This window comes from Adiantum capillus-veneris, chromosome 2 (assembly GCF_014529385.1).
Source record: "Adiantum capillus-veneris isolate H3 chromosome 2, ASM1452938v2, whole genome shotgun sequence".
NCBI lineage: Eukaryota > Viridiplantae > Streptophyta > Polypodiopsida > Polypodiales > Pteridaceae > Adiantum > Adiantum capillus-veneris.
Genome location: NC_140932.1, coordinates 143136041 through 143274273, shown reverse-complemented (window position 1 = coordinate 143274273; position 138233 = coordinate 143136041). Strand labels below are relative to the sequence as shown.

At 43.9% G+C, this 138233-nt stretch overlaps 2 protein-coding genes across 2 annotated transcripts; both read left to right on the top strand.

Annotated features, from left to right (window-relative positions):
• The first annotated feature begins 24765 nt into the window (after positions 1-24765).
• RAD54 (DNA repair/recombination protein) lies at positions 24766-117026 on the top strand. The gene is made up of 21 exons (XM_086490842.1): positions 24766-25161; positions 25461-25835; positions 26562-26660; positions 26739-26979; positions 51440-51565; positions 51659-51715; positions 51790-51876; positions 51966-52061; positions 52154-52204; positions 80667-80741; positions 80858-80944; positions 114607-114695; positions 114763-114895; positions 114989-115108; positions 115236-115349; positions 115429-115512; positions 115599-115676; positions 115759-115817; positions 115900-116059; positions 116266-116364; positions 116450-117026. Exons 1-21 carry the CDS (start codon positions 24890-24892, stop codon positions 116741-116743), a joined length of 2796 nt encoding a protein of 931 aa, XP_086346968.1. The 5' UTR covers positions 24766-24889; the 3' UTR covers positions 116744-117026.
• Positions 56578-57984, top strand: LOC147463778 (uncharacterized). The gene is made up of 2 exons (XM_086529502.1): positions 56578-57073; positions 57194-57984. The coding sequence occupies exons 1-2, from the start codon at positions 57035-57037 to the stop codon at positions 57659-57661; spliced, it is 507 nt and encodes a 168-aa protein (XP_086385628.1). The 5' UTR covers positions 56578-57034; the 3' UTR covers positions 57662-57984.
• Positions 117027-138233: the final 21207 nt, after the last annotated feature.

Below are 138233 nucleotides of genomic sequence, written 5' to 3'. Positions count from 1 at the left end.
AAGGTGAGTGTGAGGTGGTGAGAGTGAAGCAAGGCGGGAGCTCCATTAAGGGTATAATCCCTTTGTAAACTACTTCTTGTTTTGAAGTACTAAAGCCATTGAGTGGCTGCTAACCGTGGACGTAGCCCACATTGGGTGAACCACGTATATCGTGTGTACTCTTTCTCTCTCTCTCTCTACTCTATAATCTCGTGTATATAAATCTGTTTCTCTCCATTAAGTAATCTACTCAATTATCTATTTAGCTACGTCTTATTTCCTAACAAAAAGTACCACTTAGGTTTATACGAAGAACAAGGTATCGAGATCTGCAACAGTACACACAATTTTCTCTGAGGTATTTTTCCCAGATTAAAAAGGTGGGCACAACATCATATATTCCAAATGTTTGTTGTGCATGAGCACGTGCTTGCCAACTACCACAAGGTTTGAGACATGGTTTATGAAGTCTTATCATCACCCATACGCTACCAATCTCAAAGTCAGAAGGTGTTTACTAATAGGTAGCAAAAACCATAATTATTATAAAGAGTGCATCATATGTATGTTGACTTCTTATTAGTATGCTGCCTAAACCATTGTTTGGTTAAAAAATGATCAAAGTAACAAATTATCACAAAAATTCTAAGTAGGTGAAAACACCTACCTGATGTATCTTCCTCTGAGAGCATCTCCCATGGCAATCAGTGTGAGTGTTATGCTGAAGATCATGATGATACTCCAATAAGATCCACGATTCCTTAAATGAGCCTGAGCAAGGATGAAATTCCTTGATGATCATGCCTGCAAGTGTGTTTGTGTGTGTGTGTGTGTGTGTGTGTGTGTGTGTGTGTGTGTGTGTGTGTGTGGTCAGTAACCTTTTCTGCAAGGAGCAAGGGTGGGCCTGACATGAACGGCATGTGAAAACAAATAGAGGACCTGCACTCTTCCTATCCATGGCAAATCCGAGTGTTGATGAGACAGGGTTCATTAAGTGCCACCATCCGTTGATTGTGTTTACATGATTTCCTCACCATCATGTCCACCTTGCGTATACGTTTGTATGAGTCCTTGTATGCATGTCCGAATGTGTATTGCAGAATGTGAGTGATCTAAATGTGTTATGGCCTGAGGGGGCATGGGTGCTAGTCTCGTGTGTGTGTGTGTGTGTGTGTGTGTGTGTGTGTGTGTGTGTGTGTGTGTGTGTGTGTGTGTGTGTCGATTTCCCCCTGCCAAGAGGAGAATGCAAAGTCAATCCATAGGGATTGTCTAGGACAAACAAATCCCAGCATGGGCATGCGAGCGAAGAGAGATAGATAGAACAGATCACGCAGGGAGAAGAGATCAGGGCCTACGATCTGGCTCCGTGCCATATATAACATAAGAGCCAAGGATGGCGGTAATATGGAGACGAGCACTTGTGTGGTCGTCATAACGAGGATGCCAAGAAAATGAAAACGGCCTCAATAACTTGCCAAATTCTTAGTCTAATGCGTGAATTGCTCCACCATAAATGCAACCAATGTGCATATATGCAGAAACTCAGCTTCATTTGCATTATATTTTATTTTTGAGTCCTATCTATAGGACCGTCTTGCTCATCCAAGGGTTTGGTGGGTTTTTAAGTCGAGCATGATCAACTAATTTCCATGCACGTATCTGCTCTTCAATTTTTTAAAAGTTGTTGGAGACCTTTTAACTTTAGGTTATTACCCCAAGTTGAGGCAATATGACAAAGTACATTGATGCTTACTCGACTTATTCATGGTGGAAAAAACTGACAATTGTCTCAATTTAGATATAAAGTAGAGAGTATTTGTTAATTGCTACAATCAATTTCCAAGGGCCAGATTCATGTGTAACAGATTCCCATTTTTAGAAAAAAAACAAATAGTGCTTTCAAAAGCAAATAGTACTTGCTCCACAGGACTAATGCGTGCACATGCAACCTCAGAGGCTTTGAAGGGGTCATTTTGCAACGCTTCTCTCCCTAACCCACAAAGAAATGCATTTTCAAAAAAACTCTACGCCATTCTCAAGATTGGCTATGACCGCCATCTCTAGTGCCTTACGCACAAAAAATTTATCGGTCTCTTTTATCGCCAAATCATAGCCTCTGCCTTGTAATCATCTTCATGCATGTGGTACTCTCTACTCCCTTGACTGGCAAATTTTGTGTTTTCAGCCGATACATTGCATCGAACTCTTCTTGCAATACAAATCGCCAAAACAAAGTGATTTCCAAGAAAAACCCCATGTACTTACATAATGCAAGTGTATTTTAAATTTAGAATTACCTTCCACGATAGTTGTGATACCAAAGACATAGGTACTCTAAGACATTTTGATCGGTTCATTGTCGTGCCACAAAGTGACCTTTGAGCTTTCGCCCTATCTTTTTCATTAAATTTTTCCAATAAGGATTGTGGGTCAGCAAGCGCTAATTTTTGCATCATAAAGATGTCGTGGGCAGTGGTGTGAGGCACATGGACTCGTGTAACCCTATTTTTAAATGTAAAAATCTACTAACAATTAATAACTCAAGTGCACCAATATAATTGTGAAGAAACTTACTTGTTCATCATGCCAAGCACTAACAGAAATTTGCCATCTCCTTTGGGTACACTTCACTCAACCTTCGGTGTAGAGAATTCATCCAACCGCTCCCGCAGTGCCCAATCTTTCCACGCATGGATCCGATAATCGCAATCCCATACAATGAACATTTTCTCCTCCATGTGAGAGAGTTTGGGAATGTCTCTAATTTGGTTATCAAACGTAGCCGACATCACTAACTCTTTCCCATAAGTGCCATGCCTATCGAATGGTATAGGATCTTGTCCAAAAAAAGCTTCGGACACAATGAAACAAGCCATCATGGGCTGGTAACCTCTTTTGGCTATAGAGGTCGTTAGTTATGCCACACAATCATCATTCATTCTAATGGCCAGATTGGCCAAAAGATGACAAAAAGAGATGCATGACAACAAGTGATTGTATGGCACAACATGTGCATTGATCCAGCATGAAGAAATATTGCTATCAAAACCATACATCAAAAGAGATCAGTAAGAGGGTCATTATCCGTGTTTATCTGCTTCTATGAACGTCAATGTGATTGCACCCTTCGATGGAGGTACATGTGTAGCCATCAATACGAACGCTCCAATCGCGGATGTCATCGCAAGAGAGGAACTGCTCTCTTGAGTGGTGTGGCGAGGAATTTCTTCTTGAGTGGTGTGGAGTGCCATTTCTTCTTGGCTAATCACTCCTTCATATTGATTTTTTATCAGAATCTGCATTTTTTTATAATAGAGGTGCCAAAGAAGAAGAGTGAGAATTATGCAAGTGAGGGAGAAAATTATAGGAGGAAGCTTATGGCTTTGAGGAGAAAGGCGGAGAGCGAGAGTGAGAGTGAAAAAAAAGAGAATGGAAAGTTTGAGGGAGAGGGAGAAGGTTTGAGAGAAAAGAGAGTGAAAATTTGAGAGAGAAAAGAATAGAAAGGAAGAGCAAATCGATAAGGAGAGGGTAATAAAATGAGAAAGAAATGCTTTTTTGGAGTTCACTAACGCTTATGGCAAGAGAAAGGTGGAGAAGTGAGGGTGAGAAAGAACAAAGGGCACCACCCTCTCTCTCTCTCTCTCTCTCTCTCTCTCTCTCTCTCTCTCTCTCTCTCGCATGACCCCCCTTCCTCTCTCTCATCCCCCCTCCCCCCATGGGAACCATTCCCTATCCCGTCGGCCCGCAGGACTGCTGCGCAGTTCTTGGCGCATGTTCATACGCGGTCACTCATGTACGTTAAGTTGTGGTTACTGCCTTTGTATGTCTTTTGTGACGCCATTTTGGCTTGACATCTTGGTAGTTTTTCCCGGTCGTTTTTGAGACTCGGGCCGGAAGAGCCCTTTATTAAGACTATGGCTAGTCGTTTTGAGTCTGCTTAGCCTTTGGAAGGTCGTTACACAAGGTTTTCTTTGAGCTGGGGTATTCTTCCATGTTGAGATAAAATCGATGATACAGGTTGTTGGAGTTCCCCTCTTTCGGTACCCTCGCCATAGAATATGTATCTGGTCATACTTTTTTGCTTTTGATGCCGAGTTGGTAATCACACTGCAGTTGATTATGAGTAATTTATGCCCATAGGTTGTTTTGAGCAGTTTATGCGCTTACTTTTATCCTGTCAAGTTTGAAAGTTTGCTCCCCATACAGAGGAGGCTCTGCCAGATTTTTCCCGTGAGTCCATTTTATCCATTCTTGGCACATTTGATTGTACTTACACAATGATTCAGCTACATTTGGTTTGAGTTTTTGCTCCTGTTATAGGGGAAACTCTGCCAAAATTATCCAAGGAAATTTTCCATATGTTTTTTTTGCCACATTCTCTTGAGTCATGGCTGCGAGTGGTGCTAGTACTACATCAAAAAGTTTGATGGCACAAACTTTGCTACTTGGCGGTAGCGTATGCAAGATGTTTTAATCAACAAAGGCTTGATAGCACCCTTGCATGAAAGAAGAGAGCATGCATACACAGATGACCATTGGGAAGACTTGAATGAGCGTGCTATGGCGACCATTTGCATGCACCTTGGTGAATCCAGTTACTTTACGATAATGGATAAGACCACTGTGAAAGATTTATTGGATGCTCTATGTGCAACATGGGATGGCAACGATGCCTCGAACAAGGTTTTCTTGATGAAGAAGCTTATGCACATGGATATGAAAGAGGGCACTAATGCTAATTCTCACTTGAACGAGTTTAACAACGTATTTTCACAGCTTACTTCAAAAGGTCTCAATTTTGATCATGAAATCAAGGCCATTTTCTTGCTATGTTCGCTACCATCGTCATGGGATACCTTCAACATAGCCATAAGCAATTTTTCACCTAATGGCAAGCTAGTTTTCAACAATGATGCTAGTGCATTGCTCAATGAGGAGATTCGATGTCAATCTCTTTATGTGAGTGGGCATGGTGATGCGTATGTGGCTAGTGGCAATCGTGACAATCAAAGGCAGCGTGGTCGTAACCGCAGTCATTCTCAAGATCGCAGGCAAGGTCGTAGCAAGAGTCGCGGCAAAGACATGAGAAATGTTGAGTGTTACTATTGCCATAAAAAGGGACACTTGAAGAAAGATTGTCGCGCATTGAAGCGTGACAAAGGGCAAGGAGAAAGCGAAGTCTAAAAACCTAAAAGCAGCGTGAAAATTGAAGAGATTAATGTGGTTGAGTCTCCAACCATTGAAACAATTTCTGACGTGCCAAATGATGTGATGATTTTCACATTAGATTTGAGTCTTGATGCATTGTTAGCTCTTAACGAGTGTTATGTGCATAATTAGATTGTGGAGTCAGGTGCTAGCTTTCATGTGACTCCTCACAAGGAATGGTTTTCTACATACACTGCCACGCATGGCACAGTGAAGCTATGCAATTCTTTTGAGCTTGATATATGCAGTATGGGTAACATCCAATTTTCTATGCGTAATGACACAGAGTTTATGCTGCAAAATATCAGACATGTACCCAAATTGACAAAGAGTTTGATGTTTGTTGGTGGACACCTAGATGATTTGGGCTACACTACCATATTTGCTCATGGTTCTTGGATTATCAAGAAGGGGAATCTGGTCATGCTTAAAGGCTAGAAGTTTGGCTCATTGTACTCACTTTATGTCTCTTCCGTAAAAGAGAATTCTATATGTGTATGTGTAGCCAAGCTAGGTCATATGAGTCAGAAGGGAATGAAAGTCTTGTAGCGTTCTGATTATATTCATGTGTTAGATAACTCTAACTTCTCTTTATGTGAGCATTTCACCTATGGCAAACAAACTAGGTTGACATCAGCGCCTTTAGAAAGAGAGTTAGGAAGTCCTCTAGATCTCATTCATTAGCGACTTGTCCGGAATTATGCAAGTCAAGTCTCTAGGGAGAGCATTATACTTCCTGACATTCATAGATGACTCTACTAGAAAGGTGTGGTTTATCTCTTGAAGCAACAGAGCGATGTCTTTAGTGTCTTTCACAAGTTCTTACCCTTGGTAGAGAACCAATCAGTTAGAAAGCTTAAAAATTTGCGAACTGACAGTGGAGGCGAGTTCATCTCCTCTGACTTCAGTACTTTTGCAGTAAATGAGGCATTACTTACACACCCACCCAGAATGGTGTGGATGAGAGGATGAATAGAACCATCTAAGAACGGGTCACTTCTATGTTGTCTACGGTCCACTTACCTCAAGAGTTTTGGGGCGAAGTTGTTATGACGGTTGCTTGTTTGATCAATTGTCACCTAGTACACCATTGAAGTACAAGGTTCCATAGGAGATGTGGATGGGCAAACAACCCAATTATCACAGATTATGTGTGTTTGGGTGTGAAGCATTCTCACATGTGCCAAAAGCGTCCAGACAAAAGCTGGACCCCAAATCACTCAAGTGCATCTTCATTGGACATGGTATGGACGAAGAGATGGGATATCGTCTCTGGCACCCAAAAGCTAAGAAGGTTATATGAAGCTCACAAGTGAAATTCAACGAGTCTAAGATGCATAGACAGCAAGTGAAAGACATTGAGTATCACAGAGTACGGTTTGAGGATGTTGCCTCACCACCAGTTACATAGAATGTTGGACGTGTTAGTGATGCACCTTCCACTAGTACACACACATGTTGCTCCAAAGAGAGCGAAATCCAGTAGTCAGGCACTTTAGAGATCCACTTGTACATCTCGTGTACCTGAGCGTTTTGAGCCAGGATTGGACTATTTGCTAGTCACTGACTGCGGTGAGCCCACTGGCTACAAAGAGGCCATTCAAATGGCCGATAGCATGAAGTGGGAAGAGGCCATGCAATCTGAGCATAACTCAATCTTAGCAAATGAAACATGGGGATTGACAGAGTCACCTGCAGTTAAATAGGCATTGCCATGCAAATGGGTGCACAAGAAGAAGTATACCATAGACGATCCCGAGCCTAAGTATAAGGCTAGATTGGTTGCTAAAGGGTTCAAGCAAACGAAAAGCGTAGATTTCAATGAATTTTTCTCTCCTGTGATCAAGATGACTACACTGCGTCTTGTGCTTGGTCTAGTAGCCATCGAGGACATGGAATTGGTCCAAATAGATACGAAGACAACGTTTCTTCATGGGGATATTAAAGAGGATGTCTACGTGAAACAGCCAAAAGGGTTTGCAATAAATCTTGGGAAGCCAACACGGATAGAACCAGTGTGTAGAATCATGAAGGCTTTGTATGGATTAAAGCTAGGCTCAAGGCAATGGTACATCAAGTTCGATAAGTACATTCAGTCCCAGGGATACGTACAGAGCCAAGAGGATCACTGCTTGTACACAAGGAGGTTGAACAATGGTTCCCTCATCATTCTGACCTTGTACGTGGATGACAAGCTTATCGCTAGTGGGAAGTCAAAAGATGAGATTTCACTTCTCAAGGATGCCTTAAGCTAGCAGTTTCTATGAAAGATTTGGGTGATGCACATCATTTTCTTGGTATGCGTATCAAGACAGATCGTAAACGTGGTATACTTGAACTCTCATAGGAAGAGTATATCCACAAGGTTATGCAACATTTTAATATGCAAGGGGGGACAACATTGAGTACCCAATGGCTGCATACAAAAAACTTAGCAAGCATAATTGTCCCAAATCAGATGTTGAAAAGGCAGAGATGGCAAAGGTGATGTATTCTTTGATAGTTGGCAATCTCATGTTTGCCATGGTTAGCACACAGCCAAACATTGCAAATGCAGTGGGAGTGGTTAGCTGATATATGGAAAATCCATGCAAAAAGCTTTGGGAAGCAGTGAAGCTAATCTTGAGATACATCAAGGGCTCAGCCAACAAGTGCTTACGCTTTGGGAACAGTGATGCATCCATAGTTGGATACACTGATTCAAATTATGCGGGTTGTGTGGACACCAGGCAATCCACATTTGGCTACGTTTTCTTGTTTGTTTGAGCCGAAATTTCTTGGAGATCATGTCTCTAGAATTGCACTTCGTCTTCCACCACAGAGGCAAAGTATGTTGCAGTTTCCAGTTCCAGTAAGGAAGTTGTGTGGTTATCTCGTCTAGCGGGAGACCTTGGTATGCACCAAACTCTAGTGCTACATTGCGACAGTTAGAGTGCGATTGTGTTAGCTAAGAACCCCGTGTTTCACTCCAAGTCAAAACACATAGAGGTCAGGTATCATGTGGTACAATATATTTTGGCTAGCAAACGCATTGAGTTAGCCAAAGTTCACATGGATGAAAACCTAGCGAATGCTCTAACAAAGAGCTTAGCCTCAGGGCGGTTCACACATTGCATAGAGATGATGGGCATGGGGTGAAGCTATGGTTATGCTTCACATTTTGTATAGTTGTACATAATAGCCCCTATATTATTTAGCCACTTGGGCCACGTTGGCCTTCAAGTGGGAGATTGTTAGGTTTCAGGCTAGTGGCCCGTGGCCGATTTGGTCGGGTGCCCGCCCATTGTTATTCTTTGGTTATAATGTAAGAATAAGGAGGGAGAAGGTTTACTTCTCCAAGCTCCACCAAGCTTGTGTGTTCTTCCTTATTCTCCCTCTTTCTCTCCTTTCCTTCTCCTGCATCATGCAATCCTTCCCCACAGAACCTGTAAAGATATTCACATACAAAAACTTAGCCACTGTATTACTTGTGCAATCATTGGTAGCCAGTAATTCTCCCCATTTGGTGGCATAATCAGTAGTGACCAAAAGATACTTGTGATTTCCTAGTTGAGCACGGGGAGAAATTGGACAAACAAAGTTTAAACCCCACCGTTCAAATGGCAAGCATGCCATTGAAACATGTAAAGGACTTGCCTGATTGGGTTAGATGCACAATGTTGATACAGACATCACAAGTCTTCACATAAGCAATTGCATCCCTAAACACATATGGCCACCATAAACCACTCTGAATGATTTTTTGTCTTGTGATGTAACTAGGGTAATGACCTCAAGCTGGACCACTATGAGCATCTTCTACAATATGCTCTATTTCATGAGGAGAGACACAACAATGCAACACACCATCTAGACCAGATTTGTATCAAAGTGAATGGTTTGGACTTCATTAGTAATCTTCTTAATTGCAAAGGGATCCATTCTCTGGGTACAAGCCAGTGGAAAACAAATATAACACATCGCCATACCATTCGAGGTAAAGAGACTGCTATCTAGGAAGTCATCATCAATACCTTGCTTCACTTGTTTGTATGCAAGAGAGATGGTATGTCATGATATGACGCTTGCCGGGATGAAGGACCATATGAAATCAAACTTTTCCAATAGAAGTAGCCACTACCAAACCCGACTTGCAACTCGTGGTTTATTCAGTAGATAATGCAGAGTATGATGATCAGTAACGATGGTCAAGTGAACCCTTAATAAATAGTGGCAAAATTTTTGTAGAGCATAAAAAATAGCCGAACCTTCCCTTTTTGTCGTGCTATAGTTGTGCTCGACTCTAGTGAGCAGTCAAATTGCATAGTGAATGGGCCGATCAAGGTTGAACTCCCACAGAAATCTGATTCGCATCCGTATGCACATGAAAAGTGAGAGACCAATCATGTGAAATTAGAATAGGTGCGCTAGTTGGGCATTTTTTGAGGTAAGCAACTCCGTGGGCCTCATGCTTGACCATGGAAGGGTACAACAACACTCGTCAGGTGGGTCAGTGGTTTAGCAACCTTGTCATACATACTGCAATGATATCTTGTGTGACCTACAAAGCTCTGAACACCTTTGGGATTGATGGGGGAGGCAACCGCAAAATGGCTTTTATCTTATTAGGGTTAGGAGCTAAACCTTTAGCAGACACCACATGGCCTAAAAGCGAACCTTGAGTGACCAGAAAATGACATTTGTTAGTATGAAGCTTCAGACGCACCTCCCTACACTTGAGGAAGACGGTAGAGAGCTAAGCGAGATGCTCCTCCAAATTCTCCATTGGGGTTGAACATTGAGCACCGAAGAAGTTGAGAAATCATCCGTGAATATGCAAAGATGATCAGTGAGCAGAGGGTAAAAGATGATGTATAATGTACAATTGAAAGAAGAGGGGCAATTTTCAACCCAAAAGACACTCTTGTATAAATGAATATACCCCATGGAGTCACAAATACAATCTTGACATGATCCGTAGGATGGATGCTCAACTGATTGCAGCCACTGAACCCATCCATGAAACTATAAAGTATGTGTCCGGCCACATCTTTGAGCATGCATTCGTTGGTGAAAGGTGTTGGAAAACCATATGGGATTGTTACCTTGTTTAGAGTGTAGTAGTCGACACGCACATAAATTTTATTGGATTGCTTCTTGGGTGCGATGACCATGTGTGACAGCCATTCAAAGTGCTCTACAGGCACAACGATCCCCGTTTCTTGCATTTTCCCTAGCTCCAATTTGACAGCTTCTACAACTTCGGGTTGAGCTTGTAAGCACGGCCTCTAATTGGCTTAGGCCCCTCAACCAGAGGGGTATTGTGGACACCCATTTCTAGTGGGATTCCTTCCAATTCTTTGTAAGACCATGCAAAAAATCCTTGAAAGAGTGCATAAATGAAACTACATGGTCGAGTAGTGCCAGGTGTTCCCACGACCAAGCAACTAAGAGAATGAGCTAAGGGTTGTCATGGTCCTCATGGTTGACTTCCTTTGTAAGGTTTCCAGTTTTTGAAACCTTAAAGATTGTATAAAGCTTAATCAAACTAATATGATTATTGAAAAAGCAATGTAGTATTGTCCGCCGACCGTGGCAAATAATGGTATTTTTGGAATCGTACTCATGACTTTACTATGGTTATAAATTTTCAAAACTGAATTCCGATAAAAACTGACATAGTTATGGCTACTGAAAGTTTATATTGTTGATTAAATTTATTAAATAAATTGTAAGGTTTTGGTAATCATTGTTGTAAAAGAATTTTATCATAAAATCCCTAGATATTTACAGATATTTTCAACATTAATCATGGAAAAAGATAGAAAATTAGCAGGGGTTGATTTGTTGTATATGGGGGCTGTGTGGGGCAGTAATGAACCTGCCCAAGCTTGATTTAGCAGCAGGTGGTGTTAGGGGCAAGCTAGGGGCTGCCTTGAAGTGCAAGGAACTGCCAGAAACAGCCTATGAGCCCTAAAAAGCTATAAAAAGGCCCCCCCTCTTCACAATTGAAGACAGACTCGGAGTATTGGCCGTTTCTCTCTCACATAGAGAGAAACTCTACGCAAAAATCACTATAGAGCAAACCTCTACCTGATTATCCACGGTAATAGCCTAATCTCTTTTATCTATATTTTCTTAATTAATCTAATTAATTAAAAAGATCAAACTTATTACACTCTAAATTACTATATTAATTCTTAATATTTTGCTGATTACTTAGATTCGGATTATGGATATTAATCTAATTCATAATTAAGCCATATAGGAATGAGATTAATCTTTTTGGTCTTAAATTAAGGATAATTATACTAATTAAACTTAGATTAGTATAAGGTAATTATCAAAGATGAATTCAACTATCAGGAAGCTAGGAAAATTATCTCTTTATTTTTTGATTATTTTTTGTAATTAATTAGGCAAAAAATAGCTATTTTTAATCAAAAAATTGATGGAAAACCTATTTAATTAGCTCAAAAATTCTTAAGTTAATTATCACAGTTAGAAAATACTGTTAGGAACAAGGGATAAATTACTCATTAATAGATAATTAATCTAAATATTTAATTAAGCTAAAATTAGCTATTTTTAGTAAAAAATTAAAGGGAGAAATTAGTAAATCATGTTAGATAATTATGTGCTATTTATCAAAGTTGGTTTACATGCTAAAAAAAGCCGTCATAATTATCTTAAGATTAGAAAAGTAATATAGCTATTTATCTAGGTCAAATTAGACTAATTCTAGCTGTAAATTGAAAAGGGAGTTAAGCTAAATTACTGAGATAACTATATAATAATTATCAAAGGTAGAAATAACTGTTAGGAACCCAAGATAAGTAGGTCATGTACAGACAATTAGTTTAACTAATTTAGCTAATATTCTTTGATTTTGATTGTAAATTGAAAAGGAAAATTAGTAAATTAATTTATATAATTACATAGTAATTACCAGAGATGGAAAACAACATTAGAAAGTCAGAATAATTATGTTAAGCACAGATAATTAGTTTAGCTTATTAATTTAGCTAAAATTGTCTATTTTTTACATAAATTGAAGGAGAAAATAATTTTATAGTAATTATAAGAGGTAGAAATCACTGTTAAGAAACCAAAATAAATAGGTCATGCACAGATAATTAGTTTAGCTAATATTGTCTGATTTTGATTGTAAATTGAAAGGCAAAATTAGTAAATTAATTTATATAATTATCAGAGATAGAAAACAACATTAGGAAGTGGAGGTAATTATTTTAAGCACAGACAATTAGTTTAGCTAATTACTTTAGCTAAAATTGTTTTTTGAAAAGCATAAATTGAAGCGCAAAATTAGCTAAATCACTTAGATAATTACACAGTAATTATTAAAGCTAAGAATCACTATTAGGGAACCAAGATAATTAAGCTATGACCAAAAAATTGGTTTAGCTAATTGATTAGGCTAATATTGTCTAGTTTTGACTATAAACTGAGAAGAAAAATTAGCTAATTAGTTTATATAATTACATAGTAATTATCACAGATAGAAAATAGCATTGAAAAGTCACGATAATTATCTTAAGTACAGATAATCAGTTTAGCTAATTACCTTAGCTAATATTGTTTGATTTTGCCTATAAATTAAGAAGGGAGATTAGCTACTTAAGTTAGAAAATTAGGTGCCAATTATTAGAGTTTTTTTACATGATAAAAAATCCGTGATAATTATCTTAAGGTTAGAAAATTAAGATAGATATTTATCTAAGTCAAATTATACTAATTCTATCTCAAAATTAAAGGAAAAATACAATAAAACATGTTATATAATTACATGCTATTTATCAGAGTTAAATTACATGATAAAAAAGACATGATAATTATTTTAAGTTGAAAAATTAATCTAGATATTTATTTAAATCAAATTATACTAATTTTAGCTGAAAATTAAAGAGAAAAATTAGTAAATCATGTTAGATAATTACATGCTATTTGTTAGAGTTTTATTACATGATAACAAAACCATGATAATTATCTTAAGGTTAGAAACTTAATATATATATTTATCTAAGTCAAATTGGACTCATTCTAGCTTAAAATTTAAAGATGGAAATTAGATAATTAAGTTCTAAAATGCAAGATAATTACTAGACATCACAAATATCATTATCTACTTGTGATAATTATATCATAGTTAATTAATTAGTTTAGAAAATTATAATTGACCAAAATTTATATTTTTAGCAAAAGATTAATTTAAAAAAATAGACTTTGCGGTCAAAAGTCTCTAGAAAAATCACTGTAAGTGTAAACCATTGTTTTAAAGCTGTGAAAATGTAATTGTTAAGAGAAAAATGAATATAATAAATATTAAGCTTAAAACAAGCAGATTTCAAGCTTAATAAAGATGAGAAAATTAGAAAAAATGTGTATAAGTTTATAAGAAAATTATTGGAGCTTAGAAAACCCTTAAAAAAGCTAAGATAAAGTTATTTGTCCATATAAGCAATTAAGAAATTATTAGGTCAAGAAATTATCCTCTAGGACTACAAATTTAACCTTAGTTGGATTAAAAAGAGGAATTACATTGAATACGAAGGTTAAGTCAAGCTTTTGAATGATTTACCTAATAAATAGATGTCCTTTTTTATAAGGATAAGAAGTCATGGCATCAAAAAAGACGCGAGCCAATCCTCAATCTGATGATGAGGGTATGATTCCTAAAAGAGCTAGAGCGTCGCACGACAACAAGGTTGGGCCTAGTAGTAGGCCCACTGACAAGAGCATCTAGGCCTCGATGCTATAACAAATGCCTGATCGAGCATCTAGGCCTTGATGCTATAACAAATGCCTGATCAATCCCAGGTGGGTTTTCGTTATAATTAAGTTTAAATAATTCAAGTTTTTCTTAAGTATTAACATTGCATGCGAAAAAGAGGAGTAAGGAATTAGGAAAGGTGAAACTGGCTTAAAAATGGAAGACATCTTCCAAGAAACCAACGTGCATTTGTTTATAAAGTAGGAAAGAATTGTTTGGATTAAGGCTGGTTGAATTAGGAAACATATGATTGCTCATTCTTAAAACAGCTTGTCTCAAGACACCTCCGACTCCTTGGTATATTTTGATGAATAATGATGGCTTTCTAGACACGGATAAGTTGGTTACCCCCATGAACGATGAGTTTCTACTTCGTGTCATGTCTTGATGTTTCTACATAAGTTAGGATACCGTTTTTTATCCTAGGGGAGCCGCCCGGTTGTATGTAACTGGTTTGGTGTATGGGCACCCCGAACCTTGGGTGGGGGTTTATCCAATGGGTGTCTTTTTTTCACCCTTAGGTGGTCTTGAGACAAGAAGAGTACTAGTCATAGTTATTATGGTCAATGATTTTGATTGACGATACCCTGTCTTAAGTTCAAAGATGTCTGTTTGCTGAAAGAATGCTTTTCAATGTTGTCTTTAAGACTTGATTGAAGGGATCACTATGATGAACAATTAAAAGAAATCATTATTTTAAATGCTAAAACAATGTAGTAATTAGAAAAACAAAAGAATCATGTGTGAGTGCGGGGTGATAAGTGGGGATTGACTAAGGCTGTCAATCATGGACGAGTGGACCTGATTAGTCAGGTAACTATTCATCCCTGCGCACTAAAAACGTTTAGAAAACTTCTTCACTTGGAAGAGGAGTCCACCAACGGCTGTGCCCTCACATCTGTTAGGGGGGAAAAAGTGTTGGTCGAGGATACCTTAGCCCAACTCGTGGAAGTTATAGGGCCGAAATAGTTTTGGATTTTTAATATATTGTCCCGTTTCCGCTACGAGATAGGACTATGTCTTCATCTAGGGCTATAGACCCAAGTTATTGTCGATGGTAAAGGTATATTCCTTGGATTTTTCTTGTTTAGAGACTCTGGTTTTTATTAGGCCTAGAGACCTGTCAAGGATCCCATCCCGATCTTGGTATTGGTGGGTTGGGGATTTCACATCCTTGAAAGGCTCGAGAGGTGTTGCTGGTGAGTAGGCGTTAGAAGATGAAGAGTTTGTTGCCTCTTGGATGGTGTCTGATCAATGTTAAAATTCTTGTATCGATCCTTGTGGAAGCTCGTCAAAGGGGAGTTCATCATACACAAAAAAGAGCTTAGCCTTGGTTGGGGAGTCAGACATAAAGGAGGTTGAGAGTTCGGAAAACTCTTGTAAAGTGAAGGTGCCACGAGAAGCGTGTGCGAGTGCAAGTGCGAGAGCAGAGAAAGAGAGAGAGACCTGCTTTGGGTGGAGCGCACAACAACGTTATCTTGTTGCAGCTCCTTATTTTGTTGTATATAAGAATAAGTATATAATGGTTATGTTAGTAGATGGGCTAGTAGTAAGTGGACCGTCCGGCCAGTTGCCCTGAATCCCAACAAACTCCCACTTGAAGGCCAACGCAGCCCAAGTGATGTGGTATGTACAACCGTGAAGCAATCTAGTGGCTTCAACCTATACCCATCAACTCACTGCAATGTGTAAACCGTACCAAAGCTAAGCCTTTTGTCAAAGCATCTGTTGGGTTGTCTTCAGTGTGTACCTTGACCAAATCAATGAGCTTTTTGGCCAAGAAATCTCTCATGAGATGACACTTGACTTCAATGTGTTTCGATTTGGAGTGAAACACGGGATTTCTTGCCAATGCAAGAGCACTATGACTATCACAATATATCACTGGAGTCTCATCACTACCAAGATTTCTAACCAAGCGAGATAACCATACAGGCTCTTTACTTGCATCCAACAATGCAACGTACTCTGCTTCCGTAGTGGAAGACGACGTACAATCTTGAAGACATGACCTCCAAGATATTGCTGCTCCAGCAAATATGAAGACATAGCCAGATGTTGATCTCCTATTGTCGACACAACCCGCATAGTCTGCATCCGCATAACCCATGATGGATGCATCACTGTTCCCGAAGCGTAAACACCTGCCGACCATACCTTTGAGGTACCTAAGAATGTGTATCACTGCTTCCCAATGCTTGCTGCCAGGATTTGCCATATATCGGCTCACCACTCCCATTGCAAAAGCAATGTCTGGTCTTGTGGCCACCATAGCATACATGAGACTACCCACTGCCAAAGAATATGGTACCTTAGCCATTTTAGCTCGCTCAGCATCAGATTTGGGTGCATCTTCCTTGCTGAGTTTCAAGAATGCTTGCATTGGGGTACTCAATGCTTTCCTCCCTCTACATATCAAAACGCTGCAAAACTTTCTCAATGTATGTTTCCTGAGATAACTCAAGAATACGACGTTTGCGATCTCTTTTGATTCGCATGCCAAGAAAGTGTGTAGCATCCCCTAACTCTTTCATTGCAAAATTATCGCTAAGTGTTTTTCTTCAAGTTGGCAATTTTCGCAATGGATTTCCCAGCTATAAGCATGTCATCAACATACAAAACTAGAATGATCATCGAGCCATCATCTAGCTTTCTTGTGTACAAGTAGTGATCCTCTTCGCTTCTTTTATATCCTTGAGACCTCATACATGCTTCAAATTTATGATACCACTGCCTTGAACATTGCTTTAAGCCATAAAATGCCTTTTTGAGCTTACATACTAGCTCCTCACGAGATGCATTCTCATGAACAAACCCTTCAGGCTGCTGCATGTAAACATTCTCATCGAGATCCCCGTGAAGAAAAGATGTCTTCATATCCATTTTGACAAGTTCCGTGTCCTCAATCGCTACAAGACCAAGTACGGTTCTAAGAGTTGTCATCTTGATCAACCACAGGCGAGAAGATTTCATCAAAATCGACTCCCTTTTGTTGTTTGAACCCTTTGGCTACAAGTCTAGCCTTGTACTTTGGATTTGGATCACATTGCTTTAAGCCATAAAGTGCCTTTTTGAGCTTACATACTAGCTCCTCACGAGATGCATTCTCCTGAACAAACCCTTCAGGCTGCTGCATGTAAACATCCTCATCAAGATCCCCGTGAAGAAATGATGTCTTCACATCCATTTTGACAAGTTCCGTGTCCTCAATCGCTACAAGACCAAGTGCGGTTTTAAGCGTTGTCATCTTGACCAACCACAGGCGAGAAGATTTCATCAAAATCGACTCCCTTTTGTTGTTTGAACCCTTTGGCTACAAGTCTAGCCGTGTACTTTGGATTTGGATCACCTTAGGTAAATTTCTTCTTGTAAACCCATTTGTAAGGTAAAGCTTTCGTATCATTTGGCAAATCTACCGAGTCCCAAGTCTCATTAGCCAAAATCGAGTTATACTCAGATTGCATAGCTTGCTCCCACTTCACCACATCATCCGTCATCATGGCTTCTTGGTAGCAGCTTGGCTCACTGCAATCGGTCAACATGATGTAATCAAGACCTGGCTCGAAACACACAGGTGGACGAGAGACTCTAGTAGACCGTCTCACTCCTTGACCATTGCTATCCACTCCCTCTAGAGCATTGCTAGTGGAAGGTACATCACTAGCCTGCTGAGTTGATTTCACTGTCTCTGAGGCAAGATCTTCAAAAGTGACTCTCCGAATCTCTATTTCCTTGATAGGTTGTTTATACATCTTCGACTCATTGAAAATCACATATGAACTACGGATGACTTGACGAGATTCCGGGTGCCAGAGACGATATCCCATCTCTCCATCTGCACCATATCCAATGAAAATACATTTGTGTGACTTTGGCTCTAACTTTTGGCAAAGTTGTTTAGGCACGTGAGCATAAGCTTCACAACCAAAAACACGTAGATGGTCATAGTGGGGCTTACGTTTAGACTATAACTCTTCTGGAATCTCATAATTCAATGGCATACTAGGCGAACGATTTATAATGTGCACTGCAGTCAAGACGGCTTCTGCCCAAAAGCCTTGCGTGAGATTTGCTCTAGAAAGCATGGCTGTGACTCTTTCCTGAATTGTACGATTCATGCGCTCAGCAACTCCATTCTGAGCTGGTGTGTATGGTGCAGTAAACTGCCTTTTAATCCCCCTTTTAGCACAGAAATTGTCAAACTCCTTGGAGACATACTCTCCACCGTTGTCAATCCGCAACCTCTTGAGTTTCTTGTCAGACTCATTCTCAACGAGTGTTAAAAATTTCTGGAACACGGGAAGAACTTGATCCTTATGTTTCAAAGGATATGCCCACACCTTTCGAGTAGAGTCATCTATGAATGTCACAAAATAGCTGCCCCCCCCTAGAGGTTTGGTTGACATAGGACCACAAACATCACTATGCACTAAATCTAGAGGTTCAACTCGCTTTTGACCCCGCTTTTGACCCAATGGTAAGTGCACGGACCTAGTCTGTTTGCCATAGATACAGTGCTCACAAACAGGAAAGTCAACATAAGACAAGACAGGTAAGTAGCCAAAATGAGTCAGAGTTTTTATTCCTTTTTGGCTAATATGACCTAGCCGGCAAGGTCACAACTCAGTAGATGGAAGCTTGCCTATAGAAATGGAATCATGACCAACATATGACACATGCATAGCACATTGATCTCCTCTAACTTTGCTTTGCCCTTGTTTGAATCCTCAGACTTAGAAGTTTCACCGGATTGTTTATCCTTCTTGCTTTGCTGCCATTTCCTGCAATCCTTCTTCACATGCCCTTTTTTATGGCAGTGATAGCACTCGACATTACGCATAGAACCTCGAGACTTACTGCGTGAGTCCCCCATGTTCCTTGCTTTTGGCACGACTTTGAGTACGACCCCTCTGTCTATCACTAGCAACATACGCATCACCATCCTTCTTGCCTTCGAGAGATTTCCTGCGAATCTCCTCAGTAAACAGACTCCCAAGGACGTCATTGTACACTAGACCGGTACCAAGGCTGAGTTGCTAATCGCAGTACAGAACGTATCCCAAGACGAGGGTAAACTGCATAGCAAGAAGATACATTTGATTTCCTCATCGAAGACCAAACCCTGAGTGGTCAACTGAGTGAAAATGATATTGAACTTATTAATGTGAGTAGAAATAGTGCCCTCTTCCTTCATACGAAGGTCAAACAACTTCTTCATCAAGAAAACCTTATTAGTGGCACTTTTGTTTTCATAACTGGAACACAACTTATCCCAACATCTCTAGCAGTTCTTTCTCCAACTATAGTATAAAGTACACAGATTCAGCCAAATGCAAACGGAGGGTAGATTTGGCCTTAGCATCAAGTTTCTCCCACTCAACATCTGTATACTCGCCCTCTGGGCGCTCCATGATAGGATCCAACTGGCCTTTTTGTATAAGAACATCTTGAATCTGCTCTTTCCAGATAGCAAAATTTGTCCCATCAAATTTTCGGATATTGTAAATATTCTTTTCACCACTAGATGACATGGCTGCAAGCTAAAGATAATATGGTGATAAACACTGGTAATTCTGTTAAAAATTCAGCAAAGTATCCCCAGAAAAACTGACAAAATCTCAATCCAAGACTGTCACAAGAGATCAGTAGCGCATCAAAAGTAATGCTCTTGGAGCATAAGACAGGTGCATCAACCACTAACTGTCACTAATTGTGCATAAAAAGTCAAAAAAACTAACCCAAGACTTCCAACACGGCGTCAAATGCACCTAGCCCTCTCTATACATGTCCTATGGCGAGGCCACGAAAAAGAGGTATTGCAGCAACTTGTATCACCGAAAGGATCTCAACATTCGAGAATCCCCCAGCTCAAGAAAACCTCACGCTATTGACCCTCACAAAAGGTTATGCAGACAAGAAACCAGCCCAGTCTCAGAAGGGGCCTCCGAACCGAGTCTCAGAAACGGTCGGGACTGCCAGAAACAAGCCAAATCGGCTCGACAAAAGGTACATATGGCAGTTTCCGCAACTCAACGTACATCCATTGTCAACAATATTGCAAGGTGCAGTATACGCGTTCAAACATGCGCAAATGAAATGTGCAAGCAGTAAACAAATCCCTGCGGGGAGTAAAACCTCTCTCAAAAGAACTCAAGCACTATCAAAAGTGCCAAAATAATGCATATGCGCATCAAGTACTCCCACTGAAATCTGTGCTGATGCTAAACACTGCAACCTGTAAGAAACCTCGATGTCCTGTATGTATGCAAGAACCTGTGAGGAGATGGATGCCTGAAAAACCCGATACAATGTAGATGCCAAAAAGTGCTCCTAATTAGCCTGTAAACAACACCTCAATAGCACATAATAGCCATAAAATGGCTATATACCATCCCAAAATAGTCTCTGAACAACCTGAACCTGTGTCCTGTACCTGTACCTGTAGCAAAAGTGGAGTTGAAAAATACAACTCCTGAAGCGTAGCTCGGATGAAGCTTTCGACTGCACGAACAACTTCGAAAGGGGGGTAAAACTACTGGACGCTTGATGGAAACGCTCTCGGAATGCTGAATTTGTTGATGCCGAAATCGAAAACGTGTTTGCACTTTTGAAAGTGCACGTGGGTGGACGCGAAGACGGCAAGCACAAACCCTGCTCTGATACCAGTTGAAGGTGCCGCGAGAAGCGTGTGCGAGTGCGAGAGAGAGAGAGAGAGAGAGAGAGAGAGAGAGAGAGAGAGAGAGAGAGAGAGAGAGAGAGAGAGAGAGAGAGAGAGAGAGAGAGAGAGAGAGAGAGAGAGAGAGAGAGAGAGAGAGCTGCTTTGGGTGGAGCGCACAACAATGTTATCCTGTTTGCAGCTCCTTATTCTGTTGTATATAAGAATAAGTATATAATGGTTATGTTAGTAGATGGGTTAGTAGTAAGTGGGATGTCCAACCAATTGGCCAGAATCCTAACATAAAGGAGATTGTCTTACCTTGTTTGTGGTCTTTGATACGCTCATCAAGCCCATACGTCTCGACAGTATAAGCATTTGAGTTAACAACTATCATGACCTCGGCACTTGTTTCTCAGCTAGGCAGCACATTGAGCCTGACTATTGTAAGACAGTGGGAGATGGGTATCCTCGGGCAAAGATTGGATAGAAACCACATAACAAGGCATATATTTTGTAGTATTCAACAGTCAAGTAGGTCCTCCTCTGGTCCATCAGGTGGGGTAGGTTGTTCCAAGTTGGGGTTGGACTCCACTAACAAAGAACTATGATGCACTATTGGATCCATGCCTCCTTGAAGTTGAATGGGTTTCATTGTGGAGATAGGAGAATGTATCCACATTGCGTTGTTTCCCCAATCATGTAGTGCTTTGATGTGCCACAACCATGGTCTGTTGATGAGCAAAGGAAAGTCGCCCTCGACCTAGGGAAGACGAACCACAACAAAATCCAAGCTAAAGGTGAAGTCCTGCACTTGTGGAGGCCCCTTGTCTACTATGCCCAAGGGGTAGACAATTTTTTGCTAAGCCAAAGTCACTATGAATGGGGCGGGCCTAGTAGGCTGGAGACTCAATGCTAGCATAGCGAACTCAAGTATCAGGTCGATGCTAGATCCACCATCCATAATTACACCCGAGAATTGGCGCTCTAGAATAGACACAGTGAGACGAGGACTCGTGTAATCAGTTAGAGAAGCAACGGGATATGAGATCAAATAGGACTCAAAGGGCTACAGTGGGAGATGCCCGCCACTGGACCCTACATCGAGTACAAAGATTGAAATACTGTAAGGGTGTCACTTCAAAGATTGACATCTAGCCGGAGCATATCATAGAGTGACACTTGCTGAAAGGTGTTCTTCAAGATAGTTTCTTATGTAGGCTTTTCTCCTTTGATTAGGGCGTTCTTTGGAACCTTGATCTGCTGCAAGTCAGCCACTGCTTCCAAGAAGGCCCCATCAATATCAAATATCATGGAGGTAGGTCGGCCTCTGGCACTAGTGGATGGCTTGTCAGTTGTTGTAGGTAGACTAGGTTGTGAAAGTAGGGATGGACCTTCTAGAAGTCTGAGGCCGAGGGCTGCCCTTTGTGCTCGGGTGAGGACACGAGCTAGCTCTTCCACTTGTTGTAGCTTGTCCTAAGGGGTAGACACATGAGTAGCACGTGACGGTTGAGGGATAGTGCTCATCGCTATCAGGTTGACCTTTGGAAATGTGAACTTTGATCGGTTCTGACTCGAGCTTCAAGAAGTGGATGCACATTTCTTGGGACAATCCTTATTGTAGTGATCCTTAGCCTCACAAAAATCCTTACTATAGTGATCCTTAGCATCAGGACAATCCTTACTGTAGTGATCCTTTTAGCCTCAGGACAATCCTTACTGTAGTGATCCTTTTAGCCTCAGGGCAATGACGCCAAGGAGGACACCCTTTGGGCAAGGAACATTTATAGCACAAGATGGGCCGAGGGAAGAAATGGTCATTGCCCTTGCTGCATGGCGGTAGAGGCTGAGGTGTAGAAGCTCTGAGGGGGTGAGGGAGAATTAGCATGATAAAAGTTGTGAGATGGAAAATTTCTTTGCATACCTTGCATAGAGGGTGTGTTCTCGGCAAGGGTGGCACGTAGGTTGCATGGCCATATTGAGAAACCATGTTAGACACAAGTGGTAACCCTTGTGGAAGATTAGGAGCAAGGCTCTGCTGTAGTTGCCACAATCCCTTTAGATAGTAGCAATCCTTGTCTTCACGTCTAGATTTTTCACAGAGGCAGCAATAAGCTCGAAGTGGACATTCATGTGGACGATGCCTTGGAGAGCGACATGAGCTACACAAAACCAGAGCCTTAGACTCTCGCTAAGCCCTGAGCTCTTGTAGGTCCCGCTTGATCTATTCCAAAGCCTCATGATGTGGAGGCTTCTCCTATCGAAGAGAGAAGGATGTCTCCTCCTGAAGAGCTCGTTGTAACTTCGATGCTTCTAGTTCCCTGCATAAAGAAGTCAAGGGGTCAGATGGACTTTCCAAGAGTACTGAGGATGTCTCTACTTGAGGAGGATTGTTGAATAGCTTCCTTGCCCCTTCTATCCCAGTAGCAACAACGACAAACTCCTCTAGATTGGCTTCACATCGGAGACTCTCTCGGAGTTTTTCATGAGAAGTCTTAGGGAGAGCCTTCTCCACTCACTTCTTGACCATGAATTCCCTTGGTTACTAGGAAAGCTTAGCCACCAAAGACTTTGTTCTTGCCACGAGTTCTACTGAAGTCTCATTTGGCTCGAGCGCTAGGTTTGCCAACTCATCCAGAACCTGGAGTCACTTGGTCTAAAAGCTTCATAGAATTGTTGCCTTAATGTTGCACAAGTAGTAAAGCGATTCTAAGAAAACTAATTGCACCATTTATCTAGGTTGATGGGAAGAGCACGAGGTAGGCGTCTTCTTTATTGAGGCCACACCCCTGCAGAGGGAGACAAATCTCCTAGCATGGTCATTTACATCCTATGTGGAGAGTCCTTTGAAAGTCACAAACGTTATGTTCACCTTAGCCAGAATGCTTGTCAGCTCCTCCATGTCTGCTTGCTCAGGAGCCTGTTGCTCAAGAGCTTGTTGTAACAGTAGGGAAGGTGACCTGGGAGGTGAAGAACTGGTTGAGGAAGTGAAGGTAGATGCATGTGAGGGTAGGGATAATGGGACTGGTGGACTTCAACTCGGCACGAAAAGTTGGTGCTTTTTGTGGGTAGTACTTCAAAGGGCTCGGAAGTGGGCTTTGTCGATCTTTAGATTGCCTTGTATCTGTCATGCAAGAACAAAAAACCTACCCAAGCTCTGGGCATTGAGATCCTTGAACTTGCTGGATAGTCTAGATCCACTAGACTAGACCCAACTAGGCCAGGCTAGACTCGGTAGACCAACTCTTGCTAGGTAAGGGTGAGAGAGACTAGACCAGCTAGACAAAGTTGGACAAGGCTAAGATAGACTAGACCAAGCTGGACTAGGATGAAGCTAGTCTAGACAAAGGTGGAACACACAAGCACTGTCGTGCCAAAAATAAGAGCACCTGTAGCAGGAAAAGTGTGTCGTGCTCTCTACAGTGGGTGCTTCTCAGTGCACTATGCATGAAACCTCACTCCAACATAAAGAAAACATTGCACAACAATGGAACAACAACTCAAAGCACAACAATAGACTCAGAACTCAATGGAACTCGACAAACTCATAAAACCATATAGACTGGCTGGGAGCACACTCAGCTCCAAGTGCAAGACTCACAGGTACAATGGGGGTGTCGAGGCTCCAATATGTAGGAAGGGTGCAAATGTGCGGTGCTGGTACCAAGACTCAAGACTCAAGACAATAGCCCATAGAAAGTAGATGACGTCCGTGACAACTAGAACCACCTACAAATATATACAATCATAAAGAGCCACCAACGGCCAGCAAATATCCTAGTCTAGCTAAGTTTATCTCCAAAATGTGGTGGTGGTGATCTGGCCATGGTGTCCACTAGACCACCACCCGTATCACTGCCCATTGCGAGAGTCTGTCCAGTGTGAACTCTAGACCAACTACAAGTAAGTGCGCAACCGTGCTGCATACTTCATGCTATTTGTGAGAAAAATGTGTTTCTTTTTTGATCCAATTGCACAATCCCGTGCGAGTCGAAGCAAACGTCCGTGATCGCTACCAGGGTCACTTGGCCGCACTTGAACCGACGACCCGGTCACGTTGATCGAGTAATGAGGTGTTGTATCACTTTACTACATCTCTTATCTCATTATGGCGATTCTAATGAAAAGTGTTTTCGGGCTTAGTGAACGATGCCTTTGCTAAGCCGACCAGACAGCGCATTACTGATGCGCTGGCCCGGTGGCCGGACCGACCGGGCGGGTCACGGACATGTTTTTCAAATCAAAACATTGCTTGTGCGCGGGAAGATGGTGCTGCGATGGTGAGGCCAAAGTCGCTGCTTTGTGAAAATTGTGAAGAGGAAAGCTTGCAATGGTGTCCCGAGGTGAACGAAGCAGAGGGCGGGTTCCTGTGTCCCTCTTGGAGAAGCTACAGTAGCGGTGTTGGCTGTTTTCGAGTAATCACCACAGAAGAGTTCATTGAGCGATGCAGAAGGCAAGAAGAAGTCGAGGGATATCAAGATGAGAACGAAGAAGATCTTGCTCCACATTACTGTAAGAAGAAGGCACAGAATGTCGCAGCTCTTTTAAGGTAAGAATGGGTTTACGCATTTCTCTAGCAGTTTTCTCCTCCATATATGCACTGCGTGTACAAATACCACTGAAAACCAGGCGTTCATGATTTCATCGTTTCTACTACCAAAAGCTCATCAGCAGGCAGCTTATTGCTATAAACAACCATGAAATTATGTAAAGTCAACCTAAAACTTAAACTTTCAGTACAATGGAGCCACGGACAAGTCAATATTGAAACATCCAGGATTTAGTTTTTATGCTGACTTCAGAAGTTGCAGTTACATTCAAGGCATTTTGTCTGTTTCCCTTTTACAGTGGCGAATTGGTTGTTTTAAGGCAACCGCTGCTTCCAAAAGTACTCTCAATATCTGATTGTGTCGATGTAATCAGAAAGCCTTTCAAGTCTCCTTGTCCAGGCGTGAACAGTGAGACAACAGCCGAGCTTCTGCGCCGCCTCAATGCTCGCAAGCGATTTGTGCCTTGGTGCTCTTCAAGAGAATCTTCATCTCATATCACACCCTTACTTCCACCTTTATATTCTGATGTTGGCAGTGACACAACTGAGGAACTCCCTCCTGGCATTGAGCCACTTGTTTTATGGGACCCAGAGGAGCAAGGTAAATTAGATGAGAAGCTCATGCCAATCATTGTTGATCCACATTTGGTCAGGTTCTTACGTCCCCATCAAAGGTAACCATCTCTTTAACATGCTTGTCTTATATCGAAGTTGTACACATGAGAAACAATTTTCAAGAGGAATGAAATTGTGGTACATTTGAAGACCTCCTAACCTTAATAGTGCATATGAAGGTCTTTCACAAGAGTGTATTTCTTGCATTTGCCTTCTTTTAGACAGATGATGACATCCATCTTCGTACATGTAGAAACTGGTGGCTTCTAAGCCGCTGTTAGTAGCATCATAAATTGATTAGCAGAAAAGATACATGGAACCATGTGTGAAATACATGATATATGTGAGACAGGAAGAGCAAGAGCTTGGTGCATGATTGTGGTCAAACTACTTATGAAACCGTCTGGGATCTCTTTTTCGCTTTTGAGTGACCTCAAGAGGCACCGGAAGGAAGAGGCAGTAGATAATATTTCAGTGCTAATATGTTGTCATCAAGGTGGGCCTAAAACGATGATATCTTAGGCTGGGGCTCAGAATAAAATGTTGAGGTTGAAAGTTGGCTAGGTTTCTCATACGCAGAAGATTGTGCTTGTTTGTAGCGTACTTTGAAAGTTTTTGATATGGCATTTTGAAGTCCATTTCATTCCCTTGCTTTTCACCTTTCCATTGCAAGGTCTATTTTGATTCTGTTTTCTCGAAGTACTTTTTGGTAAGCCTTTCTCAGATCTTTAATTTTTTGCCTGGCTGAAGTTGGGTACATCTCTTCACAAACTTGCATGTTGCAGGAATGGTGTGCAGTTCATGTTTGAATGTGTTAGTGGACTACGGGAATTTTCAAAGTCAAACAGCAGTCTTGCAGGTTGCATACTTGCAGATGATATGGGGTAAATTTTGGTTTCTTTTTCAGCTGAGCCAAATTTTCAGAATGCATATGCTTAGGTTTGAAATGTGTATTTATTCAGGCTGGGAAAGACATTGCAGTCTATAACTCTCCTTTGGACTTTGCTAAAGCAAGGCTTTGATGGATCCCCAATGGCGAAGAAGGTTTTGATAGTTACCCCAACGAGTCTTGTCAGCAATTGGGAATCAGAAATTCAAAAATGGCTTGGAGGACAAGTGAGGGTAATAGCGCTTTGTGAATCCACACGGGCAGATGTCATCTCTGGCATCTCTGCCTTTTTGGCAGCTGGTAGTGCATATCAGGTATCCCACTTCAGTAATGCTTTTAAAGAAATAAAGTTGGGGGGTGTGCATGATTATTGGTCAAAATTTCGTAGCTTTTACAGGCAGAAATCGGTACAATCGACTACCATGAAAGCACTACTACTGACATTTACTCTAGTACCTACATGGTTAACGACGGGGTGCTCATTAGAGTTTCACCTCCTGTATGTGTTGGCTCCGGTATCTCTGAGCAGACTTGTAGTGATTCTTGATCCTAGTTCCTTGGTAGTATGTGGGTCTCAGACCAGTAGAGGGTGTTTATTGGCATTTTATTGGGGTCTTCTAGAGGGAGGGGAGGGGGGTCGTTTCTAGCATAATAGTGGTCCCCACCCCCTCCCTCACACACACACACACACACACACGGGATCTCTCTATCTTTCCTACACACTTGTTCTCTATGTTTTGGCCTTGAAGGTGTATGACCGACTCCGGTGCACAATTGGGGCTGCCGAGTGCTTATCTGCCTTCATCGCCTTGAGTACCCTAAGGCCCTTAATGCACATTACAATGGTGGAGGCTGTGGGCAAGTTACAAGGCTTCTCTTACTTTTTACTTTGCTGAGACATGGTCTTCTTACATGACAAGGGGTAGGGAGGTCATCATCATCGAGAAGAGATAAAAAGAGTGAAAGTTTCAAAGTTTTATCAACATATTGTAGAGGCTGAACTTGGCCTGTTAGATAGAGCAATGTTCATAAGGGTTTCCTTTGGCAGTTGAGAAAGAACAAAAGCACATATTAAAGTGCTACAAAATAAATTGGAGGGTAATATGTGTGTGTGGGCGATGAAGGGATGGAGCTCTTTGTCTATGACTATGAAGCTATATGTTCTAGGAGTACAATCATGATATTCATGTTTCTAGCTAGTTCTATTTGGTACAAACCAAGAATATCCAATATCTTGCATGGGTGTGTATGGGTGAAGAGTCCATGGAGGATAGCAACGGGATGTGAAAAAACCTGCTCCACCATCTCTTGTTTTGCTTGCTGATTTTGTGTGCAGAGTTTCTTATCTTCTCATGATGTACCTTGGTGGCTTGATACTCAAGTGCTCGAGGCGGCCTGCAAGATGGAACAATCTTTGCCTACTATAGTGTGACTCCTCTCTGAGTAGTAGGAGGGATGAAGGAGTGGCTCTCTGGAAGATGTTGATGAGTTGGGTTGTAGTCCTCAATTGGAGGCAATGGGTGTCTGGAGGAGTGACTCTCTAGGTCTCTGTCTCTCAAGTAGAAAGCAATCTCTGGTCTCTCGTCTCCATCAACTTTTTTAGTGTCAGATCCCCATAATAGAGCAACGTCTCAACTTTGTATGTTCTCATAACTATGCATTTGCATATATTATGCTCCTCACTGTCTACCTCTACCGCACATAGTTTGCAAGTCTCTTAGCTCCAACAATGCATGCAACTCAACCAACCTCGATCTCTAATCTGTGTGATGATATTCTAAGCTAACTGATTGCCACTCATGCAAAGTGTGGCATGTATGTGTAGCCTCGCCTATGTATATGTCTATCCTCCAAAATGGTCAAGAAATAGTCTTTGTAGTACAAATCTTTGTTGGAAGAGGTTGTGTAGATGTAATCCTCGTCTCTCCAGAGGCGCTAGATCTTGTCTTGAGGACTCGATTTCTCTCGCCGTGGGAGGTGAATGGAGGGTGAATCATGGTTGTATTGGAAGGTGGTAGCTGCTCTATATCTCGCCATGTCCAATGAACCATCGTGTAACCTTAACATTCCATGATCTGCTCTCTTGTGCCTCTGCTAGTTGTCTTGAAGCCTTAAAAGTTCCATACGAGAGTCTATCATGTTATCTCTCTCATCTTGTGAATAGAACAAACTGCTTGGAAAAGGTTCTCCACTAACATGGGTAGTGTATCCAAAAGCCAACCCTTGGTATGAGGCTCCTAAAAGCATGTGCTGACATTTGACACTCTTGCATCATGAGGTTGCATGCCCTGTAGTGGGTCTCTCTGGTTGTACTTGCCATAAAGAAGCCTCTCATGGTGCCACTGAAAGTAACTCTCGAGCAAACATAGGAGATTATGACTTTCACAACTTACTGACTAAGCAAACTTTATTCGAGCAGCTCGAGTAGCTTGAGGTGCTTACAAAGTGCTTGCTGGACAGGAGCTTGCTGACCGAAGATAGCATGCGATTGATGTAGCAACCCAAAAAGAGCAAGTAGCTGTGATGGCGATCCAAAAATAGTAGGTGGTGGACTTGAAGATTCAAATATAGAAGGTGGCTGAGATGGCGATCCAAAAAATAGTAATTGACTGATTTGGCAATCTAACAATAGTAGGTGACTGATTTGGCTGTCCAAAAATAGAAGATGGCTGATTCGATGTCCCAAAAATAGCAGGTCGTTTATTTGGCTGCCCAAGAATAGCAGGTGGATGACTCGACGATCCAAAAATAGCAAGTGGCTAGAGTGGCGATCCAAAAATAGTAGAAAGAGGACACATTGAGTGACACACTGGCAGTGGCAAGTGCATGCATGGAAAGACGGGCAGTGCATGCCTTGAAAGAGGACACATACACAGTGCATGCATGGAATGTGGACACACAGACATTCCCAATATAGCAGGTGCAGACAAGTGGCACAAATATCTCAGCTTTGCACACCATATTCTTAATGGGCTGAAAAGTAAGTTTATGGGTCTTTTTTATCACTTTCGGGGTGTCATCTTTCTTTGAGAAGTTAACACTATGTATTAGCACTGAATTTTAATACAATTATGAAATACCGTTAGAGGTGCCTATTTTGTTGCCAGTGATGTGTATGGAGAAGCCCTTGGTGTCTATGATTTCTCGGATGATTAGGGCCAAGGCCTCAGTACCACATGACATTGTTAGGGCGGAGCTCGCTGCTCCTCCATTGGTAGTGGAGGCACTCACTCGATCAGTTTCATTTATGCATAACACCTGGGCTCTCCCTAGAGATAGATATGCTCGATTAGCACTAGAGTCTTCGCGACAGCTGGCATTGCAGGGAGATAGATCATGTCGGTATGCAAAGATGGCATCTCGGTTTCAGTTACATGGCTTTAGTATGGATTGGCTACCCCCATTTCAGTACTCTCTGGATGCACCCTCCATCTCCCTCACTAGGACAGAGATCACCAGGCTCATCAGATAGGACTTGATTCAATTGGATACAAAGAGGACATGGATACAGCCTACACATGAGCTAGGTACGAAGATGACTTTCTATAGAGAGCATCTTCTCCAGCTCACGGAGGATGGTTTTGTGATCAGACCAGGATACATGGATACTCATCTATCCCATGGGATACAATGTGCTATTGGTCAGATACGCACATCCTCACATCAGCTAAAGATCGAGAGAGGCAGATTTAGAGTACCCGCTGAGTCCAAGATTTGTCAGGTGTGCCAGATAGAGCCCGAGACAGAGCTACATTACATATGTCAATGCCCAATATACTAGAGATACGAGGCCGCTTTCACTGTCTATTTAGAGAGGGTTTTGGGCCACTTTCTAGAGTCATGAGATACCAGGATCAGAGATGCCTCAGATTATACTTACTTGAGATTCGCAAACACAGAGAGGACCTCTTGAAGAGGGGCACAATGAGAGATCCAGCAACAACGGAAGATTACAGATTTCTTTCAGTCACAGGCAGAGGAGTTAGAGTAGCCCCCACAGCATAACAACACCAGAGGCACCAGAGGCATACTGCTTGATCGGGCGATAGAGTTGGGGCGGTCCCGTCGCCCACGGATGAGGGGGCCCTCTCGACATCGACGCAGATTGCGACAGAGGATCCATACCATACTGGCGCAACATAGGAGTCGTCCCGACAGAGTGCCTACCTTGGAGAACATTGAATCTCTATAGCCTTTTGGATACTGATGTATATGTAAATGATGCCTCGATTGTCAGAGAGCTCCATTGTATCAGCTCACCCTTTGTATTCCCTTGGTATCAGCTTTCACCTCACCCCTACCCACTATTTTCTTTTCAGTTCTTTGTACTTTTTGTACCCAGACCTGGTATTAGATTCACCACATGTAACCTTTTGGTCTCATAGGTCATTTTGGCCTTTTGAAGATGTTAATATTACATTTCATTTCATTTCTCTCTCTCTCTCTCTCTCTCTCACATTCTATCTCGTAAACTCCATCTTCTCTACAATATCTATGAACTAAATTCTCTCTTCCTCTATGAGCCGCGACCTATCCGTCTCTTACATTCATCTGTGAGGTGAATACTCTCTATCTCTCTATTGTGTTGAAAATCACAGGTTTGCTATCTCCCACCGCTTGGGAAGTAGCCTCAGCCCGTTACAATGACCTCAACTCGGCCCCTTGCTAATGTGAAGAATCATAGCTCTACTCTTGACCCATTGAGATGTGTGGCAGATCATGACCTTATTTTTCCCAATGTTCATTGTGAGGCCTCTTCGCATACATAACTCATCCAATGCCTGAAGATGCTAACGAAAGTCTTCGCGTGACTTAGAGATTAGAATAATTTTATCAAAGTGAAGCATAATGTAGACAAGAGTATCTAATAGACCTAGCCCTCGCCCCCGCTTAAAGGGCTTACCTTGCTATGGTTACGATTTTGGACGTCATCTTTTGGATTTCTTGTCTAGATCTAGTGAGAGAGGGCTTCTCTATGGCTGTGCCAAGCCTTGTGAGGCTTTGCTAGAGTCTAGGTATCATGGGAATTTCTCAGTTTTTGTCGAGGGTGGCCAACTTATAGAGGGGGCCCTATGTTTGTGTAGCATCTCTTCATATTACCCATGTGCCTTATCGATGGGTAGTGGAGAATTTGAAGGGGGTCATGCAATGTTATAGTCTTGGACACTCTTAAGCGAGAAATCAATAGCAACACACACACAAAAATTGCAAATAATTGAATTGAACTTGAATAGAGAGAGAGATAAGAGGATAGTCGACATGGAACGGTGAAGTTCCGTCCCTAGATGCACTGACCCACTTCAACTATTTCTTTACTATTGTTGCATATGCACTTGACCCCAAAAGCACATGCTCTCAAAAGCTTGGCGCAACTTTCCTGTTGTCCGTATTGCCTTGCCACGTTAGCAATTTGCCAGCGCAAAACGCAGAGCGTCTGTACAGATGCCACATCATCAGCAACGTAAAATCTGAGATGAGTAGGGAGCCTTTATGATTCGTTTGTTTTGGGTTTAGGCCCCTCAATCGATGTCCATAAGTTGACAAGGGTTAAGTTAAAAACCTAACCTAACCCTATCCTTGGCCAATCCCTTAAGCTAGGCATGCCACATCACAAACTTGTGACATATCTCCCTCTTGAAAGAATTGCAATCTCCCTTGATTATGTCTGCAAATAGACACAAAACAAAACCTAGCTCAATAGACACCAACTCTATGTACCCATGCACCATACTGCACACATCTAGCACTTGTAAAGACATCAGAAATTGATCAAATCACATTTCTGTCGAGGGTCCTAGATACAAATTAGTATCATTGTAACCTATTTAGCAATCACATCCAGACCTTATTGATGTTTTCACGAATGTTTTGATCTACTAAATCTTGTCACTATGAGATTCATATCCTTTGTCACATGTCAAGCAAACCATACCCATGATCATCCCAACAAGATAGTATATTCACAGACAATGGAATTCACAAATCAAACACTTAGTTTACAGTGATCACCGAGGTGCAAACATTTATTCTAGTCATCTCATCTAGTCCAAAACTCTTGATGCACCTAGATCTCTGTGTGTCATCTCATCCTTCCAGAACTCTTGATGCACTCACATTATCCAATCATCTCATCCAAATAGAAATCTTGATGCACTAGGATCACATTGACTTAGCCATCACATCTCAATCTCGTTGATCGCTATTAGATGTCTAGATGAACTAAGTTCATTATATTATTTATCAGACAAAATGTTGCAGACATTTCATCTTTCTCTACATATACTCTAACAATACACACATAAAAGAGCACATGTAATCAGTTCAATCTAGGAAATTTCCAATTCAATGTACATATTTTCATAAAGTCATTCCGCAAAATATTTACTCTAAAATCTCTAAGAGAAATTAGTGACTTTATTTAATACAAGCATCCCGTGACAAAGGAGTGGAGTGACTTCCCACTTATGCAACATGTACTGCATTAGATTCAACCCGCTGATTCGACGTGCACTTAAGGAATAGAGATTGCTAAAAATCCAAAAGCCTAAAGGTACAACTCAAAGTTGAAGAGAATATGCAAAGTTCTTCTCTCTTATTCACTTTGCATCGAGGGTTGGCAAAGCTTGCTCAAGACCAAGTTAGCGGTGGACCTAGCTTACCCTTCTAATCTTTTTCTTGTGCCTTGGAACTTGTAGGTTGTTGCTCTATCCCCTGTCCATTAGCACATCATTCTGAATCGTCAGAACCCTCTGGTGAACTATCAGTGGTTCCCCTAATTCATCTTTGGACACTTTGTGAAGACGTATCCCTGTTCATCATAGCCATAACACTTGTGCTCTTTGAAGTACTCAGCACACTGCTTTTCTGTTAATTAATCTTCGAAGTGACATTCTGACAATCATTTAATCTCTGTACCTTGGTGCAGGGTCTATTGGTGGGCACCTCCCTGTGCAGCCCTCAGAGTCATACATGATCTCCTACCCTGTTGCCCCTCTCACTGATTACAGGAGTCCTCGTTTAACTGTATCTGTTCTAGGACGCCCATTCTCAAGTGATTGTGGATGATGGATCGGGCAGAAATCTGATGCCTGAGTTCACTATACTGAAATTGGGTCTCGAGCCCTACTAGACCCGCACCGTTTACAATGACTTGGCTGACCAAAGGACTGTCCACCCCTTGGGTATAGTAGACAAGGTATCTCTGCAGGTACAAGACTTCTCATTTAGCTTGGATTTTGTAGTAGACTTCCGTAGGTCGAGGGAGTCGGCAGACCATGGCTATGACAGAAAGCACTTGTGACGCCCTCGTTCGGGGCGTCACGGGAAAGGGGCCGCGCCGGCTCACCTGCGATGCAAACGGGGCCTGCAAGCAAGCAAACGCATATACAAGAACGCAACTTGAAAACTGAACGCAAGAGGGACACGAGAGTGAGGGATGCGAACGAATGATCAATATCATAAGAAAGTGCCGAATACAAGGGACGCAAGTAATCACATGAAAACGGGGCTGACAAGTTGGGGGAAGTGGCACATACTTCCCTTATATACACCCCCGGGTTGAGAGAGCTTGACGCCCACGTCAAGCCGGGGTTTTGAGAGGTGCCGATACAAAAGTTGATGCCGAGGTTTTGGGGCGGATATTTACAAGGGAGGGAGTGAAGTGTTGCCAAAATGTCTAGCTACCTAGGGTGATGCTAGTTACAAGTGGGGGGGAGGACTACTCTATGTTGTTGTCATGTAGTGTGTTGTCCTCCTCTTCAGTGGGCATGTTGTAGAAGCGCAGCACAAGGGGTCTTCCGAGTCGAAGCATGATTTCTTCAGGTACCCAAGTGCATTCTGTCATGGGGCGATTGCGCCATTTGACATAGAAAAGTTGTCCCCGGCGCCCAAAACGCGACTTTAGGATGGCCTCCGGCTCATGTGGCGGGCCATCCTTTACATATTCGGGGAGGCTTCTACCATAGGTGTTATCCGGCACGAACCTTTTGAGTAGACTTACATGGAAGGCGTTGTGGATGTTGATGTGTGATGGTAGATGCAGCTTGTAGGTGATGTCGTTGTAGGACTTGAGCACTTTGTATGGCCCATAGTAGCGGTGGTTGAACTTCGGGGAGAGGCCTTGACGGAGGGTGATATTCTGGGAGCTGACGAGGACTAAGTCACCTTCTTGGAAGAGTTCGGCAGGCCTTCGCTTTTGGTTGGCGTATTTGGCGATGCGTACCTTGCTTTGCTCGAGACTCTTCTTTGCCCTTTGCATGCGGGTTTGCCATTGTTGAAGAAACTCTTCACATTCCAGATCCTGGGCATGCACATCGCCGGTTGCTAGTGCAAGAGGTGTGATGACTTCTTTACCTGTGGAGAGCTCGAAGGGGGTGTAGCCAGTGCTGCTGTGGATGGAGTTGTTGTAGTGGAATTCCAGGACGTCCATGTATTCGGACCAGTCCTTCTGATCTGCCTTGACGTAGCTGCGGATGTAGTCTTCAATGCCTTGGTTGAGTCTTTCAGTTTGGCCATTGGTTTTTGGGTGGTAGGCGGAGGAGAAGCGGAGCTGGGTACCTAGCAGTTTGAAGAGCTCGCGCCAGACGTTGCTGAGGAAACGGGTGTCGCGATCAGAAACTATGGCGAGGGGAAGGCCGTGGTATTTGAAGACTTTGGCGAAGAAGTGTTTGGCGACTTGGTAGGCGGTGACGGGAGGCTTTGCAGGTATGAAGTGAGCTTGCTTGGTGAAGTAGTCGACGACCACCATGATGGTAGTGTGGCCGTGGGAGGGGGGGAGGTCGACGATGAAGTCCATACTTACCATGTCCCAAGGCCCTGAGGGTGTTGGCATGGGGTGGAGGAGGCTAGCAGGCTTGACTCTTTGAGCTTTGACCAGTTGACAGGTTGGGCAGGTGCGCACGTAGTCGATTACGTCGTCCTTCATTTTTGGCCACATGTAGTGTTGATGGAGTTTGTCATAAGATCTCTTCTGGCCACCATGTCCAGCTAGCTTGCAGTCATGAGCCTCCCACATGAGGTCTTTCTTTAGCTCTGGATCATTGGGGATATAGATTTTTCCATGCGCGTAGAAGAGGTTATCTTTGACTTCAAAGAGACCCACTGCAGCTTTGCCAGAGATGTGGTCGTTGAGCATTCGGAGGACAGCAGGATCAGCTTTTTGAGCGTCGAGGATGCGTTGGCGTAGAGTGCTAGTTGCTGTGGATATGGCTGTGAGGGTGGGCATTCGACTGAGGGCGTCGAGCATAACATTTGTGGTGCCAGGTTTGTGGATGATGTCGATGTCGTATTCTGCCAGTGTATCTTGCCACCTGGCTTGCTTGGGGGTGGGGTTGTGTTTGGAAGTACTTGAGGGAGATGTTATCTGTGTATACCTTGGTGTGCTTGTCTTGAACATAGTGTCGCCACTTTCGGAGGCAGTAAACGATAGCGAGCATTTCCTTCTCATGGGTGGTCCATCTTGTTTCTACATCTGTGAACTTGTGAGATTCGTAGGCGATGGGCTGATGCTCTTGCATGAGGACTCCACCAATGGCACCATCGGAGGCATCTGTATGCACTTCAAATGGTTTGGTGAAGTCGGGTAGTCGGAGGACGGGGGTACTACACATGGCGATCTTCAGGTTCTCAAAGGCTTCTTCTTCTTTAGAGGTCCACTGAAAGGGTTTGTGGCCTTTGGTTATCTCTGTAAGTGGCGCAGCAATCTTGCTGAAGTCGCGGATGAAGTGGCGTGTGTACTGACAGAAGCCCACAAACTCTCGGACTTCTTTGATGGATGTCGGGAGGGCCCACTTGATGACGGCGTCGACTTTCTTGGGATCCACCATAATACCCTCTGACGTGACAATGAAACCAAGGAACTCGATTTTCTGGACAGCAAACTCACACTTCTCCAGCTTGGCATATAGCTAGTGTTCGCGGAGGCGTTGGAGTACTGCGGTGACATGCTTCTGGTGCTCTTCTAAAGTCTTGCTATAGATGAGGAGATGGTCAATGTAAGTAATGAGGAAATCATCTATCATGTCCCGGAAACTGTCATGGATTATTCTGCAGAAAGTGCCAGGGCCGCCGGTGAGACCGAACCCCAGGACCATCCATTCCCAAGAGCCGTAGCGTGTGCGGAAGGCAATCTTCGGGATGTCTTTTGAGGCGATGCGGACTTGGTGGTAGCCTGAGCGGAGGTCGATGCGAGTGAAGTATTGGGCACCCTGTAGTCTGTCTAGCAGATCTTCCATGAGGGGAACGGGGTACCTGTTCTTGATAGTTATCTTGTTGAGGGCCCGATAATCCACGCATAGTCGCATCGAGCCGTCTTTCTTCTTCACAAACAAGACTGGGGCCCCAAAAGGAGAGCTGCTGGGCCTGATGAAACCTTGATCCTCTAATTCCTGGAGTTGCTTCTTGAGCTCTTTTAGCTCGGTGTCATTCATGCGGTAGGGTGCCTTGGCCGGGGATGTACTCCATGGAATGAGATCAATTTCGTGTTGAATTTGACGGGGAGGAGGTAGGCCGGGGGGGAGTTCTGGGGGCATGACATCCTTGTACTTCTGGAGGATGGGGGTAAGTGAGGGGTCACCCACTTTGGCCTGCTCGATGGTGATAGAGTTGAGCCTTGCTGTGGGCTGCTCCTTGGCTTGCATGATGCAGAGGTGAACCTGAGCTCCTTTCTTGAGAGCCCTCTCTGCTTGCTTTGCACTCATGAGGTTGAGTTTGGGGGACGAGTATTCTGGGATTTTCTGTTTGCCTTTCATCGCTGCTAACTGCGCAGGGTCTTGGCGGTTGATAGGGGGGTTTTTGGTTTGCAGATGCGCTTGACGGGTGAATGCCTGCTGCGTTGTGAGTCTGACGCCTTGTACTGTCACTGCTTTGCCTTGATTATTCAGCAATAATTGATCCACCTTCATGCCTAGGAGTGCAATGAGGTACTTGTCGTTGAAGGACAGACCAATGATTGCCTCAAAGTCGTCCATTGGGACCACTATGAAGTCAAGGCGACATGTGAATTCACCCATCTCGATCCTGACTTGACGGGCTGCCTTTACATTGCTATCCTTTCCTTGGGCAAACTTGACTGTAGTTTCATTGACGGTGGTGAGGCGTAGGCCCAGGCGAGCGGCGCACTGCGGGGATAGAAAGTTGTGTGTAGCGCCTGAGCCTACCATGATCCATTGTTGTTGGGTCCCAATTGTTGCCTGGACATATAAGTTTTGAATGTTCGTGATAGCTGCTGCCATGCATTGAGGGTGGAGGGATACTGCTCCAATCCGAAGTTGTTGGTCAACAATAGGGTCATCCGTTTCTTCGATTCTTCGTTGGGGGGGGGGAGGGTGGTTCTTCGATTTGGATGGTGTTGGCTTTGCTAGATGATGTTGAGGCATGATTGCGCTTGCGTACACAAGCGTAGTTGGGGCCGTGAGCAATTCGACAGTCACTGCACCAGATGCGATCGTGGTGCGGATTGTTATTATTGCCGTGGTAAGTGTGGGGGGCAAAACTGGTGGACATGGTGTTGTAAGAGTTGCTCGCAAAAGAGCTGCGTTGGATTAAGGCGCCATTTCCGCGGCCTAATCCAGGGTTGGCATTAGGTGGTGTTGGGCGGGGAACATTGCTTCTGTTATTATGTACAAATCTGCGGCCTTGCCCGGCGGGTGGGTTAGGCCGGTGGTTGGGGGCAAAATTGTTGGGGCGAGGGTTATTTGGAGGCAAACCTGGTGTGGGGTTTGTGTCGCGTAGCTTTTCTGCCATATTGGCGGCCACTTCCCAGGTGTTGGGATTCTGTTTTTCGACCTCTCGACGGGCCCAGTGCTTAAGGCCGTACAGGAACCCATGTAGCCTGTCTGCTGTGTGCATCAATGGGAGTTGGAGCATGAGTCGACGGTATTTGACAATGTATTCTGATATGTGGCCGTCCTGGCGTAGATCGTGCCATGAATCTCTGATTTTGTTGCCCTCATTCTCTGGGACAAAGTAGCTGAGCATGTCTCTTTGTAGGTCCTCCAAGTCCTCCCAGCGCTTTGATTGCTGTTCAGTGAGGAACCATACATAGGCGTCGTCGGTCAGAAAGGTTTTGGCCACTTGCACCCATCTGCGTCTGCCTATGTTGTTCCACTGCATGTAGTCTTCTACCTCGCTGAACCACTTGTTGAGTTCCAGTGAGGTGCGGTTGCCTTTGTATTTCTTTGGGGGATTGGGTCTGAATTTTCCCAGTCTGTTTTCATCTTCTAGGTGTCTGTCAGGGCTATAGTAACGTCTTTCACTTTGATCATCGTGATAGTCTTAGTCTTCGGGTCGCGGTCGTCTTTGTGTGTTACGCCGCATGTTGACATTATTGGTGCCTGGGCGATCTTCGTATCGTTGGCCTAGCTGTGTTTGAATCAGGTCGCCCATGTTAGCCGACATCAAGTTGATCTGTTGTTCCACGGAGGCCATGATGCGTGCCTCCAGTCTCCTTTCTATTGTGTCTTGGGCATCTTGTCGTGTCTTCGTTTCCTTCTTCTTCTCCTTCTTATTCAAATCAGGCTCGGTTCTGTATCTGTCATCATATTCTTGATCTCCAGCCATTTCTGTACTTTTGTGGCCGAAGTCGAAAAGAAAAACTCAAAAATGTCGAAAACTGAAAAACTGCGAGAAAACGGCTTGAAAACGTTGAAAAACTATGAAACAGTGTGAAACGGGGTCCAAAACGACGAAAACCGTGAAAAACGGCTCAAAAATGATGAAAACCGGTCCCAAACGGTGTAAGACGGGGCAAAACGTTGAAAAACAATGGGAAACGTGGAGAAACGCGTCAAAACGGGGCAAAACGGGCCAAGAATGCGGAGAACACGGTGAAAACAGGGCGAAACGCGGGTCAAACGAGGCAAAACGGTGAAAAACTGTGGGGAACGTGGAGAAAACGCAAGGAACGGGGCAAAACGGGGCAATCACGCAAGGGACGTGGTGAAACGGGGCAAAACAGGGCAACACGGGTCGAGAACGCGGAGAAAACGTGGAAAAAACGAGGCAGACGGGCCGAAAACGTGGTGACAACCATGGGCCACGGGCCGACGTCGGGGACTCGAGCCGAAGCTCTGATACCAAGTGTGACGCCCTCGTTCGGGGCGTCGCGGGAAAGGGGCCGCGCCGGCTCACCTGCGATGCAAACGGGGCCTCCAGGCAAGCAAACGCATATACAAGAACGCAACTTGAAAACTGAACGCAAGAGGGACACGAGAGTGAGGGACGCGAACGAATGATCAATATCATAAGAAAGTGCCGAACACAAGGGACGCAAGTAATCACATGAAAACAGGGCTGGCAAGTTGGGGGAAGTGGCACATACTTCCCTTATAGCACTGCATGATTGGGACAATGACGCAATGTGGATACATACTTTTTGGCTCCTCTATGCAACCCATTCGTCTTTAAGGGGGAATGGACAATCCTAATTTGGAGCAGCCTAGTCCACCTGATGGGCTTGACGAAGATCTATTGGAGTGGCTAGAAGCTACCAAGTCTATGCCTTGTTATGTGGCCTCCATTCAATCTTTGCCCGAGGATACAACCTCTCCCCATGTTCTTGCGGTAGCTGACACCGGTGTGCCACCTAAGCCAACAACAAGAGTGGAGGTCACAGAGATAGATGTTGATCCCTTAGCTGCTCCCTCAGTGAAAACCTTTGGACTTGGCGAGCCTATCAAGGATCATTGGAGAGGAAAGAAATCTCCTTTATAGGAGTTTACCAACATCGCAAACTTCACCTCAGCCCCCTCGGTGTCTGACTCTCCTACCAAGCCAAAGCTCTCCTCTGTTTATGATGAACTGCCCTTCGACGAGCTTCCAAAAAGATGGTTACAATAAGAATATGTTGTCCTTATCTCTATTTCCATTCTAAAAAGCATCACCAAAAATTTGTATAAACCAAAGCTTGTCCGAAAGGCTTTCTTGTAGACATCTCCCGGAGCGGTTCTGATATGATGATATCCGCTTTTCAAATCAATCCTTTTGAAACAAGAGGATCCTTGAAGTTGGTCAAGAATATCATCGATCCTTGGAATCGGCAATCTGTTTGATAGTGATTTTATTGAGAGCTCTATAATCAGTGCACATTCTCCAAAATCTGTCTTTCTTTAATACTAACAAAACCAAAGAGCAGTAGGGTGAAGTACTCGGTTGGATAAGAGCCTTTTTAGGAAGGTCTTTCACGTGGTTCATGATTTCTTCATTCTGGGCTCGGCTAACATGGTAAAGTGGCCGGTTCAGTGGTGGGCTTCAAGGAATTAGATCAATAGTATGATCCTTAGGACGAGATGGAGGTAACTCGCCTGGTAGGCCTTCAGAGAAACAATCAGCATGTGTGGAGAAAATCTTGGCGTTCTTTGCCTAGTTCAGACATGTTCGTTCTGTGTTCATCATTCAACTCTTTCAAATAGATCGAGTAAACAAAAAGATTGGATTTCATTAATTTTGAAATGGCCGAAGCGGATACAATAGGGACGGATTCGCCCTTCAATTTTACATCTAGTATAAATTTTCTGCCCTTTTTATTTGTCAAAGTTGCTTTCTTGGCCCGATAGTCAACCGCAGCGTTGTTCTTATGGTACCGAGGGACTTCTAGGAGGACGTCACACCCTTCAAAGGCATGATGTAAAAGTCCTCGTGCCCTAAATATCCCTAACAATGCAAAAGAAGTTTGCCAATGACAAACGTAATGGCTACATCTCGTCCGGGCGTCGCTAGAATTGCCTCTGTTGGTGGCCCCATCCTGTCGGGCGTAATCTCGAGCCACGCCGCCAATTCAGGTGAAATGAAGTTGGCCTCGGCTCCTCCATCGAGAAAGATAAGGGATTCCTGATCTTTCACTTTGCCCCAAGCTCGGCAAAGTTCTGTACTGTCATCTATTTGGCTTGGGTCGACGGTTCCTATGCAATCTGGTACCAATCCTGCTTTAATCTTGCCTTTTTTGCCACGTTCCTTTGTTGCTCTAGAACTCTTTGGCCTATATTCAGTCTGTCCTTGCTGTGCCTTTTTGGGGCACTTTGCGGAGATGTGTCCTTGTTCCCCGCAACCAAAACACTTCCTCTCGTAAGCCCTTTCTCTAAGAGTCAGTAGGGGTCGTGTATCCTTCTTTTTCTGGGGACTCTTTTTCTTTCTACTTTCATTGTTGGAAGTCTGACTGGTCCTTTGAGTCAAGATTTCATCAATGGGGTAGGTCAAATTCCCCGAATGTATTGAGAAACCCTGTTTTGCATGACCCATTAATTCTTGAATAGAGTCTGACTTTTGTTCAAGGCAGTAATCTCGGATCTCCGTAGGGAGTCCGCAACAAAACCGCTCAATCTGTTACCTTCTTAAATGAAGAGGTCGGTAGAAAAGAGTCCCAAAACCTCTCACAATATGCGTCCAAAGAATCTCCCTTGGTCATCCAAAGATGGTTCCAAGCGGTTCTTACATCCCGTTCGCACTCCCGTGTCAGCCAAGAAGAAATAAAGAGCGGTTTGAATTTCAACCACTTGATTGGAGCTTCTTTCCTTAGAAGAAGAGTGGACCACCATGTTTGAGTATTTCCTTTCAGAAAAGATGGAGCCCTCCTGATCTCAGAGTGCTCTGAGTAATGCCCTCCAGAGAAGGCTATGTCAAACTGCTGGATGACGGCCAAAGCCCTTGGAGCATCTCGAAATCTAGAAAAGGATTCAAAATTTTATTGACTGTCCACCCTCTTTAAATTCCTTAGTCTTCTTGCTCTTGTCTTCGAGGAAGTCGTATTGGTTGGCTCTGTAAAAGTACTTCTTCTTTGCATAAAACATGTGTTCGTCAGAGCCCGAACCGTCAGATGGTGATTCCTCCATAGAGCTATCAGAAATTGGTCAAAATCTAAGTTTCTTTACCTTTTTCTTGCTTTTTCCGAAGCTTTGCTTTCTGCTTGGCTTCTTGCCCTTCCTGTCCTCCTCACTCGAATCGGCAGAGCTAGAAGAACTGTCAGCAGAAGAAGAGAAAGAAGAATTGGGTAGTCCTTCAAAATACACACGCTTCTTCTGCTTTCTTGCAGTTGCAAAAGAAGATTGATGGCCCAAGTAACCATGGTAGTCAGTCCCCTCCTCGCGCTTCTTCAATTGCTTTTTCGATTGATTCTTCGTGTCCAAAAGATGACTGATCTAGGTTTGAACCACCTCTTGAAGTTCTTCTTTTGTAAACATCCTCGGAGTAGGAGGTTTCTTGATTGCCGGTTTAATTGGTGATTCGATGGCTTTCTGCCATTGAGTATGCACTTCAGCCATGGACTATTGAGTAAAATATTTTGCAAACTGGGGATCTTTAGCAAACTAAAGCATTTGCTTTGTGCACTCAACCTATTGTGGAGGTTGCATCTCCAAAAGTTCATATTGTGTAGGCCGAGGTGGCCCGTACTCATCTTCTATTAAGTCGTTTGAATCTTCTGCGTTGCCTCCTTTCGCCTCAACAGTTGCAGAAGAGATCGAATGACTCTTTTCGGAATCCATAAGCGTCGCAAGAAAAGGGATCGGATTTCGGTAGAAGAGAAATCGGCCGTGCTCTGATACCACTGTAACAAACTTGGACATCCCAAGCCAAGATTTTGTCGTGACACAACAAAGATTCACTTCAAAACACTTTACAAAATCAAGAGAGAGAGTCGACACGGCCCGACGTAGTTCCGTGCCAAGAGATATTGGCCCCAAAGACTGGCGCTCCTTTTGGTATTTCTTTTATATTAATCTTTGAGCAAAGTACAATTGCCCGCGGGTGCTCGCTCTTGGACTCTGCGTCCAAATGCTCTGTAGAGTGAGCCCCCTTTGGTTCATTATAAAGGTTACAAGGGTTGCTAAAAGCAAAGCCCCAAAAGCCTTAAACTCAAAAGCAATGTCTCCCAAAAGCAGCCAGCGTAAATCGCGGAATTCCGTACAGTCAGGCCGTGTCAGCAGCCAGCGCGTTTTTCGACAATCCGTACAGCTAGCGCTTTTTTCGGGCATCCGTACAATAGTCAACGTGAGTTGCGGCTGTCCGTACAGCAGCCACGTCAACATGCTTCTTCGCTTATTTTTTAATGGCACCTAGGTCCCTCGACAAAGGTCCATAAGTTAGACATGCCACGTCATCAATTTGTGACAGTTTGTCCAATGTGAACTCCAGCCCAATTGCAACTAATTGCTTGTCCTATGCCAGTGACGCTGTAGCCTTGCTACATTGACCTCGCAATCAAGAGTGTGTGATGGGTTCTTTGGGCTGTAGATTTCCAGCCAGCAAGAGCGCATCAACCCTAACTAGGTGGCCCCTATCTGTAGGACCCTAGGTCACTTATCCTGGTATATTAGTGACCCTTGCCCCTCTTTTCTCATTAATCTAGTAGTATGAGCACACTCTTGAGTTATTGAGTTTTTGCTTGGGTCATTCTCGCTCGCTCTCTCTCTCTCTCTCAGAGACAGCTCGGACGTTTCTTACTAGAGATACAAAGCCATCGGGACACACTACTACAGCCACGCACAGCTACACAGACAGAGGGGAGACAGTCGCAGCTCACAGACTTCTTTCAGAGGATTGCCACCCCTACCTCATCAGATACTCAGAGAGGAGTGACACTCCCACAGGCGGAGGTGAACCGAGCTAGACGACGACCACGAGTCCCAGGCTACAGGGGCATGAGCTCCCACCACCGACAGATCGAGGAGATCCGAGCCCGGGAGCGCCATGCCACTGAGGAGCGAGTAGCTCAGATGAGGGCCGACCCGACAGCTTTCATCCGGGTAGCCTTGGCACCAGCCCCGCCCATGTACCACATCTTACATCCCCCCATTTGTACAGGATGGAGCTAGAGAGCTTGATGCATTCTCATGATTGTACTACCTTGAGCATATAGACATGCATATACCCCTAGAGATAGAGCCCCATCCCTCCTCAGATACTCCATTACCTACATTCAGTTCAGTTTTGTATCAGTTTTGTTTCATTTGTCTTTCCGATAGACGGATGACATACACGCCATGTACATTTGATTTGTCTCATAGGCCGATTTCGGCCTGACATAGACGTTAAAAATCTTTCTTTCTTTCTTTCTTTCTCTCTCTCTCTCTCTCTCTCTCTCTCTCTCTCTCTCTGTGCCTCTCTTAGTTAGTGTTTGTCTCCATATTCTCTCCTCTTCATTCCTTCATGGTATCAGAGCTAGAAGCCTTAGAACCGTTTGGAGGCACTACGACACGATTTGAGAGCCTCTTGTGAGAGATTTCTTTCTGGTAACTTGTTTCAATTTGCTACGTTTTTGCATCAGTCCTTAGGATCAAGGGATTTTGTCACCAAAAGCCTTGTTTCTTGCACTTGTCTGCATGGGTTCTCACCTTTACTTGCAGCCCTCTTCACAAGGTTGTATCTGGACGTACGTACGGATCCAACCTGTACGCTTTTTTTTGGCTTAAAAAAAAAGCGGCCAGGCTTATCAGTGCTTGTTTTCGCCCTTGTTCTGGGTTACTTGGGCGCCTTATTCTAGAGAGCTTTCTTTGCAATAGATACAAGAAGTCACCTACAGAGCCTTGCGCAAGGGGAGTACCCACCGTAATGTATGTTTTTGGCTTAAGAAAAAAAAAAAATACGAATTTTATGTACCTAACAACTCAATCCATTCGGTACTACGTACAGGACGGACCAAATACGTACTGTATTTTACGTACCTTTCCACCTTGCCTCTTCATAAGATCCGTATTTTGTGGAGTTCTCGCCAGAAATCGTGTGAACTCTGCTTTTTTTTTGTTGCAGCTGGGCTTTTCAGCTCATCATGGCCTCATCTACGCAAGATCTACGCATTACTATTGCTGATCTTTTGGACAGCGTCAGATTGGCCCCTTGACTTTTGGCGTCTACATCTGTGTGTTTTCAGCATACCTTTCCTAGATTGGGCGTGTACAAGCTTGGGTGACCCCTTCTCTGTCAACTTTTGCTTGTGTGTTTTCTGAGACCACTTGCATTTTTGCTGGCTGCTCGAAATTTGCAATTGCTGCCACTAAGCAACCCTAATCAGGCCCACTCGCTTGTGTTATTGGTTTCCCTTTGAGTGCTGCAACTAATCAGTCCTCGCATGTGCCTTATTTCATCCAGAGCCACATTACGGACTGTTTTTCTGCAATTTCCTGTAGATCCTCTCCATGCTTGCGTTATTGGTTGCAGATGGTGTTTTTAAACTCGCATTCCTCACTGGAGATTCTGCTACCTTGACGGTTATTCATTGATTATGCATTGTATGGTACTTTTGCTAGTACTAACCCATTGGTAGATGTGCAAGATACTATGGCAATGTCTGCGGTAACTCCTATGACTGTTGCCAACTGCTGTAGTTCATGCAACAAGTACACAAGATTCCTCTTTCTTGCATGCTTCTGCTTTCCCCACTATTACTTTTGCTTCTTTGCCAATGTCATTCATTCCAGTCTCTCAAATATTTTAAGCTCCCAACTCTATCTGATGCTTAAAAGTTGACACCTCAGGAGTCGGGTCTAATTTCATGTAGTTTCTCTTAAGCAGTGCAAGAGTGTGGCCTATCATTCATAATCCACAATCTATCTTTTGGCAATTCAAAGATCTCATGGAGTCTCAAGCCACTGCACTTATAGTTCATGGTACATCTCCATCTGTGGCCTCTTAGTTTCTCCCTATCCACTATGGCTTGTCAATGTTGGAATGCTCTCTATGCCTTTTAAGGATCTATCTCTACCACCAAGCTTACTAAGCTTGAGAAGGAAATAGATAAGCTACCTATTTTATAGAGAAACAACATCATTGCGTAGATTGGAGAGTTCTCATGATTAAGTTGTAATTGGAGGAGTGTGGTTTCGAAGTGACCTATTGGGTTCACAAGCTCTTTGGTAAGCTTCCTTCATCTTTGAAAACTTTTGTGACACCATTATTCTCCGGGTTCTCTTTCCCTCTCATGAACAAGTCATCCCTCTTTTAAATGACCAATGCTTAAATAAGAGAAAGAACTAGGGAAACAATGCTCTTGTTACTCAAAATAAAGGGACCAGAGTAAAGTTCAAAGGTCATTATGAACAGAAATCCTTTGTAAAACAAGATCTCTCCAAGAAGTTGATTTTGAAATTAAAGCAAATTTTGAAGAATTAGACACAACAAAGGCAAAGAAAAGTTAAAAAAAGAAGGATCTACAAAGGTTGCTCAATGCTTATTTTGCTCGTGCCTTTTCCTCTCTCTCTCTCTCTCTCTCTCTTCTAGTAAGGCTTTTCTCATGGTGATTTCATCTCTTATTTTATAAGAGCTTGAGGTTATGGCCACGAGTCAGTAGATAGGTGATAGTTGGAATCCTCTCATATGTCTCACACTTCTCACAACATAAAGAGTTATCGGACTATCTCTTCATCATTTCATAGTGGTGATGATTTGACTTTGCTTGCGTCGTGTTCGAAATACTGTCTTGGTAATGCAGTCTTGAATGATGTGCTACATTTTCCTAAGCTTTCAAGTAACATCGTCTCTATCTCCAAAGCAACTTCTAAAGGTCTTGGAGTTCATTTCGATGATCAAGTCATTTATAGAAGGAACTGTAGCAGGGCTACAGTCACTGGCCATGGGACAAGCAGTTAGTTGCAGTTGGGCTTGAGTTCACAATGGGCGGACTCTCGCCTGGGCAGTGACACGTGGCAAGTATTACGGATGATGGTCCAGTGGACACCGTGGCCAGATCACCACCACCTCAATTAGGAGATAGGCTTAGCTGGATTGGGATATCTGCCAGCTGTTGGTGACTCTTTAGGAGATACATATGAGTAGTTGGTTCTAGTCGTGGGTACGCATCATCATCTACTTTTGTATGGTCAGTCGTCTAGAGTCTATCATCTTCAGTTATATGCAGCACGTCTGCACCATCCCTGCACAATTGAACCTCGACATCCCCATTGTACATATGAGATCTGGGCTGAAGCTGAGTGTGTTGCCATGTCAGAGTCTGTATCGGTTTCTTTGAGTTTGTCGATGTTCATGCTGTTCATGTTCAGGTTCTGCTGAGTCGTATTGTTGTTGCTCTGTTGTTCATTGTCTTCTGTGGAGTGAGATATCACGCACATTGCACTAAGGAGCACCCACTATAGAGAGTACGACACATTATCTCCGCTACAAAAATCTCTCTATTGTGGCTTATGGTTATCAAGAAGTGGTCAATCTTTCTCTTCGAGTTTGCAACAGTAAGAGTCACATCCGCATTTGTTCTTCTCTCCATCCAAGCACTTATCCCAGATGATGAGAGCATTCTTTAGCACTCTCACTTTGGTCATGTTCCTATTGCTACTTTGCAACATCTTGTTTCCAACAATATGGTTATTGGCAGACAACACAAGGACTTTGGTCTAGAGAATTCCACTTTTTGTACCTCTCGTATTTTGGAGCTTGTTCATGCTAATTTTGCAGGTCATATAAAGGTGGATTCTTCTGGTGGTTCTAAGTATTATTTGATATACGATGATTATTTTTCATGAAAATTTCCTTGCCAAGATGTTTAATGCTCTCTTACTTTCAAGAGTGGATTAGTCAAGTTACAAACCAATCTAATCTCAAAGTCTCTATTTTGAGAACTGACAATGAGGGTGAATTTATACCATTTGATCTGTGCTCTCTTCAAAAGACAAATTTCTCTCCCCTACATTCCCTAACAAAGTGATGCTGTGGAGAGGAAGAATAGGACAGTAAAGGAGATGTCTTGCACTTTCTTGCATCATGTCCAGGTCCAAAAATTGCAGGGTACTCTAACTATTTTGAAGAAAGAGCATAAAGAGAAGACTTGATGATAGATAGCAACATATTCATTATACCTAATTAGATTGGCATGAACAATACTTTGCAAGAGAGAGAATTAGAGAAGTTGACAACAATTGAGGATCGGATTTACTTGAAGCCGGTCCCCCCTTCAAAAGGCTTTTGTATTATAGATTTTCCCATAATGAGAGACTTGGTACAATACAAGCTTTGTGTTCTTTTAGACTTAATCGATGCAATGAAGATGAAAAGCTTCATGCATCGAATTATGTCCTTAATCAACTTAATGAGAGCATTAACTTGTCCCCGGCCTCGGTCCCAAGACCTCAAACACCTTCAAAGGTGGAGAGAGCTAGCAGGGAATGAGGGTAGGGAAGAGGAAGAAGTACGAGAAAGAAGTACCTTTCTCACCATAAATTACTCTTGTAGCATAGCTTAGCATAGTAATATAAATGGTAGAGAAGATGAGCATGCCATTGAAGCTTGGCTCTTGATTGGATTTACACTCTATAGTCAAGAGTTGTTGGTGTAGGCTCTCAACTTCTCAAGCTTGGAGAAGGAGATGGAGTCCTTTGCTTCACACCATCAAAGTGTGTGTGTGTGTGAGAATGAGAATAAGGATGCCCAAATCAGTCCCCCCTCTCATGCTTGGTCTCCCACCATCGACAGATCGAGGAGATCCGAGCCCGGGAGCGCCGTGCCACTGAGGAGCGAGTGGCCCGGATGAGGGCCGACCCGACAGCTTTCATCCGGGTAGCCTTGGCACCAGACCCGCCCATGTACCACATCTTACATCCCCCCATTAGTACAGGATGGAGCTAGATAGCTTGATGCATTCTCATGATTGTACTACCTTGAGCATATAGACATGCATATACCCCTAGAGATAGAGCTCCATTCCTCCTCAGATACCCCACTACCTACACTCAGTTCAGTTTTGTATCAGTTTTTGTTTCATTTGTCTTTCCGATAGACGGATGACATACACACCATGTACATTTGATTTGTCTCATAGGCCGATTTCGGCCTGACATAGACGTTAAAAATCTTTCTTTCTTTCTTTCTTTCTTTCTCTTTTGTATCATTTAATTATATCATTTGGACAAGTGTCCTCTCTTCCTTCTTTGAGAGAAAGAGCTTAATCATTTATTTAAATGCATCTAAATTCTCATTGGATCCCTTTAAAGCCTATCCAATAGGATTTCAACACGTCATGAGGGCAAAATGAGGAGGATCTTGACATGTGTCTTTTATGCTTCTTAAGAGATCATGTTTGAATTGAACACTTCAAGCACCTTAGTCATTTAAGCATTACAATCTTTTATGCCTCTTGAGAGATCATGCTTGAATTGAACACTTCAAACATCTTAGTCATCTAAGCATGATAAGTACCTCAAGCTTGGGCAAGGTTCCGACAAACACCTTAAGCACCTTAGTGAGCAAGCATGACAAGCACCTCAAGCTTGGGTAGGGTTCCCACTTCAAGGTCAACCCCAGCTTGCTTAAGGTCCCGACTCCTAGATCTAAGGACCTTTAACACTAACCTTCGGAGGTCTTTAATGAAGCTAACCCGAAGGTCTTCTAAGCTCCATTATATACACGTCTATATTCTACCTCTTGTTCCCATTTATCTCCCCCATATTAAATGATCAGTTCGATATGAGAAAATCTTTTTGGAATAGGTAGATATTAGATTTTACGACCGGAAGGGTGTTTTTAAAGTTGACCATCGCATAGGAAAGGCTAGGATGCACTTTGTCCTTCAAAAGTCAAGGTCAAAATTTTTTTATTCTTCAACTTGAGCACGACGAAATTGTGCAAGCAATCCTAATAACAAAGAGCCATACATGCAGTGTGCTTTAAATAGGAAAAATGCATCAGTTAAGAACATAGGAGAGTATTATGTGGATATAAAATATCAACACAATAGAGATTGATAATATGTGTGGCACATGAAACCCAAAGCGTAGATACTTCAAAGAAAGGTTGCCTATCAAATGCTTGAGCCGGCTTAGGCACTTTCAAGAAAGGTAAGGATAGAGCCATGTTTAAAATTTCTTGACAATGCCTAAGAATTTCTTTGCAGGGTAAAATGGGAAGGTAGTCCTTCTTGGTGAAGGCTTTATAAAAGACCACCCTTCACTTGGAAAGGGCTATTGAATCAACTTGCCCGTCGTTGGGAAGGGCTGCCAAAAAATTTCCATGCATGTGCAAGGCTAGAGAGAAAGGAAGGGTCGCAATTTTTGGGCTTGATCATGCCTCTCCCTCCCTCATTTTGGGTCAAAGCTGTGGCTACATCAGTTTCTCATCTCATTGCTCTCTCACAAAAGCGAACAGGATCACTCTAGAGGAGGTATTCACACTTATTATCACTCATCTTCATGTTTTTGGATGTATTGCATTCATGCGCCTTCAAAGAAGAGGATTTTAGATCCTAAATCCACCAAGGATTTCTGTATGGAGCCTTCTTTGAAGGATATCGTTCTCTCTCGTGATGCTCGGTCTGATGAGACTAGATTTGATCTTGCCTCTATTCAAGCTTCTTCGTCCTCACGTTGGTCTTGACCCATTCCTAGGTGTTGAGATTGTAGAGCGACTTCTAGCACCTCCATCCCCTGTCAGTGCTGTCGTCACCAATCTTAAAGAAATTTTGTGTTACGCTCCATTCACATAAAGATTATGTGGTACCAATCATAGTTTGTTTTAGATGCGTTTGAAATAGTTTACAAACGTTGAAAATGACATTTTAACTTGGCCGTAATTGGGTTAAAAAAGGGAATTTCTTTGCGATGGTCATTGACTTAAGATTTCTTCTAATGTTCAATGCCTTAATGTGATGAAAATGCTTGTTAAATGCTTGATTTTGTCAATGGTCATTTTGAAGCTGAACGCTATGCCTGTAAAACACTAAAAAATCAGGGCCACGTGTGATTTGTCTGAGGGTTTCGATTCAACTTCGTTTGGTACTTCCAAACCACAATACTTGAATGCCTTAACACAATAGAACATTCAAAAGTGCCTTCATTCTATTTGCAGGTGTTGATCCTATCGTATGAGACCTTCAGGATGCATGCAAAGAAGCTACAGCAGACAGGAAGCTGTGATTTACTTATATGTGATGAAGCTCATAGATTGAAGAATGACCAAACCCGTACCAACAAGGTTGTCGATTATGCCATTTATTTCAAACTTAGCATAGTCTTGCCTTTGTGTCACGCTGGCAGTAAGCAAGCAAAGTTTCTCTCATGGATGCAGGCTTTGGCAGGTCTCCAATGCAATAGACGTGTATTGTTATCTGGAACACCTATGCAGGTGAGAAGCATAATTTTTGTTGTACGAGAAGTAGTTGAGGTGAATGTACAGTTTTTAATCATAAAATTTCACAGAATGATCTGGAAGAGTTTTTTGCAATGGTCAACTTTACAAATCCAGGGATTCTTGGTAATGCAGCCTCATTTCGTCGCTACTTCGAGGTTGTGATGCAGAACTTGTCAAACTTCAAATTTGAATGCTCATTATATTTGTGAAATATGTTGATTTGTTCTTTTGAAAATTCACATAGGCTCCTATTCTTAATGGACGTGAACCGAATGCTAGTGAGGAGGACAAGACCAGGGGTGCAGAAAGGTCTGCAGAGTTAAGTGACAAAGTTAATCAGGTATTCTGCATACTGCATTTGAGTGGACATACTTTGGAGCATAATTGCCCATCAAGGTTTCTTAGTACTTGTTTGTTGGTATTTTTTGCCAGTTTATCTTACGCCGGACAAATGCTTTGCTTTCAAATCATTTGCCACCAAAGGTGCTCAACCTTTTTCTCTTCCCATCCTTGTGTGTCTGTGTATGTGTGTGATGTGCAACACATGCAAATGCGTATTTGCATGAAGATGTGCAAGTTGTGTGCGAGCGCACTCATGCACACCCATAAACACACTCTATGGAATAATTCATTTTAGAAAGCCATTTGTTCAAGAGATTCAAATCAATAATTTTTATACAACAAACGATTGAGATTTGGAACTGGTTCTTTTGAAGGCAATGTTTTGGATTCAAAGAATGCCTTAGGAACCCTTCTTGGATGCTAAAATAAATGATGCTGATGGGAGCCATGAAGGCAATTTTGTGTACTTGTGACATTGAAAGCAGGTTTATTTTTCTTGATTCAACAGTAAAAGGAGGAAATTGTCTGATAGTTGCACCAAAACACTTATAAGGATTTGCCGAACTTCATTGAAACATTTTACATCTGAAAAAAAAGTTTTTTCTATCAAAAGCTTTTTTGGGGTGGGACTTGCTATCAACTTGAGTTTTCTTAGGCTTTAGGTTTGGGTACATGTAGGGTAAGTAATAATTCTTGAAGCGTGGCAGCATATGTATTAATACTTAAAGGAAACCTCAAGCAAATCTTTAAACAAAAACTTGGAGAAACCTGAAATGTTGCAGATTGCAAGCCTGAAACTTCGAATTGTTTCAAAATTCAGAGATATTGATTTGCCAGACCTATCCCTCTTGGCTTTGAGATGCTTGGTGCAGGAATGAACTGTTCTCTACTTGGTTGTTTGCCAGCAATAGTCAAAGATAATTTGCTTGTGGGCTTTGCATTAGAAGCTCTTTTCCAGAGTAATGTTGCTTGCTCAGCATTTTCAGGGTAGTACCATGTTTGTAGGGAATCTGATAGCTTGGATTTTAAGTATTTACTAATGAAGATATTTTTCCTGAACAGAACAAAAGTAACATATTGCTTAGAAATCAGAGCTTCGTATGATGTTCTAGAGCTATGTCACCTCCAATGGTCCTAGGCCTACACATTGTGGATTCTTGTTAGAGAAGAAGGTGAGGGATGCAATGTGGAGGCTAAAGAATGGGAAAGCTTAACATCATGATGGTTTGGTAGCGGAACAATTTGCATCCTTGTGAGATATGGGCATCAACAGTGGCCATATCTCTTGTTTTTGATATGGCTATCTGTGAAGAGACGTTTCCAACGAGCTGATCATCATATTATACAGTTATACAAGAGCGGAGACCCATTGGTTCCCAAAAACTACATGACCATCATGCAAGCCAAGATATAGTACTTTAGACCACATTTCACATTCAGAGCAATTAGAGGAGGGTTGGGTGCAGAGAAAGAGGACCTATTGCTGCATTATGGATCTGTGCAAAGCTTTTCATATAGTGCCACCTGCGAGTATGATGAGAAGGAAGTAGGATATTGGTATCCAAGTGGAGATACGTTGGAGTATCTATGACTTATATGAGATAGTGGCAGCCAGAGTGCATGCCCAGGGGGTATATCCGCTTTAGTTTTAGCAAAACCATTGGGCTAAAGAATGTCTGCTTTCCCCTATGCTATTTGGGCTTTACATAGATGATGTTTTTGGATATTGAGAGGAGGTGTAGGGGCTAGTTTATGTTAGTGCTTCCCAAGGATACTATCTCTGCCCTTGCTACGTTACCCGTCTTGGACTTGCCCCAAGATCCCACAAATGTGGGCGCCCTTGAAGAGAGAGATAGTATCACAAGACGGGCACCATGTGCGAACGGAAAAGAACAGATTGAATAGACTTTTAGCACTTCAATAACAACTGAACTGAAAAAGAGAGAGCACGCGCGACACGGAGTGGCGGAATTCCACCCCAGAGAGTACTGGCCCCAAACCTTGGTGCCCCTTTGATATTTCTTTATAATACTTAAACTCAGTACAATGCCGGTACTCGCGCTCTGTACCTTCTCACCGAAGCGTGCCAGAGAATGAGCCCTCTGCACGTATTTAAAGGCCCTTGGCCATAAAAAGTTGTTTATATGAAAAGTTTGAAACTCAAAAGCAACTGGCCCAAGAGTTGGCGTTGAAAATCAACCATCGTAAATCACGGAAATCCTTACAGGTTGCCACATCAGCACAGTCAACGTGAAAAGCGAAAATCCGTACTGGTTGCCACGTCAACAAGTCAACGTAAAATCCAGGTGTCCGTAGACCTTGCTGCCACATCATCTGTTGAATACACAAGTCCTTCTATGTGTGTGGGTCTTGCTTTATTTGTTCTCTTTAGGTCACTTGGGCCCATCAAACAGGGTCCTATAAGTTGGCGGGAACTTCTTTAAAAATAGACCCACTCGACGGGGATCTGTAAGTTGGTGAGAACTTCAACTTCTTTTACTGCTTCTAGGGTTTAGGCCCCTCGGCCGTGATCTGAAGGTTGGCTTTGTTCTTCGATGGCTTGACACGTCAGCAGTTTGTGAAATCCCCCCTTCTTGTCGTCCGTGATTACAACATATCTGCAAAACAACTCGAGTTAGCTCAAAAATTTCAGAGGGTCATTCCGAGGGATAATCAGTCTGCTCTTTTTTTTGTTAAGGAGTTGGCTTCTCCTCTCAGCTTTTTTGTTAAGAAATTGGCTTCTCCTTTTGTCCAGATCGGAACTCTTAATATTCCGGCGTAGTAAAATTAGCCATCACAGGCAAATCGCATTGATCTTCCACGAGTGTCTTGATGCACTAAAATTACATACCCAAGCAATCTCATCCAATTAGAAATATTCAGTGGTTGGCACATCACAATGCAACACAAATGCTCACATATGCATGTTACAAGACATAGAAACATAAAGTCGCCGATGAACACTCCTTCCACATAACCTAACAAGGTCCGAGCCGAGAGATATTCAACGACTCCCTCATCACTCCTGTCGCATAACCTAAAAAGGTCCGGGCCGGGAGATATAGAGGCCTTTTACATTCAAACGCCCGGCAGACCATTGCCTGCGTCGTTTGGAGGTGTTGAGAGTAACCACTGCTCATACTTCTTTATACTCCTCCTGCATAACCATCCAGGATCGGGCCGAGAGTAACAACAACAATATTTTTCAAGCATTTAATACTCCCCCCGCAAATAACCACAAGGGGGTCCGGGCCATGAGTATGTGCAAGCATTCTCAAACATCATTTCTCAATACTCCACCCGAGAGTAAATTCACCAATCACTGCAACCAGTATTTAAAACCAGAGTCAAACAATTCAAATCGGCACCAAGACAAGTTTAAAACCGATACCATCCATTTCAAACAAATTTTTAAACAATACTTTCTTAAACAGAGTGCAAAAGTATCTAACTATGAAACAACTAGAAAGTTCATTCAGGGTTTTGTTCAGACAACCGAACTTTAAGGTCACAGGCTTGCCCTTCTGCATCATGGTGATGGTTCGATTCCGAGCCTGGAGAGTCGTATCATTGTGGTCATGCCAAGGCATGCCCAAGAGAACGTCGCAATTGCCCAACTTCATAATGTGGAAATCGTCTTTTCCATCATAATCTTGGACAGTCACTGGAAGAGCACCAATGAGTGGTACCACTTTTTGAGTTTGCTCCGTGGCTAGCTCGGCTTCAGTTTCTCCACCCTCTATATTATAATCAAAGTGCATCTGCTTCAAGAATTTTGGATGGATGAAGGTCTCTGTAGCTCCGGGGTCAAAGAAAATAAGGGCTTCAAAGCCATTGACTTTGCCATATGCTCGACATAATTTATTTGTACTCTCAAGGCGTTATGTCATAGATACAGGGACTAGTCCAATAGCGGGTCTAGCTCTCTTAGCTGGAGGTGGCGTTGGGGTTTTGTTGACCGTTGGTGCGGGCGTCGACTCCGCTTGTCTATCAGTCCGATGGGTGGGGACAACTAGAATGGTTATGTAATGTACAACTCACACTCATCCAAATGGGCTAACACGTTTCCTACATTCTTTTCGTGCTGTTTCCATGATGCAAAGAATATGAGAATGTCATCAAGAAAGATAAACACACACACGCCAATCATATTACCAAAACGACGTATTATGAGACGGTTGAATGTACCCACAACACCTGTCAATCCAAAAGGCATAACCACATACTCCCATCGCCCTCGCTTTTTGCGAAAGGCGGTCTTGTAGTATCGCTTTTAAATACCTTACATGATGGTATCCTCTTTTGAGGTTGACTTTGCTGAAGACCTTTGCCCCATTGAGCCTATCGAGGATATACTCAATGCAAGGCATCGGAAACTTGTTCTTGACGGTCATCTTGCTCAAAGCCCTGCAATCGACACACAAACGAAACTAACCATCCTTCTTGCGGACAAACAAAATAGGAGCAACAAAAGGACTTACACTCGGGCGTATGAATCCTCTGGCTACCAACTCCGTGAGTTGCCGCTCTAGCTCTTCTTCTTGAGTCTTGTTCAAACGGTAGGGAGCCTTAATGACTGGCTGTGCCCCCTACGTGAGTATGCGATGGTCCTCCAGCCGCTCGGGAGGGAGCAGGGTAGTTTTCGTACGTCAAACGGAACCACTCGTTCCGTCCGGCCGGACCCGTCCCGTCCCGTGCGTTCCGTTCGTTCCGTCCGGTGACCTTTTTCGGCAGTTTATGACCGTTGGCAGCTTTTTGACCGTTTTGCAACGTCCAGTTTGTAGGCCTTTTGGAGCCGTTTGCGGGCAGTTTTGAAGCCAAATGCAAGCCTCTCTTGATGTGTTTTAGGATTGCTCATCGGGAGCATGTGAGCGTAATTGGTCCGCATACTCCCTCATCCACACCAAAATCCGAAACAAGCTCTCAACGAAGCAATTAGAGCGACTTATCTATTGTCGCTCCAATTTACGCATGTTGCGCTCTATGCATGAGATGCCTATGGCTCGACAGGTATAAATTATAAATTATAATCACGACTCACTCCGTTTTCTATACTCTAGAGTCTAGTCTTTAATTAGTTTGAATATACTAATTATGTTTTCATTGTTCAATGTTGTAAATGTCAAATAGGTCAACGTGGATGAGCTCACACTTACGATTGACACTCTAAAGAGTGTCAATAAAGAGCAAGACCCTGAGGAGCAAATAATTTTTCGTAAGCTCTACTTGGAGCTTGAGGAGATTGATCGCCGGGTTTCTCGCACACGATCACGCAAGAAGGTCGTCATCCATGGAGTTACATCGGCTACAAGAGGCAGAGGTGCCAAGGCTACAAGAGGTAGAGGCAAAGCATCAACAACACCCACGGAGGCTCCTAGGACCTATGTGCGGCGAGGCTTCGGAAGCGGCTCTTGTGCGGCGGCCATCACTATGGAGGATAGAGAGCCTCGAGAGCCAGAGTATGATGATGAAGGCAACCTCATTAGTGATGGAGATTATGAGCCATCATCCTTCGACTCTTGTGAGGAAGAGGATGATGTTGATGAGCAAGGCTCAGAAGAGGAAGATGAGGAAGATTATGAGAGCACTAGTGACTAGTGACTTTACTATTTAGTCTCTCTATTATGGTGTGCCACTTTTTGAGTACTTTGTAGCCCTTGCCACTTGGTCCCCCCACTTTTTTGTATCCCTTGCCACTTTTTGAGTACTTTGTAGCCATTGCCACTTGGTCTCTACTTATCAAATTTCAATGATCATTTTGGTTTATGTAATGCTCATTCTCTTTAGTCTTTGAGTCTTGACTCTTTACATTGTAGTATTGTAACTACTAACTTGTAATCTATACAAATGTCAAGTTTCTATAAGTAAGTATTAAGGCCTAAGCCTTAGGCCCTTAGACTTGAGAATTATTTGTTTTTTTAAATTTGAACGTACATAACGTCATCGTACATCATAAATTTTTTTAGTTCGTTTAGTACCGCACATCATCGTACGCGTACAAAACGTACGGGACTGTACGAGACTACTATGGGAGGGAGACAGGGTGGAAGATCATCCTGCAAAAAGAGATGCTCATACTTGGTAAACAAACTTGAATACCTTTGTGGAGCCTTGAGGTTCTGAGTGACTGGAGAGGCATAAATGAATGTCGCTTGTGCTCCTCGTGGTAATTCACGCTTCGCCTACACATGAGAAATGAGAGGTGTAACCGGCTTGGACACTCCAAGCGAGCAACACACGAACAGAAACTTCATAATCACTGAACTTTGAGAGAGAGAGAGAGAGAGAGAGAGAGAGAGAGAGAGAGAGAGAGAGAGAGAGAGAGAGAGAGAGAGAGAGAGAGAGAGAGAGAGAGAGAGAGAGAGAGAGTCGACACGGCTCGACAGAGTTCCGTGCCCAGAGGTATTGGCCCCAAAGATTGGCGTTCCTTTCGGTATTTCTTTTTATATAAGTCTTTGAGCAAAGTACAACTCCCGGGGTGCTCGCTCTTAGACTCTGCGTCCAGATCCTCTGAGAAGTGTGCCCTCTTGGGTCACTTATAAAGATTACAAGGGATGTTAAAAGCAGAGCCCCAAAAAGTGTTAAACTCAAAAGCAATTGGTCAAAAATCTTCCGGTAAAAACATCCAGCGCAAAAGGCGAAAATTTCCATACAGCTTGCCACGCTAACCTGCCTGCGTGAAAAGCGGGATTTTCGTACTAGCGTGCAATGTTAGCAGCTGTCAGCGCAAAACGCGCAAATCCATACTGTTTGCCACGTCAGTATGCGAGTGCAAATGTCGGAATTTCCTACTGTCTGTTGCAACGTCATCTGTAAGCCCGCGGGTGGTCATGCCACGTCATCAATCTGTGACATACCCCCCTCTTACGCTTGCAAAACAGACAGAGGCCATACACCAATTTAGTAGATACTAACTCTAAGTACCGACGCACTAGACACGACAGATCTAGCACTTGTACAAAGACGACAATCACATCACAGGACTCCCGCACAACCTAACAAGGTCGAGGCCGGGAGATATTCAACGACTCCCTCATCACTCCTCTCGCATAACCTAAAAAGGTCCGGGCTGGGAGATATAGAGGCCTTTTACAGCCAACGTCCCCCAGACCGTAGCCTGCGTCGTTTGGAGGTGTTGAGAGTAACCACTGCTCAGACTTCTTAATACTCCTCCCACATAACCATCCAGGTCCGGGCCGGGAGTCACAACAGCAATACTCTCCCCGTAAAATAACCACAAGGGTCTGGGCTATGAGTAAAAATAGCACTTTTCAATCATTCAATACTCCCCCCGCAAATAACCACAAGGGTTCGGGCCATGAGTATGAACAAGCATTCTCAAACATCATTTCTCACTTCTCCACCCGTGAGTAAAAATCACTAATCAATGAAACTAGTATTAAAACCAAAGTCAAACATTTCAAATCGGCACCAAGACAGGTTCAAAACAGATACCATCCATTTCAAACAAATTCCAATTTGGGTTCACCAAACAAGTTCAAACAGAACTCAAACTTAAAAAGCAATCTCAACATTAGTCGAGCTCGAAAAGTCGATTGACTTTCCATCCTGAAACTTGCACCAAAAATTAGGTTAGGTTCATCCCATAGGGTCATAGCCGAGCACAACATGGTCCATCAGCTCTTGGACAAATAGTGTTTCTTTGGCGGCGATGGTAGTCCCAAGACAGCAATCGCACTAGACCTCCAAGGTTATTTGCTCGTGAAGAGACATCTACTGAGAGATGTCGAGAAAATTTCAAGTTATAATGTACTGCTCTCATGCTTGTTTCTTTGAGCCATGGCGGAAACGATGCAGCAAAATCTGCTCCGGTTCCATGACTTATGCTTCGTCTATGAGCTCGGGTTTGTCCTCTTCAAAAATGTCTTTTGGTGGATCTCCTTGAAACGACTCTAACCAAGAAACATGGAAAACGTTGTGCATTGACCATGAGTTAGGTAACTGCAATTTCATAGAAACCTCATTTATCTTTTTAATGTTTGGAAATGGACCATACATTTGAAAAGACAACTTTGGACACTTCTTTCCTACTTGCTTAAGACGGTGCTTCATGATCCTAAGGTAGACCCAATCCCCTTTCTTGATAGTAACATCCTGACGATGCTTGTTAGGTTGATGTGAATAAGATTCTTGAGCCTTGCTGAGCTGAAGCTTCACACTCTCAATAATCTCATCCAAAGATTGACTCTCAGCATCGGCATCAAGCAACTGACTGACCGATTTAGTCAACAAAGACTGGAACGGACGGCCAAATGTTGCATTATACAGAGTTCTACCAATGGATTGGAATAGGAGTCATTCAAAATTGCTTGAACTAACGGGATGTATTGCTCTCAATGAGACTGTTGATCATGCACATATGACTTTAAGACATTGAAAGCCAATTGATCGTCGATCTCAATTTGACCATGGGACTGTTGATGAAACGTGGATAAAAAAATAAACTTAGTGCCAAAATTTTCAAAGAGTGCTTGCCAAAAATGTGACGTAAACTTGGCATCTCTATCTGACGCAATCGACTTTGGCAAACCACAAAGGGTATACCAGTGCTTAATGGAAAAATGTGTTACATTCTGTGCTGTGACTGTGGCCTTGCAAGGAATCAACATTCAAAACTTGCTGAAACGATCAACGATGGTTAAACACTGAGTATTCTTTGAATGCAAACTAAGTAGAAGATTAGTCACAAAATGCATGGAAATGGCTTGAAATGGGTGTTCAAGAATAGGCAGTGGTAAGAAGAGGCCCTGTTGCTTACCCCTAGGCCTTTTTTTTTCCACGAATGGAACACTGTGGGACATACTTAAAGACATCTTTACGCATTTTAGGTCAATAAAAGAATCTTTCTATCTTTTCTAGAGTGGTATTCATGCCAGAGTTACCCGGAATGTGGAACGGGAACGGCAACGTGCCTCACTGTGGAACGGGGGAACCGCTAGGGGTTCGAAACGGGAATGGCGCAGAACGGGAGGTATAAAAAACACCCAAATAATGCAATTTTTAGCGTTATGTTTTAGAATACAAGTAGTATTAGAGTAAAAAAAACACGATTTGAAGACCATTCAACCTTATTATGACTTGATTGTGATGTGCGGCGCCGCGGTCATATAGTGTACACAACAGACACAATGTCCATACATAATAACACATGCAAGTATAGATTAGAGCTCCCAAATAATTGCCAGGGGTAGAAGTTAAGAGATAAGACTTGAAAGTTGAGCCATAATATTGAGCAAAATATACTTTTCGCTTAATTTTCGCTAACAAGGTCCGCCAAGGCGCTACAAAAAAACCAAAGGTGACATATACCATAATGAGACTACAAGTGGGGGCAAACCACAATACCAAAAAATCAAAGGTGACTAATACCATAAAGATGCTACAAAGGGGGCAAGCCGCAATACAAAAAGGTATGGATAATGGAAGTCTTAAAAGTCTCGAGAGTCAAGAATCAATACTCAAGAGCCACTAGCCTGAGAAGCCTCCCAATTAATAGTAGTCGGTTGTATGTCATGCACATCCTCCCATGCCTCATCATCGAGCTCTAGGCCCGGCTTGACCTCGACCTTGGCCATGGAGAAAGTACGTAGTTTCTGTGCCTCTGTATCTTCACCTACTTGAGGAGCCTCTTGCTCCATCTTCCCCTGTGTAAAAGGGTATGTTTGTTTACTTATACTCTTGCAAAGCATTTTCAAATTTGCGCTGACAAAGACGAGATCATTTGCCTTCTCTACCTCCCCAAGCTGATTCCTCTTCTTGGAAGCAATGTGGCTAAAGGTACTCCACAATCGCTCCAAGCATGAGGTACTAACTGACTGGTTGAGAATATGGATCGCCAATCTCTGTAGCTCAGGGCCATCATAGCCATAGTCCTTCCAACATAGCACTGAAGCTATCTTCTTGCGATCAATCTGAGCATCTGGACTGCCAAATGACTCCGCATCTCTCTGTACTGTCTCAATTGATCTCTGACAATGCGTCGCCCATCTGTCTAGAACCATCTTGTTTAAGATCTCTGTAAATTGATTCATGACTTCTTTATCTGTCTCTTGCCTTGCTGTCACAAGACGGGCACCACATGCCAATAGAAAAGAACAAACTGAACAGAGTTTTAGCACTTCAATAACAACTGAACTTAGAGAGAGAGACGACACGCGACACGGAGTGGCGGAATCCACCATAGAGTATTGGCCCCAAACCGTGGCGCCCCTTTCGGTATTTCTTTATATTGCATCAACTTAGTACAAGCCGGTACCCCAGACGCTGCACCTTCTCTAGGAAGCATGCCAAAGAATGAGCCCATGGCCTCATATTTAAAGGCTCTAGGCCCCAAAAGCAGTTTACAGTGAAAAGCCTTCAAACTCAAAAGTTTTTGGTGCAAAAGCAATGCCAAAAAGTTGCCAGCGTAAATCACGGAATTCCGTAGAATTGCCACGTCAGTAGTCAGCGCAAAACGTGAAAATCCGTATAGTTTGCAACGTCATCATGTCAATGCAAAATTCGGAGCGTCCGTACAACTGTCACGTCATCAGTTTTTGGTCCAAGTCTTTCTTTGTGGGTCTTGCTTTATTTTAATCCTTTATGTCACTTGGGGCCCCATGGAACGAGGTCCCCATAAGTTGGTAGGACTTCTTCTTCTCCTACTTGTTCTTCTTAGGGTTTAGGCTCCTCGGCCGGCATCTGTAAGTTGGCTCCATTCTTCAGGGCTTTGACACGTTAGCAATTTGTGACACTGCCACCTTGGAACTCTGGATCCACCATGTATGCTGCCCCGTGTACAAGAGAGGCATATGATTTCCACCTCAATAGGAGAGGTTAGTATCATTATTTATAGTTTAAACTTTAGAGATCATAGTGGCGAAAACAACGATAACGGAAGAAATGAGAGAGAAGATCGATAAAGCTTACCGAGCCGCAACAAATGGAAAGAAGGCCACGACGGCATCCACCTTTGGGTCCCAAGAGGTGGCAAGGGTCCTTTGGCGACGAATTGGACCCGATGTAGATCCACCGCCACCGACATCAGTAGAGAAGAAGGAGAAGAGAAAATGAGGGTCTTTGGGTCGATACCTTTGCGTGCGGGCTTGGATTTATGGTTGAATTGCCGATCCTTTTCCTCAAGCTCCGTCCTCTTCTCGACGCTTACGTTGGGGCAAAATCTCACCTCATGTCTCGACACTCGAAGAAAGTAAGCCCTCACTTTGTCATGCCCCCCTTTCGGCGTGTAAGAGCATAGCTTGCATGCCCATGCACGGGCACCTCCCGTTGCCGACAAGGTACCCTCCGAAGTCACTTCATCCCACCACGACCATTCCCTTGCCTATTGAGTGTTGCTCGCATGAACAGAGGGGGTTGTACGAGAAGAAGAGACCATGGATTATCGGAGAAAGAGAGAGAGCTTGATCTTTGAGGGCTTGAGAGAGAGGCTTGACTCATTGAGAGCTTGAGATAGAGAGCTTGAGGGCAAGCTCAAGGGAGAGAGCTTGAGATCTTGAGAGCAAGGGAGAGAGAGCTTGAGAGCTTGAGGGTAGAGCTGGAGAGCAAGGGAGAGAGAGAACCTTGAGGCTTGTTGCAATTGTGAAGGAAAGGGGTGAGGGGGGAGCATTTTATAAGGCTACCAAGAAACAAAACCCCCTAGAATCTGTCCGTTTGTGACCGTTGGAGCATGGAGGAAATCTGCTCGTTTTCTGCCGTTCCGGTCCAAACGTTTTGGTACTAGCTTGTCATCCGGAACGCCCTGTTGTTCCGAGACGTTCCCTACAACTCTGACCGACCAGAATGGTGTTCTTGCGTTCTAGACCCGTAGGAACGCGTTCCTTGGTAACTCTGATTCATGCCTCTGTGCCCACCTGTGAGTGCATCATGTGCATCGTGCAATATGGCTTGCCCAAGAGAAGGTAACACACAAAGATGGTGACGTAAATACAAAAGACTCTCACAAATGAGATAGTTGCTAGGCCCTTGGGAAGCAAGAGCCTGCAACCATTGATTACCAAACTCGGAATCTGCATATTGGTTCTTCATACTGTCAAAAGAGACTCCTTGAATGTAGATTGTTGAACTTGATCCAAGAGCCAAGATCTGTCCTTTGCGACTAAACACATCCGCAACAGGGTTCGCTTTACTAGGAACATATTCAATCAAACCACCAAATTGCTCAAAAAATTGAGACCACCGTGCCCGACGTCACTCCAATGTGCACTAGGCATAGACTGGAGCCACTTGAGGACTTGATGATAAGTACGAACAATGAGCTTTCTACCATACAAAAAATGCTTTCAATGCTTGAGAGAATGAATGACAAAGAGAAGTTTCCTATCGTATACAGAGCAATTCTTTTCAGCACTAGTTAACTTTCTATTGAGAAATGCAACTGGACAGCCATGTTGTTGCAGCATAGCTCCTATGGCGACGTTGCTCGCATTTGGCCCTACCTCAAAGGGATCATCCCAAGAGGCAAGGATGAGACACGGAGCCTCAGTCACCGCAACCTTGAGACCTTCAAAAGCCTCAACCGTTGCCTCGAGCAAAACAACGTGCTGGTGGCGAGTTTTCACTCCTTTCAAACAATCAGTCATTGGTGCGGCAATGCGTGTAAAATTTTCTATATGCAAACCATATGCCTCACACATACCTAAAAAGAACGCACATCATATGCTGTTTTGGGCAAATCCCAATTACGAACTTGTTCTACCTTTGCAGGGTCCAACCTGACATTGTCTGCAAAAATGAGATAGTCCAGATAAATAACTTTAATTAGAAAAAATTTAGACTTCTTAGCTGCAATGTACAATTGACATTTATCTAAACGGGCTAACATCTTTTCTACATCCCGTCAGCGAAACCAAGCAACGCGTTTCGTGAAACGTGAAACGCTTGAAACTTTTTAGCATGCAGGTGAAACGCCTCTGTTGAAACCCCCAATTTTTTTGGGGGGTTTTTATCATCACCTTTATTATATATACCCAAAATTGGCGTTTCAGTCATACGTTTCACCAAGGTTCCTCTCGGTGTGAAACATTTCGGGTCTGAAATGTTTCGCGGTTACGTTGCATTCCGTTCATATTGTTCCCATGATGTAGAAAAAATGAGAATGTCATCTAGAAAAATAAACACTCACACACCAATCATGTCACCAAAACTTCTGTCATGAGACATTTGAATGGAGTTTCGAGGTGGCAAGCAGATCCAAGAAGCGTGCTCGTTACAAGGACGACTCAGATTTTTCTTCATCTTCAGAGAGTTTCGACAGTTCGTCATTCTCTAGTTCGAGAGAGGACGAGAAAAGGCGGAAGAAGCGGAGAAAGTGAGAAAAGCAAGAAAAGAAGATTTCTAAAAAAGTCTTGAAGGCATGTGAGGCCATCTAGCAATTCGAAGGAGGAGAGCTCATCCTCTTCTGACAGTGAACAGATAAGCCAGAAGACCAAGGGGCTCAAGGAAGGGGCTCAGGTTGTGAGGTTTGAGACGTTTTTAGGCTACCAAGACAACCTTCGAGCCCTTGAGTTTGTACAACAGTTTGACGTCTTCTCTGGAGGTCGGTCCACAGAACACTCCAAGGTGCGAAGGGCCACATCTTACTTAAAAGGAAATGCATAGACATGGTGGTCTACTTTGTTGTTACGCAGAGAAGCACCTATGATGTTAAAATTCAAGAAAATTTTCGAGTCAACTTGGATATCGGACGAATATGAAAGAGATGTCATCACGGCTTGGCATCACTTGAAAATGACTAAGAAAGATACATTGGATGACTACTGCCAGAGGTTTTGGGATACTTATTTGCCAGTATCTTTGTTTTTGAAGATTACTTTGAGAAACCAGATTGAGCGGTTTTGTTGTGGATTGCCAAAAGAGATTCGAGAGTATTGTCTAAACAAGAAGTCTCACTTTATTCAGAGACTTATGGGACATGCTAAGCAAGGATTTGGAATGCATGCTTGCTCATTGACTTATCCTACGGACAAGATAGTATTTACTTCAAATTGGCAAGAGTCTGCTAGTGAAGAGAACGAATCAGGAGAACCGGATGACAACTCATTGCATGATTCTGGAGCAGTAAGAGAATCAGATGGTAGCATATCCAAGGGTTTCGACGAACTAAGGGAACCAGATGCAAGTTCATCAAAGGATTGCGGAGAAGAAAGGGGGTCAAATGATAGTGCGTCTCAGGGTTCCGATGATTGAGATTGACGTGCCAATGGATAGGGGAGGCTAGCGAAGCTACCCAGAGGTCCCAAGGCACAAGGAAAGAAAGGAAAGGGAATCTGTTGGTAGATCAGAGAATTCCCTAGACCCAAGTGAGGTGCCAGTGGACAAGGAGTCTGAGGAGCAACTTGAAGTGGAAGAGACCGAGGAGATTCTTGTTCCAGAACACATACTGGCTCACATGGAAAGAAAAGTGAAAGGTAAAGTGATACGGCGGTTTTCAGTTTCCTGCATTGGATGCAAAGTGGATGGAGGAGGAGGACCTAGTAGATACTCCTCAAATTTGGAACTTTAACTTGACGTTTTTGATCTAGTTTTGACTTTTTCAAGAGTCCCCGGAGATCAGCGGGTTGAATCTGGGGCAGCCGCACTCTTGGATGGTCACAAGAGGGGACTTCAGATGGTCACTGACTTCCTTTGGATTTCAAAAATACTGAAGGTGTTGACAATGTTCTGCTGAATGACTTTATGATAGAAGTACTCGAACTGGGAATTCTTGAAATGAATCTGTTATATGTGCTCTCTCATGTGAGCAATGTTTGAGTGCATGTTTGAGAGACGAAATGATTGCATCATTTGGGTCTCGTTCACCGGAGAGATGGGAATGGACAATCAATAAAGACATCTTCGAGAGATCAGTGAGAGATCTGGATGTGATTGCTAAATACGTTACAATAGATCATGATTCCCATCATAGATCTCGACGGGGATAGTGATGTGAATGTGATTTGAATGATTAGGGTGAACTAAGTGTGTGATTTGTGAACTGCTTGCTATGTGGATGTATTGTCTTATGGGGATGGGCATGGCTTGCTTGATTGAAATGTGAAATGAAAAGATATGAATTTGAAAGTACCAAGATTAGTAGATCTAGACAGATAAGTGTGGTCTGGATGTGATTGCTAAATGGTGATAATGATTAGGATTTGTATTTGAGACCCTCGACAAAAATGTGATTGATCAATGATTGATGTCTTGGTAGAAGTGCTGGATTGGTGGAGTCTCGTGCATGAGTACATAGAGTCAGTGTCTACTGAAGAACAAGCGATTACAATTTTTCAAGAGGGGGAAATGTCACAAAGGGATGACGTGGCATGGCCAACTCGAAGAGAAATAGCCAAGTGAACGAGAGACTGAATGGACTAATTTGAAGAACTTATGAAGCATCGGCCGTGGGGCCTAAAACCCTAAAGGACAGAAGCTTGAACCTTAAAAGAGATTTTCGTAAAATACGTTGACATTCTGACATGGCATCAAATTGTACGAATTGCTACCATGGCCAGACTGTATGGATTTGCGGGTGCAGTCCTGACGTGGCAGGACTGTATGGATTTTCGTAAATTACGTTGACAGCTTTTCCAGCTTTTAGCGCTAGTTTTTGGGAACCAGAGCTTCTAGGAGAAAGTGCTTTTGAACCTGATGCTTTTGGGGCTCTGCTTTTGGTCATCCCTTGTACTATTTATAAGAGTCCCTGGGGCCTCACTCTGCATAGCATCTAGACGCAAAGTCTGAGAGCAGAGGACCCTTGGGAGTTGTACCTTGACGTGATCAATAATAAAGAAATATTGAAAGGGATGCTAGTCTTTGGGGCCAGTGCTTCTGGGCGCGGAACTTTGCCATCCCATGTCGACTCTCTGTGTGCAGAGCATCTAGACGCAGAGTCTGAGAGCAGAGGACCCTCGACAGTTTTACCTTGACGTGATCAATAATAAAGAAATACCGAAAGGGGTGCTAGTGTTTGGGGCCAGTGCTTGTGGGTGCGGAACTCCGCCATGCCATGTTGAAGTTTTTGTTCGTGTGTTGCTATTGATTTCTCGCTTAGAGTGTCCAAGCATGTAACATATACAATCTCATGGAATACAAAATATTAACTACTAAGAAGGGATAGTCCTCCAGCTCCAAAATCATAGTCGCACCAAAATCATCTGAATCCTCCTCTGTAGTCTCTCTCTATGCTGGGATGCCCTCCTCTGTAATGGTGGACTCCTACATCTCCCTAGGTCCATCGCATGATTACTCAGTGTGCCTGTAGTGGAGGTAGGATCCAAAACCTGTTGCGGTACTTGTCTGTCTAGCTGTTTAGCGGTAATGACTGACCCTATAATAGTTTGTAACTTGCCGCTGAGTCTATCTCCCTAATCGCCTCAACAACCAATCTCTATGTCTCCTTACCTCAAGCAAGAACAGGCCCAATCATCTTTGATCCCGGTATCCCATAACTCTAGAAAGTGGTCCAAAATCCTCTCTAATTAAGCAGTGGAAATGCCCACGCATCTCCTAGTATGCGGAGCAATGACATGTTATGCAACTTTGTCTCTGGCTCCCTATAGCATACACGGCATATCCTGGCCTCAGCTGGAACCCCTCTATATCTGCTAGTCTCAATCTCAAGCTGATGTGAGGATGTACGTATCTGGCCAATAGCACACCGCACCCCATACGATTAATGTGTATCCATATAACTGGTCCTGACTACAAAGCCATCTGCGCACACACAGAGAGAGAGAGAGAGAGAGAGAGAGAGAGAGAGAGAGAGAGAGAGAGAGAGAGAGAGAGAGAGAGAGAGAGAGAGAGAGAGAGAGAGAGAGAGAGAGAGAGAGAGAGAGAGAGAGAGAGAGAGAGAGAGAGAGAGAGAGAGAGAGAGAGAGAGAGAGAGAGAGAGAGAGAGAGAGAGAGAGAGAGAGAGAGAGAGAGAGAGAGAGAGAGAGAGAGAGAGAGAGAGAGAGAGAGAGAGAGAGAGAGAGAGAGAGAGAGAGAGAGAGAGAGAGAGAGAGAGAGAGAGAGAGAGAGAGAGAGAGAGAGAGAGAGAGAGAGAGAGAGAGAGAGAGAGAGAAATGTTATATTAACGTCTTCAAAAGGCCAAAGTGACCCATGAGACCAGAAAGTTACAATGTGGTGGATCTGATACAAAGTCAAAGTAACAAGATGACAAAATGACAAAATAAAATACTATGAAATGAGAGAGAGAGAGAGAGAGAGAGAGAGAGAGAGAGAGAGAGAGAGAGAGAGAGAGAGATGAAATGTTATATTAACGTCTTCAGAAGGCCAGAGTGACCTATTAGACCAAACTGATACAAAAGTGGTGAATCTGTTACAATGTCTGAAAAGTGTGAAAGTGTGAAAAATAAATGCGAAAAACTAAATACAAAGTATTAGATAAACTTCTTAGGAGCATTCTAGGTGTCTAGCTAGAATGCTTCTAATCCTTTGTTGTAGTCTTCTCCGGTGAAGTGTGCTTCTGCATCTCGGTCGTGGTCGTCTCGATTTCCTAAGCTCGATCGCCCTGTCAATGAGGGTACCTTTGGTATGAATGTGGGTACTCCTTTATGCTGGCTGTTGGCCTCTTGCTTCTCCTTCCATTCCTGCTTCTCTCGATCCGAAGAAATCTGTGATCTGCCTCTGAGGCTGTAGTGCTCTTTTTCTTCTCATTAGATTATCCCTGTGCCGATGTAGTTCCAGTAGGTACAGGCCTAAGCACCTTTGATCTTGGTATTGCATGACTCTATCTAGAGGTCCAAAGCCTTCTTTAAATAGGCAATGGAAACGCCCACGTATCTCATAGTATATGGTGCAATGGCATATGTAGTGTAATTTTGTCTCCGGCTCCATTCCGTATAACTTGCAAATTCTACTCTCAGGTGGGATTCCCCTAAATCTGCCAAATTCAATTTCCAGCTCGTGTGAGGATGTACGAATCTGACCAATAGCACATCTCAAACCATGAGACATGTGGGTATCCATGTAGCTCGGGCGAATCACAAAACCATCTTCAGATAGTTGTAGGAAGTTTTCTTTGTAGTCGGCCATCTACGTGCCCAATTCTTGTGTAGGGTCTACCCATGTCCTCTTAGTGTCCAACTGTATAAGATCCTGCAGGATGATTTTATTAATCTCCGTTCGTGTGATTGCCAGTGATGGAGCCTCAAGAGAGTATTGGAAGGGGGGTAATCTTTCCATACTGAACCTGTGTCTCTGAAACCACGAGGACAGTTGCGCATACTAGCATGATGTATCTCCTTTCATTGCTAACTGTCAAGAGGATTCGAGGGCCAATCTAGTATATCGGCAATTATTTGTATCCCACAAACCATGTATAAAGGACACTGATTTGGTAAGAGCTTCAATTTCTATCGGAGGGGCAGCTAGTTCCGCTCGGGTAATCGCGTGTGGTACGGAGGCCTTGGCTCTAATCATTCGGGAAATCAGAGATACCAACGGTCTCTCCATTGACTTCCAATTATCCTGATCCACAGATAGTCCCCAGATCTGGACCCCATAAAGCATAGCCGAAGCCACCACAGTATCAAAGAGCCAAAGTTTTGTTCGTGGTTCCTGAAACTGCACTTGTGAACACATCCTCTCCAACCCTCCCAAGGCCGCAGAGGCTCTGGACAATCTAGCATCTGTTGCTTTCTTAAGAGTAAACTTCGGTCCTGTAAATACCACACCAAGGTATGTGTATGCATCTGTGTAATCTACTGTATCTTGGCCATATGCAAATGTAGGTGTCGATCTCCTAACCCACTGCAGTGTGGTGTTAAACACTATAACTTTGGTTTTACCCAAATTTACTGATAGTCCGTTGTCCTCCGCGAATTTATGTAATGCATCTAACTGCCTTTGCATTCCATCTAGTGATTTTGCTATCAATACAATATCATCTGCATACAACAACAAAGGGATCCATGACCCTGCGAGTTGAGCACCTCTGTCACCCTCTCTATCAATCTAATCTGATACCTCATCTATATACATACCAAATAAAGTAGGGGACAATGGGCATCCCTGCTTTACTCCAACGGTGGAATGAACAATGTCGGAATCCCCTTCTGGAGTACGTACATAACCAGTTACTGACCCGTATAAGGCCATGATCCCCCAGATAATCTCTTTGGGGACCCCTAACTCTTGCATTTTGCGCATCAATCTCGCCCTTGGTATTGTATCAAAAGCTTTCCGAAAATCCACAAAGCAACAATGCATCCTTCTCCCGCTTGCTCTTCCTTCCTCAATAATGGCTCTGAGCGTAAGAATATGATCTAAAGTGGAATAGCCCCTCTTGAGTCCAGCTTGTCCTGTTGCCCTTATGCCCTCATTCTCTGCCCATGTACTCAATTTTTGTTCCAGAATGGATGCGTACAGTCGGGTCAATGTGTGACCCACCATAATGGTACGGTAGTTCCCGGGTATCATAGGATCCCCTGACTTGAAAATAGGTACTATAGTAGATAATTTCCAAGATTCAGGTAATCCTTCACACGTGACCCGATTAAACAGATGAGCAAGGACTTCTGAAAGTAGATCCCTTGCATGGATCAGATGTTCTGCTACTAAACCCTCATGATCATATGCTCTTCTTGTCTTCATCTTATCAATGCCTTTTTCCACCATTTCCATAGTAAAGAAAGTACTAGTAGTAGGGCATGGCTCTAGCGGATCTGGTAATGGAGGCTGTCCAGATACCATATATAATGATGTTACATATTGACCCCAAATCTCAGGAGAAGTAATTGTCGGAGGCGATGAGTGCTCGTGAAATAAACGCCAGGCCTCATGTGAGTCCTGACAAGAAGAGCTGATATAAATCCTTCTCCAGTTTGGCTAAAATTGCCCTTTTCTTGCGATGTACTATACGCCGAAGAGCAATCCGAGACTGCTTATATGTGATGATCCCAAGTGTAAGCTCTTTCTGGACCTGGGTTCTCGTCTCTCTGCATTCCTCGTCGTACCAACTGTTTTGAGGCATGTTCCCAGATCCTCTCTTCTGATCAGGCTGAGTATGTGGGTATGCCTGTTGTGCTGCTCCATGTAGTATCTCTGTTAGCTGAGAAGTAATCTCCTCTACAATATATACTAGCTCGGCTGCCCACATCCTATTATAGATCTGTTCCACATAGACTGAATCAGTCTCTTGCGTGAAAGTATATCTTGTGTTTGTCTTCTTTCTTTGTACTTGAGAGGGATTGTATTGGAAGGAGATTGATAAGGTCAAGAGAGCATGATCCACTGCAATCCCAACCGGTCTGGGTCCCACCTTAAAGTCCTCGATACTAGAAATAAAGCTTGATGAAGTCATGACATAATCCACTGTACTGGCCCCATGCCTGTGCGGGAAGCATGTGAATCCCCCAGACAAAGGGAAATTCTCTAGACCATTAAGTATGGCCAAACCATGTGTAGTTGCCATCTCCATGAGATGTCTCCCATATTGAGTGTGTTCTTTATCTTGTGAGTTTCTAGTAAGCCCCTCCTGTGATAACTCCACTTCTCTGAGAATTTCCTCAGAAGTATCATAGAATACTGCTTGAGAGTTGGCCGTTCTGGCATTAAAGTCTCCTAAGAGAACGATGTCTCCATCTCTAGAGAACTCCCATATGTCATTAATATGGAGAAAGGGGATTGTCCTTTAGGTGAGGAGTAGACTGCTGTACTTGGAGGGAAGTAGCATATAGCGATATATAGAAATCTACCTGTCTCAGGTCTCATTCTCACCCACATATACCTTGCTTGTTCATCTTTCTTGATAATCTGTAGTAGTGGTTTCAGCTCCTCTTTAAATAAGACTGCTACTCCTCTTGAACCCCGGCTACCTCGTAGAGATCTCTTGTCTGGTCGACCAGCTGTTTCCCATAAATACTCCTTCACATGTGGCATAAGCTGTCCCGGTATCTGGTGTGTCTCTGAGTAGAAAACTATGTCTCTATCCCTAAAGCTGTCTTCAAAGGCACCTACATCTAGCGTATATGATCCATTACAATTCCACGCCGCTTTCCGGAGCGTCGCCCCATAGGTCTCGCACCGTCATGATGAGCGCTTTTCCAGAACCACTACTTTCCCTTCTCTATAAAAGGCGATTTTCCCCTTTTCTCTTGCTACCTTGATCTCTGGCATCAACTCTTGCATGTGTGCCACTTGTGCCAATGTAAGGTCATCTCCCAGGAAAATACCGGTTTTCTTAAGAGTTGGCCTCTTCTTCAGAAATTCTTTCCTTATTTCTATATTCGGGAAGCGGAGAATAAGTGCCCTATTCTTTACGTTTCCCTTCTCATCGATTCCTTTCTTGCCCACTCTCCATGCGCTTGTGTGAGTAGGCTCTGTGATGCCCATGCGTTGTAGCAGTTCCCTCACTTCTTCATCTACATTCTCTTTGTCTTTGACTCCTGTGACCCGCACATACAGAGCTCTTCCTCCTTTTCTGCTCTTCCTCAATGATCATATTAATAATAGTGGAGGTAGGTGTGGTCTCAGGCATCTGGGCCTTCCCTTTCTTCGCATCCTCAATCCATTTCTCTGCTTTTTCTTGTGTCTTAACAAGACGTTCCGCCCATGAAGATACCGTTTTCGATTTCTGTTCAACTCCTTTCCGTAGAGCTTTCATGTGATCCTTCATGTCCTCGAGCTCCTTCAGCACCGAAGGTTGGTCGTCTCCCTTCTCCTTTGTTGCAGATTTGCAAGCCGCAAGTTCTCCTTTTAGCTCGATTATTGCATCTTTTTCCCCGATGTGCTTTTCCATATTTGTTCTCCATGCTTCAAAACTTGCTACTGCCTCATCGAGTTTCTTTTGCATAACGCATTCTGTTACATTTACTTCGGCCTTGATTAGGTTTCATAATTCTGTTTTCACGATCTGAATTTCCTCATTCTGTATCCCCTGGAGATCTCTCCTTAGTTCTCTCATCATGTCTCCATACATGGAGTTCTTGTAGCTCTCAGCGTTCGCGTGCATTTCCTTCTTGATGTCATCCCTCATATAGTTTAGCTCTGATTTGAGCATCACTTGGACCTTCTCTATCAATAGCTCATCATGTATCCTGGAGGTTTTCCCAACGCGTAAGGATCCTGGTGATAGTACAATATCTCTGTTTCTCCGTTTGAAAGTAGCCGTTGTGTTTTTGGGGGTGGTGTAGCTATCGACACCGGCCCTTCCCCTTCGGTAGGCGGGTCCATTGAACCCGAGCCACAAATGTGGGGTAGGGTACTAGGGTACTAGGGTGAGGGACTGAGAATATGGCAAACTTAACCAGTTTATCTGAAGGCTTAAAATCTCTTTAAACTTGGACGCAAAGAGAATGGTCTTAAGGCTTAAAATCTCTTTAAACTTAAAATTTACCTTAAGGCTTAAAATGAAATAAACTTGAATGTAGGAGATATTGACTTCCTACGCGTAGAACAACTGGGGCGTGCGTAGGACTGCTGGAGTTGCTACGCGTAGAACAACTTGACTTGCTACGCGTAGTACTGCACGGGGCTGCTGAGCATAGCCCTGCTCGCGTAGGCCTCAGCCTCAGCAGGAGTACGCAGGGTAGTGCGTGCAGGTCTCAGGGCAGCGCGCCCAGCTTCAGGAGTTGAGGACAATCGAGTTCAGCCCTGCTAACCCTAGCATGCCCTGCTTTGCATTCAGCCACTTCAGCCACCCCTGCCGTAGCCGCCTGAAATTGCTGGGAACAGTGGTGCTCTGCCTTATTCTACTGAACTGCAGCCATACAGCAGTTCGTACCTGCCCGCCATCGCCCAAGAGGCATCAGCAGTCCTTCACAGAGAGAAAGAAAGAAAGAAAGATTTTTAACGTCTATGTCAGGCCGAAATCGGCCTATGAGACAAATCAAATGTACATGGTGTGTATGTCATCCGTCTATCGGAAAGGCAAATGAAACAAAACTGATACAAAACTGAACTGAATGTAGGTAGTGGAGTATCTGAGGAGGGATGGAGCTCTATCTCTAGGGGTATATGCATGTCTATATGCTCAAGGTAGTACAATCATGAGAATGCATCAATCTATCTGGCTCCATCCTGTACAAATAGGGGGATGTAAGATGTGGTACATGGGCGGGGTTGGTGCCAAGGCTACCCGGATGAAAGCTGTCGGGTCGGCCCTCATCTGAGCTACTCGCTCCTCAGTGGCACGGCGCTCCCGGGCTCGGATCTCCTCGATCTGTCGGTGGTGGGAGCTCGCGCCTCTGTAGCCTGTGACTCGTGGTCGTCGCCTAGCTCGGCTCACCTCCGCCTGTGGGAGTGTCACTCCTCTCTGAGTATCTGGTGAGGGAGGGGTGGCAATCCTCTGAAAGAAGTCTGTGAGCTGCGACTGTCTCCCCTCTGTCTGTGTAGCTGTGCGTGGCTGTAGGAGTGTGTCCCGATGGCTCTGTATCTCTAGTAAGAAACGTCCGAGCTGTCTCTGATCTCGAGAGTCCATGATCTCTCGGAGAGTGGGCTGTCCTCTGAATAAGGCCTCGTACCTGCCTCTGATCTCAGTGTATGCTCTGCATCTACATACAAAGTGCTCCTCACTCTCCACCTCCTCAGTGCAGGCTCTGCAGACTCGCTCCTCCCTGGGAACACCAGTATGTCTCCCGATCTCAATCTCTAACTTGTGTGAAGCCACTCTCAGCTGACCAATCGCCACCCGTGAGCTATGTGGCATATATGTGTCCATATAGCGTGGTCTCTGTATGAACCCCCCAGACAATATGGTGAGAAACTGGTCTCTGTAATCTGACATCCTCGTCCCCAAGCCAGGTGACTCCCAGACTCTCCTAGTGTATAGCTGCCACAGATCCTGTCTCAATACCAAGTTTCTCTCACTGCGAGAGAGGTGAACAGATGGTGAGTGGGGGTCGTACTGGAATGGTGGTAGGCTCTCCATGTCAAGACCGTGTCCCTCAAACCATGCTCTGACCTGTGAGTACCAAGCTCTCTCATGCCCACTCTCTGATAGCTGTATAGTTGCTTCAAATGCTCTACGAGTAAGTCTGTCAGGAGGTAGCTCTCTCATCCTCTGGATGAAGCAGACTGTCTGGAATAATGCCTCTACAACCATAGGTGGTGTGGCGAGCTCGGCTCTAATAATGTCATGTGGCACCGTCTTCTTGCTGCGGAGCAAGCGTGAGATCATACATACCTGTGGCCTCTCAAGCTGTGTCCACTGGTCAGCTGTCAATCCTGGTGCCCATACTGCCGCCGAGTACATCAGGGCCGGGGTGACTAAGGTGTCGAAAAGCCACCCCTTCGTGCGGGGCTCCTGAAAGTGTGCCTGGTGGCATCTCCGCTCTAGCATGGTCAGAGCTGCATATCCTCGGGTGAGCCTGTCAGCAGCAGCCTGCCTCATAGTGAAGGGTCCTGGTAGGCTGGTGAATGTGATGCCAAGGTAGACATAGGAGGTGACTACATCAACCTGTCCTCCTGCTGCTGTGAAGGTGGCAGCGCTCCTCACTGCACTGGATGTGTGAAAGATCATGACCTTGGTTTTGCCAAGGTTCACAATCAACCCCTTGTGTGTGCTGAATTCGTCCAAGGCCTCAAGATGGCGTTGCAAGCCCTCGGGTGACTCTGAAATCAACACAATATCATCAGCATATAACATGATGTGGACCGGAGTACCTGCCAAGTCGCTCCCCTCTCCCCCTGCTCGTAGTATGTAGTCGGAGATCTCGTCGATGTAGAGCCCAAAGAGTGTCGGGGAGAGTGGGCATCCTTGCTTAACACCAATGGTGCTAGCAATGGTCTCTGAAAAGCCGCCTGGGCAACGAACTCGACCCGTCACCCTCTCGTAGAGAGTATATATGGCCCAAATCATCTCTGTCGGTACCCCAATGCTGTGAAGGCGCTGGAAGAGTCTCTCGCGTGGGACTGTGTCAAAGGCCTTGCGGAAATCCACAAAGCAGCAGTAAAGCCTCTTCTTCCGCGCCTTTGCCCCATCAATGAGGCAGCGCAGAACGAAGACGTGGTCAGTGGTGGAGAAAGCTCGTATAAAACCTGCCTGGCCTGGGGCTCGTAAACCCTCGGTCTCTGCGTAGCAGCTGAGCTGTGCCTCAAGTACTGCTCCATATAGCTTGGCCATCGTGTGGCCAATCATGATAGTCCTGTAGTTCCCTGGGTCCAGGGTGTCGCCAGATTTGTGGATAGGCACTATGGTTGCTGTGTCCACTCCTCTGGGAAGCCCTCCCCTATAGCCCGGTTGAAGACATGTGCAATCAACGGGGCTATAGTGGAGGCCGCATAAATGATGTGCTCACTCTGTAATCCAGTGTGGTCAGCTGATCGTCTGTGCTGCATGCGGCGTATGGCCCTCTCTACCATCTCTGTTGTAAAGAAGGAGGAGCACGTGGGGCGTGGCTCGTGTGGCTGTGGGATAGGAGGCTGCCCTGGCACCTCATAAAGGCGCTCTGCATAATCATGCCATATCTGTGGATCCTCAATAGCTGTGGTCGGACGTGGCTCGCGCAGGGTGCGCCATGCCGTCGCGCTATCTATGCTCATGAATAGGCGGTATAGCTCAAGCTCCTGTGCCTCTTTGAATGCTCGCCGCTTTTGGCGTGTCAGCGTCTTCATATCTCGTCTGGCCTCTCTCTCTGTGATCTCTCCTAAGGCTCGCCGTGCACGGAGGCGTCGGTATAACTCTCTGCACTCATCATCATACCAGCGGTTCTGAGGCATAGTCCCGGGGGGGGGAGTGCGTCCTGTGTGAGTGGTGTGTGGAAAAGAGCTAATATCTGAAGTGTGGAGAACGGAAGAGATATGTGATGTGAGAACTGAGAGTGGTGTTGATGGGTGGAGGAGGCATAGGCCATGCTCGACCTCGGCCGAGTAAAGAGGGGCTAGCTCATGTGTGAAATGGATGGTGGTGTGTGGAGTGTGTGCTGTGGGGCTGTGTGGGATGGTATCTCCGGTGATGGAGAAAGAGAGGTATGTGTGGTCGGCTCCGATGGGTATGGGTGGAATGGTGAAGGATGTGATAAGGTGTGTAGCCTCCTTGGGTCCCAGAATATAGTCGACTGTACTCCCCCCTCCCTCTGTAACTCCATGTGGCATACAAGTCAGGCCCCCTGAGGTGGGCCACTGGGCCATCCCGTTATAAATAACGAGACGGTGCTGGGAGCCAAGTCGAAGTAGGTGTCGTCCGTAGGCTGTGACTGGAGCTCTGTCTGCTGTATCTCTCATAGTAGCCTCCTCATCTAGAGTGTGTAGTGCCTCTGGGTCCTCGTGGTCATATGCCTCACACTGCTCACTGCGCGTACGAGCATTGAAGTCTCCCATAAGGAAGACTTCACCCAGTGTGGAGTACTCCATAATCTCCTCCGTGAGGCATGCGTACGGTGACTCCTGCTCAATAGGGGCGAATCTGGAGCCTGTGGGGGCAAAGTAGCAAAGGGCAATGTAGACGACCCTGTCTCGTGAGAGCTCGAGGCGAATCCACATGTATCGGGCCTGTGGGTCCCGGGCAACAATCTGTAGTCTGTTGTGAAGCCCCTGTCTAAAGAGTATGGCCACTCCTCCTGAACCGCGAGTGGTGTGCTGGCGCATACATCCCCGATGTAGAGACTCCCATTGGAATCCATGTATCCGTGGTAACCCTCTCTCTGGGCTCTCGTGTGTCTCTGTAAGTAGAATCATGTCTCGACCTCTCATCACCTCCTCAAGTCTCTCTGGGTGTGTCCATAGGTCTCCATTGCAATTCCAAACCGTGACATGAATCTCCTCGTGTGTCCCACAGGCCGCGAGTCCCTATGCGATGGTCTTGCCATCAATGATAACCCTACCATCTCGATATACTGCCTTCTTCCCTTCTTTGCGGGCTTGGTGGACTCTAGGCATGCACGTGCGGCGGTGATCTTGTTGCATCTTTGTGAGGTCATCATCAAGATAAATCGGGGGGCCTTCTAGCCCTCTCAAGATGACCCTCTTTCGGAGGAAAGAAGTGCGAGACTCCTCGGAGGCGAATTGGAGGATGAGAGCTCTCTTCTTTGGATCTTTGCCGGCTCTCCAAACTTTGGAGAAAGGGATCTCTTCTTCCTTGTATCCCACTTTCTTGCATAAGGCTTTCCCATCGCTCTCGGGTGTGGACCCTTCTTCTTCCTTGATGCCGGTCACTCGCACATTGAGACGGCGAGCTTGTCGCATCTTCTCCTCCTCGATGGTTGTGTGTACGATGAGTACCTCATCTTTTTGGGCTTCCTCTCTTGCTACCTTCTTGATATTCTTTTTGACCACTTCGACCCATCCTTCTTTGGTGGCTTCTAATTTGTCCTCAATGCTTGCGGTGAGGGCTTTGGTGATCTCCTCCCTGAGGGCTTCCTTAGCCTCCTCTTTAATCTCTCCTTCCTCGGGGGTGAGGGATGTGATGGAAGCATGAAGGAGGTCGATTTGTGCCTTCATCTCTTCTTGCTCTTTCCTCCATCTCTCCCTCTCCTTCTCGTTCTCCCGTGCCCTTCTCTCCTTCTCCTCTTTGAGGTTTTGGATTTCCGCTCTCATGTCCTCTTTCTCTTCGTTCCATAGCTTGATGAAGGTGGCTTTCTCCTCCCTCCATATCTCTCTCTCCATCCACCATTCTTTCATGTCCTTCTCCAATTGTGCAAGCCTCTTGTTCGTGAGCATGAAGGTTGTCTTCCTTGTCGATGTCGGCGTCTTGACGATGGGGGAAGACATGGTTGTATTCGGAGCTACCCTCTCTTCATATTGTGAAGAAGAGGGGAGAAGGGGAGTACGTGTGTGTATGCGTGTATGGGTGTAGTGTGTGTGTGGGTATGTATCCGTGTGTGTGTGTGTGTGTGAGAGAGAGAGAGAGAGAGAGAGAGAGAGAGAGAGAGAGAGAGAGAGATGGCTGTGTGATCGGGAGCGAGGAGGGGCTGCGTGAGGGGGAGGCTGGAGGGGGGCAGTTCAGCAGCAGCAGCAGGTTGGTATAACAGCGGCAGCAACAGGCGGGTACTGGGGGTGCTGTGCAGGTGGGGTGGGCGCGCTGAGCAGCTGGGGTGACACAGGAGCGCGCTGTACAGCAGTAATGTGCCTGGAGCAAGAGGAGGGCGCTGGTGCAGCAGGTCCGCGTGCTGGTGCAGCACAGCAGCAGGTCCGCGAGAGATGCAGCACAGCAGCAGGTCCGCGCGCTGGTGCAGCACAGTAGCACAGCACGAGAGAGAGAGAGAGAGAGAGAGAGAGAGAGAGAGAGAGAGAGAGAGAGTTTCCATTAGGGGTTGCATGAAGGCGGAGCTGCTGGAGGTAATCATGGCAATAGCTTTTGCAGATGGCAGGTGGTAGTAGTCAGCAGCTTGTGGTTATGGGGACCAAGCAGCTTAACAGACCACTGGCGTGAGCAGCGTTTGTGGAGATGAACATTAAGTAGGCTGAGATGGTGGCATGTGAAGCTGAGAGCCTCATGTGAAGTCAAGAAAATAAAGATGCATTCATGTTGTAAAAATGACTCATCTGTGTCTGCCTCCCACACACACACATATCCACACACACAAGTCCTTGCCTGCCCTTTGTGTGCACTTGGACACACATTCAGAGGGGCAGGCTTGTGTGATCATGCACACACGGAGCCACAAGCACAAGCGTGATAGCTTTTGAGTAGGCTGAACTGACTTCCTTTTTGTGCTGTAAATAGATTATTGAAATTGTATGCTGCAAGCTGACAAATGTGCAAGAGAAGCTTTACCAACATTTTGTGCGTTCTAAGAATGTAAGCTTTTTTTTGCCGTCTAGCAATTAAGTGCTTAAACGAATCGTTTGGAGTGCCTTTTTTTGTCGCAAATTCAATCAAGGATTATTACTGAAGCTGATTGCTGTTCTCTCTAGCTTCGCCAAGTGATTCAAGACAGTACAAAAAGAGCGCGTGTACTCTCCTCCATCCTAGCCTTGAAGAAATTATGCAATCATCCAAAGGTGAGTGTAATTGGCCGGAAATGAATATGCTCTTGTGATATATGTTTGTTTGTTTTTTGTTACGAGTGTGCTTTTGCAGGGGAAATGAGACCGGGAGACTTTTATATCTATAATTGAGTTGTTAACTGTGTTTGTGTTGTATTCAATAGAGACATGACTATTACAAATACAAACGAACACTGTGTTTGAAGAGATTGTTACATACCCTTTCATGCTAAAGGATATTTTTTCTTGCTCCATCGATGTGTGTACAGTTTGCAAAATACGTGCTACTTGTCAGTTTTTTTACAGTAAAGGGTTTGAATGGCCAATCTTGTCTGTTCAAACAAAAAAGAAGTGAGAAATGTATGGATTAGAATGTACATAAAATGTCATATAGACTGCAAAACTGCTGTCTAGAAGTAGAAGACAACATGAAGTTCAGTTAGATGCTTTATTTAAATCTAGTTGCCTGAATATGCAATTGCCAAGGTTCTGCTTGCTATTGATTACATTCCCTCACACCATAGATGAAATTTTGCCAAAGTAAAACTCTACAAATGCATTGAAGATGACCTCTTGCTTTGTACCAAGCTCCTATCCATCAAACACCCATTATACAATAAGGGTTGCTTTGTCTCCTCATCTTTCCAAAGAGGTGGTTCATATTTGCCAAAAGGTTGGATTAGAACACACAGCTTTGAATTCTGTGGTAGGAGAAATTCCATATTGTATGCTGCGAGGGGAACGAGTCATTAAATGAGAGCTTTACTCTATGCAAATGTGCAAAAGCTTTTAAAATCTTTCTCCTTTGCAATCTCATGTTGATATTGGACTTATCATCCTCAAAAAGCATTCTACTTATGCGGGGGGAGTCTGCAATAAGCACAATATCATCTGATTACAATATCATCCAAGTGCCTAAGAGAGGAGCTCCTCTGTCTCCTCGCGATATGATCCGAAATCTCATCATCACCATTGTCTCATAAAGGGCCATAATCCCCTAGATGAGCTCCCTAGGCACATCCATGTCATGTAGTCGACGCATCAGAGCTCTCGGAACTATGTTGAAGGCTTTGCAGAAGTCCGCAAAGCAGCAATACATCCGTTTCTTATTTGCTCTATCCTTCTCTATAGTCGCCCTGAGTGTGAGGATGCGATCAAGAGTGGAAAAGCCTCTCCTGTATCCTACTCGCCTGTGTGCTCGAAGACCATGTCGCTCTGCCCAACGGCCTAGCTCGTTCTCCAATGTGGATGCATATAGCGAAGCATGATTGTGCGATAGTTAGTTGGCAAGGTTGGATCTCCTAATTTGAATATGGGTACAGTGCTCCAACTTTTTGGAAATCCCTTACACAGTTCTATTAAACATACAAGCCAAAAGCTCTTTCATCATACCTTTGGAGTGTAAAAGATGTTCAGTCACAAGCCCATCATGGTCGTGTGCTCTTCTTTTGCGAACTCTTCGAATGGATTTACAAACCATACTTGACGTGAAAAATATAGAAGTCTCTAGACAAGGTTCAAGTTGGACTTGCATACGAGGCTGGCATGGCAGAGTATACAAAGTAGCTGCATATTGTTCCCATGTCTCGCGAGATGTGATGGGTGTGCCGGGAGAATGCCTCTTTTGAGTCTTGACTTAAGAAAGTTGGTATAGATCTCTCTCACGCTGAACTAAGAAAGCTCTCTTCTGCTGGCATATGAGACATTGGGAGAGTCTTTCAGTTGATAGGAATGCGATCGTGCTAGCTAGGGTGGATGAAAGAGAAACATCGTGCACACTAGTGAGTGTGTGCTGGCTAGATTATCACTCAAGCGAATTAGGTTCCAAGATCAATTAACTTGAACTCATAAACACGATCTTGAGTATTTGCTAAGCCATCACAAGCTCGCCATAAACAAGGGAGATGTAATGCAAAATAGACTTGTGTTTATTCATTCATGAAATGAGCTTTAAGTAGCTCTACAACCTTGCACCACTACATGTGGGATAATTCAACCTTTCCTCTCCTTGATTCATACTCTAGGACAGCTCACACTTTACAATCCTCCCCTTGAGGTTTGGACTAGGAAGAAACTAAAGAAACTCACATCTCTGAAGCACTCCAATCTAGGAGCAAAAGAATACCTCCAATCCAGCACCATCCCCAATCCAAGAGACAAACTATCTCTAATCCAAGAGACCCTCAACACCTCTCCTCAAACAAATGTATAAAATTGAGACCAAGCTAGTCCAATATATCTCCAAACAAATACAACTGAAAGGGAAAGGCAAAACAAAAAAGCTAGAAATGTCGGTGACTCGCGATGATAACCTCGTACGTGGATGGTGACGACTTGACGAGCAGTGTGTGGGCCAATGAAGATGTGCACGCATTGCACTGTAGGGGTCGGCTTTGCAAGATGCGCAATAAAAGTTGAATCGTTGTTGATTGTGTAGGCAAATTGCAGCAGGTGAAAAGCAGTAGATGACGTGAGCAGTTGGCGGATGCCGCGGATCTCATGAGGCTTGAAAAGTTGAGCAACTTGAGCTGCTTGATCGGCCGCTAGTGGACCTAGGAGCTGTAGCCGTGTGCAAGTAGAAAACGCGAAAGCATTAGGGCCGTGAATTGAAGCTGAGGACCTTGGGGTGAGCCAGGCTTGCGTGTGCAAAACTGCAGGAAAAGCGGGCCACGATCCTCCGCAACGATCTCCTTCCTGTCCCCCCCAACCCCCCTTTTCTTTTCTTGGCCTCACAAGTCAAACCCCCTGTAAATAGGGAGTCCTTCACACGGGAGCTCTTCAAAGAAGATTTGAAAAAATAGTATTGCCTCCCCTTTTTCCACAAGGTACAACGTGCATTAAATGCCTTTAGGTACAAACACACACACAATATTCTGAGCTTCAAAAGTGCAGGAAAAATAGAGAATGGAGCTTGACAAGGTTGAAGTTTGTTCAAGGCATTAGTTGATGAAGTCTAGCTCAAAATTTGTGTGTCTGGGCTTGATTGAAAGCTCTCGAGACGGGCTACGCACACACACCAATTGCAAATGCCACTCTTTCTAGATGGAGAAACAACTATTGAATGCAAATGCAAGTTCCTAATGGAAAATTAATGAATACTAATGCTAATTAAGCTTCCAATTAGCGAGTGAGTAGTGGCCCAAGAGTCTTTAACTCAAGAACATGCTCATGCTAGCCAATGGAGTACTAATTAGGCATGCGATATTCAGTAGAAGAGAAAACCTAATGGATCTAGCTAATGATGATTAAGGAATGCTAATTGTACAAACATGCAAATGCATAACAACAAACCTAGCTAGCATACCCGTGGCTCTGATACCACTTGATAGGAATGCGATCGTGCTAGCTAGGGTGGATGAAAGAGAAACATTGTGCACACAAGTGAGTGTGTGTTGGCTAGATTATCAGTCAAGCGAATTAGGTTCCAAGATCAATTAACTTGGACTCATAAACATGATCTTGAGTATTTGCTAAGCCATTACAAGCTCGCCATAAACAAGGGAGATGTAATGCAAAATAGACTTGTGTTTATTCATTCATGAAATGAGCTTTAAGTAGCTTTATTCATTCATGAAATGAGCTTTAAGTCTACAACCTTGCACCATTGCATGTGGGATAATTCCACCTTTCCTCTCCTTGACTCATACTCTAGGACGAAGCTCACACTTTACATTAGCTTCTCTATGTGAAATACAACCCAGAGCTACCTTGTTGTGTAAGCAGGATCTACCCAAGCACTCATCATCATACCAGCTATTTTGAGGCATGGTTTTAGAACGGGCAGGGGGGGGGGGGGGGGGGGGGGGGAAGAAAGAAAGATTTTTAACGTCTGCTAGAGGCCGAAATCAGCCTATGAGACAAATCAAATTGCATGAGGTAGGTGTCCTGCGTGTGTCTATGAAGGATAAAAGATACAAAAGTAAAGATAGTATCTCATGTGGTGGTTGGGGGATGATAGGAGTGATACTTGGAGTGGGGGGATGGAGCTCTAGATCTAGGGGGAAGATTCAATCCTATATGCTGAGGGAAGTACAATCATGAGAAAGAATGTCATCATAACTCTAGTGCCATCCAGTACTATAGTCAGGGTAGACACGATGCATGGGTGGGTAAGGTGTAAACAATCCGCGCAAGATGGCCACATGATTTGCAAAGGCCTGGATGCATCTCTCCTCCAGAGATTTGTAGTAGCGCTCCTGGATCTCTCTCTGGTGTAGTCGTGGTGCCCTACGTCCATGGGTACGTGGGCGTCTGCGAGCTTGGATCTCCTCAGCTTGTTGTAGAGTGATTCTTCTCTGTGTGGTCAAGGCTGATGCTGTGGTGGTCTGTTGAAAGAAGTCTGTGAGCTGTGTGTGTCGCTTATCTCTTGTAGTAGATAGTGTATGAAGGAGAGAGTCCCGGTGTTGCTTTGTCTCTAAAAGGAAATGGCTTCGACTGGAGGATCTGGTGTAGAGTGGCTTGGACTCTCCTCATATGCTCTGCATTTGCATACATAGTGCTCCTCGCTCTCAATCTCTGTTGTGCAAAGCCGACAGATCCTCTCTCCCCCGGGGACATGTGGAGCTCTCCCTGCTTCAATCTCTTACTGGTGTGAAAATACTTTGAGTTGTCCGATGGTAGCATGGCTGCCCATGCTCTATCTGGCATGTAGACATCCATGTACCTCGGTAGAGAGAGAGAGAGAGAGAGAGAGAGAGAGAGAGAGAGAGAGAGAGAGAGAGAGAGAGAGAGAGAGAGAGAGAGAGAGATGAAACGAAACGAAACGAAATGTTATAATCGTCTTCAAAGGCCAAAATGACCTATGAGACCAAAAGGGTACAACCATGTGTGACTCTAATACAGTGTTAGGGGAACATAAAGATAAAAATAAACGAGAGTACCTAGAGTGGGTAGGTATGTAAGCCTAACCTACATCCTCATCACATAATACATCAGCTCAAAACATACGGGGATGGGGTACAATCAAGGTGGTACCATACGTAATGTATGGTACGTATCTATACGTACTGTGCGTCGTTCCGTATGGATAAATTTTTTATGTACGTAAAAATACGTATCTTTGTGAAATACCAATAAATGAGAGAACATTTTAAAAAAAATTCCATTCCTCATTAGAGATTTAGAAAATGTATATCGTGCAAACTACTTGCTAATAAGGAGCGACCACAATCGTGACAAATGTCAAGCCAAAATGGCTCTTAATAGATCATCCATAACTAAAAACACCTTGCTAAAATATGTGAAAATGTCTGGACCTTGGTCGTTGTCATGAGCCTCCCCCCCCCCCCCCCCCCCGAAAAAAAAATAAAAAATAAAAAAATAAAAAAAATGTTGTACAGTCCGATCCGTCTGTGTATAATGCAGACGTGCCGTACTGTACGGATCAGCATGTACGGACTGGTCCAACGTTGGGTACAATCACTCGAGGGCTAATGAGGTGCACATCGGGGGAAGTAGACGTTGATGATCATCCCATGGGCTCTCTCATAGGTCTTTGTAGTATGGCCTCAAATGTCCTCCATGGTCAACTCTCGGGACGGGGGGATGAGAGAGAGAGAGAGAGAGAGAGAGAGAGAGAGAGAGAGAGAGAGAGAGAGAGATGAAATGAAATGATATATTAACGTCTTCAAAAGGCCAAAATGACCTATGAGACCAATCCGTTACCAACTTGTGAATTTGTTATCGTGTCCGAGTACAAAAAAAAAGAGATACTAAAATGAATCTAGAAGTGCTACTAGCTGGAACTGTGTGGGGTATGTGTGATCCTTGATTCAATGGGTGCCCAATACAAGAGAAAGATACAATGGGTGATGAATCCATTTTCATTTGTACTCTGGATGTCGAGATAGTATGGCTCGAACTCTGTTGTAGTCTCCGTCTATGTTGTGAAGCTCCTCTCCTCAGTCGTGGGCGTCTCGATCTCCCTAGCTCCAATGCTCAGTCAATGTGAGTATGAGCTGAGCTTTGCAGTGGTGGCTGCTCCTCTATCTGTCCAGTGTTTGGTGTGAAGAAATCAGTAATCTGTCTTTGGGATTGTCTCTCTCCAGATCTTCTCAATGAACTATCTCTGTGACTGTGTAACTCACGTAGATACAGGCCAACACATCTCTAGTCTTGATAGCTCATGACTCTTGAGAAGGGTATGTAGCCTTCTCTGAATAGATAGTGGAAGCCACCCCGTATCTCGTAATACAATGTGCACTGACATATATGACGTGTCTCCGTCTCTGGCTTTGTATGGCATAGGCGGCATATCTTACTAGCTGTTGGTATCCCTTTGAATCTACCAGTCTCAATCTCAAGATGGTGTGAAGATGTTTGTATCTGACCAATGGCACACCGTTATCCATGAGATTGATGTGTGTGTATCCATGTAGCTTGGTCAAATCACAAACCCATCCCTAATGAGTTGGAGAAGATTCTCTCTATATAAAGCCATCTTCGTGCTCCTGTGTAGGCTCTATCCATGTCCTTTTGGTGTCCAACTGGGTCAGGTGACAGGTCTTGGTGAATGAGTCTAGCAATCTCCACCCGTGTAACAGACAACGATGGTGCTTTAAGGGACTATTGGAAGGGAGGCAAGCTGTCGATGCTGAAGCCATGTATCTGGAACCATGATGACATGTGTGCATACCAGTATCATGTGTCCCCTTGTAAAGCTAACTGTCTGGAGGAATCAAGGGCCAACCTGGCATATCTGTCTCTTATAGTATCCCATAAGCTGTGCATAAAGGAGACCGATCTGGTAAGCGCCTCTATCTCCATAGGGAGGGCTGCTAACTCTGCTCTAATGATCTTGTGTGGCACGGATGCCTTGGCTCTAATAATCCAAGAGATCATAGATACCAAGGGCCTCCTCATACCTCGCCTTGCATCCTGACCCACACACGGTCCCCAAACCTAAACCCCATAGAGCATAGCTGAAGCTATGAAGGTATCAAAGAGCGAGAGCTTTGTTCAGGGTTAATGGAATTGAACCTGCGAACACATCCTCTCCAATCCTTCCAAGGCCAAATATGTTGTGGTCAGTCTAGTCTTTGCTACTCTCTACAAAGAAAACCTTGGCCCAATGAAGACTACCCTAAGATAATTGTATGCATCTGTGTACTCCATAGTCGCGTGACCATAAGTAAATGTAGGTGCTCTTCTCCTCATCCATTGCGGCGTTGTGTTAAACACCATAACCTTGGTTTCACCAAGGTTTACAAACAATCCACTATCCTCCGCAAAGCTATGCAATGAATCCAAATGCTGTTGCATACCCTCTAGCGAGTCATAGATCAACACAATATCATCAGCATATAGCAACAATGGAATCCATGTCCCCACTACCTGGGCACCTTTGTCACCCTCTGTCTCAATGTAATCACGTGCCTTGAAGATAGACACAATAGTAGACAGTCTCCAAGTCTCAGGTAGACCCCCACACATGACACTAATGAACAAAATAGCAAGAACCTCTGCCAACATATCTTTAGCATGTATAAAGGTCTGAACTATTAGACCATCATGATCATATGCCCTCTTGGTCCTCATTCCTTCAATGGCCGGCCGTCTTTACCATCTCAGTGGTAAAGAAGGTACTCGTAAATGGGCATGTCTGAAGAGGATTTGGAAGGGATGTCTGTCTAGGGACCGTATATAAGGATGTTTCATACTGACCCCACACATCAAGAGGAGTAGTCACTGGGGGAGGGGAGTGCTCATGAAAGAAACGCCATGCCTCTCCCGAGTCTCTACTCAAGAACAACTTGTATAAGTCTCTCTCCATCTGAGCTAGGAATGTTGGATTCTTCCGTCGCATCAAGCGTCAGCTATCTGAGATTGTCTGTGATTGATGACCCCTAGGAGAAGATCCCTCTAAAGTTGTACTCTTGTCTCTCTACACTCCTCGTCATACCAACTGTTCTGAGGCATACTCCCAGAACGACGTCTCTGTCTGAGTGTGTGGGTATGCCTGTGCTGCTACATCATGCAATGTCTCAGTCAGTAAAGCGGTGTTGGAGTCTTGGCCTGCTGGCTCCTGTACATAGACGACTATAGATCTCTTGTGTATAAAACAGAGTCAGCCACTGGTGTAAATGTATAGCGGGTATGTGTCCTCTCTCCTGATACTTGCGTTGTATTGTATTGAAAGGAGACGTCAAGTGTCAAGAGAGCATGATCCATTGCTACACCCATTGGTATGTGTCCTACTGTGAAATCCTGAATGCAGGGGTTGAAGCTCGACTGGGCCATGACATAGTCCATTATGCTAGCCCCATGCTTGTGTGGAAAGCATGTGAAACCGGTCGCTCTAGGAAACGCTGTAGGCCATTAAGTATGGCCAGACCATGTGTAGTTGCCATGTCCGTGAGATGTCCCCCATACTCTGTCTCTGCTCTTTGTCTTGTGAATGTTTGTCAAGCCCCAAATCTCTTACATCCAACCCTCTAAGCATCTCCTCTGAAGTGTCATAGAAGATTGTCTGAGCATTGCCCATCTGGACATTGACGTCCCCTAGGAGGATGATGTTACCATTCCTAAAAAACTCCCATATGTCATCGTCTAGGATAGGGAAAGGTGACTGCCCTCTAGGCCCAACACACAAAGAGAGAGAGAGAGAGAGAGAGAGAGAGAGAGAGAGAGAGAGAGAGAGAGAGAGAGAGAGAGAGAGAGAGAGAAAATGAAATGAAATGAAATGTTATATTAACGTCTTCAAAAGGCCAAAATGACCTATGAGACCAATCAGTTACAAAATAGTGAATCTAATACCATGTCTGGGTACAAAAGAACTAGAAAAGAACTAGAAGTGGAACAAAATACTACTACTACTACTACAATCTAAAACTACGTGGGTGTAGCAGCTGATACAATAGGTACCCGGTAAACTGGATGTAACAGTGTGTGAAACAAAGATGGAAGAAATGGTGAGGATCCATCCTCATCTGCACTCTGGATGTCGAGAGAGTATGGCTCGAATCTTCTGTTGTAGTCTCCGTCGATGCTGTGTAGCTCCTCTCCTCAGTCGCGGTCGTCTGTATCTCTGTAGCTCCAATGCTCGGTCGATGAGAGTGCCAGTAGTGGTCGAATGAGTGTGGGACGAGCTCTGCAGTGGTGGCTGCTCCTCTGGCTGTCCCATATCTAGTGAAAAGAAATCTGTAATGTGTCTCTGGGACTGCCTCTCTCTAGCTCTCCCCAGTAAAGTGTCTCTATACCTGTGTAACTCAAGTAGATATAGTCCAAGACATCTCTGATCCTCATAACTCATGACCCTAGATAGAGGACCAAAACCCTCTCTGAATAAGCAGTGGAAACGCCCCCGTATCTCATAGAACACTGTGCAATGACATATGTAGTGCAACTCTGTCTCTGGCTCTCTCTGGCATAATCGGCATATCCTGCTGTCTGCTGGTATCCCTCTGAATCTACCAGTCTCAATCTCGAGCTGATGTGAGGATGTGCGTATTTGACCAATGGCACAACGCAAACCATGAGACATATGTGTGTCCATGTAGCTGGGTCGAATCACAAACCCATCTCCTGTGAGGTGGAGAAGATGCTCTCTATAGAAAGCCATCTTCGTGCTCAACTCCTGAGGCGGCTCTATCCATGTCCTCCTGGTGTCGAGCTGGATCAGGTCCTGACGAATGAGTCTACTGATCTCCACCCGTGTAAGAGACAGCGAGGGTGCCTGAAGAGAATACTGGAAAGGGGGCAACCTGTCCATGGTGAAGCCATGCGTCTGAAACCATGAAGTCATCTGTGCATACTAGCATGAAGTGTCCCCCTGTAGAGCTAACTGTCTGGAAGACTCAAGGGCCAGTCTAGCATATCTGTCTCTAGTAGTATCCCATAGGCTGTGCACAAAGGACACTGATCTGGTAAGCGCCTCAATCTCCATGGGGGGGGCAGCTAGCTCTGCTCGAATGATCGCGTGAGGTACGGAGGCCTTGGCTCTAATCAATCGGGAGATCATAGATACCAAGGGCCTCTCCATACGTCTCCAACATCATAGCTGAGGCTACTAAAGTATCAAAGAGCCATAACTTTGTCCGAGGTTCCTGGAACTGAACCTGCGAACACATCCTCTCCAAGCCTCCCAAGGCCGCATAAGCTCTGGTCAGTCTAGTCTCTGCTGCTCTCCCCAAAGAAAACCTCGGCCCAGTGAAGACTATCCCAAGGTAAGTGTATGCATCTGTATACTCCACAATCTCTTGACCATACGTGAAGGTCGGTGCCGATCTCCTGATCCACTGCGGTGTGGTGTTAAACACCATGACCTTGGTTTTACCAAGGTTTACAGACAATGCACTATCCTCTGCAAAACTGTGTAATGTATCCAACTGTCGCTGCATACCCTCTGGTGAGTCAGAGATCAAGACAATATCATCAGCATATAACAACAATGGGATCCACGTCCCTGCCAGCTGGGCACCTCTATCACCCTCTCTGTCAATGTAATCAGACACCTCATCAACATACATACCAAATAGAGTAGGAGACAATGGGCAACCCTGTTTCACCCCGATAGTGGAGTGAACTAAGTCAGATATCCCCTCTGGGGTGCGTACATGTCCCATCACTGATCTGTATAAAGCCATAATCCCCCAAATCAACACTGTGGGCACCCCCATCTCCTGCAGTCTGCGCATCAGTCGAGCTCTCGGTACCATGTCAAATGCTTTGCGGAAATCCACAAAGCTACAATAAATCCGTCTCCCATGTGACCTGCCCTCCTCAATGATAGCTCTGAGTGTCAGAATATGGTCAAGAGTGGAGAAACCCCTCCTGAAACCTGCCTGTCCCTTTGCCCGTACACCCTCACCCTCTGCCCAGTTACTCAACTGCTGCTCAATAATGGATGCATACAATCGTGCCAGTGTGTGTCCAACCATAATAGTGCGGTAATTTCCAGGCTCTGTAGGATCACCTGCCTTGAATATAGGCACAATAGTAGACAACCTCCAAGTCTCAGGTAATCCCTCACACATGGCACGATTGAACAACACTGCAAGAACCTCCATCAGCATATCCCTAGCATGTATAAAGTGCTCCGCTACTAGACCGTCATGATCGTAAGCCCTCCTGGTCCTCATCCTGTCAATGGCTCTCTTTACCATCTCAGTGGTAAAGAAGGTGCTCGTAGGTGGACATGGCTCTGTAGGATCTGGAAGGGGATCCTGCCCAGGAACCGTATATAACGATGTCGCATACTGGCCCCACACATCAGGAGAAGTAATCAGTGGGGGAGGGGAGTGCTCATGGAAGAGTCGCCATGCCTCGCCTGAGTCTCTACTCAAGAACAACTGATACAAGTCTCGCTCCATCTGGGCCAGGTAAGCTCGTTTCTTCTTTCGCACAAGGCGCCGGAAAGCAATCCGCGACTGTCTGTAGGTGATGACTCCTAAATGAAGATCCCTCTGAAGCTGGGCTCTTATCTCTCTGCACTCCTCATCATACCAACTATTCTGGGGCATGCTCCCAGAATGTCGCCTCCGATCCGGTTGAGTGTGTGGGTATGCCTCTGATGCTGCATCATGTAGTGTCTCAGTCAGTAAAGTAGTGCACTCCTCTACTGAGAGGCCTGGAGCAACTGTGCATAGACGATCCCAGATCCCCTTTGTATAAACCGAGTCAGTCTCTGGTGTAAATGTATAACGGGTGTGTGACCTGCCTCCTGATTTCTGGGCTGTACTAAACTGAAAAGATACGGACAGTGTCAAGAGAGCATGATCCACTGCTACGCCCACTGGTCTGGCTCCCACTGTGAAATCCTGAATACAAGGAATAAAGCTCGGCTGTGTCATAACATAGTCCACTGTACTGGCCCCATGTCTGTGTGGAAAGCATGTGAAGCCTGCTGCTCCAGGAAACCGCTGTAAGCCATTAAGTATGGCTAGCCCATGTGTAGTCGTCATCTCCGTGAGGTATCTCCCATACTCAGTCTGCTCTCTGTCATGTGAGCATCTGTCAAACCCCAGCTCACCCACATCCAACTCTCTAAGCATCTCATCTGAAGTGTCGTAGAAGACTGTCTGACAGTTGCCCGTTCGAGCATTGAAGTCTCCTAGGAGGATGATATCACCATCCCTAGAAAACTCCCATATATCATCATCTAGAATTGAGAAAGGCGACTGCCCTCTGGATACAGCATATACTGACGTACTGGGGGGGGAAGTAACATATAGCAATATATAGAAATCGACCTGTGTCAGCTCTCAGCATCACCCACATGTATCTAGCCTGATCATCTCTCCGTAGAATATGTAGTAGTGGCTGTAGCTCTTCCCTAAACAACACCACTACTCCTCTTGAACCTCTACTCCCATGCTCAGATCTCGTGACTGTTCTGTGGGCTGTCTCCCATTTGTATCCCACCACATGTGGCAACAGTTGGCCAGGGGCCTCGTGAGTCTCTGAAAAGAAAACAATGTCCTTGTCTCTGAAACTGTCCTCAAAGGCACCAACATCCAACCTCATAGACCCATTACAATTCCAAGTCGCCATCCTCAATGTGGTCCCATAGGTCTCGCACCGTCATGTAGAGCGCCGCTCTACAATCACCACCCGACCATCTCTGTAAAAGGCCATCTTCCCCTTCTCCCTTGCCGCTTGAATCTCGGGCATTACTTCTCTCATATGCGCAAGTTGTGAGAGAGTGAGGTCATCGCCTAAGAAAATACCTGTCTTCTTGAGAGTAGGTCTCTTCCTCAAGAATTCCTTCTTCTCTTCCAATGAAGGGAAGCGTAGTATGAGAGCTCTTTCCTTTGAAGATTCTCCGGGGCCCTCACTCTTCTTGCCCACTCTCCATGCCTTTGTGTGTGAAGGCTTCTCCACCCCCATCATTGATGTGAGGCTTGTGACCTCTTTTTCCACATTGTTTATGTCCTTGAGGCCGGTTACCCTCACATGTAGAGCCCGCACCCTCCTTCTTTGTTCCTCTTCGAGGGTCATGTTGATAAGAGTGGGTGTACAAGGAGCTTCCTTACCTTTCCCTTTCTTGGCAACCTCAATCCATTTTTCGGCCTCCTCTCCTTTCTTTTGCGTTTCGGATATGACCGCGGCCCATGACTTCTTCTCCTCATTGATGTTGTCAATTTCTTTCCTCAAAGAGGGCTGAAATTCCCCCTCTTCAAGCCCATTTTTTGACCGTGTTTCCAACACTTCTTTGTGGAGGTCCAAAATGCTGTTCTCCAACGTGGCGATCTTGTTGAGAAGATGATCCTTCTCGTCCTTCCACCTCTTCTCCTTTTCTTCATTTTCTCGGAGGAAAATAGTCTTCGCGTTCCTCCAATCTTCCATCTCTTTTCTCCATGCTTTCATTTCCAATTCAATGATGGAAATTCGTTTGGAGTGAAGCATATATTTGAGTTTGCTTGTTGCCATAGGTGAGGTTGGGGATGACATGAGAGAGAGAGAGAGAGAGAGAGAGAGAGAGAGAGAGAGAGAGAGAGAGAGAGAGAGAGAGAGAGAGAGAGAGAGAGAGAGAGAGAGAGAGAGAGAGAGAGAGAGAGATGAAATGAAATGAAATGTTATATTAAACGTCTTCAAAAGGCCAAAATGACCTATGAGACCACATTGATACAATCCTTGTGGATCTAATCCAATGTCTGGGTACAAAAATAAAATGAAGTAAAGAGAGACTAGGACTAATAGACTAAAATCGTCAGATTGAAAATCATCATCATCATCATCATCATCCATGCCAGAGGATGCAATGTAGAGAGAGAGGAGGGGGGAGGGGACTAGCCATTTGTATGGAATGCATATGTGACAAACTCAGAAGGCCGCCAGCTAGGCGAGAGGACACACATTGATTGGGCTAGGATGGCATGGTGGACCGTTGGTCAGATGCTTCCTTGGTTGGGGCACAAGAGCTTGGAGCTACCTAGGGGATTTGCAAAGGGGTTGCTGCCCGATGAGAGAGATTGATAAGGCTATTCCGTCCGACTTGCACGAGCCCTCATCGGGGAACAAACTCTTTTACCTTCTCATCGCGGATGGGGGTTGTACTTTGATCCTCTCTTAGGAGACCCGATTGTCGCTCAACAGGAAAATCTCATCTTTCGCATCAAAGACTGGCCATCATGGAAGTCACATCAAGCTAGAGTTTCAGGGTGAGGCTTCTCATGATCAGTAGTTGACTGCCCATTGGTAGAGTGTCAGAGTGGTAGGCTCTTTCCAGAGGAGGTCGTGTGTTGACCCAATTTTCACTAGTGAGGAGGCACCACTTTGGAGACTGTGGATTTGGTGAGGAAAGCCACTTGTTCAGCTGGAGTGGGATCCTGGTGAGTGGCACTGGCCTTTGTTGAGCGATTATGGAGCCCCTGTATCCCTTTTTGAGTACTCTGTCTTGCTTGGGAGGAGACTTCTTTTGCAGACTCGGCACCCTCCTCACTGTCCTTGCCAGTCAGAGGTATGGCAGGATCAACACATCCCGCTTTCCAGAGACAGTTTTGGTGATGCATTTGGACCCTCCGGATCAGCCACATGATATGTTTTTTCATGTGGATGATAGCACATGCAGGATTGTCTGTTGGTACTTGGTCGGCAGTCACTGGTCATGACCCCACTTGTCAACGATGTACTTCAGAGTGCGAGTCTTTGAGGCATTGTTTTCGGGATTGTTGTTTTGCGCAGCCAGTGAGGATGGCCGTTTGTTGTTTATTGATTAGAGTGGGTGTCCACGATGGGTTCATGACGTGGGGAGTAGTTGCATGGCTTTTGCAATTTCCGGGGTCTCACACCTTTTTCCAGGGACGTGTAGAGCAAGAATGTCTGCAATGTTGAAGAGTGAGATTGTGCAAGCGAGAGGTGAGAAGGCACGATGTCATGTTGGTTGATCCAACTTGGGAGAAGAGATCAACTTCTCCGGCATGGAGAGTTTGGACGTGTGTGTCTTTGAAAAGCAACAACACTACTCCAAACTTTTGTTGAGAAGGAGTTACGATTCCTTTTAGCAGGTTTTGTCACGAGGACGTGGCAATTGCTAACCTTAGTTGCTGGTTTCTTTCCAATGGGTTTTGTTTAATTTTTGAGACCCTCTTTTTGAAGTTGCAAATGGTCGGACATTGTATGGTCAATGTGAATGGTAGTTTCACCCGCAGACGGGAAGTTGGTCGGCACATTTGTATAGTAAGAGGATGTCTAGGCTCAGTTCTAGATCATATAGGTCCCCCCGTCGCACTTAGCAAGTTGGTGGATACTAGGAAGTGAACTCAATAAAGGCACAGTGAGAAGGTGGGGTCACCCCGAGAAAATCACCCGAGAATTGGGCTACATCGCATTTTTGGATGTGGTCCTAGTGGTGAAAGATGGTCAGATGACCAGTGAGAGTCTAATGGAAGCATCTCCTAAAATTTAGGGAACTGCTATTTTGGGTCATGAAATCTGTTCGCGTCATTAGCTCCGGAATGACAAGAGGAACATTTCATTACTCTTGCCGCTAAGTCAACTGAGCAACCGGTTGAGATATTTTTAGACCAGAAGGTCCAAAGCAGAGAATTAATGCATGAGTGCCACTTGACACATTTTTGGGCATTTTTCCAACTTAAGAGAGAGAAGCATTCAAACGAAACGTGGGCTGCATTTTTTCACCGTATGGTGGATTGTTGCAGGTACCAAAGCTATTGTGTGCTTGCCTACCCTCTGTGTACAGTGAAGTGCAAGAAGCTTTGCACAACATTCATTGCTCTCTCTCTCTCTCTCTCAAGAGAGAGAGAAGCATTAAAACGAAACATGGGTTGCATTTTTCAGCTGTATGGTGGATTGTTGCAGGTACCAAAGCTACTGTGTGTTTGCCTATCCTCTGTGTACAGTGAAGTGCAAGAAACTTTGCGCAGCATTCATTGCTCTCTCTCTCTCTCTCTCTCTCTCTCTCTCTCTCTCTCTCTCTCTCTCTCTCTCTCTCTCTCTCTCTCTCTGGTCCTGTAGTCCTGGAGACGAGGGCGTGGACGAGGGCGATCTCTCTCTGGATGAGGGCGTGGACGAGGGAGAGCAGCCTGAGAAGGGCGAGCATTATGTGGCGAGCAGGCTGACGAGGACGAGATGTCTGAGGGGAGGAGACTGAGGCGAAGGCGAGCAGGCTGAGTCAAACCCTCTCGCGCTGCCTTGCTGGACGAAGGACGAGCTCGTCGCGCTGCCAACTTGCTGGTCGAAGGACGAGGAATGAGCTCTCTCTCTCTCTCTGCTGGACGAGGTCGAGGGACGAGGGCGAGCTGCTGGACCTGGTCGAGGGCGAACAGGTGGACCTGGTCGAGCTGCTGGTCCTGTGTCAAGAGGGCGAGCTGCTGGACCTGGTCGAGCTGCTGGTCCTGTGTCAAGAGGGCGAGCAGCTTGCCAAGGGCGAGGACGAGGGCCCTAACCTCTGAAGGACGAGGGCGAGCTGTGCCAAGGGCGAGAGCTAGCTGCCTACCAAGGGAGAGGGCTAGAAGAGCCAAGGGCTACCAGACGAGACCAGTGCCAGGGCGAGGACGAGAGCAGTCAAGTCAGTCAGGACGAGGGCTAGGACTTGGTGACGAGAGCAAGGCCAACCAGGGCGGAGGCCAGACCTCAGCTGGTGAGGGCCTTGACTCAGTGCTCGCTTTGTTCTTATCTCTCGGATGGACCAACCAGTCGAGGATGGTGAAGCAAGTGGCTTCACAACGCCACAAAAAATGAAAGCGACATTCAAGCGGAGGAACAGAGATAGCATACTCTCGCCAAGCTCATTGCGGGCAGGGAAAACCGTCAGAATCCAAGATGATTTAATGATGGAGAGGGTTCAAGTGATGATTAAATCTGAGCTCAGCTTTATGAGAGATGACATCAGGAAAGAGATGTACGCAAACGCAGAGAGTTATAAGAATTCTATGTATGCAGATATGAGGAAAGAATTCGATAAAGCGATGCTAGATAAGCATGATGAGATGTATCTATCTGTGAAAGGGGAGATGCAGGCTCTAATGCGGGCAGAAGTGAATGTAATGGAATGTATTATGCAGAAAAAGTTGGATGAGGCAATTGCAAGCTTTGAATCTTGGAAAACCAATGTGGAAAAGTGCATGAAGGAAAAAGATGCAGTGATTGAAGAACTTAAAGGGCAACTTGCAGCGTGCAAAATTATGCCCAAAACGGAAGCGGGAAATCAGCCCTCGATGTTAAAGGAGCTCGAAGATATTAAGGAGCAGGTGAAAACTTTGGCGAAGGGGAAGAACTAAACTCGAAAGAGGCTTCCTCATGGGCGGAGCGTCTTTCTAAAACACAGGATAAAGTTGACGAAGCAGAAAAATGGATTGAAGGTGCAAAGAAAGGAAAGGCCCGGATGCCAGAAGCCGCACAGACTTCTACCATCATCAATATGACCATTGAGGAGGAACAGAAGAGGAGGACCAGATCCCTCCATGTGCGTATTACTGGTATCAAAGACACCGAAAATGTAGAAGACGGAAGTGAAGGAACTCTTGCAGTGCATGGGCATCCCGGAACCTATGCACACAGGTGCTTGGAGAGTAGGAAAGAAGGGAGTGGATGAGAAGGGAAACGTCAAAGAGAAAGCACTTATTTTGCGTTTCCCGACTTTGGAAACAAGGAAGGAATTCTTGAAGAAGAGACCAACACTTAAGAAAACTGGAATATTTATGGGGGATGACCTTACTTTAGCACAAATAGCACATATGCAAGAGTTGATGCCAGAGATCAAGGCAGCAAGGGAGAAGGGAAAAATTGCCTTTTACAGAGGAGGGAAAGTAGTGGTTTTGGAAAAACGCACAGCATGACGGTGCGAGACATATGGGACCACACTCCGGATGGCGGCATGGAATTGTAATGGATCATATAGGCTGGATGTAGGTGCCTTTGAAGATAGCTTCAGAGATAGAGACATTGTCTTTTACTCGGAGACACATCAAAAATCTGGACAGTTGATGCCAAGTGTGACTGGCTATTTATGGGAGACAGCTTGTCGGCCAAATGCTAGATCCCAGCATGGAAGTCGAGGTTCAGGAGGGGTAGCAGTCTTATTCAAGGAAGAGTTGTAGCGGCTATTACAGATTGTCCGGAGAGATGACCGGGCGAGATACATGTGGGTGAGACTGAGAGCTGAGACATGCAGATTCTTATACATTGCTATATGTTACTTTCCCCCTAGCACATAAGTCTACACCTCACCTAGAGGGCAATCCCCTTTCTCTATACTTGATGATGACATATGGGAGTTCTCTAGAGATGCAGATATCATTCTCTTGGGAGACTTTAATGCCAGGACTGCCAACTCCCAAACGGTATTTTATGATACCTCGGAGGAGATGCTTAGAGAGATGGATATATCGGAGATGGGACTTGACAGACACTCACAGGTTAAAGAGCACACAGAGTATGGGAGATATCTCATGGAGATGACAACTACGCATGGTATGGCCATACTTAATGGTCTAGAGATTTTTCCTTCGTCTGGGCAGACATGGGGCCAGTACAATGGACTATATCATGACTTCACCGAGCTTCATCTCTCATATTCAAGATCTCAGTGTGGGCCCTAGGCCTGCCGCCTGTTGGAGTAGCAGTGGACCATGCTCTCCTGACTTTTTCAGTCTCTTTCCAGTATAGTGTTTCTCAAACACCACGGAGGATTGCACACACGGTATACTTTTACACCAGAGACGGATTCAGTTTATGTGGAAGAGATTTATAGACGGATGGGGGCAGCCGAGCCTGTATATACAGTGGAGGAGATCACCACTTTATTGACGGAGATCTTGCATGGGGCAGCAGCAGAGGCATACCCACACACTCAACCAGATCAGAGAAGACGTTCTGGGAACATGCCTCATAATAATTGGTATGATGAGGAGTGCAGAGAGATAAGAGTTCAGATTCAGAGCGAGCTTATACTTGGAGTCATTACATATAGACAGTCTCGGAGTGCCCTTCGGCGTTTAGTGCAACGAAAGAAGCGGGCCTTTTTAGCCCAGATGGAACGTGATTTGTATCAGCTCTTTTTGAGCCGAGATTCAGGTGAGGCCTGGCGCCTCTTCCATGAGCACTCACCTCCTCCAGTGATTACCTCTCCCGAAATTTGGAGTCAATATGCAGCATCATTATATATAGTACCTGGGCAACCACCATTACCAGACCCTCTAGAGCCATGTCTAGCCACTAATACCTTCTTTACCACTGAGATGGTGAAGAACGCCATTGACAGGATGAGGACTAGGAGAGCATATGATCATGATGGTTTGGTGGCAGAGCACTTGATACATGCTAGAGATTTACTGTCAGAGGTTCTTGCGCGGTTGTTTAACCGTGTCATGTGTGAGGGACTACGCGAGTCCTGGAGAGTATCTACTATTGTACCTCTTTTCAAAACAGGGGACCCCACGGTACCAGGGAACTACCGTACTATTATGATAGGGCACACATTGGCACGGTTGTATGCATCCATTCTTGAACAGCAACTGAGTAAATGGGCAGAAAATGAGGGCATACGAGCAGCTGGACAGGCTGGGTTCAGGAGGGGTTTCTCCACTTTGGACCATATTCTTACACTCAGAGCCATTATTGAGGAGGGTCGGGCACATGGGAGACGGATGTATTGTTGCTTTGTGGACTTCCTCAAGGCATTTGACACAGTGCCGAGGGCCAGATTGATGCACAGGCTACTGAAGTTGGGAGTACCCACAAAGATCATATGGGGGATCATGGCTTTATATGGCTCAGTGACTGGCCAGGTACGCACTCCTGAGGGGATTTCTGACATTGTTCATTCCACTATTGGAGTGAAACAGGGGTGTCCTTTGTCCCCTACACTTTTTGGTATGTATGTAGATGAGGTCTCTGACTACATTGACAGAGAGGGTGACAGAGGCGCTTAGCTGGCAGGGACATGGATCCCTTTATTATTATATATTGATGATATTGTGTTAATGTCATAGTCGCCAAAGGGCATGCAAAGACATTTGGATGCATTGCACAACTTTGCAGAGGATAGTGGACTGTCTGTGAACCTTGGTAAAACCAAGGTTATGGTGTTTAACACCACACCACAGTGGGTCAAGAGATCGGCACCTACACTCGTATATGGCCAGGACACTGTGGAGTACACAGATGAATATACATATTTGTGGGTGGTATTCATGGGACCGAGGTTTACCTTGAGGAGAGCAGCAGAGACTAGACTATCCAGAGCCTATGCGGCATTAGGAGGGCTAGAGAGGATGTGTTCACAGGTTCGGTTTCAAGAACCACGAACAAAACTATGGCTCTTTGATACTTTGGTTGCTTCAGCTATGCTTTATGGGGTCCAAGTTTGGGGACCATCTGTGAATCATGACAGTTGGAGGAACATGGAGAGACCCTTGGTATTTATGATATCTTGGATGATTAGAGCCAAGGCTTTTGTACCACATGCGATTATTCGAGCGGAGGTAGCCGCCCCTCCTATAGAGATTGAGGCTCTTACTAGATCAATGTCCTTTATGCACAGTCTATGGGATACACATAGAGGCAGATATACTAGACTGGCTCTTGAGTCCTCTAGACAGTTAGCGATGCAGGGAGATGCATCATGTTGGTATGCAGAGATGACCTCATGGTTTCAGAGACATGGTTTCAGCATGGATAGATTGCCTCCCTTTCAGTACTCCCTGGACGCACCCTCCCTGCCAGTCACACGGATGGAGATCACTAGACTCATTCGTCAGGATCTTGTACAGTTGGACACCAGGAGGACATGGGTAGAGCCGATACAGGAGTTGAGCACGAAGATGGCTTTCTACAAAGAACACCTTCTCCAAATTTCAGGGGATGGGTTTGTGACTTGTCGGAACTACATGTACACTCATTTATCTCATGGTCTGCGATGTGCTATTGGTCAGATTCGCACATCCTCACACCAGCTGGAGATTGAGACGGGTAGATTCAAAGGGATACCACCAGAGTCTAGGATATGTCAACTATGCGGTAGAGAGCCAAAGACAGAGCTACACTACATATGCCACTGCACTGTGTATTATGAGATACGAGGGCGCTTCCATTGCTTATTCAGGGAGGGTTTTGGACCCCTAGATAGAGTCATGAGATATCAGGACCAGAGATGCCTTGGCTTATATCTACTTGAGCTACACCAACCTAGAGACAGTCTGTTGGGGGGACATGGAGTACGACAATCGCAAAAACAAATCACAGATTTCTTTGGATCGAGGGAGCCAAGAGACCAACCACCAGCACAGGGTTGTACCCGCATTCATATTAGAGGAACCCTCATTGACAGGGCGATTGATCTCGGGAGATCGAGTCGACCACGACCGAGACACAGGAGCACACTACATCGACGAAGACTTCAGCAGAGGATCAGAGGCATTCTAGCACAACACCCAGATTGTCATTGAGGGCCTATTCTACATTTTCACATTTCACATTTCACACTTCATTTCAGTTTTCATTTTTATTTTTACTTTTAGTACTTTTTGTACTTGTACTTCAGACATTGTATTAGATTCACCACTTTGTAGCTGATGGTCTCATAGGTCATTTTGGCCTTTTGAAGACGTTAATATTAATATCTCTCTCTCTCTCTCTCTCTCTCTCTCTCTCTCTCTCTCTCTCTCTCTCTCTCTCTCTCTCTCTCTCTCGCGTGCGCAGCCGGGCAGACAAGTTTCAGGAGGGGTTTTTCTACTCTTGACCATATCTTGACACTCAGAGCCATCATTGAGGAGGGCAGATCGCGTGGGAGACGGATCTATTGTAGCTTTGTGGATTTCCGCAAAGCATTTGACACAGTGCCCAGAGCTAGATTGATGCGCAGATTACAGCAGATGGGTGTACCCACAAAGCTCATTTGGGGGGTCATGGCATTATACAGGTCAGTAGTGGGGCATGTACGCACCCCAGAGGGTCTATCCACACCGGTTTACTCCACTATTGGGGTGAAGCAGTGCTTCCTGCTCTCTCCTACTCTATTTGGTATGTATGTGGATGAGGTTTCTGATTACATTGAGAGAGATGGTGATAGAGGTGCACAGCTGGCAAGGACATGGATTCCACTATTGTTATACGTTGATGATATTGTGTTGATCTCCGACTCTCCGGAGGGGATGCAACATCACTTGGATGCTTTGCATAGGTTTGCCCAGGAAAGTGGTTTGTCCGTCAACCTTGGTAAAACCAAGGTCATGGTATTTAATACCACCCCACAGTGGATCAGGAGGTCAGCGCCCGCATTCACATACGGCCAAGAGAAGGTGAAGTATACAGATGCTTACACTTACCTTGGAGTGGTTTTTAGTGGGCCAGCATTTTCATTAAGGAGGGCAGCAGAGACTAGATTGACGAGAGCCCATGCAGCATTGGGTAGATTGGAAAGGATGTGTTCATAGGTTCAGTTTCAGGAGCCTCGGACGAAGCTCTGGCTCTTTGGTGGCTTCTGCATTGCTTTATGAAGCTGAGATTTGGGGACCTTCACTAGACCATCACGGGAGGACAGGCCGCAGTGATGGATGGGGGACATGGAGAAGCCTCTGGTCTCTATGATCTCGCGGCTCATTAGAGCCAAGGCTTCAGTACAATGTGCTATTATACGAGCAGAGCTAGCTGCTGCCCCACTAGTGGTTGAGGTGCTCACCAGATCTGTCTCCATACACCGCATGTGGGAACTTCCTAGAGATAGATATGCACGCCTTGCACTTGAGTCCTCTCGACAGTTAGCCATGCAGGGAGATACAACATGCTGGTATGGGGAGATGACATCTTGGTTTGAGGCGCATGGGTTCAGCATAGACAGATTGCCTCCCTTCCCCACTTGTCTCATGGGATACGATGTGCTATTGGCCAGATATGCACATCTTCACATGAGTTGCGGATCGAGACTAGGAGATACAATGGAGTACCAACAGAGGCCAGGACATGCCCCTTGTGTGACATCGAGCCTAAGACAAAGTTGCACTACACATGCCACTGTCCCGTCTACTACGAGATACGAGGCCGCTGCCATTGCTTGTTCAGAGAGGGCTTTGGACCATTATCTAGAGTCATGCGGTACGAGGATCAGAGATGCCTGGGTTTGTTTTTGCTCGAGTTGCGCAGACACAGAGAGAGCCTGATGAGAGGAGAGGCTAGCGAGTCTCAGAGACAGATTACAGACTTCTTTAGAGCTGCCACTGGACACCCAGAGGAGTTACTACCGCAGCAGAGCTCGTCGCCTTACACCAGAGGCACACTGATCTACCGAGCGACTATTGAGCTGGGGAGATCCAAACGTCCACGATTGCGGAGGACTACACAGCATCGACAGAGACTGTATCAGAGGATTCGGATCACTTTGGCTCAACATGCACGACGCACGGTCAGACTACTGACCATGGAACAGATTGATGAGATCCGCAGCGACCGATGCTGGATCTCCTGTGATCTAGCTATCCCAGCTAGCTGTTTAGCTGCAAAGTTCACACCTTGCAGTTTAGGATTCCATAGTATTTTTATTTTGTCATTTTATCATTCTGTCATTTTGTTACTCTGACTTTGTATCAGATCCACCACATTGTAACTTTCTGGTCTCATAGGTCACTTTGGCCGTTGAAGACGTTAATTTAACATTTCATTTCATTCTCTCTCTCTCTCTCTCTCTCTCTCTCTCTCTCTCTCCAGGCACCCTCAATGTCTCTTAATCGGATAGAGATTACTAGACTCATTCATCAGGACCTGATCCAGTTGGATACCAAGAGGACATGGATAGAGCCGCCACAGGAGTTGAGCTCGAAGATGGCTTTCTATAGAGAGCATCTTCTCTACCTCACAAGAGATGGGTTTGTGATTCGACCCAACTACATGGACACACATATGTCTCATGGTTTGCGATGTGCCATTGGTCAGATACGCACATCCTCACATTAGCTGGAGATTAAGACTGGCTAGAGCCGCTTATGCTGCGTAGAGCCAGAGAGCAGACAGCAGGATATGCCGCTTATGCCAGTTAGAGCTAGAGACAAAGCTACATTACATATGCCATTACACAATGTACTATGAGATACGGGACCGTTTCCATTGCTTATTCAGAGAGGGTTTCGGTCCTTTCTCTAGGGTCATGAGTTATGAGGATCAAAGATGTCTTGGGCTATATCTACTTGAGTTACAGAGATATAGAGACACTTTACTGGGGAGAGATAGAGAGACAGTCCCAGAGACGGATTACAGATTTCTTTTCGACAGCCAAGAGAGCAGTCATCATTGTAGAGCTTGGCCCACACTCATTCGGCCACTATCGGCACTCTCATCGACCGAGCATTGGAGCTACGGAGATCCAGACGGCCACGATTGAGGAGAGGTGTCACAAAACGGGAGTGTACACGAGCACTTAGAAAATCTGAAAATTATAATTCTTTGCAAACATGAGAGAAGGGAGAAGATGGACACAGTATTGGGAGACCAGAAGATGGGCTGGTCCCCCCTCCGTTCTGTAATCTTAGACCCGAAGGTCGTGCTTTGTTGTAAAGGGCTTGGGCACAAGGCCGTTCCTTCGCGTAAGGGACTTAGGCGCAAAGCCGTGCTTTCCCGTAAGGGACTTAGGCGTGAAGCCGTACTTTCCCGTAAGGGACTTAGGCGTGAAGCCGTACTTCCCGTAAAGGGCCTTCCCATAAGACGGGAGATTCCTGCAAAACAAACCACACAAAGCAACAATTCTCAAAGTGTATCAACACCTTATACCTGTCGCTTCTTGCTCGGAGAATCGACCTCCGTACTCAGTCGTCACGCGAATACTTGCAGTTTCCGTCGCCAGACTCTGCTCCAAAACCCTAGCGTTGGTGCTTTTCTGCTACTTCCGGCCCTCCTCAAACTGAAACGCTGGCTACCCTTTTATAGGGTCTGACACCCAGCAGGAATAGGGGTCCAAAAGCAGAGCTTGGTGCTCCTAGAGAGAGGAGAGAGAAAATCGCGTTTTCTATATATATATATATATATATATATATATATAAGAGAGAGAGAGAGAGAGAGAGAGAAGAGAGAGAGAGAGAGAGAGAGAGAGAGAGAGAGAGAGAGAGAGAGAGAGAGAGCAATTCAGCCCCCTGCACAGCTATTAGCGCTGGCTTTTTTTTATAAGAGCCTTGCTTGCTTTATTTTATTAATAAAGGGGCCGGTCACTTAAAAGTGACCGATCACTTTATAAAATAAAGTGTGAACCTGTTCAAACTTTAAAAACTCACTCAGTTAGTGAAAACAATGCTACTCGGATACATTCCAGGCGTCCCCGGATGCAAGACACGACACAGATGCAATGTAGACACAGACTCCTCGCGGGAAAACATCTGTCCTCCCGCGACCGTTCCTGCGTTTCATAAAAAGCGTCATTGAACCCATCTTTATTCTTGTGCTTGCGTTCTTACACCTACTTTCTTACTCAGTTCGGATTTCCTCCTTAGCCTTCGGAATGCCCCCTTTCTGATGCACCCGTCACCCATCATGTGATGCATTAGGGGCACCTGTAACCCGGCCCTTTCCACCGAACTTACGGAAACTCCTTCGCGATGTTTACCGTCACCCATCAAATGACACATCAGAGTTGTCCGTTCCTGATGGCATTTCCTGTAGCTACAATCTTTTAACAGTTCTTAGTGTACACATTAAAATATCCTAATTTCATAAAAAGAAATTAATCATTAAAAATAAGAAATAGTCCAATTAGCAACATCCCTCTGGCTTCTAACCAGTTGACCTCAATTGTAGTGCTTGGACATATACCTCCAATATCTTGGGATAAGCTGCTAATTCCTCTCGAGTCATCCACTGAGCATCTAAGTTCGAATAATTCTTGAACTTAACCAAATACTTCCGTGTTATCTTTCCGGACTTAAGGGGCCGCTCCTGATGACTTACAATCTGCTCCGGTTGGAGTATTTCTTCTGATTCCTCAACCTCAGGAGGTTCCTCAGCACTTGGCTGACTCGGAGGCGGTCCCACATACGGCCGGAGTAAACTGACATGGAAAGCATTGTGGATCCTTCAATTAGGCGGTAGCTCTAATCGGAATGTAACATCATTCACTTGCTCAGTGATCTTAAACGGCCCATAATAACGGGTAGAAAGTTTTACCACCTTCCCCTTATGAGACGCTTGTTTCTTAAGTCTTGCTTTCTCAAACTTGAGTAAGACTAATTGTTCGACCGTTAAGTGGAGATTCCTCCTGTGCTTGTTTGCAGCTTTCTTATGCTTTTCTTGAGAGCGTAGAATAGCTCTCCTCACTTGCCCGTAGGCTTTGTCCAAATCCCGGACAAATTCGTCAGCTGCGAAAATCTTATCCGTAGTTAAAAGGATAGGTGGAAGCAAAGGCTTACCATAAAGTATCTCAAAAGGTGCTTTCCCCGTCGATGAGTGTATGGTATTGTTATACGCATTCTCGAGCAGAGGCAAATATTTCTCCCAGTCAGATTGCCGGTCTGACACATAAGCTTTTAACATATCCAATACTGTGGAATTGGCTATCTCACTTTGCCCGTCCGTTTGAGGATGACGAAAAATTCAGCTTTGTACCAAGATTATCCATCAAGGCACGCCAAAAGTTTCCTGTCATGCGAGGATCTCGATCACTCACAATAGTCTTAGGCATTCCATGATGCTTAAAGATGTGTGCTAGAAAGACCCTAGCCATATGATCTGCTTTGATCGTTTTCTTGACTGGTATAAAGTGTGCTTGCTTGCTAAACCTGTCCATAATGGTCCAGATCACGTCATTTCTAGTCTGAGTTCTAGGGAGGTCCATGATGAAGTCCATGGCAATACTTTCCCAAGGTTCATTAGGCACAGGCAAAGGTTGTAGTAACCCAGGCGTCTTACGCCGATCATACTTCACTTTTTGGCAAACCAAGCATTCCCTAACATACTTATCAATGTCAGCTTTAAGGCTAGGCCAAAAGAAATATCTTTCCATTGCTAAGGTCATAGGGAGACTACCCCGATGACCCGCATAAGGCGAAGCGTGTGCTTCATCCATGATCTTCTTTCTTAATGGTTCCGCCACACATATGGCTTGATGGTGGTAGAGATAACTATCCCGAATGGAATAGGGAAACTCATTCTCTCCGCGATGTAGCTTTCCCCAAATAGTGGAGAAGTCTGGATCATTCGGATACAAATCTGGTAGTGCTTCTAATTCTTGGTGATACACCAAAGTGATAGCGTTCACCCTTGGGCGCCTAGACAGTGCGTCTGCGACTACATTCTTACTCCCAGTCGTGTGAAGGATCTGGAAGTGAAACATAGACAAAAAGTTTGCCCATCTGCTTCTCAGATAGTTTCCTTTGCGTAAGAAAATACCGCAAACTCTGGTGATCAGTCTTGATCACAAAATCTGCTCCTAGAAGATAGTGCTTCCAGTTGGATAAGGCGTGAATCACAACCGTGAGTTCCTTTTTGTAGATTGATGCATGCAACTGCATACTTAAGCCGTCTGCTTTCGTAGGCCATTGCATGGCCTTCCTGGTTCAACATTGCTCCGATGCAATCGCCTGAAGCATCGCAGTGAACCTCAAATGGTTTCCTTAAGTCAGGCACTATCAAAATAGGTCCATGGCTTAGCAAGTACTTGAGTTGATCAAAAGCTCCTTGTTGTCTCGATCCCCATCTGAAAGGAATCTTCTTCTTTGTCAAATCATGAAGTGGTCCTGCTACATGAGCAAATCCTCGGACAAACCTTCGATAGTATGAACATAATCCCAGGAAGCTACGTACATCATGTACCGTAGTGGGAATAGGCCAATCTTCGACCACTCGGATCTTGGTAGGATCCATACTCACTTGATTGTGAGAGACTATATGGCCGAGATAGTGTATCTCAGAGAGAAAGAACTCGCTCTTCTTTGCATTCACATGCAACTCATGCTTTCGCAATTCTTGAAACACTAAGTCCAAGTGCTTCTGATGTTCCTCATCTGACTTAGAGAAGATGAGTATGTCGTCAAAGAATACTCCCGTGAAAACTCGATACGGGCTGAAAATGCGGTCCATCATGCGATTGAACGTCGCAAGAGCATTGGTCAAGCTGAAAGGCATTACCAAAAATTCATACAGTCCAAAGGTTGTGCGGAAAGCAGTCTTATGGACATCTTCAGCGGCGATCCGTATCTGATGATACCCACTCTTTAAGTCTATGCGACTAAAGACACTTGCACCCTGCAACTTATCAAGTATATCATCAATCCGAGGGATCGGAAAGCGATTCTTGATTGTGATCTTGTTTAAACACCGATAGTCTATGCACATTCGAAACGTGCCATCTTTCTTCTGCACCAGTAGAACTGGAGAGCAGTAGGGTGAAGCACTCGGCCGTACTAACCCTTTCTCTAGAAGCTCGTTGACTTGCTTCAAAATTTCCTCTTGCTGAGCAAGACTTACTCGATAAGGGGGTTGATTGGGAGGCGAGCTACCCGGTATGAGATCTATGCGGTTATCTTCCGGGCGTACCGGAGGGAGTTCATCAGGAAGTGTTTCCGTGAAACAATCCTAGTACTTTTCAATAAATTGAAGACACTTAATTTCTAGACTAGAGAGAGAGTCCCTACTAGTTTTATCCTTTGCAAAAATCAAGTAAGCAGAAACACACTTCTTCATTTCTTTCTTAATGGAGATATGGCTTACAATTGGGAATTGCCAATCTCCTGCATCGGCTTGAATCTTTATTTTCTTACCCCCATGATCAAAAGTGAGGGTCTTTTCCACATAATCGGGAATAGGTGTCATGTGAAAGTGCCATGGCATACCCAAGATGATATCACATCCCTCGATAGGTGCCATCAAAAATGATTCGCGGTCCTTGTACTCGCCAATCCGAAGATTGAATTGTCCTTGCACGGGAGTTGCATTGGTTGTCAACCCCTCGTATGCCGATCTGGATGTAACTGGTGTGCCAAGTTGAGCCGGTGTAAGGCACAAACGTCTGCAGTATCCAGGGAGATGAAGTTATCCGTGGATCCTGGATTATAAAGAATCAATACTCGCTGGTTGTTCAAAGACCCCCAGCCCTTCAGAAGTTGACGCTTCCCTTTCTCCGTTTCTGTGTTTCCTTGAACATCTCGAATCGAGTTCGAGCTTGGTGGTGCGGGTTCCTTCCTTGCTTTCTCTTGCCTCGTAGAGGCTTGCTCTTGCCGTTGCTGCTTTGGCGGGCAGTCCGGTTTCATATGTCCTTTCTCGCCACAGTAGAAGCATCTTCCTTCCTCTCTGAAAGTTTGAAGTTGAGTAGGAGAAAGATACTTAGTTCGCTTGCCAGTGCCCTCTGGCTTCTTAGAACGATCATCGTCCCTAGATGGAGGACGTTTTCTTCCTTGGTCCCCATGGTCATCGTAGACCCCTCTTTGTCCTGCACGGTAAGTGCTATGCTCCATCTTTCTGGGCGTCCCAGTTGAGTGCAAATCCTCAGCAATGATTGCTGACTCCATCATCCTCTGAAGAGTATCATGCGGATACACCTTCATACTCTCTCGGAGCTGCGGTTGGAGACCCGCTTCCAACTTTCGTTTCTTTTCCTCGTCGGCAATCTTCATGAAGGGAGTGACCTTCAGAAGAACCGACCAATACTTGTCCACATAGGTCGTTATTCTTTCATGTTCCTTTTGGGCAAGCCAGTCCCATTCCTTCCGTATGTCCTGCTCGAAGTCAGGCTTAAGAAATTGTTCATAAAATTCAGATTTGAAGCTCTTCTAAGTTCTGGCCTGAGAACCTTCCAGAATCTTGGCTAACCACCAATTTCTTGCCGTTTCCTTGAGGTGCATCCCCACATTGCGTAATTTGGATTTTTCTGTGAAGTGCCCATTGGTAAAGGCGACTTCAAACTGTCTGATGAAGGACAGTGCTTTGGAGATGTCTCTCCGTCCGTTGTAGGTTTCGAACTTGATGTCCTTGTCGCCTGATTTGAAGACTCTCATGCGATGTTGAGACTTGCGACCTTGCTTCTTGAATCGAGGCTTATCTTTAGGTTGATGTAGGGTTATGGCAGTAGTAGCGGCTTCCTTCTTTTGACGAGATGATCAAGAAGTAGAAGTATAATGAGGAGAGTAAGATGGAGATGAGATAGAGATGTCCTTGCTCTCGTCTAGCAAAGAAAGCGCTTTTTCCTGGCCTTTCCTTGAGGTAGGCCATTCATTCCGATCCGAAGATCCTTTGTGCACCTCGGCACGTTCTTCTTCTCTTGGCTCCTGTGGTCTCACGCCAACAGTGTTGTCTGGATGCTTGGTTGCATCAGTTCCATTCGTTTTCTTCATTCCGCCCAAAAGCTTTTGGACGTCTGGCAACAGTAAGATTTGTTGCAACTCCGCAAGCTGAGCTTGCACTTGTTGAAGCTCCTCTTCAACGCTTCTCCCTTGGCTCGACATGGTTCTTCCCGGAATTGTCCTTCTTTGCAGAGAAAGAGAGGAGTCCGAGCTGTGATACCACTGTCACAAAACGGGAGCGTACACGAGCACTTAGAAAATCTGAAAATTATAATTCTTTGCAAACATGAGAGAAGAGAGAAGATCGACACAGTATTGGGGACCAGAAGATGGGCTGGTCCCCCCTCGTAAAGAGTATTCTTTCATTCAGGGAGAATTCTTATACAAGCACGAGAAGCCGGGGAAACCCCTGCGTTCTGTAATCTTAGACCCGAAGGTCGTGCTTTCCCGTAAAGGGCTTGGGCACAAGGCCGTTCCTTCCCGTAAGGGACTTAGGCGCAAAGCCGTGCTTTCCCGTAAGGGACTTAGGCGTGAAGCCGTACTTTCTCGTAAGGGACTTAGGCGTGAAGCCGTACTTCCCGTAAAGGGCCTTCCCATAAGACGAGAGATTGCTGCAAAACAAACCACACAAAGCAACAATTCTCAAAGCGTATCAACACGTTATACCTGTCGCTTCTTACTCAGAGAATCGACCTCCGTACTCAGTCGTCACGCGAATACTTGCAGTTTCCGTCGCCAGACTCTGCTCCAAAACCCTAGCGTTGGTGCTTTTCTGCTGCTTCCGGCCCTCCTCAAACTGAAACGTTGGCTACCCTTTTATAGGGTCTGACACCCGGCAGGAATAGGGGTCCAAAAGCAAAGCTTGACGTTCCTAGAGAGAGGAGAGAGAAAATCGTGTTTTCTAGAGAGAGGAGAGAGAGAGATCGCAATTCAGCCCCGTGCGTAGCTATTAGCGCTGGCTTTTTTTATAAGAGCCCTGCTTGCTTTATTTTATTAATAAAGGGGCCGGTCACTTAATAAAATAAAGTGTGAACCTTTTCAAACTTTAAAAACTCACTCAGTTAGTGAAAACAATGCTACACGGACACATTCCAGGCGTCCCCGGATACAGGATACGACATAGATGCAATGCAGACACAGACTCCTCGAGGGAGAACATCTGTCCTCCCGCGACCGTTCTTGCTTTTCGTAAAAAGCGTCATTGAACCTATCTTTATTCTTGTGCTTGCGTTCTTACGCGTACTTTCTTACTCAGTTCGGATTTCCTCCTTAGCCTACGGAATGCCCCCTTTCTAATGCACCCGTCACCCATCATGTGACGCATCAGGGGCACTCGTAACCCGGCCCTTTCCACCGCTCTCGATATCCAAAGTGCAGATGAGGATGGATTCGAGTAGTAGTATCTAGTTCTTTTGTACCCAGACCTGGTATTAGATTCATCAATTTGTAACAGATTGGTCTCATAGGTCATTTTGGCCTTTTGAAGACGTTAATGTAACATTTTATTTTATTTCTCTCTCTCTCTCTCTCTCTCTCTCTCTCTCTCTCTCTCTCTCTCCATGCAATTATGTGATACTCCAGAAGAGGGCTTTTCATTTGACCTATGTACAGTTGTGTGAGTTCATGCGCGATTGCCAAGGCAAGGGCATCTTGCACAGGTATTGGATTAGCTAGTTGCTAATCCCCCGTAGGTACATGTGAATTCGGAGAGGTTTCACGTGATAAATCTCGTCCAATTCAAAGGGCAAGTAGCCCTATAAGTGTGGGAGTTGGAGGACTTGCTACGGATGCGATCGGCTCGCGAAACGGAACCCAAAACAGGGAAATACAGCCTGCTGTGTATTTTTGCAGGATTAAGGTTTTGGCCCTAAACAGTCGCTAATACCCCCAGGAGGTCCGAGGACGCGAGGGGACCGTTGTAGAGGTGATTTGACACATTTTCAGCACAGAAAACAGAGAATTCAGCGTGCTGCAGATTCTCGCTAGGTTTTGCAAAGTGTCCGTATGCGTCAGGAAAGTCATCTTTTGCGTGGGGATATTGTTTGTGAAGCGTCCTAGTACTGTTTACGAAGACCAAGCAAGGCAATATGAGGCACTGCAAAATGAAGTTGGTGGACAAAGCTCAAAAAGCCAAAGTCAACACCTTATAGAGCATTTCCTTACTTATTCTAGAGATCCACTTTATGTGAACCACATGAAGGTCAAGTGGATGAATATAGTGACGAGACAGTGGAAGAGGGTGATCAACCTTGGGCTAAAAATGAAAGCAAAGGTAAAAGCAACAAAAGCATCAAGCAACAAGAAGGGATCAAAACACAGCAGTTAGTCAACAACAGGAAATGCAACGACTGATGCAGCATATGCAACAAATACAAGCCATGGAGTGTGGCACGAATTCTAAATTCTCATATATGGCAACCAAGAGTTAGTTGGGAATGCCTTGAGGAGGATTCGGCCACTATGGAGTAGGTCCTTTTGGACCTGGTGCTTTTGGCGTATATGGAGCACGGATGCATGGCGCTATGGGCAAGATATACCACATGGTATAAGGCATGCAAGGATATCCTGGTGGATTCCACCAAGGTGGGAATAGTGCATGTACAGAGGAGGCACATCTCCTACCTTCCGCACAACTTTTGGTAGAGAGAGAGAGACACTTCTATGAGCCAAACTCCTATGTCCCAATGTGTATGATCCTAGAAAGGATGTAAATATTGAAGCCCAAAAAGGCATCAAAAGTCAACTGCTTTCAAAATATGGTGCCCAAAATCAGTCGGCCATCCATAAACTTGCCACGTCAGCTTCTGAGATTTGCAGGCAGTTGCGCATGGGTGACGGGTTTGAATTCATAGTTCTGCTTCTGGTCGACCTTTACGTTACTCCGGTCTGGTAATTGCCTTCCACACTTAGGCATGCTGGCTGCTCCCCCCCCCCCCCCCCCCCCCCCAAAACCCCGCGACGGGCGGGTGGGCGGTCGCTATGACCCTTGAAACAGAGTAGTGCCCCCCCATGCAATTGGCCATTAATCATCGATCTCTCTCTCTCTCTCTCGGGATAGTTTGCTACGACGTAAAAACAATCTTCTTCTTCTTCTTATTCTCTCTCTCTCAACTTTTGGTCTCATTAGTCATAGGTCATTTTGGCCTTTTGCAGACGTTAATAGTAGATTTCATGTCATTTCTCAAATCAAAGAAGAACATCTCCAAGAGTGGATTGTGAAAGAAATTAGAGGACAAGGCATGGCACAAGGCCGGAAGTTGAAGCTATAAGGATTTTCACGTTCCGAATCAAAAAAGTTTACATGGAAAGGTTCGTGGAGCCATCCGGTTGAACTTCGGTTGGTTATCCCGTTTTAAATGCTGGTAGATTTCTATTTAATATGTACACAGAATGTCACATAATGTCTTTGTAGAGATAACATTATTTACTGGTCTTGATGGTTGGCTGTGCCAGTAAGTTGTTTTTGTGTTTGTATGTTCACTAGTGATCATGTGCATACAATGATTATTTTTAAAAATTTTACTGCAGCTTATTTATGACACTGCCAAATGTGGATCAAATGCAGCGGGTTTTGAAGATTGCCTTGAGCTTATTCCATCTGAAATGTTCGCAGGAAGGTAAGCCTTGCAGAAAAAAATTCTTTAGCTTCTTTTGGGCTAGGCTGAATGGGTTGCAGGATTTCAGGAACAAATCATGGACAGGAGCTGACGGAAACTGGATCAAGCTATCAGGAAAAATGAGTGTACTTGCTAGATTATTGGAAAATATCCGCCAAAAGACAAATGATCGTATAGTTCTCGTCTCAAACTATACACAGGTAGATTTTAGAAGGTTGGATTTTTAAAGCTAAGGATCAGCTATTTTGTTTTCAAAAGTAGTTATTTCAATGTGGTGCATTGTATGCAAATAGACGTTGGAACTCTTTGCTCAGCTCTGCCGAGAAAAAAATTACCCTTATTTGAAGCTGGATGGAACCACATCTATAAGCAAAAGGCAGAAACTGGTGCAAAAATTCAACAATCCAATGGAGGTGTCTCCTTTCATCCCGAGTTTTTTGCTTTTTATCTACCTACGTGCATGTGGATGTCAAATGGCTTGCCCAATTTTCTTTGTAAAGAGAGTAAATTCAAGGATGAAATGATCTCTTGATATTTCAGAATGAGTTTGCATTCCTGCTTAGTAGCAAAGCTGGGGGTTGTGGCTTAAATCTTATTGGTGGAAATCGCTTGGTGCTCTTTGATCCTGATTGGAATCCAGCTAATGATAAGCAGGTCAGATATGCTATAATTGTATATTTCTGTTCTGACCCAATTTTTCAAACTTGGCGCATTTAACAAATTTTGGTTTTAGGCAGCTGCTCGTGTTTGGCGAGATGGACAAAAGAAAAGGGTGTTTATCTACAGGTTTCTGACAGCAGGAACAATTGAAGAGAAGGTTTGTATGATTATACCATTTTCTCCACTGATCAGCTGCTAGAGCAGAGGAGGATTTTTTTAAAAAAATCGTTCTTCCTTATGTAGGTTTTTGAACGTCAACTTTCAAAAGAGGGTCTGCAGAAAGTTGTCGAGCACCAAGAAATTGACGAAAATCATCCCCAGGTTTTAGTGTTAATGATAGAGCTGGAAGTAGTGCTGGTTGATTCATTCGCCTGTTTTGGCACCTGATATTCAGCTGTTTTAGGGTACTTGGCTTTCTTCAGAGGAACTGAGAGACTTATTTAGCCTTCATGAGAACGCTGAGTAAGTGGTTTGCTTGGAATGAATATTGAGTAGTCCTTTTTGAGTGCATTGAGGAAACCGCTCGCTGTATTTGCATATGCAGATCAAACATCCATGACAATTTGAATTGCAAGCGTTGCCCGTCAGGTGACACTTCAGATTGCAGTGTAGGGGACTCAGCTGATGCTGAAGAAGACACGGATATTGGAGCATTTGCCAATGTTGCAGGCTGTTTACGAAATCAGAGGCCATGGGAGAAACAGGTAGTGTGTACTCATCCTCCTTCACATACCGAAATAGAGTCGGTCACCTTGTAGGGTTTAGCTTAGATGTATCATTCTAAGAGCATGTAGCAATTTTTCCTATTCAATGCAAACCTGACATTTAGAGATATATTTCAAGGTGCTTTTCAAAGGGGCCAAATGCTCCTGCCTACTAATCTGTGCCTCCTCATTGGCCCTATGCCCAGATTGGAGCTCCGCTTGAGGAAGATCTCAAGAGTTGGGCCCACCATTCTCACCCTGGTACAGTTCCTGATGAGATTCTTCAACTTGCTGCTGGTGATGAGGTTAGTTTGGTTTGTTTCAAGGCATGATATGATGTAGCTTTGAGGTAGTATGCAATGTATTTGATGGACTATGGTTGGTTTCCAGATCTCCTTTGTCTTCACCTGCCAGATAGATGGAAAACTTGTACCAGTTGAATCTAATTGTCCAGACATTCGGAAGGAAAATAGTGCTCTCTCAAGAGATGGGCAACAGACGAAAGTGGGGTTGAGGCGGGGTCTTCAACCTATACAAGGACAAAATCTTTTGTCTTGGCCCTCCAGAAAAAAACTTATGAGTAACCCTGGCAAAGCAGCTTCAAGTAGTCACTGTCTATCTACAAGGCCACCCAAATCGACTAATGTACAACAGAAACCCGATTCTGATGATGAATTCATGTAAATTTTTTGAAAAGCATCTACATTCTCTTGAGGTGTTAAGAGTTATTGGGCACTTCTTAGACTATCATTCGTGCCTTGTGGTCCTTCCGGGAGAGATCCATGGTTGACAACAATTGTCGCGATTGGCCCGTCGTTGCACGTAAATAAGGTGACACCTATTTGTGATCTCAGTGTGAACTACTTAAAAGTGTAAACGAACTGAACCAAATGTAAACTAAAATTGTCAATCGCAGGGGAAGATTATGTGTCATGTTTCATCTTTTGAAAGTAAAGATTACACAGCATGTCCGATTACGTAGAGGGCATGTAGAGGATTCAAACCTGGTTGTGCTTATCCGATGTAACTTTCTTTTTTTCTTGGAAAAATCGATTCACATTGTTTGGTTTACATGAGCCATTGATCCTTCTCCAAACACTTGTTGGTTTTGTTTGCTTGTGTACCTCTCTGTACAAGCCATGTGATCACTCATTACACGTTACTTCAATTAAATTGATGTCTCGAAAAATTTTAAGGATTAGAAGTTGGTAGTCTAGTTATTACAATATAAGCATGGTCCTGCTTGACCACTGTGAATGCTTTAACTTAGCTACAAGATGGCAAAAATCTGACCATGAGAGCTTATAGTCGTGTGCACCCCTACCCCCCTCTTTTGTTGTCTATTTACAAATGTTAAAACGATTTTTCTCTGGCTTTGCACTATTTCCTATTTCTTTTGTGAGAGCAGCACAAAGCTAGTTTCCAACCTTGCCCCTCATTATTGTTAGATGTCATGGCTATGACCAAACTTCTATGAAACTTTGGTTTTTTTTGTAGCTTGTTGCCCAACAGTTGACATTTTAGCAGAACAATCAATTTATTGAGCAATTACAAGATGCTAAAGTTTTAATCGTGCATGAGGCAATAGAGTGGCTTTTACTCTTAGGTCTTTCTACACATCCACTTGTGCACAACAAAGGAGGAGAATGTCACTTGGATTGCAAATGGCTTTGCTTTGCAATGGAGTACACAAGTTTGGACTCACCATGGGGCTCATTATTCTTGACTTTGTAAACTGCAATCTTTTGCCATGGTTAGCCATTAGTGAGAGCCATTTGCTATTGTCATTGATTGTGCTAGGAACTCACTTTTGGCGTTATGCCACCCCACACCACCTTCAAAAGAAGTAGCCTATTTGGATGTTGGCCCCATCATCTTTCAAGACCTCCATGCTTCACACGTGCATATATAGTGCATTTTCTTTATAAAGGGCAAGATTAAAGAAGGTTACATTCATATTGTTACATTATCACTAGGTTGATAACGTAACAAGACATAATAGTGTCGTTCCAGGTTTTGGAAAAAAAATTGCAATATTATAAGGATCTACTCTTCTTGGGAAATCCTTTCTTGTACTTATAGTTCAAGGATCAACACATGAATAAAATGAAAAACATATAAAGTCTCATATTTGACCATGGCATGCCTCCAAAGTTGATGTACAATTGCATTTTTATGAGAACAAAAGTTGGGATTTTCATGAGAAAATTTTCCACAAACTTCTATGGATTGGTGATCAAAACTTATCACTCTTAGACATCATTTTTTTGGGACATAGAATTAGGTACAGAAAGTTGCATTCTTCCCGGTTGACTAAACTATTGTCAAAGTTTATATTGCCATTCTCAATATTGCCAATATATACATGTCCTTTAGGGTTCCTTTGGGCATTTCATTCATAAGGAGCCATGGTGTATGTCAATAGCACTTATAAAGTTCTCACTAACAAGTATCTTGGTCATAATTTTGAAGTACTAAAAACAAAAAACAACATTAGAAAATGAGTATTAAAACTCCTAAAATAATTCAAGTAAAATAGTCGCTTAACATAACATAAAAGCGTCTTGGGACATAAAAATGTCTCATTACCAACCTAGTGTTAATGTGAATAGAGTTTGTCTTTATCTAGCAGCATGGTGCCCTACGATGCTAGTTTGATGGATGGAATGGTTGTCAAAGGTGGCCTAACACATTTACCAAATAGGTTGGGGAGGGTTAAATCTTGTCACAAATTTTTGCTTGGGAGGCCAACCAAAAGCAAAGCACACAAAGGGAATTAGAGCAATGGTTGCAAGCCATGGCACAAGAGCCCACAAACCATTTCTAAAGCACAAATGTTCGGAATCCTTCTACAATAGAGATAAGAGAGAGGAGGACATTGTATAGATGCATGATATCTATGCTTGAGGCACGACTCTCTCATCATTGCGAAGGACCATTATGGGTAGGGAGGACACCTTGAAGAGCCTTGCTCTAGAAATTATTGACTATCTATGTGCATGTGGACAACCAACAAGTCTTTGTTTACATGAATTGAAAATGAGGAAGACTATGCTCCCAATAATATAAGATGGTACTCTCATGCCACCACCTGAGTGATAGGGAGTTGAAACATTTCTATTACAAATTTGTAATCCACATATAGAGCATTGAAACATATAGGGTAAGAGAGTCAATAAAGAGACATCCTTTGGTAGGGGAATGCATCCACCCCTAATCTAGAGACATTAGTTTTGAGTATGCTTAGAATCATGCTTATGTGTCATGTGATTTGCTAGAAAGTGTACCATTACTCGGCATTGTCTTTCTCTATTCCCTTAAAAGGCCTCAAAAGAGCATTGAGAAAAAACATAAAACATCAAATTTGGTATTATTTAATTCTTCTTTTCATGAAAAATTTGATGCATTTTCACAGCGCGCCTTGCTCACCACATGAAAGAGGAAGTTTGAAGCCTTGCTCTTAGATAACAAGGGATGGTGGTCTCATTTCACCGTCCAAGAGAAAGAGAGTATTATGAAGAACTTTTCTTAGAGAATTCTAAGTGTTTGTGTACCTGTTGATGATCAACCACATGGTGTGCTCTTACTGAATGGTATACTCAAGCACATTCGGAATTGTACCCTAAGCGACATAAGATAGCCAGCTTGTGCCATGAGATATATTATATATATTTTTGGGAAAATTACCAAAAACCCATGAAATTTGGTGGAATTCCCAAAATACCCTTCAAATATAGCTAAAATAGAGGCGTTTTGTGTCTAGTGATACTAAGCCGTTTCATCTTGAGAGTACACAATACCATCTGAAACTCTAGTTAAATCATCTTTTGTTGAGGGAGAACTAGTCCTTCTATAAAAAGTTGCAAAAAGTAAAGTGTTAAGAGATGTTTGCGAGAAGAAGAAGGGATATTAAAGAGCATTTTAGGAGTTTTTTGTGAAATATGAGGGGTATTTTGGAAATCTCCAAATTTCAAGGATATTTTGGTAAATTTTCCAAGATTGTTATTTTGCTTGAGCTCAGTGTTTGTTCGCGCATACGAATAGCGTGCTCGTGACTCTTGAAATGGCTTGAGGAAGTTAAGATGCCTTTGTTTTCATAACTTGAGCAAAGTGCTCAGCCTCGTGAACTTTGGAGAAATTTATAGGCATTTTGGGAATCTCATGAGTGGTATTTTGGGAATTTCCTTGTAAGATTTTTCTTATAGCTTGAGCTCATTGCTCGTTCGCGTGCAATGACAAATAGTGTGTTCTTAACTCCTGAAATTGCACAAGAAGAAAACTTGAGCACACACGGGTTGCGACGAGCATTTCGTTCATAAGTGAGATGGCTATGCAGGATGCTAATCTTAGTGCCCGAGAAGAAAACTTGAGCACACACGGGTGTAGACAAGCAGTGCGTTCATGAGTGAGATGACCATGCACGACGTAGCAAGGTGATCAGGTCTCTTGTGATGTCCATGCATGAAGCCAATCTTTGAGCTTCATATCGTGTTGTGCATTACATGGTGGCCTAAAACTTAGGCAACGTCACTACATGTTGAATAGCCCTATGGAAGCCTTTGTTTGTTGAATGGCATTGTTTTCTTTCTGTACAGTATATTGGATTGCTCTGCCTGAAGGACCGTCCATGTGGGAGAAGAGGTACATTCTTTCATTTTCTTCTTTTTTCCTTGTCTGTATCTCAGTGTGATGCTCAGTATGATGGGGAAGCGGGCCTTTTAAAGGAATCCTATGTTTTTATCCTCAAGCAATGATTGAGGATTGGCTTCATAATGTATAAGAACATATGCTTTCTTTGTTGGAAACATGGTGTCTGGAAACCTCTTCCAACAAAATCACTTCATATTTATCATGATTTCAGTGGTGTTATTATATGCTCGTGAATTTGCACTATGATGTGTGCCATTGTTCCTTGATGAGATAATACAAAGATATTATTTGAAGGAAAGTATGTGAAGGTTGTGCAAGTTGAACCATGTATCAATGCGGCCTATAGTTCGTATTTTGAGATTTCAATTGTTATGAACTCATTTGGATTTTGTATCTGTTTGAACCACTTTGATGAATGAGAAATAGCTCATAAGTTATCTGACTCTGTGGGCTTTTTTGTGATGTGTCAAACCACAATTGGGTCAGTGCGATGTATTGTGAGATCTCTAAACGCTCGTGGCATACAGTTGCGAGACATTGATGTCAAGAAATTTGGCCTCAACTTGTATGCAACTTGGAGTATGCAGATCGATTATTTCTTCTGTGATTGTTAATAAGGGAGGCTTGAAAAACTCTCTGTTGTATGGGAAATTGTAGAGCTTTGACAATGAGCAGAGGGTAGCACTAAACATCATTCCTAGTGCCCCTCTCTCAATTGTGGAGTACCCTTGTTCAGCTACACTGTACCCATGACTAGAAAAATATACTACTTAGTTTGTCTTTTCCCCATGGTGAGCCAAAATAGCCCCCATTGCCATACCAGATGCATCCACATTAGCATAGAATATCACTTCCCAGTCTGACTGACAAATAATTGGCTTCCTACTAATCGCCACTTTTGGACACTGAAAACTTCGCCTCGCATTCTGGGGTTCATACGACCTTCACTTCCTTCTGGGTCAATTCATATAATGGCATTACCTTTGTTGCAAGCATATAAACAAATATCTTGTGGAAATTAAGATACACCAGGAATCGGCTCAACTCAGACACATTTGTTGGTGCTCTTGCATATTGGACACATTGAACTTTGTCTTTTGCCATCTCAATCCCATTTCTAGATACAATATGCCCTAGAAGTTATCCCTTCCATACCATAAAGGATGACATGAAAGGATTCAGACAAATCCTTTGCATCCCTTGAACACCATTTCCAAGAAGAGGAGATGCATATCCTGGGTTGAAAAGACAATAAAATCATCTACAAATATCACCACGAACTTGTGTAAAAACTCACCAAAAATTCCTGTCATGCATCGCTAAAAGATTGCTGGAGCATTTCATAATGCAAAGGGTATTAATAGATATGTAAATGCTCTCCATTTAGTGATGAATGTTATTTTGGCTATGTCCTCCGATGCTATCCTTAACTAGTTGTAGCCACTATATCCATCCACGAGACTATACGTCTTGTGGAAATCAATCCCATTAAGCATCATATCGGTAAATGGAAGAGGAAATGGGTCCTTGATGGTGTGAGCATTCAAGTTTTGATCATCAACACAGACCCTCAACTTCACATTCTTCTTCAGGACAACACTATTGAAAACAACTAGTCATTGCTTGTAACTTCATTAATGAATCCCGCTTTCAATAGATTGTCGATCTCTTCCTTGACCTTTTTGGCATAATTTTTATTCATTCTATACATTTGGAGCCTTATTGGTCATGCGTCCGTTTTCAATGGTATCCTAGGCTGGCATACGTTGAGATCTACACCTTTCATATCTATATGCTCCCAAGAAAAAACATCCTTATTGGTCGTGCATCATCTTTCAAAGGTATCCTATGCTGGCATACCTCAAAATTTGCACGTTTTATATCTATGTACTACCAAGAAAAAACATCCTTATACTTCAGGAACGTGTAGTCGACTTTCTCTTTTATCTCTGGTTTTAGATGTTTGTTGGTCTTGACCATGTTTGGATTCTCCTCGGAATCGAGATTCTAGTCTTCAACTTCTTGATCATCTAGCAATAACCAATTTGGTCGACCACCTTTCCTTTTTGCCAACAATTTTGCTTCCTTATCCATCCTTATCTTTGTTGCATATTCGTGAAAGGTGTTTCCTAATTTTTCCATACCTGCCTCTCCATCTGTTTGGCAACAATTCTAATATGGTGTGTGTGCACTAGTTTGCGTGTGGCTCTCATATGTCTGAAGTCTTCAGCTGTCTGACTTGATTCTTTTGGAGACTTGCTGTCCAAATTCACTAGCCGTTCTCTTGGGTTAGACTCATTTAGATACTACTACCTCTAGTGTTCTACTTTGTCCCAATCCAACAACACCGCATTCAAGCCTATGTCTGCTATCGGAAATATATTCATTGATGCAATTACTCATTCAATCTTTTTCGTACCATATTTCCTACACAATTCCTCTAGTCTGATTGCCTTCTTCGAGCTTCTAGTTTTATTCATTTTACATCAATTATCCTATTGTGTACCTGAATTTTCAATGTCAAGCCAGCACAATCATGAATGGCTCCTACACTTCTAAGCCAAGGCCATCCCAATAGCACACTATAAGCTCATTGTAAATCTAAAACCAAAAAGTGGGTTTTGAATTTCTCCTTGCCCACTTTGATGTGTAGGTTCTCAACTAAGCCACTAGCTTGGACCACTTTTTGATCTTCCATTCAAACATTGAATGGAGTTGGTTTCATATCTTGAATCCTAGCTTATGTCTGACATGCTCTTGAGGATGTTCACTCTAGCCCTGTCATTCAATATCACATGTGACAATGGTTCCCGTTGTTTCCTTAGCATCATTCACAATGATCTCCTTGGACACATCGGGAATCAAGACATATTGGTTTTTCTCTAATCTCCTAGATTTGCTTCTAGATCTGAGCCATAGCAACAGAGATGAGCGCAATGAACACTCCAACGTTGATATCAATCATTTCCCAAAGTTTGAGCCCCAAAATTGAGGTTTTTTTTTTACTGCTACTTGTCTAGTAGAAAGCCGTTGCCCACGTAGTCATTGGGAAAAGAAGAAAATGCTAGTGACGAGGGTATGAAAGCAGAATGCATTGGGCAGGTAGAGATGAGGAGATGGAACTCAAGCTTGAGCTACGCACGACAAGGATGCTGCATTGTGAAAGAGTGTTGCTTCCATGGAGTCAGGATGACCAACGTCATCATCACACCCATCACCAATAAAAAAGCCTGGACACACAAGGAGCATATACCCCATGCCTTTCGGAGCAGAGGGTCAAAGAGAGCAAGCTAGATGGAATTGAAATGGAGTAACAATAATAGTAATCAATACTTTACTGCAGAGTAATGAGAGATCATGCGATATTATCACTCTCAAGTTATCCTCCGCTGTGCAGCATGGGTTGTGGCCATGGAAGCTAATGATGATGGTCGATGCACCCCCACCCCTTTTGTCTTTGCCCTTGTGAAACATGCCAAAACCAGTATGTGTCGGCGCGGACTGATTACAACATGCATCCTCCCTCAAATCCTGATCATGGGCTGCGCTAACTAGGTAAAAGGTTAATGGCCTATCATGTATATGTTCTCTCCCTCCCTCCCTCCCTCTCTCTCTCTCTCTCTCTCTCTCTCTCTCTCTCTCTCTCTCTCTCTCTCTCTCTCTCTCTCTCTCTCTCTCTCTCTCTCTCTCTCTCTCTCTCTCTCTCTCTCTCTCTCGTGTAGGCTCATCAGTTCTGGGGCTCTCAAAAGCCAGGTAGAAAGTGAAGTGGATGAAGTGCATCTTGATGTGTTTTACCTGCAAGGCAATGTCAACACCACCCACAAATGGTACAACAATCAATATGTGCGGTACAATGGTGAGAAGTGGTCTACAACTTCTGGCAGGTGGCTACCCCTTGCAAGGATAGAGAGAGAGAGAGAGAGAGAGAGAGAGAGAGAGAGAGAGAGAGAGAGAGAGATTTTTATTTATAAACATTATACATAACACATGAGATACAATATACAAAGACCTTTGCCTACAATACTAGTACAAAATCATGTATTTTTTAGACAGTTTATCCAAAAAATACACCATAATCACAGACCAAAACAGTAAGATGGTCCTGTATAGTATGAAAGTCAAAAGTACAAAGTACATTACTCCTTCTTTTTAATCAGCAGCCAAGGAAAGAGCACCCTTACCTGCATCCACAGTAAGAAAACAACCAAGAAATTAGTTTTCAAACGGCATTGCACGTAACTGGGGTGACCCTAGTTTTTCATCCATGTCACCTAGGCACTAGAAAAAAAGAAGAAAAAAAGAAAAAATGTTGCTAAGAAAATTATGAAGTGTAAAATTTTTTTGTATTATTTCCTTCAGATGTCATAAGTTTCTCAATAAACAAAGCAAATAGAAACCTATTTGTTCAATGAGAAATACTAGCAAGCTGCTTTGAGCTAATAGTTTCCCTGCAATCATTATGATACCAAAGCATAGATCATGTAGACCAATAACATCAGTAATTCAGCTTATCCTGTCAAATGTAACCCACCCAAACATTTGTTATCCCGAGCAACTGCCTGCTTTAGAAATCATATGCAAACAAAAGGTCCTTGTTTATAAGAAACCGTATGAGGTGTTAACAACACACTTTACAAGCAAAGGGCAATACCCACTTGTATACAAGAAGCCTATAGCAGGCTGAGCCCAACAATAGGCTGTTCAAAGCCAATACAGTCAATGAGCCTATGTTTGTCGACCAACAGTCGACCAAGAAGGTTGATACATTATCAGAAACTCACTCAACAATAAGAAGGATTGCTACCGTCGCATAAATACTAAAGTAGACCTTCTAAAGCCTTCAAATGATCTAATTGTAGACAACAGTAGCTAGGCTCAGAGTATCAAAAAGCCTACAAAAATTGAAAGATAATCAAAGCCAACAAGATTGTTTTGTTTTTGCTAACCTGTCAGAAATCAACACATTCAAGCTTGTTAGATTTTGCCAATACCCCAAAAAAAGAAACAACAAAATTTGCATGATAATTGACGGTTTTTCCCAAAAAGACTGTTAGTCGTGGACAGTAATCAGTCAAGCAATTGTGAGAGAGCCTTGTAAGCCCCAAAAGGGACTACAAACTATTAGACAATCAGCTGTTTATAGAGGCATAAGAGTTGCCAGAAGAAGGAGGAAAGAAGCAGCTAAAAGACGAGCAAGCCATGTACACACCAAACACTATTCCCATAGAATATGTCAGCTGCCTATTACAAAGTCAGAGATAATAGTACCTATTCAGGCCAGCAACAAGTGACCAAAAAGAAAATATCTTTCAAGACTGAGAAAGCTCTCAGTTCTGAACCAGAGAGCTACCCTTTAAGCCCAAAAAGAATCTTGCTATGTCCTGCACAATGTGGCATCATAATTGGAGCTAGGATAGAAGGGGGATAGAATCATGTAACCATCTTAAAACAGTGTAGAACAAAAAGCTATGTCGAGGTCTAAAAGACCCCTTAGACCCCATCACAACAGAATATAGCAGCAGTAGTTGAATCTTTCAAAAGTTATCAACAACCTGCCCAAAAAAATATAGACAACAACCTGTAAATGTCAGCACATTGTATCAAAGGCAACTAGATAAGGTAGCAGCTCAACCCGAGCTATACATGTACAACCTTAATAAAATACACAAGAAACCCAACAAGAGACCAACTCCCAATCCCAGAGCTAGCAGTACCTAGCCACACAAGCAGGATGGTCAGCAGACAATTGCCAGAGACAATTGTCATGTTGAAGGATTTCCTCATAAAAAACTAGTGAGCTACCAAGAGAGAGCCCCAGCATTAGAAGGGTCAAATGTTTATGGAAGTAAAAAGTGATCATGCCCTTGTAAACCAAGGTTTCACATGATGTACAAAAGTAAGCTATCTTCTCCATACGTGGATAATCTTCAAAAAAATAGTATCCATCCAAGTAGCCAAAGGTTAATGGCTTTTAGATAAAAATCCATACCCAAGGCAAGAGCCAAGTTTAGAAAATAGAGCTTGGTAACCTTTGATATCAATAGAACAATAACAACTTATTCCAAGCAATAACTCTTCAAAAAGTGATTTTATGGTTACCATTTATGTCAAAACCAGTGCTATCTGCTTGTAAGTTAAGATTTAGTGATTGTTCAAGATGTGTGTTCCATGTTCAGGTTGTCAAAGGAGATTATATGAGGAAGGCATATCAAACATTAACCAAACTCACAATTCCACCATGATCTTAAAAAAATCCCTTGAAGTCCCATATTCCAAAGGATTTTGGACAGTAGCAGCCATCCCTGATATAGTAATGAGCAGCAGTTGTGACTAACTCTAACAGTAAAGGTCGTGGTCACAGAGAAAGCCAATTATAGCTAAAATATCAAAAATCTGACAGCAATAAATTTTGTGAGGGATTATACCCTTATTCCTCCAAAAAAATTTATTTTTGAGACCCTCATTTAAATTGATGTGATTACCATAGAATTTGAAGCCATATGGACCAACTAAACAGACAAACCCCTAGAAATGTAAGATTTTTGTAACAGAATTGGTGGCATTCTAGTACTGTAAGCAGTGATAATAATCCAAGCAATTGCTCGTCTAAGAAAGATCTTTTCCCCTTCATATTAAGAGGTTTGATTTACAAATTCAATGACCAAAAGCTATAAAAACAAACAATAGATTCCACTAGACAGTAGCCGCATAGAGTATAATACCTCATTGGAATTAGCAACAGCTTTCTTGTTGGGGGCCATTGTATTATAGCTTGAGCTTAGTAAACTAAAGTGGCAAGCAGGTGCGTGATACACTGAGCAACACACACACACACACACACACAAAAAGCAAAATAGAGAAAGTGATGCTAGATGAAAACTAAGTGAGCTAAGGCTCACCTTTTGTGGTGATGCCCACTTGGTGCAAAATTTTGTACACCGTTGTCGTGGTTGAAAAACACAGAGCACGCTGCAGTAGAGAGTAGCACGTGGAGCCCAACCTCCACCACTAGCTATTCCTAGCCAGAGCTTCATGGAGCCTACCTTCATTCCAAACCAAGGGAAGTTGAATATAGTACGCGGCTATGGCAGAGACCCAAAAGGATCGGCCTTTACCACTAGTTTAGTGGTAGTGTAGTTAATGCACAAAGGACTTGCCATCAGAATTCATAGGCATTAAAGAGGTTTGTTGGAAAAAAAACCCCATCCTTAGAGTAGGTTTAACAAAACAACCCGCTAGGTAAGTAATCCCAAATAGAGGTAAGTGACCCATGTTTGGCATCAAATATTGAGACAGGGCAAGTGATAAGGGGAGAGAGAGGGAGAGATAAAAAAACACAAATAGGGGAGGTAAGGTAATTTCATTAAAGTGCTTGAGTCAGTAAGCTAACTTTGAGAGAGAGAGAGAGAGAGAGAGAGAGAGAGAGAGAGAGAGAGAGAGAGAGAGAGAGAGAGAGAGAGAGAGAGAGAGAGAGAGAGAGAGAGAGAGAGAATCTAGTCGATTTGTGTGTGCATTGACTCCATAGAGATCACCAATGAGAAAGCACTCTGATCCTATTTGTCTGTGTGTGTGCATGCATGCGCGATGGAGCTGGAGTAATTTGATGTGGATACAGGCCGCCTGAGGCTTCATGCAGTGCAAGTGGTCGATGCATGGTGAGCTCCTACAAAATTTAAATAACCTTCAAATTATAGTCCAACACAAAAACTATGGTCGAGGTAGGGTTAAAATACATTACCCCTAGCCGACTACATTAGACCACGGGTTTTTTCTAACATTGGGTCAAGGAACTTTTGAGAGAGAGAGAGAGAGAGAGAGAGAGAGAGAGAGAGAGAGAGAGAGAGAGAGAGAGAGAGAGAGAGAGAGAGAGAGAGAGAGAGAGAGAGAGAGGGAGGGAGGGAGAAGAAGTGAATTTTAATGTTGTATGAACACTTTTAAGAGACCATAAAGCTATATAAGAGAGACATTGTTCTAATGCAGAGGTTCAATATCTAATCAGCTAGTCAATGCCCTATACAAAGCAGGTTTTTTGTTTTCTTTTAATAAAATTGACTCCAACACGCTATATGAAGCTAGATATAGATAATCACTACATCTAGCCTTAGCGAAACTAGTCCAAACCAATCCGTGCTCGCACGGACTGGTTCTAGCATGCTGCTTCCATCGGATACGACTAATCGTGGTGGTGCTACGACGGGGTTGAGGGCTGTTGTGGCAGTTTTTTAATTTTGTTTTTTATAAAATTGGATTCTTTGTTAAACTCGATCACATTTGTATGAAAAAACAAAGGCTCAGGCATGTTGGAGAAGCCAAACAATAATCGAAACACGTCCATGACATTGCAAAAAATGAAATACTGAAACAATGAGGGCATTTAATGATGTAGTCCATCAACTAGTTGTAATTCCCAAAGACAAGGAACGGCTTCTTTGAATGATGATCCTCTCTGCAATGATCAAGTCAGCTTAGAGTAGTTGTAAAGTGGGGGAATAATAAATTTGGAAGCTTTTAATTTATAGCTTTCACTACTAGGATGCTTTGTCACTAGGGACGCTTTTTTGCATCGCATAAGCGATAAAAATAGCATCGCTACCAACATTGCTATAGAATTGCTACATAAGCAACACAAAAGCGTCGTACTGTTCAATACGTCACTTAAGCAACGCTGTTCTTTTTTTTATTTTAGCACATGTTTTTCAGGATCCCAAGGCTCTCTCTCTCTCTCTCTCTCTCTCTCTCACACACACACACACACACACACACACACACACACACACACACACACACACAAGGCTCTCGTCGGTGGATAGATCTTTAAGGTCTCTTGGGATAGTTTCCTACGAGGTTGAAATTTTCTTCTTCTTCTTCTTCTTCTTTGATACTATTTAGTTTTTTGCTTAATCAATTTTTTTCCTTCGTAAATGCTAAGTATGTTTATAAAATATGAAGTTTGATTTTTGTATATAGAATGCTTATAATTGTGTCTATGTGATAGGTTCCAGAGGATGACGTTGAAAATGATGTGCATCTACCTTCTCATGGCATCTCACGTATGTGAATTGAGTGCATGAAACTCCTCTGTAAGAGTCATCTAAACAGCTATGAGGGATTAAAAAAACTATATAGTTTGCATTTTGACAAAGGGAATGATGTTTTTTATGAAAATGATGGCATGGATGATTTTATTCATGATTGGTATGAAGAAAGAGAAGTGTGTAATAACGAAAGTTTTCTTAGAGTAGAAACACTTGAGCAAATCTACGAAGGTGCAAATTTGTCACGATTAAGAGCGAGTTTGCTTATTCTAATCCTCCAAAAGTGTTATGCTTGGAGTAATGCATCCATTTTGACATTATTAAAGTAAATGTCTTCTCCATTGTCAATGTTTATTGTATTATTTTTAAATGTTTTAATACTTAATCTATATGTGATGTTTGCTCAAAATGTTGCAGGCTACATGAAGAGAAGGCTACATCAAGAGATGAAGTGGAAAAGATGTTGAGCAAGATTGGACTCGATTACAACACCATACACTCATGTCCCAATGATTGTATTTTGTATAGAGAAGAATACAAAAATGAAAAGGCATGTCCAAAATGTAAAACAACTTGTTATAAAGATACGAGCAGACACATCCCTCATAAGGTGCTTCGACATTTTCCACAGAGCCAGGAAACTACCATACTATTGTGAATGGACACACATTGGCATCTCGTTGGCATGGTTGTATGCATCTATCCTTGAGCAGCAGTTGAGTGGATGGGTAGAGAGTGAGGGCATATGGGTAGCAAGACATGCCGGTTTTAGGAGAGGCTTCTCTACTCTTAACCATATTCAGACACTGAGAGCCATCATTGAGGAGGGTAGGGCACATGGGAGATGGATTTATTGTAGCTTTGTGGATTTCTGCAAAGCACTTGACATGGTGCCCATAGTCAGATTGATGCACATACTACACGAGATGGGAGTGCCCATTGAGTTGATTTGCGAGATCATGGCTCTATACAAATCAGTGGTGGGACATGTACGCACTCTACAGGGGATATCTAATTTAGTTCACTCCACTATTGGAGTGAAACAAGGTTGTCCATTGTCTCCTACTCTTTTTGATATGTATATAGATGAGGTTTCTGATTACATTGACACAAAGGGTGACAGAGATGCTCAGCTGGCAGAGATACGGATTCCATTGTTGTTATATGTTGATGATATTGTGTTGATCTCTGACTCATCGGAGGGTATGCAATGACATTTGGATGCATTACATAGCTTTGTAGAGGATAGTGGATTGTCTCTAAACCTTGGTAAAACCAAGGTTATGGTGTTTAACACCACACCACAGTGGATCAGGAGATCAACACTACATTCACTTATGGTCAGGAGACTATGGAGTACACAGATGTATACACTTATCTTGGGGGAGTCTTCATTGGGCCAAAGTTTTCTTTGAAGAGAGCAGCAAAGACTAGATTGACCAAAGCGTATGCAGCCGTGGAAGGATTGGTGAAGATGTGTTCGCAGGTTCAGTTCCAAGAACCACACACAAAGCTCTGGCTCTTTGATACCTTGGTAGCTTCAACTATGCTATATGGGGTTCAGGTTTGGAGACCCTCTATGGATCAGGATGGGTGGAGAGGTATGGAGAGACCCTTGGTATCTATGATCTCTTAGCTGATTAGAGCCAAGGCCTCTGTGCCAAATGAGATCATTAGAGCGGAGTTAGCAGCCCCCCTATGGAGATAGAGGCACTTACCAAATCACTCTCCTTTATACACAGCTTATGGGATACTCCCAAAGACAAATATGCCAGATTGGCCCTTGAGTCCTCCACATAATTAGATTTACAAGGGGACACATCATGTTGTATTCACATATGTCATCATGGTTTCAGATACATGGCTTCAGCATGGACAGCTTGCCTCCCTTCCAGTACTCCCTTGATGCACCATCATTGTCTCTTACACAGGTGGAGATTACAAGACTCATTTGTCAAGACTTGATGCAATTGGACACCTGGAGGATATGGATAGAGCCAACACAGGAGTTGTGCATGAAGATGGATTTCTATTGAGAGCATCTTCTCCAACTCATAGGGGATGGGTTTGTGATTCGACCCAGCTATATGGATACACATCTATCTCATGGGTTACGGTGTGCCATTGATCAGATACAAACATCTTCACACCAGCTTGAGATTAAGACTGGTAGATTCAGAGGGATACCGACAGCTAACAGGATATGTCGTGTATGCCATATAGAGCCAAAGATGGAGATGCATTATATATGTCAGTGCACAAAGTATTACAAGATACAGGTTCGCTTCCACTATCTATTTAGAGAAGGCTTCGGACCCTTCTCTAGAGTTGTGAGCTAGAAGGACCAGAGATGTCTTGGATTGTATCTACTTGAGTTACACAGACACAAAGATAGATTACTAAGGAGATCTGGAGGGAGACAATCCCAGAGACAAATTACTGATTTCTTCACACCAGACATTGGACAAATAGAGGAGCAATCACCATTGTAAACCTCAACTCATACTCACACCCGTGGCACTCTCATTGGATCTAGGGAGATCACAACACCCACAATTGAGGAGAGGAGCTTCACAATTTCGATGGAGACTACAATAGAGGATTCAAGCCATACTATCTACACATCTAGAGTACAGATGAGGATGAATTCATGACCCATTTCTTGTATTGGGCACACATTGTATCAATGTGATGACACATACCCCACACAGTTCCAGCTAGTAACATCTCTTATTTTGTACTCAGACATGGTATCAGATTCACCAGTATGTAAGAGATTGGTCTCATAGGTTATTTTGGCCTTTTGAAGACGTTAATATATCATTTCATTTCTTTTCATTTCACTCTTCTCTCTCTCTCTCTCTTTCTCTCTCTCTCTCTCTCTCTCTCTCTCTCTCTCTATATATATATATATATATATATATATATATATATATATCATGCTGGTATGCATAGATGTCATCAAGGTTTCAGATACATGGCTACTTCGGATTGCCCACCACAAGTTACCTAGTCACACCCTCATCGGGGAGTTCTTCTTGATCCAGTCATCCAGCTTGGTCGCTCACAACGCCCGAGGATGCGAGAATATTCACACCGTGAGACGAGGTCTATATCGAAGGCTACAGAGCATCATTGAGATGATAGGTTGTTTTGATTATTTGAAGACATTAATATACCATTTCATTCATCATCATATCTGTGTGTGTGTGTGTGTGTGTGTGTGTGTGTGTACCTGGTGAAGGAGAGTTGGGGTGGGGTCAAAGGAGAGATGGGGGTTGCTGAAAATTGATGGGGTTGAGGCGAAGGAGAGATGGACAGTAGGGGCCGCTTCACTGCAGAGTCAATGGAGAATGCTCCTACTCATTTGCCGCGAGAGAAAAACTGGCTCCCGCGATAAATTTGGGTTTTTTTTAAAGTTTTTAGCGTCGCTTATACAGCGCTTTATAGTTTGTAAATGCTATCTAGCTCACTCTCTTTGACCCTCTGATCCGAAAGGCATGAGGTATATGCTCCTCTTGTGTCCAGGCTCCTTTGCTGGTGATGGGCATGATGATGACGTTGGTCACCCTGACTCCATGGAAGCAGCTCTCTTTCACAATGCAACATCCCTATCGTGTGTAGCTCAAGCTTGAGCTCCATCTCCCATCTCTAGTTTCCCAATGCATTCTACTTCCATACCCTTGTCACTAGAATTCTCTTCTTCGCCCAATGATTGCATGGGTAGTGGCTTTCTACTAGACACGTAGTGGTAAAAAAAAAGCCTCACTTTTGGGGCTCAAACTTTGGGTAATGATTGATATCGGTGTTGGAGTGTTCATTGGGCTCATCTCTGTCGCTATGGCTCAGATCCACTAGCGAATCTAGGAAATTTGAGAAAAACCAACCCGTCTTGATTCCCTCTATGTCCAAGGAGATCATTGTGGATCATGTGAGGATTATTATCCTTCCTCAAAGCGGCCTTGGGCATCCCTCCCACGGTGCAATGGTTCATGTTGATCCATAGAAAAATCCAAGGAGAAAGTATGAGAGCTCATACATGCCATGATCGTTCAATATTCAGTTGGTCTCTCCCAATATCTCACTCTCACAAAGAATACTTTTTAAAAACACATACACATTCTGTTGTGTGTGTGTGTGTGTGTGTGTTCTAGTAATAATATAACATAAACACCGAAGAATTCTTTCAAATTACTAAAGCCACTAGAAACTATGTAAGTGAAAGGTGGTATATTTCCCATTCATAGTACAGAACGGTCTTTATACATAAGTATAAGAGAGTTAAGAGCCTGAAGATATATAATCCACCATCTTCACTCCAATGAACATTGAAAACCATAGTTGAGAAGGTAACCCTCACTTGCACCCATGGAAACAACACAACTTTCAGTTAGCATTGGCACCGTATGCAGGTGATGCATGGGTTATAGATGTCACCCAACTAAAAAGTTTTCAAAGATAAATAATAAGAAATGTGAAGCTACTCATATATTTAGCAATGGTTTCCTTTACAAGGGACAAAAACATTTGGAGCCCCTTTAGCTTTGCACGCTCTCATAAGATAAGGCCGAAGACGAGTTTTATGAGGCAATTTAGCCTCGAAGTGGGCCACATATACATGTTTCTTGACTTTACATAGTTTGGCATTAATTGCCGCTATTTTTCAAGGTCAGTGGTAGTGCTCATACGTGCAGTTAATCTATACTTTGCAGACACCTGTAACATAAAAAGATGTTAGTAATTAAGTCCTACATCTCCTTAGATGGAGCCGAAACCATATGTAAGGTAGTAGTATGAGTGCTACTCCCCTAAACACTACTACAACATATAGCTGGGATATTCCATAACTTCACATTTTTTCGAAAAGCTATGAAAGTGGGAAGCCATGGTCCATAACTTTGATCCAAAAAACAGCCGTTTCCAGCTTCATGAGGAGCCCATTTACCACCGTATTTACCATAATCCACAACCTTTCACAACCGTTATCTTAACCATAATAATTGGGCACAATGAGTCATATCCTTGTTCACAACAATAATAACCATATTTGGCCAAGTTGAGCACTTTTACAAAGGATCAATATACACAACATTAAGTCCGTCAAGACCATATATGAGGAGGCAAGGTAAGCTCAGTACCAACCCTATAAGCACACATTAGTAGAATAACCATTGTGCCTGCAATCTATCATAACCCTGTATACAACCACCCACTCATGGCTAAGTGAGCAGGTGTTAAATCTCTATATCCATAACACTAGAACAATATAGATTGAAACCAAGTGTTAATGGTAAGCTCGATAACAAACTTAGAGGCACAACATCAGTATCATACCAGCCACGCAAGCCATAATAGAGTATACAATGCCATATGTTAACCCCTCAGTCAAACCTATCATATAGGGCCATTCCCAAGAGCTTTTCTCATTATATTTTAGCAAAAACAACAGCTCAAGGCAACATTTATCTCGTTGTTTGCAAGAGGATACAACCTTTTAAAGTTATTCTAAAAACATGCCTATGAAAAAGTCCGTAGATATGTGACAGTTATCCCTAACCTCAAATGGAATTTCTCAGTCAAGACAAAAGGATTCACATATATATGCCAATGATACATTAGTGAAAGCCTTTTCTGAACCCTTAAGGTGAAAAAAACTAGTGTCATAAATGATACAATGGAAGTTGCCATTCATGTATATTCTTGCATATGCATGAGGAATATAACCATAACAGCAAGTGAATCATATCACAACCAATAGTTCGGACAGTAGTCCATATCAATGCCATAGGTCACCTGAGATTGAGTTGGAGCAGCTAGCTCCACAATAGCGTGCTTATCCTTGCCTTTTGCCATAGAGCCGACAATCTAACACCACCACTTGCGGGTAACACCCTCACAGTCCCAATGTACAGATAACAACTCTTAAGTACACACATACACCCCACAGAAGCATACAGTACCAATGCTAAGTGAGCATGGGAGCTCACCTTTTATAGTGTTTGGAGCAAGTGGCCGCATTCCTCCAACACAATATGGCGGGCCCATCATCAAGAGGTCCGAGGAATACAGCAGCGCCGCCTAGTACAGAGACAGGGGAAGAGAAAGGAGGGAGAGAGGGGGGGAGAGAGCTAAGGAGAGAGAATGAGATAGCACCTACAGGGTGCTGTAGCGTGGATCTGTCAGGAGGGAGCCACCATGAAGTTAAGCAAAAAATGGCAGGGTTTACAGAGTCAGGAAACTCGCCGAATGAACATATGTGTGTGTGTGTGTGTGTGTGTGTGTGTGTGTGTGTGTGTGTGTGTGTGTGTGTGTGTGTGTGTGTGTGTGTGTGTGTGTGGTGGCATTTAAGGCGTCAACTAAGTGTCATTTAAGGCACCTCCAAAAACTCACCTACTGAATTACCTACTATATTTCACTCACGACTCCCTAGGTCAATTAGCCCTAATAAATAATATCCAAGGAATTTAACATATTATCCTTACATTATCCTAGCCGGGCAAAAGTCCCACCCATATTTACACCAGTTCCAGAATCACGAGTCCCAGTATCAGTACCAGTATCTGTACATTATTAGTACATAAGTAGCACCAATACCAATACATAAGTAGCACAGTCCAGTATTAAAGTATACAAACCATACTAGTACCAATACCAGTATAGTACCAGTACCCAAGTAGTACTAGTACTAGTATCACAAGTAGCACCAATATCAGTTCGGTATAGTATTGTACCAAAATAGTACCGATTTTAGTACCAGTATATCACATAAGTAGCAACAGTCCTAGTTCAGTATAATACAATACCAGTACCGGTACAATATAGTACCAGTTCATAATGCCCATACTATCCTTACCCTATCCTAGCCGGGAAAAGGGTCAACCTATTTTTTCACCAGTTCCAGTCTCACTAGTATCAGATCAATATAGTACCAGTCCACAAGTAGCACTAGTACTAGTACACAAGTAGCACCAGTCCAATATATTACCATACACAAACGGTACTAGTACTAGTACCAATTCAGAATCAGTACACAAGAAGTACCAGTACCAGTCCAGTATAATATTGTACACAAATAGTACCAGTTTACAGTACCATCATATCACACAAGTAGCAGCAGTACTAGTTCAACATACAATATCGGTATCAGTACAATATAGTACCAATACACACGTATGTGTCATCAGCACTAGTGCATATGTAGCACCAATATCAGTCTTAGTATAATATCATACCAGTATCAATCTAGTGTAATATAGTACCAGTATCAGTACAAGTCCACAAATAGCACCAGTACCAGACATAGCTCCAGTACAAGTAGCACCAGTGTCAGTATAGAGATATTAACACACTATCCCTAGCAATGTGTGTGTGTAGCACCAATATCCATTCAATATAATATAGTACCAGTACAATTGTAGCACTAGTACTAGTAACAGTACTAGTACCATTACACAAGGAGCACCAGTATTTGTATAGTGAAGTTAACACACTATCCCTAGCAATGTGTGTGTGTGTGTGTGTGTGTGTGTGTGCATGCCTATGTGTACTACAGATACATTAAAGTTGCAGTTTGCAAGCCCAAAAAGAGTTAAAGAAAATTGTCTGCTCGTTGAGGCTCCCTCAATGTCAACTATTGTCACCATCTAGCAAGAAAATTCTCTTGGCCCACATGTTGCACCAAAGAAGAACACACCCATTAGCCTCAAGAGAAGGTCCTTCACCTAAAGACTTTGCACTTCTATAAGGTTCTAACATGCAATGCCTTTTGTTTGGTAGGTATGCACGTTTTTTGCCCTGTTGATGCAAGGAAAGAATTTCAAGAGTAGCGAAGCTTCAGTTGATGAGGAAAGGAATTTCATATGAAAGGGCGGGAGACCTTATCTATCTTTGGTAGCACTATTCTATTGGACCAAAGACTAGAGGTGCATTTTTGGACACACCTAATCATGCCAGGTCCTCTCACTCTGTCAGGAGAGCATGTAAAGCTTTAGCACAAAGAAAATAATATGGGAGACACTTTTTCCAAGATCTCACCAATATTTATCAAAGAGGATCTCCAAGACAACATCCATCATTGGACAAGTGTAGTTGATATCATTAGATGCCTGCCATTGCATACCAACATTACCATCGTGCTTAGTCAAGCTCAATAAGTAAAGCAAGTCCGTGAGATTCCATTCCATTATGATAGATATATTGCTTTTGAGATGCCGCCACAATGTGACAACTCAAGCTTGTATGGTATGGAAAAACAATTTGATGGGAATTCTGGGACAAAATATGTGACTTGCAATAGTGACTTATTCAAATGTGTGGTGCGCTTTAGTAGGTGTTGGGTGATTGCCTTTTGCGTTGAGGTGTTGGGTGGTGGAATCAAACATGACATGATTATTTTCTCTTCAATATAGCTTGCACTTCCATCAATTTGTCAAGGGTGTTGCTCATATTTGCTTGAAAATTGGCTTCGCTCGATTTTCTTAGCTTGTTGA

Coding starts and splice junctions, on each gene's coding strand:
- RAD54 (XM_086490842.1), top strand. CDS start 24,890: ATGGTGAGGCCAAAGTCGCTGCTTTGTGAAAATTGTGAAGAGGAAAGC. Junction 115,677..115,758: donor TTGACGAAAATCATCCCCAG/GTTTTAGTGTTA, acceptor CAGCTGTTTTAG/GGTACTTGGCTTTCTTCAGA. Junction 115,818..115,899: donor AGCCTTCATGAGAACGCTGA/GTAAGTGGTTTG, acceptor TTGCATATGCAG/ATCAAACATCCATGACAATT.
- LOC147463778 (XM_086529502.1), top strand. CDS start 57,035: ATGTTGCGCTCTATGCATGAGATGCCTATGGCTCGACAG. Junction 57,074..57,193: donor AGATGCCTATGGCTCGACAG/GTATAAATTATA, acceptor AATGTCAAATAG/GTCAACGTGGATGAGCTCAC.